The following is a 124,817-nucleotide window of genomic DNA, read 5'->3' as shown; positions in this document are numbered from 1 at the left end:
TTGTAGAACTTTCCTAATAATTCTTCAGAGGCAGAAGTTCCTTCACCAAAATCCCTTTATTTACAGACTCTAACAGCAGTACACAGAGGGCTAACAGTCCATCTCCAGGGGTGTCAGAGGAACTGACACTCCCAGTTAAGTACAGGGCAAAGATTCCCCGATTGGCCCATCAATTGGATCCTTTATTGGAGTTCATACTCCAATAGGCCAACCTCAGTGGCCTGATTGAAATCATTACAGTTTTGTATATTTTTTTTAAAGCTTTTACCATTATTAAGCATTGGTAGCACTGACTGCCTTCCAAATTACAAGGTTGTGGATTGAAATTCCACCGTAGGAATCAGAAAACAAAACCTAGGCTGATAGTCCAGTGCTGTGAAGAGGCAGTGCCATAGAGATTTTTAGTGGACTAGTATCCCAGGGACACATTGTAATGCCAAGTTCAAATCCCACCATGACAGAAGGTGGAATTTGAATTTAATAAAAGTCTGGAATTAAAAGTCTAACGGCCATGAAACCATTGTCGATTTGTTGTAAAACCCCATCTGCTTCACTCATATCCTTTAGGAAAGGAAATCTGTTGCCCTTACCTGGCTTGGCCTGCATGTGAGTCCGGATCCACAGCAATCTAGTTAACCTTTTATATTCCCTCTCGAATAATTAGGATGGGCAATAATTGCTGGTCCAGCCAGTAATGTCTACATCCCATTGAAGAACTTTTTTAAAAAGTACGTAGTGTTGCATTGTTGGAGCTACCACCTTTCGATTGCAACTTTAAACCGAGATCCCCTCTCTGTGCACCCAGATGGGCATGAAAGATCTCATGGCACTATTCTGAAGAAGAGCTGAGGAGCTCTCCTTTGTGGTTCTAGCCAAAATCGATCCCTCAACAAAGATTTTCTGGTCATTACCAGGTTGCTATTGGGGAAAATGTGCTGTGTGCAATATTGTTGGCAGATGTTTTCTACAATGTCTACCCTTCAGGGGTGATTCCTTGACTGTCCTAAGTTGTGAAAGCCACTATATAAATTCTTATTTTAAGAGGTCTTTTTTTTCCCTCCCAGTGGCACACACTTCATGGGGAAGCCATACACTTCCCATTGAAGGAAGCTAATAGGCTGCCTGCTCCTTTGTCAGTTGAACCAACTGATCGTGCAATTTTTATCCGATCAATATTGCATTTAGATCCAGTCTTCTCCTTTTCCTGTTCTTTAGGCTCTTTTCTAAGGAAGCATGGCAGAAGTTCATGTAACACTGAAATTGTGAGCGCAAATTCAAACATTACAATCTTGGACAGTGGGTTGGTCTATAATACTACGATTGAAAACCTACTAATCAAGTACTGAGAAAAATGTAGGGTATTTCCCCCTTAGCTAGACAGAATGCATATTTTAAAAATCTGTCAAAATAAATCCTTTATTATCGACTTTTAATAGGTAATGAAGTTGCTCTTTATTCCAATTGTGAGGTCAGTGACACCTCTATACATAACCTGATTATTTCTTCCATTGTACTGTTTCAGCTAATCCTGCTATCACGTCAAGTTTTCCAACTCTGCCTGGCATAAAGTTATAGAATCTCTACAGTGCAGACGAGGCCATTCGGCCTATCGAGTTTATGCTGACACTTCAACAGAGTGTCTTGCCTAGGCCCTCTCCCCTGCTTCATCCATATAACCCTGTGTATTCACTGGGGCTAATCCATCAAATCTACACATCTTGGGACACTAAGGGGCAATTTAGATGTTTTACAGCATTGCTTCATCAGTTAAGTCAGATGTAACTATTCACTGATACTTCCAGAGAATGAAATCAGGGGCAGAATTTTACCGGTCTGCCTCATACATTGATGGATGGAGCAAGCCGGTAAAATTTATGCATGGCTGATTTCTCAGCTCTCGCAATCTTACGAGAGCCCGATTTCCAGCATGGTCAGCCTCTCGCTGGAAAAGGGCGAGAGGCTGAATAAATTATGGTACCGCATTCTTTTTTTCTTCTTTTCTGCAGAAGAAGGCCATTTGGCCCATCAAGTCTGTACTGACCATCATCCCACCCAGACCATATTCCTGTAACCTCACATATTTACACTGCTAATTCCTCTGACATCAGGGTCCATTTAACATGGCCAATCAATCTAACCTGCACATCTTTGGAGATGGGAGGAAACCCCCACAGACACGGGGAGAATATGCAAACACCACACAGACAGTGTCCCAAGGCCAGAATTGAACCAGGGTCCCTGGCGCTGTGAGGCAGCAGTGCTAACCACTGTGCTGCTATGTATTCTAATCTTCATTTCCATTTTATTACTGAGCCTGGCACTCAATTGTGTGGGCTCAATTCCTTTTGTGGCATTGCCAGCAGAGGAAAATACCTGCTTCCCCACAAACAGAGAATAGTCCTGTTGGCCTCGCCAGTAGAACTGGAGGGCATTGAGGCCCCCTGGGGAGGCCAAGGGCAAGTGGGGAGGAGGTGACCTCAAAGTTACTTCTTTCTAAAGTGTATACATATTGTAGGATGTTTTTAATGAATTTTGTTTCACAACTCAGCATAAATTGTGTATTCATGCGTCATAGTGTTGGGGGTGGGGATGGTCAAATTCAGTAAGGTATTAGAAGTCACATATTGACAGTCAATCAATCGTGACAATGCAGTGGTCACTATCTGTTAATCACAGGCTGAGTTATCAGAAAGCAGCTGATTGTAATATGGGACCTCTTGTGTTGCATTCATGGATGAGAGATTTGTGAAGCAGAATGGAGAGCATAGTCCCTACAATAAGGGATATTTCCCAATTCAAGGAGGTTCTTGTAGCAATTTGAATGCAGCAGTTGTATCGAAGCCTCAAATACAGTCCCTTCAGGCCAAGGGGAGGAAAGGTCCCACTCTCACTGTCTTCAAATAAAGATAATGCAGTGATCCATCAGGGAACCTTCAGCTCCTGAGTACACTTAATGCTAAAGTTGGAATTAGCACTACTACCCTTGGTACCAATAAAAACCTGGTCATAGATTCTCAGCTGTAGTTGGGAAGAAGTAGCACAAAACAGTGCTTTCCTTTGGTTTGATTTCAGCAAGTAACAGTTATTAACTTACCACAAGAAGTGTTTCAGCTGAAAAATCTAAATATTTAATATGATAATTAATCCTAATTTCAAAAGTCACAGCCTGGTGAGACTATGTAGTGTCTGTTCTAAGGAGAACAATCCCAATTTCTCTTGCCTCTCCATGGCTGTAAATCACCTTTGCATCTTCTCCATGACCTGAATACCTTCCTCAAAAGTGTGCTGTGCAGATTGGACACAATGGGCAGAATTTTACGACTTCATTATGCCCATTTTGTGGAGGGAACATTTCATAAAATCGGGCGTAAAGCAGCTAGCAGGAATAGTGCTTATTTTCACACGCATTCCCATTTTACCACGAAAAGAATCGGCACAATTGGGAGCCTGCCCAAAACAGGCGAGATATCAATTTACGTTTTTGCATTTGCACTATGATATCAGTGAGCTTCACACCCAATCATCCCAGCTCACCTACCTATACAGCCTCATTCACCGCAGCAAGATTGCTCTGGAAAACCCCTCTATAAAAGTCGGATTCAGGCACTTGATCAACGAGGGTGAGTGAGGTGGTAAATCTCTGTGTACAAATTGCTCCATGCTGCTCGTGGGGGTGGGGTGTTGTTGTTTGTGGTGGGCATGTTGCGTTTCAGGTCAGGGAGGGGCTGAGAGTGTGTGGGGGGGTGGGGGTGGAGGGGCTGTTGTTGATCATGAAGTCCAACCTCGGAATCTCAGCATGGAACTGAGTCTTGAGCGCTGGCCGTGAGTCTCAGGGATGTTTCTGGGTCCTTGTGCAGGCAGCAGGAAGTGGCAGAGCTGCAGCCTCAGGACCTGTCAAGTAGCAGTGTCTATGGTCACTAATGCATGGGTTCTGGGTTTGTGTTATTGGAGGGGAATGGGGGGTTGTGTTGCTGGGGGGCTGTGGGGGGAAATGAGTGTGTTGCTAGGAGGCTGCAGGGGAAATGGGAAGTGCGTGTTGCTGGGGGGTGGAATGGAGGGTCTATGTTGCTGGGGGACCATGGGGGGGGGTGTGTTGATAGAGGGCTGGAGGAGGAATGGGGTGTAGGTGTTGCTGAGGGGGAATGGGGGGGCTGTGTTGCTGAGAGGCTGTGGGGGGAATGGAGGGGCCGTGTTGTTGGGCTGGAGGCGAGCAGATTTCTTTAACCTCTCTGTCTGTTTCTCCCCTTCCCCAAATTCCCCTGCCCCCTTCAGATTGATGAGATGGCTTTTGCAATGCAACCCATTGACTTTGCTGTTCTTTTGGTTGCTGCTGGAGCTCAGGAGGAGGAGCAGGGGGATGAATTGTGGGCATAGGAGGTCCAGGCTTTAGCACTCGCAGGAGTAGAGGGAGATGGCCACCAGAGGCAGGAGTTGTTCTGCCATTCTGCTGGGGTTGGGTGGCAGGAGAAGTAAAGAGCAGAGATCCCGGCAGTTTGGCAGGTGAGTGTCCTTCGAGCAACTGTGGGACATTACGTGCTACCGATGGCTCTGGCTCTGAAAGTGGATGGTGCAACATGTGTGCCAGGGCCTGGCAGATTGGGGCAGGAGGGGGACACCCACTTCCAGTGGCTGTGAAAGTGACGGCTGTCTTAAACTTTTATGCCACCAGGTCGTTCCAGAGCCCCAGTGGAGACCTTTGTGGAATTTCATCCGTCCACAGAATGTGAAGGAAGTCACAGATTCTTTGAATGCCCGGACTGCCAAGTACATCAAATTTGACCTGGACTAGGCCCAACAGGAAGCCTGGGCTCAGGATTCGCAGCCATCGCGGGGATGCCAAATGTTCAGGGGGCTAGAGACTGCCCCCATGTTGCCCTCAAGGCTCCCGTCAAGAATCCAGGAAGATTTATGAATAGAAAATGCTTCCATTCAATAAATGTGCAATTTGTGTGTGACCGTCAGCTCAACATTATGCACGTCCGCGCCGGACACCCTGCAGCTTGCATCACATTGAGCAGTTCTGATATCCCAGAGATCTTTCAGGAGGAGCCCAGGATGCAGAGATGGCTCGTGGGGGACATGGGGTACCCGCCTCAGACTTGGCTGATGACGCCGGAGACTTAGTATCCTAAGATGTATAGGTTAAAGGGATAAGCAGGTAAATACATAGGGATATCGGGGTAGAGCCTGGATGGGATTGTGGTTGGTGAACACTCGATGGGCCAAATGGCCTCCTTCTGCACTGTAGGTTTTCTATGACTGAGGCAGAGGCCCGACATAATGAGGCCCACGTTAATAGTGGAGTGGTTCCTCAAGCTGTGGTCCTAGTGCCTGGACCACTCTGGCAGGGCCCTCCAACATAACCCTTGATGTCATCCAGCATTGTGGTGGTGTGCTGTGTCCTACACAACCTGGCGCAGCAGCAAGGAGACCTTCCTGGGGAGGAGGGCATGGACCCTGACTAGCCAGGCATCATTGAGGAGGAGGCCACTGAGCAGGGAGAAGAGGAAGAGGAGGAGAATGACAATGAAGAGCAACACCACCAGGCGCTGGAGGGCTGGCAGCAGCAAGGTCAGACATGCGAGGATGGCGAGGGAGGCTCTGATCAACACACACTTTGGTGCCCATGGCGATTGTCCTTTGGAGGGGGCTGGACCTTGAGGGCCCTGGCCAGCCTCCAGGCATGTGGCACGTATCCATGACACCCTCTTCATCCCCGCTGCCCCTGAAATGCCCAGTGTCAGGAAGGGGAGAGTCAGACGGTGTAGCCACAGCCACAGTCTCCTGGCTGGAAGGCTCCAGCATGGGCTCGAGTCCTTCCTTCTCCCTCGGGGTTCCCTGTGGGCCGCTGGGTCAATCCATGGCATGGCGAGGCTCCTGCAGTGAGCTCCAGAAGCTCCAGTGTCACCTGGCCCTTCCAGTCCTGGAGGACCACCTGCGTCCTACCCATGGCAGTTGAGTCCTCTGTGAAGGCCAACTGAGTTGGGGGGGGGCCATCGCCAAATGGGTACAGCAAATGCTCCCTGAGACAGGGCCATGCTGTGCAAGTCTCACTGTGTCTCAGCGCTGTGCGACTAGTTCTCCTGCAAACTCTCGAGTCACTCAACCACGATCTACAGAATCTCAAGAATCTTGCTGAGGCCCTCAGTCGCGGCCCTCTGTGACTTGGCCATCGCTTGGAGTCTGCCACTCATGGTGAGGATCCCCATTGCAAAAGCTACTCTTGCAGAGTTGTCCTGGGAGCCACAGAAGACAGGCGTTAGCTGGTCCACCTGAAAGCTTTGGGACTCTTCCCAACAGCCTTTTGATCGATCTAGTGTTGCTGTCAGCCCCTCCTGCATTCCCAGCCTGTGTTGCTGCATTTCCAGTAGCTGAGGGATAATTGATTACAGAGGCCCAGCATGTAGCCTGGGGCCAGCTGAGACCTCACCTCCGGCAGGCCCCTGTGTGCCTGAGGCCTCGGATGTTACCTCCTCCACCTCATGCACATCAGCAGATGTGTCATGTGCACAAGAGAATCATAGAACCCTACAGTGCAGAAAGAGGCCCTTCGGCCCATCGAGTCTGCACCGAACACAATCCCACCCAGGCCCTTCCCCCATATTCCTACATATTATGCCCACTAATCCCGCTAACCTACACATCCCTGGACACCAAGGGGCAATTTCTTAGCATGACCAATCAACCTAACCCGCACATCTTTGGACTGTGGGAGGAAACCGGAGTACCCAGAGGAAACCCACGCAGACACGAGGAGAATGTGCAAACTCCACACAGACAGTGATCCGATCCGGGAATGGAACCCAGGACGCTGGAGTTGAGAAGTAACCACAGTGCTACCATGCCGCCCCAGAAGCCTCATCACTAATTGGACCCACCGATGTGAGAGTCTCTGAGATGGTGAGTTGTGAGGTGGAAACTGATGCCACACTGGTGCCGGACATGGAGGTCCCTTCACTGGCTTCCTCTGAGGAGTCTTCTGAGCTGCCAGGGGCAGGGTAGGTAGTAGCAGCATTGGGGGGCTGCAATGCCAGGTGGCCCTGAGGTGTCAGGATCCCTCCCAGCAACACAGGACACAAGGGAGGGAGAGGAATCTGGGCTGCATGCAACTTACTTGAGATTTCTCCACAGGGTGAAGAATTGGCAGGTGTGCACTTCGATGCTCCAGCCCAACCATGCTGTCACTTATTGCCCGCATCCCCTCCTCTCCCCCAAGATCCAGTGCCCGCTCCTCAAAGCAGGTGAGGACTCAGATGTCAACCTCACCACTCCCCTATCTTCACCCTCTCATGGCAGTTATGGGCATTCTTCTCTGTGGGGACAGGAGGAGCCATGAAAAATCTGATGACGCGAGCTCTGCAAGGTATCAGATGGTGGCCCTCAGTGGGTAATTTCTGGGGGGGGGAGGAATGTGCTTGGGGGTCAGAGGCTGGAAGCATGCAGGCAGTGACCTCCTCAGAAGACAAACACGGAACAAGGCAGACAGAGTGCCCTTCGTCATCCAGTACTTCCCTGGGGCAGATAAGCTACGACATCTTCTCCAGAGTCTTCAATATGTCATCAATGAAGATGAACACTTCGCCAAGACCATCCCCACACCCCCACTTCTTCCTTCAAACAATATGCATCTCTTTAAACTGTGCTTAACCTGCTCTCCACTCACATTGTCTGTATCTGTAAAGACTTGATTGTCTGTTAAGACTCGCACCTTGTAATTGAGTTTGTGTCTATAAATGCCCATTTTGTGAACCAAATCCTGCACTCACCTGATGAAGGGGCAGCACTCCAGAAGCTTGTGCTTCCAAATAAACCTATTGGACTTTAAGAACATAAGAACATAAGAAATAGGAGCAGGAGTAGGCCATCTAGCCCTTCGAACCTGCCCTGCCATTCAATAAGATCATGGCTGATCTGAAGTGGCTCAGTTCCACTTTCCTGCTTTCTCCCCATAACCCTTAATTCCCTTGTCTGTCAAAAACTTAGCTACCTGTGACTTAAATACGTTTAGCGAGGTAGCCTCCACCACTTCAATGGGCAGAGAATTCCAGAGATTCACCACCCTTTGAGTGAAGAAGTTCCTCCTCAACTCCGATCTAAACTGCCCCCCCTTATCTTGAGGCTGTGCCCTCTAGTCCTGCTGTCCTTTCTGAGTGGGAAGAATCTCTCTACCGCTACCCTATCCATCCCTTTCATTATCTTATACGTCTCTATAAGATCCCCCCTCATCCTTCTAAACTCCAACAAGTACAGACTCAGTCTATTTAGTCTCTCTTCATAGTCCAGCCCCCATATCAGCCTAGTGAACCTCCTCTGCACTCTGTCCAAGGCCAAAATATCCTTGCACAAGTGCGGCGACCAAAACTGCACACAGTACTCCAGCTGCGGCCTCACCAGTGCCCTGTACAGTTGCAGCAAGACCTCCCTGCTTTTATATTCTATCCCCCTCGCTATAAAGGCCGGCATACCATTTAATCTGATGTTGTGAGGTTACATACAGAGGTTAAACACTCACCCTTGCTGCTCGGATTAATTGGTCATTCATTTTTTTCCAGTGTTGCTTCTCAGTTCTCCTTTCCAGTGCCCTGGTACTAACACACGTGGTCATAGCTCTCAGGCTGTTTCCATCCCTTCCCAGGGTTGACATCCTGTTGGAATGAAGAGTATGTCCCACCCTGCCTACACTGCTTCCCGCAACAGATCAGCTGCAGGCAGTTAGGGTGAGTCACGTGCCCATTAGAGCATTCCAGTGAGTTTAAAGCAGTCTGCCTTGTTACCATGGAGGGGAAGCCTAATCGCAGGAGTGCTGATGGGAGGGAGAGGATGGGGAGGGAATTTGTGTTCCTGTGATGACTGGGGGCAGGGGAGAGAGAGGATCATGTCAGGCAGCCCTTGGAGCCATGTGCAAGTGGGTCTGGGGAGGGGGGAGGTGCAAGGAGGGGTGGGGTGGGGTGGCAGGGGCTGTGCGAAGCGGGGGGGGGGGGAAACGAGGGGGAAGGGGGTGAGGGGGCGGGAGGGGAGAGGAGGGGGCGGTGAGGGGGGGAGGCTCCAGTATCTGTGTGAAGGAGGAGGGGAAGGCTGTACCTGGCTCAGGCGGATTTTGCCAGGAGAGCTGCTTTTTGTTTGGTTTTTCTGCACACGTGCAGTTTGTGGCTCTAATCTGAGCTGCTGTTTGGTGAGTTAAACCCTGCCTACTGCCTCTTGTAGCTGGAAATGGTCTAACCCAAAATTTCAGAGACAGAGTACATAAGATTGGGCATGAAAACTCGCCCAAAAAAAAGGTCAGAAACTCTCCCATTTTCATGCTCGCTGGACACTTAAAAAAACCTTGTTAAATTCCACCCAGTAGGCGCGATCCGACTCCCATTCATGTCTTGCTCCCCTTGCAGCGAGCTCAGAGAATCTGGTGGTCAGCCAAACCTCAGTTCACTGCAGCAGGATGGGAAAATTCCTGCTGGTGTGAACGGTGGTATGATTTCAGATGAGGTTATACCATTAGATAAATGTGTGATTGGACAAACACTGGGGACTAAAGTAAATCACATTAAATATTTATTAATAGATCCAAGTTAATATGAGATGAAAATTCCATGATTTTTGTCACGTAGTAGCTCATTCTGCATAAATTACTTCAAAAGGAAATGGATGCCAGAATGGTTCCAACTGCAGCTTATGCCAGGAAAATGCTTTGAAACATTTCCGATTGGTTGTTGTTTGAAGTAAGCACCTTGAACTGGTGGCCAGGTGCGTAGTCAGAATATAATGTTCTTTCTCTCTGATGGCTAGTACGAAATCTGTCATTGATTCCAGGTGAAATGAAAAATCAGCACCCAGTGCTTTGTGGATATTTCTGTTGGGTAGATTCATCATGCTATCCAAAACCTAACCCTGAGTATTTTTTTAATTCATTCATGGGACATGGACATCACTGGCTGGCTGGCATCTATTGCCCATCCCTAGTTGCCCTTGGAAGGCAGTTGAGAGTCAACCATGTTGCTGTAAGCCAGACCAGATAAGGAATCCACTTCAGATCAGCCATGATCTTATTGAATGGCGGGGCAGGCTCGAAGGGCTAGATGGCCTACTCCTGCTCCTATTTCTTATGTTCTTATGTGGATTTCCTTCCCTAAAGTGCATTTCTGAACTAGATGGATTTTTCCGACAATGGTTTCATGTAGATTCTTAACAGAGTTGAGGAGGAACTTCTTCACTCAAAGCATGGTGAATCTTTGGAATTCTCTGCCCATTGAAGTGCTGGACGCTACCTCGTTGAATATGATTAAGTCACGGGTAGATAGATTTCTGATAGATAAGGGAATTAAGGGTTATGGGGAGAAAGCGGGAAAGTGGAACTGATTCATTTCAGATCAGCCATGATCTTATTGAATGGCGGGGCAGGCTCGAAGGGCTAGATGGCCTACTCCTGTTCCTATTTCTTATATTCTTATGTTCTTAATCCAGATGCTTTTTATTCAATTTAAATTCCACCAGCTACTGTGGTAGAATTTGAACCCAGGTTCCCAGAACATTAGCTGAGTTTCTGGATTAATACTCTAGTGATAATACCACTAGGCCACTGCCTCCCCTGAGTGGGCAGTCTTCATCAGCAAATCCACAGGATGAGAATATCATATTGGTGCTGTAGGGAACGTTCTTCTAGATTAATTAATGAGACATCAATAGATTGTGGTGATGGAATTGTATTAATCTAACATGACCTGGGGATCTGAGATTGTCATTTAGAATAAAGATAAGGAAAGAAATTCACAATTTCATTGAAGTTCCATGTATCAAGTATTTTTGTTGTATCTTCCCTCTTATCTCCAGTCTGCTGATGGCCAGCAAAGGCAAGGCAAATCATATTTAAACACTCCTTTCACATTCCCCAATGAAGCTGCTTCCCTTGTCCTGTGCATTACAATGAAGGCCAAGATACAAGAGGAGAATTTTGTGTCAGTCGTTAACCATTAAGGATGTCAGCCTGATTTACACTCATAGACTTATAGAGGTTTACAGGATGAAAACAGGCCCTTTGGCCCAAGTTGTCCATGCCATCCCTTTTTTTAACCACTAAGCTAGTCCAATTGCCTGTGTTTGGCCCATATCCCTCAATATTCATCTTACCCATGTAACTGTCTAAATGCCTTACAGAAGACAAAATGGTACCCGCCTCTACAACTATCTCTGGCAGCTCGTTCCAGACATTCACCAACCTTTGTGTGAACAAATTGCTCCTCTGGACCTTTTGTATTTCTCCCCTCTTACCTTAAACCTATGCCCTCTAGTTTTAGACACCCCTACTTTTAAGGACAGGCTTCCTATCGGGCAGGAAGCTATAGCAGGCGGCAGTTCAAGAACAGGAAGAAAGCCTGAAGCTGGGTTAGAAAAGCATTACTAGCCTAGGATCCAGATCTTGAAAAGGCTTTGATCCTGGGGCAGCATCTGATTCTGGGATTGGGTCCAATCATAAGGGTGCAGGACTAGAGATCCATACTGAGGGCGCAGGATGGGGTCTAATCCTGAGGGTGCAGGGGCGGGGTCTAATCCTGAGAGTGCAGGGGTGGGGTCTGATTCTGAGGGTGCAGGGGTGGGGTCTGATTCTGAGGGTGCAGGGATGGGGGTCTGATCCTGAGGGTGCAGGGGTGGGGTCTGATTCTGAGGGTGCAGGGGTGAGGTTTGATCCTGAGGGTGCACGGGTGGGGTCTGATTCTGAGGGTGCAGGGGTGAGGTTTGATCCTGAGGGTGCACGGGTGGGGTCTGATCCTGAGGGTGCAGGGATGAGGTCTTGTCCTGAGGGTGCAGGAGTGGAGTCCAATTCAAATTAGATGATTAATGTCAGAAATAGTATTTTGCCTTGCAGTGTGAGACCAGACGTACAGCAATTGTAGAGTGCTTGGGAAGAAAACAGCTTCTGAGCTCCAATGGCATTGGAATTACGGTTCCCAGAGCCCTGCATCACTTGGGTTTTCCATGTGTAGTTTCTGGGTCTTTTGTACCTGAACGGTTATGGTTATTGATCAGTCTGGGATCCCTTTCTTCATTAGTCAGTGATCCTCATGAAGACCAGGTTTACACTATGTGATAATAGAGGAGGGTCCTCTGCTAGCCCTGATCTTGAAGTCCCCGCTAACAAAAGCCTTTGTATTACCAGCATCAATGCAAAACATAACTGTACTCACCCCCTTACCTCGTTGTAGGCTGCATCACAAGGGGATGTGGTCCTCAGCCAAGCAGCTGTCCACTACCGCATGAAATGTGATCAATGTATCGAAAGGGATTTTTAACCCCCAGAACTGGTCAGGACCTTACCCACCTTGAACCCGTCCACTTCCATTTTTAGATGGCAGAATGTCTCCTCATAGATACACTGGAGGAGGAGGGATGCGGAGCTGGCCATCAGAGTGTGTGTGCAGTCAAAGGCTCTCATCAGAAAGAATTTATTCAGGAGTTGCCTTTATCTGTGAGATATCTGCAGCTGGATCTAATAAAAGAAAGGTTTAGTTAAGTTATGGGTGGGATTCTCCCAAAAAAATTCTAAGGGCATAATTTGCGTAAAAACAGGAATAACTCCCGCTGCTTTTTTCAGCAGGATTTTCAAAGTGAATCTCCCACACTCTGTGCACTGCAGAGTGTCCTGGTGTGAATCACACTGAAAAGCTGAGGGTGGGGCCTATTCCCACTGGAGAGGGCAGCACTGAGCAAGTCACTGTGCACATGCCAATCTATCAGTGCTGAGATTGGCGCTTGTAATCCCGCACCGCCAGCCTCCCAATTGCTGGTCAGCCCCATGACACCGCAACGCTGCCTCTCTGATCTCCCCACCCCCTGATCGCTGACCTCCCGAATGTGTCCCGGCCAGCCCCACCCTCCCCCCCACCTGGCCCGCCTTGGTGCCCCACCTCCCCTGCAATTCTGACCCCACCCTCCACAGTCACACGTCCCCCCATCACTCTCTCCCCTACAACTCCGACCCCCACTCCAGCAGGCCAATCCCACCCCACCCGTTCTGCCTGGCCCTGCTCCCCTTGCACTGCCTGATGGCCTATGGGCAGTGCCAAGGTGCCCAATGGATATTGCCAGTTTTCCCTTTGGGCAGTGCCAAGCTGGCAATGCCCAGGGCGCACCCTCCCCTTACCCCCAACATCCCAGGGGGGGGCCTCCATGGCCGTCCTTCACTCCAGCAGGGTCGGGCTGCCAGCTCCCTGCTGGTAGAGCTCCGTACTGGAGTGAAGCACTCCTGGTGGGTGGCGGAGTGGCCAGTCCCGGGTCTGCTGATGGGATCCAAATCCCAAATTAAACGATTCATTCAGCACATGCCCATTTCTGGTGCAGAGCTGATGATGCCAGAAATCCAGTGGCCGGAGACGCAGGGAGGCTGTGGTGCCCAGTGTGAAGCCTGCTACATGGCTTCCGCTGAGCCTCCCCCATACCTGAGCCAAATGTAAGCCAGTCCTACCATCACAGCCCCTCTTTCAGAGATTATCTCTCCTCCATAATGTTCCAGACACCCATTGTAGAGGCATATTGTAAATCATCTTCAGATCTTCCTCCAGTTCCTGGGTACATATGGTATCAAATGAAAAGTTTTAAAAGCTTATTTATTAGTCACAAGGTGGCTTGCATTAACAAGGGAATGTGGTCCTCAGCCAAGCAGCTGTCCACTACCGCATGAAATGTGATGGGTGTATCAAAAGGGAGTTTTAACCCCCAGAACCGGTCAAGACCTTACCCACCTTGAACCCGTCCAATTCCATTTTTGGATGGCAGAAAGTCTCCTCATAGATACGCTGGAGGAGGAAAGATGTGGAGCTGGCCATCAGAGTGTGTGAGCAGTCAAAGGCCCTCGTCAGAAAGTATTTATTCAGGAGTTGCCTTTATCTGTGAGATATCTGCAGCTGATCTAACAAAAGAAAAGTTTAGCTAAGTTATGGATGGGATTCTCCCAAAAAAATTCTAAGTGCGTAATTCGCGTAAGTTACTGTGAAAATCCCCTAGTCACTGCACTCTGGTACCTGTTCAGCTACACTGAGGGAGAATTTAGCATGGCCAAGTACCTAACCTGCACACCTTTCAGAGCACCCAGAGGAAACCCATGCAGCCATGGGGAGAATGTGAAGACTCTGCACAAACATTGACCCAAGCTGGAATTGAATCTGGGTCCCTGGCACTGTGAGGCAGCAGTGCTAATCATTATGCCAACGCGCTGCCCCAAAGCACTCTTTGTTGAGTAAAAAGCTGTGTCCCGTTCTACTGGCAGTCATAATGCCTCCCTTTGGAGCTTCTCAATACTTATTCTTTCAGACCTTAGCTGCCTCTTTCTGTCTGGGCTCTCAGGGACAGGAAGTTCTGAAGTAGCTGCCTGGTGCTTTCCATCAGGAACCAACTGGGCCTCAGGTAATCCTTGTTTCAGGGCAGCGGGTCCCCGAGAGGGGCCCACATGGGCTGCTGCAAGGATAGCTTGGCCCTGACTCCTTTCTGATACATGTGTATCTGAAGAGTCTATAGGAGGGCACAAATGTGGTGTTAAGTGGTTGCATCATTCTGCCAGGCTGCTAATACAGGGCTGGTTCTGCTTGGGCACTAAACAGCAGAAAAGATACCCAAATGGTACTTTTCAGATCACTTCTTAGGAACTCAACCTCTCCATTCTGGGACTCCAGGCATCTTTGGCAGTTTATGCAGCTTTGTACCAGAACCTTCAATTGGACTCATTGCATCTATTGTAGGTAGTTAGAGAGTTTGGAGCTATTAAGTGCATTAGAATCAACTGTGTGACTCTGCGCACATCTGTCATGCAGTTAGTAGACTTTTCCAACTTAACATTTAAGGACACCATCTCTAATGCAGGTACATAAACATGACTCTGCAGAGGCTTCCTACTCAAGCAAGGTGAACCCACAAGATCAGAATCCCAAGGCTCCTCAGCCACAAATTGCTGCGTCTTCAGAGATGACCACTTCCTCATCCCCACCATTTTGCTCCCTTGTGTTTTGTACATTAGCCTCACCTGCCTTGTGCTCCTTGCCCATCCATCAATATTAGATCAGCTTTTCCACGTAAGTTCAGGATACCCAATTGTCCCAGCATCTTTGTTGACCTGCATCTGCATTGTCCAGTTGTCTAACAGCGTGGTTAAACATTGGTACGAACAAAGCCACTGGGAGGGATTTTCTGACCACGCTTGCCCCGAAACCGGAAAATCCCGCCTGAGGTCAATGGACCATTCCATGGCCTGCCCCTCGCCCGCTACGATTCCTGTGGCGGGCTGAATGGGCAAATTCACCCCATTGTCTAAGCACATTTCACAAGCTCTGTATCCTTTCCAATAATTCCACACCCTCCCCAGCCTCTATCCCAAGCTGAGCCAGACTGTTTGGACCTTTTGGAATTCGATTTAGGTGTGAACTGAATTTCTGACCTGACATTCTCTCCACCACCATGACATCACCTTTATCTGCCCTGTGCCAGCAACACTATCTACACACTGATCGGTTCTAGAGCATATTACATTTCTCTGGGTGACTGATCATCATCATCACCTGTAATTCATCCAAAATGAGGCTGCCTGTATGGTATCCCAGTTGAATGAATCCATTGCCTCCAAACTTCTTGACCTGCGTTAGCTCCTAGAACCCCAATCCCTTAAATATAAACTTTTTAGCTTATGGTTAAACCTTTCCAATCTCAGTAACCTCTTCATCTCTAACCTTACCCCAACCTATTTATTGCCATCTTCCTGACACTCTCTGTCTCACACACCTTGAGAGAATCAGATCTCTAGAATCATAGAATCCCTACAGTGATGAAACAGGCCATTTGGCCCATTGAGCCCACACCGACAACAATCCCACCCAGGCCCTATTCCCATAACCCCACATATTTGTCCTGCTAATCTCCCTGACACTAAAGGGCAATTTAGCATGGCCAATCCACATAACCTGTGCATTTTTGGATTGTGAGAGGAAACCGGAGCACCTGGAGGAAACCCATGCAGACATGGGGAGAATGCGCAAACTCCACACAGGCTATCACCCAAGGCCAGAATTGAACCTGGATCCCTGACGTTGTGAGGCACTGTACCACCATGCCTTTAAAATCCAGCATTACAAAGCCTGCTACTGGAATCATGCTATCCTGGCTGACATCTTCTGTTATTGCCACCTTTTGCTGCTTGGTCACTCCTGATGGGACAGTAATCAGCCTTCAACCTAAATACTTGCTCCCTTCTCAATATTAATATCAGACTGCAATGAAGAAGATGAAATGGTGAAGGTGGCCCATCACTCACCCACAAAACACACTCCAGCATGGGTGAATGTTTTAAATATTTATATTGTAAATAATATTAAAGGATCAAAGTTACACCAGCCACAGCATTATTGGAAAGATTACACAAAGTTCATTATATTATATGCCCTGACCTCAACTGCTCCAGTACTAAACCAATTCCATTAGAAATGAATAAAGGACATATAATTCCAATATCATCTCTTGCAGTGACTGTGACATTGGGCAGTGACAGCCTCATTGTATCTTCTCACCATTCCCTGTCAGCACGATGCCAACTTTCAGATGGCCTTGTTCACTTGGTCAAGCTCACATTACATTATTTAAATAGCTGAGGGTGAGGGAAGGGCTGCAATTTAATCTTGGGGAGGTCAAAAAACCATTTTTTGGGGATCTTTAATATCACCCTATAAGTGCCAGTCACAGCATTCATTCAGCCATGTCTAGATATCTTACACTTCAAACAATAGTTTACAGGTCTCGCAACACGCATTGTCTCTGCGACCTGGCACAATTGGAACTGAAGCAGGACACAAGGAAAAGCACATTTCTGACTTGGTCTACCACAAGCACCTACACAATATCAGAATGAGTTATGATTTTTTGTTTTTGCACACAGTCATGTCTTCGCTTACATGGTATGTACATGCTTTACTTAAGGAAGGGAAAGAGCAGAACATTAGACTGAAAATACAAGCACAGTGTAAGTCTGGAATCTCAGAAAATACCGCTTTACAACACTTCAATTTTTAAATCCATGGCAAATACAAATTGTGGGCCAGTCTCTGGCACTCAATTTATCTTGCATTACTAATGTTTTTGTATTTGCACAGTAACAAGTGTTTGAAAGTCTTCTTGAAGGTAATGTTGCAGAGGGCATAGCAAGCTGGATTGACAGTGCTGTTGATGTAGCACAGCCAGTAACCAATGACCCAGACAGTCTCAGGGACACAGTCTCCACAGAAGGTGCTGAAGAGAACCATGACGTTGTAGGGAGTCCACGTGAATATAAATGCCAGGAGGATTGCAAAGATTGTCCGTGTGACTTTTTTCTCCCTGGCAGCCACCTGGCGCCTCTTTCGCACTTGGCTTCTCGCAATGTTAGCGAATTTCCTGGCGACAATGCCGGGTTTGTTTGCCGCTGTGTTGTTGGTTGCATTCCCGGGCATGATCTCGATGGCCGTGACACACTCGTTGCCAGCCTGTTTGGTGACTATCTTGATCCTAGACCATTTGGAGCTCTGCATTTTGGATAGTTTTGGTGCTTGTGTGTGCTGTATGACATCGCTTGTGCCTTTCTCTTGAGGATGGGGTGGGACAGTGCTGGCTGAACTGGACTCATTTGAGGTCTCCTTCTCCTCACGCTGGCTCAGGGACACTTGTTTTGTGGAGGGCTTTTCCTCCACCTTTCCATTCCGCACAGTGTCGCTAGAGGAATCTGTCATTGGCTTGGGAGAATTGTTGTTATTCTGCTGCCTGCTGAAATGACTCTTGAAGAAGTTGGAAGATCGCGACGTGTTCTCTTTCTGACTCTCAGTCCTATGACTTTTCATTCTACTCCTGCTGGCAAAGGAGACTTGGATATACAAAACTGTCATGATGACAACTGGCAGATAGAATGCTGCGATGGCTGTGCCAAATGTCACAACGTGGTTGGAGAAGAATTGAATGTAACATTGTCCTTGTTTCACCTTGCGTTCACCAACAATGAACTGCCAAAAGAGGATGGCCGGCGCCCACAAGATGAACGAAAGTATCCAAGCCGCTGCTATCATAAGCCCAGCCATTTTGGTGGTTCTTCGAGCCGGATAGGTTAGTGGCTTCGTTACACAGAAGTAACGATCAAAGCTGATAATCAACAGGTTCATTACAGAAGCATTGCTCACAACATAGTCCAAAGCCAGCCACAAGTCACAGACAACAGCCCCAAGAGGCCAATAGCCTTTAATAATGTAAACTGTATATAAGTTCATAGAAAAGACTCCAATAATCAGATCGGCGCAGGCCAAGCTGAATAAGAAGTAGTTGTTCACAGTCTGCAACTGACGATTCACTTTGATGGATAACATGACTAATATGTTGCCAACCACTGTCACCAAGCTGAGGGATCCCGTCACAACAGCTATAAAGACAATCTCAACCGTCTTGAAAGGGCTGGTCCATGTCATTCCTAAAGTTTCATTTGAGCTGTTGCCTCCAGCATCCTCAAATGTGACATTCTCCATTTTCAGCAGCAAGGTTTCTCCAAATGTGTTATAGATAGAATCTGAAACACAGAGAAGAACATAATTAAAGTTTATTAGTGACGCAAGTAGGCTTGCATTAACACTGCAATGAAGTTACTATGAAATTCCTCTTAGAATTAGAATGTGAATACCCTGATTGACCTACCAGTGGTCAGGTAGGCCTGTAGTTTATCAACCCTTTCCTTTTTGTTTTAACAATGGTTCAGTTCAAAGCATAACTCTACTGTTACTGCTGCATATCAAATAGCGTTTGTTGTAAACTGTGGGCTTTTTGTCACCTCCATTGACATATATATTGTAATCTGTAATGTTAAAGGAACAGTGTTCCATAAGGAATATAGGAACAGGAGTAGGCCATTCAGCCCTCTGTGACTGTTCAACCATTCAGTGAGATCATGGCTGATCTGTATCCTAACTGTACTCACTCAGCATGGTTCCATTTCCCCTAATACTTTCGGTTATCAAAAATCCGTCACTCTCAGGATTCATATAATTCAAAGTTACACAGTTCACCCACTCCTGGGTGAAGAAGCTTTTCCTAATTTCACGCCTAAGTAAGATCTCTCTGAACCCTTTTCCAGGACTTCCCAGCAACAGAGAAATCATCTAGCCTGTCAGTTTTTGCAAAATTCTTATATTCAAGAAAATACAAGCTTGGTTTATCCTTGGAGCCTTGGTAACATTCTGAATAATCCCTACTGCACTCATATGGCCAATATATCTTTTATAAGATGAGTGGACAGCATTGTGCATTTTACTCTAGATTTGATCTAACCCTGGTTGTAGCTTCCAGCTATCTGGTTACAAAGAGACACAGTGGGTGGAATTTTCCCATCCCGCCCACCACAGGAATTGTAGCGGGCAGTACATGGATCATGCAAAGATCCATTGACCTCAGATGAGGTTTCATAGACTGGGGCAATCGCAGCTGCCCATTGTCTTAGTTTTCTGAATATTATTTACCAATTATATTTTATTGATATGTATATATAAACCTTCAGTGATATATACACATGGACCTTCACTGATACGTATTCATGAATCTTTACTGATACATACACATGTACCTCTGAATCTCTTTGTGCCTCTACTGTTTTTCATTTTTCAACAATTGGAAAAGCCAAAATGGATGATCTCAAATTTACCTACATTGAAATGCAATTTTGCCCAGCCACTGAATCTATCAATGTCCCTTTGTAATGTTGTGCCCCTATCTGCACTACTTACTATGCCACAGATCTCTATCATTAGCAAACTTCCATATATGACTCTGATCATTTCTAAATCATTAATAAACATAGAGAATAGTTCAGGTCCCTAGCAAAATTCTGGTGGGACACTAGTCATTCCTTTCCAATTCAAGCACACATCCATTAGCTCTACTCTTTGTCTTTACCTGCTTAACCACTCAGATCAATAAATTATCTTCAATCCCATTAATTTTAATTTTTAGCTAACAAGATGGGTTTTTATCCAATGCCTTTTGGAAATCGATATAAATGATATCCAAAGATATTCTCCTGTCTATTCCTTTAGTTACTCACTCAGAAAATTCAATTTGATTCATGACACATAACCATGGAGACAGATGTCATGGAGGCAGCCTTCCCACAGTGCTCGAGGGGACAATTACAACTGGAGGCTCCAGGCTCCAACTAAGGGCCAACTGGGCAGGGAAGGCCATTGCCATGATCTCAATGGTCTATCAAAAATAACTGCCAGTCAGGCCCCTCCATTTTTAAAATTTTTCACATCTGTCAGAGCATGCCTTCATTTTGAGGTAAATTGGAATCAAAGATTGTCAGGCAAAACTGTAAAGGAACAATAGGCTGGGGAGGTAGTTCAGGTACAGTCAAGGTACATTCTCACAAAGAAGAAAAGTAGGACAAAAAAGCTCAAACTCACCAAAAGATGAAATACCAAGTGAGATGATGAAGAAAAAGACGATGTCAGGTACAAGCGTGATACAGATTGAATATGGAAAGTTCAGAGGGGGAAGTGAGAAAAGTATTCGGAGTGAGAAAAAGAGAATAAGAGGAGAAACTGACAGCTAACATAAAAGGGAGTCCAAAAGTCTGCTGTATGCATAAAAGTAATAAAAATGTGTGGTAAGAAGAGGACTAAAGTTGATTAGGGGCCATAATGGGGATTACTTGGCATGTGATTTTATCACAGAATCATAAAGCGCAGAAGGAGGCCTTTGGCCCATTGAGTCCACACTGCATTAGAAACAAGGAATCAGGAAGGAAGATGCTGCCAAAGTCTTTGTGAAAGGTACCCAAGACACTGAATGGAATAAGCCTGGAGAAAGAGAACGTTATAGAAAGGCTGATTGTACTCGAACTTGTTAAGTCACCAGGGCTGGATAGGATGCATCTAAGAATTCTGAGGGAAGTAAAGCAATTATGGAAATTGTGGAAACATGGGCAACAATCTTCTAATCTTCCTTAAAGGTAGTGTCAGAGAGCTGGAGAACTGCAAATGTTACACCCCTGTTTTAAAAAGTGTCAAGATAAACTCACCAAATATAAACCATTCTGCTTAACATCACGGTGGGAAACATCTTAGAAATGATAATCTGGACAAAGTTAACTGTCACTTGGACAACTATGGGTCAATTAAGGAAAGCTTGCATGTGTTTATTGTGGGCAAATTGCGTTGAACTAATTTGATTGAGTTTTTTGATAAACGGCGAGATAGAATTGCCACAAAATAGGCTATCCAGCAAAGTTGAAGACCATGGAATAAAATGAACACTATCAGCATGGATACAAAGTTGGCTCAGAGACAGGAAGCAGAGCAATGGTGCCTGATTACTTTTCAGACTGGAAGAAGGTATATAGTAGGGTGCCCCAGGAGTCAGTGTTGGGATTACTCTTTTTCCTGATCTACATTAATGATCTAGACTTGGGTGTGCATGGCACAATTTCAAAATTTACAGATGACACAAAACTGTATTGTGTACTCTGAGGATAAAGAGTTTAAAGAGTTTACTCTGAGTTTAAAGAGCGGGAACACAGAATGGCAACTGTTTAAACAGCAGGGCCACAAAGCGGCGACAGTTTAAGGAGCAGGAGCACTGTTTAAAGAGAGTGCAGAAAAGGTTTACCAGGATGTTGCCTGGTATGGAGGGTATTAGCCAGGAGGTGAGATTAAGTAAACTAGGGTTGTTCTCCCTGGAAAGACGTAGGTTGAGGGGCGACCTAATAGAGGTTTATAAAATTATGAAGGGCATAGATAGGGTGAACTTTTGGAAGCTTTTTCCCAGGTCAGGAATGACAAACACAAAGGATCACAAGTTCAAGGTAAGGGGGCAAGGTTCAATATGGACATGCGGGGGATATATTTTACACAGAGGGTGGTGGGGGCCTGGTGGTTGAGGCAGACACCCTTGGATCATTTAAGACTTATATATTGCCACATGAACAGACTGGGAATAGAGGGATACAAACTGATGGTCTAGCTAGGAGCACATGATCAGCGCAGGCTTGGAGGGCCGAAGGGCCTGTTCTTTGTTCTTTATTCTTTGATACTAATAGACTCTCAGAGCTCAGAGGCAAGTAGAATGGGCAGACGTGTGGCACGGAAGTATGAATTAATACATTTTAGTAGGAACAATGAGGAGAGGCAATAGAAAGAAAAGTGTACAATTCTAAGGGGAGTGCAGGAACAGAGGGGCGTGGGGCTATATGTACACAAGACAGACTGAGAATGTGATTAACAAGAAAAAAAGGAGCACAAGTTTTATAAATAGAGATATAAATACATACACAAACAAGTTACAGAGAATCTTTTTCAATCAATTGTGCAACCTCAGCTGAACTACTGTGTCCAATTATGTGCATCCCACCACATGAAAGATATGAAGACAGTTCAGGAAAGATTTATGAGAATGGTTCCAGGGATGTGGAATTTCAGTGATGAGGATAGAGTGAAGAATTTGAGGTTTTTCCTCCTTCAAGAGAAGACAGTGAAGGTCTCCCATTGACACAACTCTGTTTTTGATCAAGCCTCTTTACTCTCTGAATTAATATATTCTGTCGCTTTATTGCTGCAATCAGCAGCTCCCATTACAGTCTTAGGTTCTCTCTGCTTCCTCAATTCTAACCATAGAGTTTCTGCTGATTGCCTTCCCTTACGTATATCCTCTCTTAGTAATGATATAATAGTATCTTTAATCAATATGTATACCTTTCCTCCTCTGCCAGTTGCCCTTTCCCTTCTAAAGGCTTTACAAGTTTTGAAGATTTAACATCCAGTCATGACCAACTTGCAAACATTTCATTGAAACAATAAACATACCAGGCCCTCTAAACTGTCTTGGAGCCTCCAATTCACTCACAGTTATATCTTACACTGCATAGATTGGTCTATAAAATGTTTATTTGGGATCGAGCTCCAAGCCTGTCGTTCTGCCCGATGCTAATAGTCCCACACAGTTTTAACTTAACATATTTCTGTTGCCCCTGCTGCAACTAATTATTTTTATATTTTCTTCACTGCTTGACCTGACCTGAACTCGGCTGTTTTTCACTACATATGGCCTTTTAACTTGCTGATTAAAAATGGTAAGGTACACACAAATCTATCGCTCGTGTCAGGTGGACATTCAAGATCCCGCTTCAATCATAGAATCCCTACTGTGTAGAAGGAGGCCATTCAGCCCATCAAGTGTGCACCGACCACAATCCCACCCAGGCCCGATCCCCGTAACCCCACATATTTACTCTGCTAATCCCCCTGACACTAGGGTCAATTTACCATGGCCAATCAATATCTAACCCTGCATACCTTTGGACTGTGGGAGGAAACCTCAGCACCTGGAGGAAACCCATACAGGGGAGAATGTGTAAACTCCACACAGACAGTGGCCCAAAACCAGAATTGAACTCAGGTCCCTGGGTCTGGTAGGCAGCAGTGCTAACCACTGTGCCACTGTGCCGCTGTGTTTTAAAGAAGAGCAGGTTGGTTATCCATGGTGTTCCTGGTCAATATTTATCCCACAACTAACAAATAAAAATTGATTTTCTGGTCATTATCACATTGCTATTTGTGGAAGATTGCTGGGCACAAATTAGCAGCTAAGTCTCCTACATTACAACAGTGAGTTCACTTCAAAAGTATTTCATTGGCTGTAATGTGCTTTGAGTCCCCCAGTGGTCATGAACTGCTTTATCTGTTGATCGATCTTTCTTTTACTTTTCTTCCCATAGAATGGTTACAGCACAGAAGGAGTTATAAGACCGGCTCAGATCATTCCATTCCCTTTCTCCTGCAATGTTTCTTTAACTCTTCAGGCGTACATTCCCTTTTGAAACCCCGATTAAATTACCAGCAATGGCCACATCTCATGAAAGAATAAACTGAGAAAAAAGTTAAAGTGACAGAGAATTTTGTCTTCTCTATCCTCAGTGCATATAGCTGTGAAACAAATTAAGACACACCAGTTGCTCGAAATCTGAAATAAAGAAACAGAAAATGTTGGAAGTATTCAACAGATTAGGCAGCTTTTGTTGAGGAGGGATATGGAACTGTCGGCAGTGGGACTAGGAGAATAGCAAGGGGCGCCACAATGAGATGGTACCATGATGCATTCTAAGGAAAGAAACGGGAGGGTTACATCAGGGCAGCACCATGATGAACTATGGGATAAGAGCAGGGGGAGCCACGCTAAGATGGCTCCATGACGCATTCTTGGAAAATAGCAGGGACAGCCTCAATAGGATGGCATCATGACGCATTTTGGTACTCAGGGGAACTTTTTAAATGGAGGTGGGGTGGGAGGGAGGGGATTGGAAAATGATCAGGTTCCTGCACAATGGAGGCAGGCAGCCAGATCAGATGTTTCAGCCTCGCTCCCTCCCACCCCCCACCCCCATCCAAATAGGAATGATTTTGTAACCCCATGGCACTTGGACATGAACAAAGCAGGCAAATCCCCAAGTGCTGAGGCTGCCCGTTCCGTCAAGTTGGCCTTCCTGTGGCAGCGTGTGTGGAGAGAGTGAGAGATGTGGGGTGGAGGGGGTTGAAGATGTTGGGCATGTGATCACAGCCAAAACTGATTGGCAAAAGGGATTTCCTCTCAATGCTGTTGTCCTGGATCATGTTCATTCTCACACTGCTGTGCAAGCCAGCAAAGATGTCTCCATGCTCATGTGCCCTTGTAGTTCACATGACCTCGCAGCTCACGTACTCTCATAGTGTCCAACCTGCCACAGCAGCATCCTCCTCTCCCAGGTTTGTATCTGCTGGCCCTCTGCTTGGATTTGCAGCATTGAAAACCTGCCCATCATTTTTACCTGGATGGCAAGCCCGACTGCAATCAATTAGGGTACCACCTCAAGAAAGATGAATGAGTTGACCTCATTGCCAGCAAGAGGGGACCCTGGACCCCATTTAGTCCAAGATAACAGGGTTCTAAAGCTTATGGGAACACTCTGCTTATCTTTTCAGATCAATAACCTTCTGTAGAACAGAAATTTGTTAGATATTTAGCAGTTTTTAAGCAAGAGCTGAAGCATTGAAGGGGGGAGAGGCAGAGTAAAGAACTATGATAGAGCAGAAGGCAGGAAATATCAAACGACAAAAGGGTTTGATGGTGTATGGCAAAAGTGGGTGAAGTAAAGAAACAAAAAATGGGTCCACAGTAAGTGTTAATTAAAAATGTGGAATCATCGATGACAGGGGAGGTAATGGCATTGTGGTATTATGGTTAGCTGATTAAACCAGAAACTCAGCGAATGTTCTGGGGACCCGGGTTCGAATCCCACCACAGCTGATGGTGGAATTTGAATTCAATAAAAAATATCTAGAATTAAGAAACTACTGATGACCATGAAACCATCGTCAATTGTTGGAAAAACCCATCTAGCTCACTAATGTCCTTTAGGGAGAGAAATCTACTGTTCTTACCTGGTCTGGCCTACATGTGACTCCAGATCCACAGCAATGTGGTTGATTCTCAATTGCCATTGGGCGAACTAGGAATGGGTAATAAATACTGGCCCAGTCAGTGACGCGCATGTCCCATGAATGAACTTTTAAAAATGAATAAAAAGCTGACAAAAGGCGAGCAATGGTCATGATCTGAAATTGTTAATCCCACTTTTGAATTAACACGGTTGTAATGTAACCACCTGAAAGTTGAGGTGCTAAACTAGAACAGATTAGAGATTTCAGATCCAAGATGGTGCTGGAGTGAGACGACTTCTTGCAAGCTGCACCCAGTATATCCTCTAATCCTATCTTTTACTTTCATTCTATGCTTTTCAATCTCTAATTCTTTTAAACTCAGTAACAAAGCTTTAATTCAATCTCTTCTGCCATCAGATTTTTGAATGGACCTACCTTATACTGGGCTGATCTTTCTCTACACCCTAGCTATGATGCAGCACTACATTCTGCACTCTCTCCTTTCCCTTTCTATGTACGGTATGCTTTGTTTGTATAGTGCGCAAGAAACAATACTTTTCATCGTACACTAATATATGTGGCAATAATAAATCAAATCAATCAAATCTGTGTAGGAGACGAAGGACAGAAAGATCAGGGTGGATGTTGGGCGAAAAATTAGAATGATAGACGACTGGAATTTCAGGGTCTTATGCAGGGACAGACTGGAATTATTCCACAAACTGAGAATGCAATTTGCATTTGGTCTCCCACGTCGAGGATTGATGAGAAGATAGTGCATCAGACTGAAGAAAGTGCAAGGAAATTGCTATTTTAGCTGAACAGAGAGTTTGGAGCTCTGTATGGTGGGCAGGGTGGAGGGACTCTAATCGGGTTGATGGAGAAGGGGGCCAAGGTGTCTGGAGGGAACAGTCTGTCCAGAATGCCAGAACAGACTGGGAAGGAAAGTTGGTGGAATCGGATTGGAGGAGGCAGAAGTGGTGGAGAATGATCTGTTAAATGTGGAGGGAAGGTGAGGGAAAACAGGATGAAACATAAAAGAAAGAATCAAAGACAGAACTGCATTCATTTGTTACAATTCATGAGCCAAAGAGCATAACTACCAGTGAAGTATTTCTTGAGGTGAAGTCACTGTTGTCACATGCTAAAACATTTGTACACAGCAGGAGTTCAGAAATAGCAACTTACGAATGTCTAGATATTTAGGTATTTATTATGGGATAGACCTGGATATCTGGGAAACTTTCCTGCTCTTTTTCAAAATAGTGGGCAGGATGTTTGAAGCCCCTTTGAGAGGCACACTGGAGAGGTGGTGGCTATGTCCCTTCCCATTTTTAAGGAGTTTAACATGAATAAAGTGAAGAGGGTTCAACACGCTGGTTCAAATGATTGTTTTGAAAAAAAGGTAAGTGCACAGTTCAAGTCATAAACAGCAATATAAATACTCCAGGTGAAGGGAATATTAAAGTAATTTAAGTGGTTACAGTAGGAGTGACAGGTAATGAGAAATTCTAATTGTCATTTAGCTTGGGAAGAGCAGAATGATTTACATCTGGAAGTACAGGGAACGAGTAAACTCATGGTAACTTTCTGGAGAAACATGTTCCAGATGTTAAATTTAGAACAAGGCAGGATAATTAGATTCTGGGTTATAAATTGAAACAGATGAAAAGTCAGCTCCAGATAAATAGCAGAGGAACATTTTTACACAAAGGTTTTTAAGTGTCTGGAATAGCGCAATGTGTATGGTTAAGAGACAGATTTAGGAACATCTGGAATACAGTCTGATTCTCTGCTGAGAGAGGCGGAATTTCGAGGCATGGGCTTTGGTGGATTAAGTAGCTTTGTGTCCTTAACATTTTTGTTGTGTAAGTCGCTTAGACTTGATGGGATACAACTGTCCCACTCTGTTTGTCAGTAACTGCAATCAGACACTTGCTCTTCAACAATGGAACATAGCAGTTTGCTTTGCTGAGGACTCTACTAATTTACATTGATAGGAGATCATAGAATCATAGAATCCCTACAACGCAGAAGGAGGCCATTTGGCCCATTGAGCCTGCACCTTCAACAATCCCACCCAGACTCTATGAACCCAATATATTTACCCTGCTAATCCATTGACACTAAGGGGCAATTTAGCATGGCCAATCCATCTAACCAGCACATCTTTGGACTGTGGGAGAAAACCGGAGCACCCGGAGGAAACCCTGCAGACACGGGGAGAATGTGCAAACTCCACACAGATCCTGGGAATCCCAGTGGTACATAATGATAGACTGGTTAAGACCCCTAGTCCATTCGTCCTGTGCCACACGATAGGGTTGCCTTGTACATCACAATACATACATTTGCCACCCACCATGTAAGCCATATGATCTAAACCAAAAAGAATAATTATTATTTCTGGCTTTTATATGATAGGCATAGGAGTTTTAATCTCCATTACTGTCTTCCTCTGGGAGGAAATTACCAAGCAGAGGTATTATAGTCCAAAGATGTGCAAGTTAGGTGGATTGGCTATGGTAAATTGCCCTTAGTGTCCCAAGATGCACTGGTTAGATTGATTAACCATGGGAAATAGTGCAGGATGGTTATAAGGATAGGGTGGGAGAGAGGGCCTGGGTAAGATATTCTGTCAGAGAGTTGGTGCACACTCGATGGGCCGAATGGCCCCTTTTGCACGGTAGGGATTCTATAATTCATTAATTCTACGATTAAAGGATGTTAGCTTCCTATGCACATTTTAACCAGGAGTTTTTTCTATCACAGCATGCTTTAGGGAAGAACAAGTCCAATTGTTCATGGTCTGTTGCCAGGTGTATGTTAGCCCAGGATCTGGTCAAGAATGGAAAAGCTTCACATTGAACTAAACTGACTAAAAGCTGGAAGAGTTATTGATACTGAGCTGATGTCTTCCAGCTTCTAGCTACCACTGCACTTTTAAGACTGGATAGCATATGGCCTATCCACACTCTTGCTTCCTATCCAGTTAAATCACTGCCAATATGCACCTTGCTGTGTTAGCCAGCCAAGCACTTCAAACTAACTCTACTTGAATCAGGATTGGATTTTTTTGCTTAAATTGGGCACGCTTTGTCTCCAGTCCCACTGAGATATTTGCACAATCTGTGCTTCTTTTAACTACTGGTGCATTTTTTCTACCAGAGTAACTGATAGCTACTTGATGCCTTCCTGAGTTTGTGCCTGAGCAATTAGTAACCTGGAAAATCCTTACTGCTTAAATGGGATTGGATGGGAAAGTTTCTTTAATAGTCTATCATACACTTCTTATTCTTTGTATCAAGGACATGGTATTGTCAAGTGAACCGTTCAGTCAGTTCAGGTGAATAGTCCACCCTAATTTTTTAAAGAATTCTGAAAAGCTATAATTATTATTGAAATCCTGCCACAGCGATGAACCAACTCTTATCAAAGTCACAAATGTCATCCTGTCTGACTCTAAGTTGAGTGGCCCCTCCTTGTCCTTTTTGAATTATCTGTAGCCTTTAGTCCGGTTGACTACACACCATCCTTCTCTAACATGTCTCCACTGTTGTCCAGTTGAGTGGGACTGCAATTGCCTAACTCTTTTCCTATCCATTTAATGGTACCTAGAGAAACACATACAATGTCTTCTCTTCTGTCTCTTGCACTATTATTTTGGATGTCTCCTAAGGATCCATTCTTGACCACATCCTACTTTGCAATTACAAACTGGCCCTTTGTAGCATCATTCCAAAGTGCATCAGTTTCTACATGCTGATTGATGATACCATTGGGTAGGAATCCTCCCCCACACACCACTCCCCACCCCCTCGGTCCCCCTCCCTACCACTGTGGCATGTTTTGTTGCGTTGGAGGCAGTCCGCTATTGACTGACAGTGGGATCTCCCGGTCCTGGCTTTTGCCATTGTTTACACCCTCCATTGTCAGGAAACCCACGATAGTGGTTCACTATTGGCGGAACTGGAAGATCCCGCCAGCGGGAATGGCTGGAAAATTTTGGGCATTGTCTTTGGTCTTCACCGCACTCTCTGTTCCCTGCCCACCAACTCTAATCCTCTCCTTACCTACTCTCTGAGGCTGAACCAGGCTATTCACAACCTTGGTATCACATTTGACTCAGAGACGAGCTGCTGACCACATATCCACACGATTACTAAAACTGCTTCTGTTCACTTCCTCAAAATCATCCGACTCTGCCACTGCCTCAGCTCATCTGCAGCTGAAATGCTCATCCATGACTTTGTTCCCGCGAGATTTCACTATTCCAATACTTTCCTGGCGAATCTCCCACCTCTTACCCTCCATAACATTGAGATCATCCAAACCTCTGCTGCCCATGTCCTAACTCACACCAAATCCGATTGTCCCAGCACCTCTCTATCTACTGATCCACATAGTTTAGCAGTGCCTCAGTTTTAAAATTCTCACCTTTAATTTCAAATCTTTCCCTGGTGCCATCCCTCCCCTATGATCTGTACATTTGTCAACGTGTACAATCTATTATCTCCTCCAGCTACAGATATCTGCACTCCTCGGATCCTGGCCTCCTGAGTAACCCGGAATTTAATCGTTCACCAGGATTTCTGCTGCCAAGTTCCTTAGCTCTGGAATGACATCCCCAGAACTCTACCTCTATCTTTCTTTCTTACTTTAAGACACTCCTTAAAATCTACCTCTTTTTCTAAGCTTTTGGTCATCTGTCTCTTTATTGTGGTTGGGTCTCAAACATTTCGTAAGGCTCCTGTCAGGCACCCAAGGACATTTTATTGTAAATAAATGCAAACTATTGTTGAATGAAAAGAAAACATTGTGCAATGGTGCAAGATGGATGATGATGCATTGGCAGCCTCTTTAACATTTTTCAATTTTCATTTCCCGTGAAGTCGACCATGTGAAAATATCATCTGCCCATCCTTATGCTTTACTGCATCCTAATGATAAAGCTCAGTATGCAACCTCTGTGTTTCTTGGAATGCTGTGCCTGATAATTATAAATCTGCCTCAATCTCCACTTCATTCCAGCTCCTGACTTTCTACTTTCTACTCTGGCCATTTTATGCACATTTAAAAATCCGTGGCTAGTTGTCTTTTCACCTTGTCTGACATATCAATTATTACCCCTCAATACCCTTAGCTGGGCAACGGTGGGCTCAACAAGTCAAAAACCAATATAGTTTCAATAATTAAATGAACGGATGCTAGGATGTGAATTAAACATGACCAGTACAGTTATGAGTTGTATCTTTATTTCTACAATTAGGCCCATTCTGTGTTTCTACAATGGCTCAGTAGCCAAGAGCAACATGTAAATAAGCCATATGTTCAATCATTACGAGGTTAGCTGATCTGAGCTGGTGTATTTGCAGGAACAATACTATGGATTTTAGTACCCAGAACTGGCAAAGGGTGTTGTGATATTGGTGCAACTCTTGCACATGGCAGGAAGGAGTTGCAACTCTACTTTACTGTTAACAATAGTTACTGAATATTTATAGTGAATCTTTTTGCTGAGATATCCTGTCCCGGGTCTTCAAATAAACTGAACTTACATTTAGTTTACCAATCCTGTGTGAGCTTGGTAAGTTATATTAAGCAAACAGAAGTGCAACAATATTTTAATGATTGGATGAAGGGGTGCTAGCCAATGAATTAAACATGTCGAGATGGCTGTGAATTGTATCTTGAGTTTCAGCAGTGAAGCCAATTATTTGCCTCCACCATGACTCTGTGTTCAAAGGCAACTTGTAAGTGTCAGGTAATTGCAAGGTTAGCAGATAAGTGTTGAAACACTTGCAGCGACAACATAATGAATTTTATTGCCTTTGGCTTACAAAGAGCTCCTATGAGTGAGAATATGTGGCTGCCTTTGTGAGAAGAGGATTGGACATTTACCTACTATGATCTCTGTGGGCAAAGAACCTCCTTAATTTTGAATGCATTGGTTCACATAAGAAATGGCAATGTAGCCAAGATCTCAGCAAGTCACAGGTATGGAAATGATTGTTCGCATTATCTTCCTATCTGGGCTGTTTGTGAGCTAAAACAGCTTTCTACTAAATGTGGATGTCTTGTGCAAATAGGCTTAATGCAAGGGTTTCTTCTTAAGATTATCCATCTATGTCTTTGGTGTGGGAAAGGTTTATTTGGTCATTAAGGTCTGTGGTAATAGAATGAATGTGTCATATAGCCAAGGTAAAAGATGATTGGAAAAGATTGACAGGTGGTATGTTTAGCCTATCATCTCTATGTTGTTAATTTTGATGTCACTTTTATGTACCTTTGATGTATTGTGATTTAGTGGTAGTCGGAAATCAAAGGTAGAATTATAAGCAATGAAACAGAAAATGCTGGAAAATCTCAGCAGTCTGACAGCATCTGTGGAGAGAGAATAGAACTCACTCACCTCACTCACTCACTCACCTGATGAAGGAGCTTGAGACTCTGAAAGTTAGTGCTGCCAAATAAACCTGTTGGACTTTAACCTGGTGTTGTGAGACTTCTTACTGTGCTTACCCCAGTCCAACGCCGGCATCTCCATATCAGAGAGAGAATAGAGCCAATGTTTCGAGTCTGGATGACCCATCGTCAGAGCCTCTAGCCCACCCTATAGAATTTTAAGAGTTGTGATTGAACCAATGTATGTTTTACTCGTATTGGATTTTATACTTTGATATATTTGGGTATAAATACTGGACTGCAGAGTGTAGTATACCTTAGTATTCATGTTGAAATGTGTGCTCATTAGGACTCATGAACACAGACTAGATTCATGCAGTGGGATGTATTGGATTGTTTGGTATTATGTCTCACTAAGGACTTAATATTGCAGTTGTGGCGACTGGTGAATATTTGGGTGTAGGAATAAAGATATCTTACTGTAACTATATTGCTCTGACAAAGGGTCATCTAGACACAAAACGTTGGTTCTATTCTCACCCCACATATGCTGTCAGGCTTGCTGAGATTTTCCAGCACTTTGATTTGATTTGATTCATTATTGTCACATGTATTAGCGTACAGTGAAAAGTATTGTTTCTTGCGCACTATACAGACAAAGCATACCATTCATAGAGAAGGAAACGAGAGAGTGCAGAATGTAGTGTTACAGTCATAGCTAGGGTGCAGAGAAAGATCAACTTAATGCAAGGTAGGTCCATTCAAAAGTCTGACGGCAGGAAGGAAGAAGCTGTTCTTGACTTGGTTGATAAGTGACCTCAGACTTTTGTACCTTTTTCCTGATGAAAGAAGATGGAAGAGAGAATGTTTGAGGTGCATGGGCTACTTAATTATACTGGCTGCTTTGCCAAGGCAGCAGGAACAATAGACAGTGTCAATGGATGGGAAGCTGGTTTGCGTGATGGATTGGGCTACATTCATGACCTTTTGTAGTTCCTTGTAGTCTTGGGCAGAGCAGAACCCATACCAAAATGTGATACAGCAAGAAAGAATGCTTTTTATGGTGCATCTGTAAAAGTTGGTGACAGTTGTAGCTGACATGCCAAATTTCCTTAGTCTTCTGAGAAAGACTAAGAAAGATTAAGGTGTTGGTGGGCTTTCTTAACTATAGTGTCAGCACGGGGGGACCAGGACAGGTTGTTGGAGATCTGGACACCTAAAAACTTGAAGCTCTCAACCTTTTCCACTTTGTCCCCGATGATGTAGACAGGGACGTATTCTCCACTATGGTTCCTGAAGTTGATGACAATCTCCTTCATTTTGTTGACATTGAGGGAGAGATTATTGTCACCACACCAGTTCACTAGATTCTCTATCTCATTCCTGTGCTCTGTCTCTTGATTGTTTGAGATCCGACCCACTACAGTGGTATCGTCAGCAAACTTGAAAATCGAGTTGGAGAAGAATTTGGCTACACAGTTATAGGTGTATAGGTTGTGTAGAACACAACCTTGTGGGGCACCTGTGTTGAGGATGATCATGGAGGAGGTGTTGTTGCCTATCCTTACCCACAGATTGTGGTCTGTGGGTTAGGAAGTTCAGGATCCAGTCGCAGAGGGAGGAGCCGCTGGCTAAGGCCTTGGAGTTTGGGGATGAGTTTCATGGGAGTAATGATGTTAAAGGCTGAACTATAGTTAATAAATGGGAATCCGACATAAGTGTCCCTATTATCTAGGTGTTCCAGGATTGAGTGCAAGGCCAGAGTTATGGCATTTGCTGTAGGTCTGTTGTAGTGGTGGGCAAACTGTTGTGGATCCAGGCAGTCCAGGAGGCTGGAGTTGATTTGTGCCATGACTAGCCTTTCTAAACACTCCATAATGATGGATGTCAAAGCCACTGGACGATAGTCATTAAGGCACACTGCTTGGCTTTTCTTAGGTACCAGGATGATGGTCATCTTCTTGAAAATGACAGGGACCTCAGATTGTTGTAAAGAGAGGTTGAAGATGCCTGTGAATACCCCCGCCAGCTGATTCACACAGGATTGAGTGCTCATCTGGGTATCCCATCTAGGCCAGTCGCTTTCCATGGGTTGACTTCGAGAAAGCTGCTCTGACACCTGCAATGGTGACTCCAAATATAGGTTCATCCAGGGCTTCCAGAGTGGAGGGCATGCTCTCGCTGACTTCTTGCTCAAAACGGACGTAGAGTGCATTGAGCTCATCAGGGAAGGGTGTGTTGGAGCCGACGATTTTACCTGCCTTCATCTTGTCGCCTGTTATGTCTTGCAGACCTTGCCATGGTCGGCAGGGATCGGTGTGGCTAGCCTGGACTCTAGCTTGATTCGGTACTGTCTTTTGGCATTGTTGATGGATCTCCTTAGATCGTATAGGTCAGAGTCATCTGATTTGAATGCCTCAGACTTCAACAAGCAGCGGATATCCATGCTCATCCATGGCTTCCAGTAGGGAAACTTGTGGATTTGCTTCTTTGACACACAGTCTTCTACGCACTTACAAATGAAGTCAGTTATTGTAGTGGTGCACTTGCCACTGTTTTTCTGTTTTTGTTGCAATTATATCTTGGCGAGATCTCACCTGGAGTATTGTGTGCAGTTTTGGTCGCCTTATGTACAGAAAGATATACCTGACATAGAAAGAGTGCAACAAAGGTTTGTCAGATCAATTCCTGGGGTGGAGGGGTTGTCCTATGAGGAAAGGTTAAATAGAGTGCGCCTTTATTCTCTGGAATTTAAAAGAATAAGATGATCTCATTCAAATATACACAATAGGGTTCTATAGGATAGATGTAGGTAGAATGCCTAGGTATCTGGCCAGGGAGTCCAGAGCCAGGGGACACAGTCCTTGAATAAGGCCATTTAGGACTAAGGTGAGGAGGAGTTTCTTCACCCAGAGGATGGTGAATCTTCAGAACTTTTTGCCCCAGAGGGCTGTGGAGGATCAGTCATTGGCTGGAATTCTCCAGTCACGCCCGTCCCAATACTGCTGTCAGCAAGAATGGAGAATTTGGGACTGGAGAATCTGAGCCGTGGGCAAGGTCGGAGAATTCTGGACATTGAATATGTTTAAGATTGAGATCGATAGGTTTCTACATATTAAATACATCATTATGGGGATAGCAGGAAAATAGTGTTGAGGTAAAAGATCAGCCACAGTCTCATTGAATGATGGAGCAAACTCAAAGGGCTGAATGGCGTATTCCTGCTCCTAATTCTTATGCTTTTATGTAATGCCAAACCTCTGACCGGCTTTCATATTTCTTAATGGTTGGTCCGGTTAAGTTCCTGGTCAGTGATAAACCCCAAGATGTTGATGTAGAGGATTTAGCTGCCCGTAATGCCATCGAACATTAAGGAGAGATGGTTTCATTCTCTCTTGCTGGAGATGGTCACTGCCTAGCATTTGTATGGCAAATGTTACTTGCTATTTATATCCCAAGACTGAACGTTATCCAGGTCTTGCTGCAGAAGGGCACAGACTGTTTCAATGTCTGAATATCGTAGATAATTGGCCTCCAAGATGCATAACCATTTTTCTTTATTCCAGGTATGACTCCAATTAGTCAAGATTTTCCTGCCTGATTCCCATCCACTTCAATTTTGCTTGTGCTCCTTGCAATTCAACTCTCGGTCAAATGCTGTCTCGATGTTAGTCATTCTCGCCTTTACCTATTAAATTCAAATCTTTGTCCATGTTTGTATCAAGGCTGTAATGAGGTCTGGGCCTAGGTGATGGCTTTAAATGGCACTAGTGGTACTGAAGGTGTGTTCTGTTGTGTGAGGTTAAGGAAGGGCATTAGCTTGGTATGTGGAAGTCAAAAATGGCAATGCTGCTGTTAGGTCAGTGTTACACATCAAGATTGATGTCGTGATCTGCCGATTTTGTATACTTCGGTTGGATACTCTCTATGTTCGTATCGATATCCTCACCCAAATGACAGCTGGAGCAGATAACACCAGGGTTGAGCACATGAACTGCAGATGCCGTTCTGGAGACAAGGCAATATCCGTGGTGCCATAAGGGGAGGCAATAGCCTAGTGGCTATTAATCCAGAAACCCAGGTAATGTTTTGGAGACCCGGGTTTGAATCCTGCCACAGCAGATGGTGGAATTTGAATTCAATAAAACAATATCTGGAATTAAGAATCTACTGATGACCATGAAACTATTATTGGAAAAACCCATCTGGTTCATTAATGTTCTTCAGGGAAGGAGATCTGCTGCCCTTATCTGCACTGGTCTATATATGACTCTGCAGCCACAGCAGCATGGTTGACTCTCAACTGCCCTCAGAAATGGCCTAGCAAGCCACTCAGTTCAAGAGTGACTGGGGATGGACAATGAATGCTGGCCAGCCAGTGACGCTCATGCCCCATGAATTAATAAAAGAAATTGCATATTTTAGAGCCAAGTTTAATACAAATGAATTCCTTTTCAAATGCTGCTATGCTTTGCCAGTGACATGGCAGCCTTTGGATAACAGTGAGATGAGCAATCAGTTAATTAGAGTTTGATTATTAAGACATTGGCCATTCCGATAACGTCATCACAGTGAGCATGTGCATTGAGCAGATGGCCAGCCTTTGGCCTTGTGCAGACATTGTTCATTGTTCCCTTCTGTTGTTGTATGGTTCATGTACATCTCAGCAACCTTTGCACTCATCCGAAAAACATTGACTAGAGAAGAACAGATACAGCTGGGGCTATAAAGTGCAGTTCTGCACCCAGGTGCAGCAAACTGAGCAAAATATTGCCTGAGCGCAACAGTGGAACCAATGTTGGACAGCAGGAGAAGCTGGATTGGTGATAGAGAATCAGATGCTTATCTCAGATTATGCCAGCTGTATAAATGAGAGCCAAGCCCTGGGTGCGTACATTATCCATGTTCATGGCACTTAAACAGGATTGTAAATATATTCAGTTGAGGGTGCTTTGGGACATCCCTCCTGTAAGGACTTGTCAGTTCCTGTAAGCTGATGTGTTATTTAATTTGCCTTGGGAAAAAAAGCGTTTTTATTGCCTTGCCTCATACACCCAGAAGGAACGAAGCCCACGAGAAATTGTGTAAGTGCACATTCCATGCAGAATAATGTTTAGATGTCAACTTGTGCAGAGCTCAAAAGATTACCTTGGAGATTACTTTCTGTTAACTTATTTTATACTTTTAGGCTAATTTGGTTTTGGAGAAAAGTCTGTAGAAGACTGAAAGCTTATGATGGATCCAACATAGCCAGAAAGAAAGAAGGACAAGGAAAGACTGTTTAAGGAAATAAGAATGAGACAAGATTTTCTTACAGTTCAATTCTTCTATTCAGCTATTCGGCACCTTTTAATGTGGTAAAAAAACAATGCTGAGAGGCTGGTGGAAGAACAACAATATTTGGGTGAACATCTGCCAGATCAAAGTTAATCACAAGTACAGAAGAGTATCAAAATGGTTCATGAAATCATTGCATTTATTTCAATAAGGAATTGAATGTAAATGGAACAAGTAAAGCTTTGATTGTCAAATCTTGGACCTCATCTATAGCATTGCATTTAATTTTGGGCATCAAATCTCTGAAAAGATATACTAGCCTTGGAAGGGTTACTGTCATTTCACCAAAATGATACTAAGAGTTTAAAGGATCAAATTTACATAAACTCGGTTTATATTCTCTTTACAGTTGAATGATATAATGAAGCTATTTAAAATGATAATGGGACTCAATAAGGTGCATAAGCACAAACCGTTTTTTCTTGTTGGGAATCTTGTACAAGCGAGCTAACTTTTAAAATTCAAATTTGGCCATGTGGGAGTGAAATTAAGAAGCATTTTTTTTCATACAAAGGATGGTGTAAGTCTGAAACTCTCTCCCCAAAAGGCTCCAATGCCAGATCAATTGAAATTCTTGGGACTGAGATTTAAAGATTTCTGTTAGCTAACAGTCATGAGGTAAATGCAGGTAAATTGAGTTAAGCTACAGATCAGCCATGAACAAGCTTGAGGGCCTAGTCCTGCTCCTAATGTCATCTCCGAAAGCTTAAAGATTGAACCTGCAGTACAGGGTTTCAAAATTCCAGTGTTGGTCAACATAGTGGCAGTCAATGCAGTGAAGTCATAACTTGGCATTAAGGATGGTATGGGATCTCAAATCAATAGGGATTGAAGCTGTTCTGGTGCAAGTCTTGCATTAAAGAGACTGTAGTCTGCTCAGTTGAGGCAATGACGACAGGAGTCTTGCTGTCTGATGTTAGGCATATTTGGGACGTTGCTTGGAGAGAGTGAGTAGTGAACATTGCAGCCTTAGTTTATAAATCGCCAGTCAGCCGATTGTGTTACCTGTGCCCATATCCCATCAATGTCTGTTTTAGTTATGGGAACTCTCAGACACTGCCAAGCATATGCTGAGTTCTACCTTCTCTGGTGCTCAGGATGATCAAAACTAAATTAATACATTCCTATCTAATAATGGCTATGGGACTGGATGATGAACACTACCTGCAGCCAATCCTGCACTGCTTGTTCAAATGTCCATGTTTGTTCCAACTGAAACGCAAACACAGTCAGGTATTGAGCAGTTGGTGAAAATTATTCATGTTTTCAATTTACATTGGAGCTGAAATGGAAGAATTCAATGGAACTAGGTTATGGACTAAGAAAACCTCCAATTAACTGCAACATTAGGATTAATTACTTTGCATTTCAAACTGTTAATGTAGGGAAGTAATTGCTGGGCAAGAGAAGGATTGCTGTCTCCGGAGAATCATTCAGCAAAGAGACAAATTCCTGCTATGTGGACTCAGCACACATTTTATAGTAGAAGCCCACTGACTCTGTGCTGGCACATTGCTGAAACAATCCAAAAGTTAATCCCATTCTCCTGTGATTTCCTCCACTTCAACTGTTTATCTAGTTTTGGTTTATAAGGTGCAATGATTTCTGCCTCATCCATTCCCAATGACAAAACCTTCCCTACTCTTAACAACCTACTGCTTAAAGCCATTTTCCTTAACCTTTCTCTTCACTTGTGGTGACTTCCCAGATGAAATAGTCTCGCATTCATTCTGTTTACCCTCTCAAAATCCTTCATCATGAAGTTCTCTGCTCCAGTGGTAATTGGTCTGATACCAGATTAACAATAGTGTTGGCATTGACAAAAGTCTGCTTGGCTCTTTAGATAAAGGCCTTTTTCAAGTTTACTAAATAACAAACTCTGCTTCCAGTTTCTGGCTCAGAAACAGAGTTTTAGCATTCGAACCAACCTCATGTTCTGGGTCTGCCTGTTCCTGTGAGTTTCGCAATGGCCCGGAGAATTGGGAGTCAGCAGAAAAACAGGTTCACCAAACCCATTGTGAGCCTCCCAGGCCACAGTGTCGGCCTCAATCGGATTCCTGGTCATAGCGGGCAGGAACATGACGAATATTCAAATTCACAACTTTAAATATAATTAGTGGGCTTGAAGCCCGAGTTACGTATCTCCCACTATCCACCCATTTCCCCAGCAGAATCTGCAGTGCTCAGGCTTTCTTACAGGTCCTGAAGTGCAAAGACCTGCTGTGTTTGACCCCAAGGGTTGAGGAAATACCACCAATCTCACAACAATAAGAGGCATTGTTCTGCTCCGCACCACGCAGGCCTGACGTTTATCCAACCTGATGCCACCCACAGCCTCCCTTCCCCCTCAGACTTTCCCTCTCAGCCTCCCTTAAGGAAATGCGACTTGGCAGTGCCAACAGTGCACTGCCCGCTGGCACCGACACCCTGGCCTGGTGCCTTGGCTCCTGAAGGGGCTTGAGGAGGTAGATCCAGTGGACATCTGCTCCTCTGTTGCTGCCAGGCTGCAGAGGAAGGGTCCCTCAAGGGGCTTGGGGGTGAGGGTGGACTCAGGCTGGGACAAGTGTTTGAGCTCGCCAGTCACTGCCAGGATTGGGGTGTTGTGCCTGGATTACTCTTTCTTGCCCTAGCAGACCTGAAGATTACCACTGGCATGTGATTTCAGGCAGCCCTGTGATCAGTATCTGATCAGATGGCGATAGAAGGATTGAAATAAAGGCAACTTCTAGAGGTAAAAGGATTATTTGAAAAAAATGATTGAGGTGAGATTTTAAAAAATAGTTTTCCATTTGAGACCTTATCCTGGATTTTTAAACCTGAATATCTATTTGATTGATGGCCTGAATCTGAGGGAGACTTCAAGCTTTGAATCGAATCATCTTGAAAGAATTTTAACCCACAAGTGAGGCAAGAATAAAGGGAGAAATCCAATTTAGCACAGAGAATCCTTTAGCAAATATCAAAATGTATATGGAGTAACAGATGCGTGGCCGTAAATTACCAGGCCCTAATTCAATTGATAACCATATCAGTTAAAGCGTGAGTGGTTTATGAATGTCATTGGAATCCATGAGATTGAATTATTGCCAGGTAACCTCAGGCCAGATGTTTCCTTGTGCTTTATGTAACATTTGTCCATTCTTCACAAGGATAGGCCTGGTTTCTGAGTGTTATTTAGGAGCATGGTATGTGAGGGGATTTCAAAGATAAGGGAGAGGAGGTACATGTTATTGTGTGATGCTTTAAGGACATTTGAACACTTGGGACAATGTTGCCCACCAAAACAAATTGGGCACAAAACGCCCCATGTTGTAAAACGGGAGGATGCTGGATCAGCCTGGCATTCAGTTAGGGCCCAACAGCATTACTGGTGTCCCATGTGATCTGATATAAATGCTGATATCCTATGTGGTCTTGTATCGCCACTGAGATCCCATAAAGTTCCATGTTGCATGGATATCCCACTCTGTTAGAGGAGACAGAGATAAAGTAGATGCATGGATAGAAAATTGCTCTTGGATAGAGGATTAGTCATAGGCAGGAAGCAAAGAGTTGATGAGATTTGACAGGCTGTCACAACAGTTGCTGGAATGTTCAGTAGAAGCACAACTTCATCAGAGCCACACATCCCTGCCTTGGAGTTATATCAAACAATCCAGTTGGCAGCCTTTAAGTCACATCAGTGTCAGGAGCTGCAGTAGACAGGATTGGGACTGCAAGGAGCCCTCTACGTCTCAATCCTGGGAGTTCAGGACCAGGTCAGTGTGAGGGTCTCAGCGCATAAGGTAGGGGTGTGCTTGGGCGGGGATGATGGACAATGATGATGAGGATTGGGAGGGATGAGGGTGCTGGTGGAGAGATTGAGGGTAGAGGGGATTGGTGGGGAACCACCTACAGGGACCAGACCTTTTGTAAGGAGTGCATAATGTTGAAGGAACTGCTGATGTACGTGCACCCACTCCTCCTTCCTGCCCAACGCCTAAGCAGGGTCACTTTTTGGGCTTCCCCTCCACCCCCGAGTCTGAAAGTTGAGACTGGGTGATCAGCTGCCCTCAAATGGATAATTGGCCACTTAAGGGCCTTAAATGGGGCAAGGGCAGTGGCTGGTCTAAACCTTACCCAACCTGGCATAAAATTGCAGGCAGCAGGCAGGAACCTGGTGGGAAGGACATTGAAAAGCCTTAGTGCCACCCACCACTACAAATCTGCCAGCAGGTATTGTAAAATTCTGCACACAGAATAAAGAGGCCTTGCTCCAATTGAGTGGAGTGAGAGCGTACCTTGAATACTGTGTGCAATTTCGGTATCCACATTTAAGGAAGGGTATCATTACATTGGAGGAGGTGCATTGAAAGTTCACTAGATTGGCCCTTGGGATAATAGGTTATCTGGTGATGAGAGGTTGAGTAAATTGGGCCCACGTGCTCTGGAATGTAGAAGAATGGGAAACGATTTCAGTTCAAGATTACAAAGGGGCTTGGCAGGGTACAAACTGAAACAGAGGGTGGAATTTTGTTCCCTCTCCCATTGAGAGTTTAATGGTAGGGCAGCACCATATCAGGTGGAAGAATGGTGAATGGGAATCCTTCCACCTTCCTGTCTCTGTCCCGATTAGGTCCATGGAGGGAAGGACCATGAACAGTTTCCTTCTTGCTGCCAACTGAGGTCCTTATGTGGGCAACAAATGTCATTATAATGATTATACAATATTATTAAAGTGTAATATCATAATGGCCCCGCTGAGGGCCATCCCCTTCTCTTGCTGCTGATGCCCCGCCTCTCCGAACCCTGCCCCATATGCTGCTCCCACCATCATGTGCCTCTGGTTCGGGATCTAAAGGTAGTCCTGGGCCCTGTGTGGATGTTGTACCAGCTGCGGTCACACCTCACCAATGGCACTGCCATTCAACTGAGTTGCCTCTGGTAGGCTGGAAATTCTCTGGGCCTTCCAACCCTGGGATCCTTGATGCTGGTGGAACACCCACTGCTGGTCTGTCAAGTGCCAGGGTGGAACAAGATGTAGCAGGTTTTCCCTGAAAGATGGTGAGGAAGGTCTCTCGCCGGCTGGCCAGCTAGCAGCTGAGGCCCCTGTCCTCTCCACAATATTCCCCCGTTGTTTGCTCCAGCTGAGAAATCTAGGAGGGGCACATTCTCAGGATAGAAGGTCGAGATTTTAGGACCAAACTGAGAAGAAATTTCTCTGTTCAAGGGGTTGTGAACCCTTGGAATTCTCTACCCCAGAGGGTAGGGGATTTGCATCATTGAATATGTTTCAGCTGAGATACAATTTTTGTCTGTCAGAGAATTATGGGGAGCAGGCAGGAGAGTGAAGTTGAAGCCTAATTTCAGCCATGATCGTATCGAATTGGAGTAGGCTCGATGGGTTGTATGGTCGACTCATGCTGCTATTTCTTATGTTTATAGATATTCGGTTGATTTCTTTATCAAAACAATTATCTCATGAGGTCCCATGCCAGAAAAACTAACCTGTGAGGTAACGTATCAAATTCTGATATCTTGTCTTATTTGGTATTAGCCTCCAGCAGCAAAAGATGCAACTGCTCTCAAAAATTTCAAGAAGCTTAGGGCATAGGATTAAGATGCGAGGGGCAAGGTTTAAAGGAGATGTATGAGGCAAGTTTTTTACACAGAGACTAAATAGACTGGGTCTGTACTCGTTGGAGTTTAGAAGGATGAGGGGGGATCTTACAGAGACGTATAAGATAATGAAGGGGATTGATAGGGTAGAGGTAGAGAGATTCTTCCCGCTCAGAAAGGATAGCAGGACTAGAGGGCACAGCCTCAAGATAAGGCGGGGGGGGGCGGCAGTTTAGAACGGAGTTGAGGAGGAACTTCAAAGGGTGGTGAATCTCTGGAATTCTCTGCCTGTTGAAGTGGTGGAGGCTGCCTCACTAAGCATATTTAAGACGCAGGTAGATAGGTTTTTGGTAGGCAAGGGAATTGAGGGTTATGGGGAGAAAGTCGGAAAGTGGAACTGATCCACTTCAGATCAGCCATGATCTTATTGAATGGCGGGGCAGGCTCAAAGGGCTAGATGGCCTACTCCTGCTCCTACTTCTTATGTTCTTATGTTATGTCCCCAAAAGGGTAGGGGATTTTAGTTCACTCGGGCAGCATAGTCGGTGCAGGCTTGAATGGCTGAAGGACCTGTTCCTATGCTATAATTTTCTTTGTTCTTTGTTAAGCTTCATTTTACCAGGAAGGTACCATGGGCAGGTTACCATGGACAGCACGGTGGCATAGTGGTTAGCACTGCTGTCTCATAGTGTCAGGAATCCTGGTTCGACTCCCAGCTTTGGTCACTATGTGGAGTCTGCACATTCTACCGGTGTCTGCATGGATTTCCTCTGGGTGCTCTGGTTTCCTCCCACAATCCAAAGATATGCAGGTTAGGTGCATTAGTCATGCTAATTTCTCCCTCAGTGTATCTGAATAGGCACTGGAGTGTGGCGATTAGGAGATTTTCACAGTAACTTCATTGTGGTGACACTAATAAATAAACTTTTTTAAAAAACTGAGGAGTCTGACAAGTGAATCATGGAATTCAAAAAATCTCAACAGGTCTGACAGTATTTACGGAGAGAGAACACAGCTAACGTTTCAAATCTGGATGACTCTGTTGTCTCTCCATAGAAGCTGTCAGATCCGCTGAGATATTTCCAGAATGTTCTGTTTTTGTTGCCGCAGTAATTTGCTTTTCTTGTGCAATTCAGCCCTGGGGTAACTTGTGTTTCACTGAACTCCTTCAGTTGATTGTGACAGCTAATCACTCTCTATTCAGGTTCCATTCTGGGAGTGCGCAATATAAACAGACAAAAGACATTAAGCCAAGATTTGAAACAATTTTTTTTCAGAAGTGGAACTGGGTTGAGTTCGGCGTGGCACTCGTGGAATTTGCAACTTTTTCTGAAAGTTCAGTTAGCAGCTATTTTTGGTGGCATAGCTTGGTGTGATTAATTATGGAAAACTTGAGAAATCTTCCAGAAATTAAAATCAAGTTGCCATCAGTATTGATGAGACAGAAAGGGATGGCAAACTATTCATCGCCTGTTGTCCTGTGAGTGGAGTTGCAGCAGGACCGTAGTTTATCTTTGTCGTTATTGAATGGAATAGAAGGGGTTGCCTTGAAGAGAAGCCTCCAATGCGTGCTTCTTTAGATCTGCCTTCCCACATTAAAGACTGCTGTGGGGCAGAAAGAATTGTTGGTGAGACCAAGCAGATGGAGCACACTACTGCCCTGAAGACAAAGAAGGAAAAACCTCAGGAAATAAAACAGTACTCCTGGCAAGTTCAGTAGAGGACTGTGTGCATTGAAATTTTTGATTTGATTTGATTTGATTTATTATTGTCACATATTTTAGTATACAGTGAAAAGTATTGTTTCTTGCGTGCTATACAGACAAAGCGTACTGTTCATCAAGATGAAGAGGAGAGAATGCAGAGTGCAGTGTTACAGTCATAGCTAGGGTGTAGAGAAAGATCATGTAATATCAGCTAGGTCTGTCCAAAACTCTGATGGCAGCAAGGAAGAAGCTGTTTTTGAGACAACTGGTTCATATTCTCAGGCTTTTGTATCTTTTTCCTGATGGAAGAAGGTAAAGTGAGAGCGCATGGGGCCCTTGATTATGCTGGCTGCTTTTCCAAGGCAGCAGGAAGTGTAGACTGAATCAATGGATGGGAGGCTGGATTGCATGATGGACTGGGCTTCATTCACAACCCAAGTAGTTTTTTGCTGTCTTAGACAGAGCCATACCAAGCTGTGATACAGTCAGAAAGAATGCTTTCTATGGTGCATCTGTAAAAGTTGGTCAGAGTCGCCGTGGACATGCCAAATTTCCTTAGAAAGTAGAGGTGTTGGATTTTTTAACTATAGTGTCAGCACAGTTGGACCAGGACAGGTTGTTGGTGATCTGGACACCTAGAAACTTGAAGCTGTCGACCATTTCTACTTTGTCCCCATTGATGTAGACAGGGACATCTTCCACTACGCTTCCTGAAGTCAATGACTATCTCCTTCATTTTGTTGACACCGGGAGGGAGATTTTGTTGCCACACCAGTTCACCAGATTCTCTATCTCTTTCCTGTGTTCCATCTCATCTTTGTTTGAGATCTGATCCACAACGGTGGTGTCGTCAGCAAACTTGAAAATCAAGGTGGAGGGGAATTTGGCCACAGTATCATAGGTGTATAAGGAGTATAGTTGAGGACAGAGTGTGGCAGAATGGTGGTCTGTTTCATGTTTGATGTCTGCAGAGCTTCACTAGCATTTCCTCTGTGAGATGACTTTATTGGGTTACTCTAAGGTGTCTGCCTCCGCCTCATGTGCACGGTCACATGACTACACAAAGCCAGAGGTGGCGTCAGACTGTTTACATTTCAAAACCCAGCATCCACAAATTCGGGCTTCACTAAATGATGGGTCTCTTTGTTCCCATGTGTATTATCTGTGCACACATGTGAGTGGGTAGGTTATTGATCTGCATTAGAAATTGGATCCCAGCAAGGATGGAGGTTGGAGGGGGGGTGTGGGGGGATGGATAGGTCACCCAGTGACTGGCTCTTTGGAGATCTGTGGTCTCTGTCCAGGAGGATTGGCTGTTGATGCAGGTATATAAGTGTAGGCAAATGCTCAGGTGGCCAGTGATAAAGAGAATCCTTTTAACATTTTAAAATTCTCCATCAGTTAATTTTCTATACTCCTTTATACCAATTCATGCCCTGAGAGTGTTTATACACACCTCAAGACAAAAGAGTTTGGGTTTCTGCAGCAAGATCTTGACCTTAGAAGTGCAAAGTGCTGTCAGTGTCAACAGGGACTGTTCATGCATTTCTAAGGAAGCAGCAGAGATGGGGAAGAAAGTAGGCAAAAGAAAACTTTCCAACAATGGCTTAGCACAGCAATTCAATAAAAGTCTGCTGCTTCCTGTCAGAAAGAAGACTACAACATCAGCAATGTCTTCAGTCAGTTACAGCTCCTGTTCTATCTTCCATCCCTGACTGCAATGTGCGACAGCCATATGACTATTACTGACGGTGGACTGAGGAATGTTCAGCACAGAAATGAAGGAAGGTCACTTTCAAACCGGGATGCTTAAGCACACCAAGACATGAGGAAGAGAAAAGATCAATTGCTAAACGTCTGCTGACATCAAAGTTCAGCCATTGTCAGACTCTGGAAACTAAGATGGTTCTGTGTAGGAGACACTGGGGGATTGTCAAGAGCTATCCGAGATATGGGTGTTGGAGCTTTGATTATCGGATTTGAGATTTGGATTATTAAGAGATATCGGATTTGCAATTGAGATTGTTCAGAGATATTGGATCGGGGTGAGTGGGATTGTTTGGAGTTTTGGATCTGGGATTGGATTGTTGGGAGATACTGGATCTGAGTGTGGAGTTGGTTTATTTGGAAATGATTTTCTCAGCGTGGAGAATGTTTGGGGGGTGTGTTGCTATAGTGATGGCTTTGTGAGGCTATTCCATGCTGTTACTGGAGTACAAAATGATAGAATGTAACTGGTGACAACTTTGTATTGGATGTAATGTGACCAATGGGAACAAGATGTAAGGGTCAGCTGACCGAGTAAAACATGGAACCAATTACAGAGTGATGTAATAGCTGACCAGCTGATTCACTATAAATAAGGAACTATGTAGAATTGTGGGAACTTGGAATGGCCCAGGGCGAGACCCAAGTAATGATGTTTCTTTATTATACCCTTTCTTTGATTTATAAGTTGGAGTAAGTTTTGTTGTATTTTCATTAGCTGCATTTTGGGGAGTTCCTTCTGAAGAAACACAGAATAAATCTGTGCCTCACAATGAGAAATAAAGCTCAGCATTTCCAAACTGTCTTGCTTCCTTCTTCGAGTGTGCATCATATCTCCAATCCAACACCTACTGTGACAGATTAAACTCCCATCCTCCTGGCACCCAGGTTGATAGGGTTGTTAAGAAGGCATACGGTGTGTTAGCTTTTATTGGGAGAGGGATTGAGTTTCGGAGCCATGAGGTCATGTTGCAACTGTACAAAACTCTGGTGCAGCCACACTTGGAGTATTGCATACAGTTCTGGTCGCCACATTATAGGAAGGATGTGGAAGTATTGGAAAGGGTGCAAAGGAGATTTACCAGGATGTTGCCTGCTATGGTGGGAAGGTCTTATGAGGAAAGACTTGAGGCTGTTTTTGTTAGAGAGAAGGTTAAGAGGTGACTTAATAGAGGCATATAAAATGATCAGAGGATCAGATAGGGTGGACAGTGTGAACCTTTTTCCTCGGTTGGAGATAACTAGCACGAGGGGACATAGCTTTAAATTGAGGGGTGATAGATATAGAACAGACGTCAGAGGTAGGCTCTTTACTCAAAGAGTAGTAAGGGCGTGGAATGCCCTGCCTGCAACAGTAGTGGACTCGCCAACATTAAGGGCATTTAAATGGTCAATGGATAAACATATGGATGATATTGGAATAGTTAGGTTAGATGGGCTTTAGATTGGTTTTACAGGTTGGTGCAACCTCAAGGGTTGAAGGGCTTGCACTGCGCTGTAGTGTTCCCCCTGCTTTTTGTGTTGTACCATTGGCCCTCACAGCCTTTTGGACACTGAGTTGAAACATTTGATTCTCAAGCTGTGATGCCACGATGTGGGTGGGAGCTCCCTATTGACAATATGGTGGGGGCTGGTGAGAGCAAACACTGCTGGGTGCTGGGGGTGCCTTATCCAAAGGTTCTTTTGGCCATCATGGAGCAGGATTAATGGCAGCTCTGTTAATTTGACTATCCCATATCCCCAGTAAAGAGAAATCTCTTGGGAGCTGAGCAACAGATTGTAAAAATTGCAGAAAAATGAAGTTAGATGGTTGATGTATTATTTTCTGTAGCCAACTGTTCCCCGAACCCATGTTACATGTGGTTGGTCAATTTGAGACATGATTACCACCACTATACGGAAATTAAACCCAGCTGGCATTAGGTCCAGTGATTTTATTAAAACACATTGTCTACACTACTGCTAACTATAAGCAGTTGACATGGAGACTTTTCCTCAGCTCTGATAGTTAATAGCTCTGGATTTGATCCAGTATCTGGGATTCATTACTTATTTATATTGGGGACTGTTAAGGCTTGTTTCTGCTTCTCAAATGGGGGAGCTTGATGATGGGGATGTACTGCCCTCTGCTGGAGACCCAGGACATGCCATCACGTAGCAGTGACAACGATGGAGAGATTTGACAGTCCAAACAAAATATGGAGCAGAGGAAAATGGCTGCCAAGGGCACCTTTGGAGAGCAAAATTTCGACCGTAAGGAGACCTAGGAATGGGAGGAAAGGTCTTTAATTAATGGGAAGTTAATCGCCAGAGCAAATAAAACTTTTAAGCTGGACCTTTGGTTAATCCATAACCGTGAAAGCACAACTTGCATTTATATAACACCTTTATGTACTGCCACCTTCAAAGATCTATCCACATCCCTCCCAGTTCCCTCTCTATCTGTACATTCTTCAGAGCTGTGCCACTTATGCTATATTCTGTCTCTGCCAAAATGTATCATTTCACACTTCCATCTATTAAATTCCAAGTGCCATTAGTCTGCCCATTCTGCTAGTCTATCTAGTTGTTTGGTATCATTCTCGCTCTCAGTCACATCTTCAACTTTGGAATCATTGAATTTGAAAATTTGAAAATTTTACCGTGCATTCCCAACAACCAAATTATTTATCTGTACAATTATTCAAAATATCAGAACTCTGGTACGATGTCATAAAAAATTCAAAGGAAGATGCGCATTTATACATCACCCTAATACAACCCTCGGAGCCTTTGCTACAGCAAGTTATTTTGAGATTACAGTCACTGCTTTGTAGTCGCATACAGCTATTACTTGGTGCATTAGAAGATGATGAATGAGCAGTTAATCCAATCTTAGCAGCACTGCTTTTAATAGTGCCAAGATGGAACAAGCACAGAACATTCACTGAGGAACAACCTGCCACTCTTTGGGAAATATGTGTGCCGGGAAGTCTTTATTTAATGTTGCTGGGTATTCATTTTGAAGCATTTGATTATCTAGGAAATGGTAAGGAGCACAGATATTCATTGTGGCATTAATATCTCTACAGTTGCAGGTGAAGCAAGGGAAAGTCTATTGTGCTGTGCACAATGTTAGTGTCAGTGCATCTACTGAGCCTGAAGCAAGCTTTGCTGATAAATTCTGTAAAGAGATTGATCATTCTTTTCCAGAACCCAGATGCTTTGCATCTCAGTTATCCTTCTAGAGAAGTGGATATTCCACCATATGGCATAGGTTGCCTGTGAAGAAGTGCTTGTTAACTTTACTTCAAGCAAGACTTCAGCACATGAGATAGGCTGAGATTTCAGCGCAGCTCTGAGAGAATGCTGGGATCTGGATTTATTTCCAGCCTTGGGTGACTGTCTGTGTGGAGTTGTTATGTTTTCATGCCTGTGTGGATTTCCTCCGAGTGCTCCAGTTTCCTCCCATACTCTAAAGATGTGCAGGTTAGGTGATTTGGCCATCATTCAGTGTTGGCACTCTCTCCTCTGAGGCAGAGGGATTTGAATTCAAGACAGATTCTCTAATACTACACTGAAGGGATGCTGCACTGTCAGATGTGCCATCTCTCTGATGAGTTGTTACCTGACCTCTCATTGAAGTAACAGAGCTCAAAGGAAGACTGGAATATTCCCCCAGTCCTGACCAATATTTATCCCTTTACCAACATTGAAAACCAGATTATTTAGTCTTTATTGCATTACTGTTTGTGGGGCTTTGTGAATATTGGCTTCTATATTTCTTGCATATGAACAGTAACTACACATCAGGGCTGCTTGATTGGGCATAAAACACTTTGGGCTGTTCTGGGGTTGACCATAAGACAATAAGACCATAAGAAATAGGAGCAGGAGTAGGCCATCCAGCCCTTCGAGCCTGCCCTGCCATTCAGTAAGATCATGGCTGATCTGTTGCTGCTCAGTTCCACTTTCCCGCCCTCTCCCCATAACCCTTAATCCCCTCTCCTATCAAAAACCCATCAACCCACGTCTTAAAAATATTTAGCGAGGCAGCCTCCACCACTTCAACGGGCAGAGAATTCCAGAGATTCACCACCCTTTGAGTGAAGAAGTTCCTCCTCAACTCCGTTCTAAACCGCCCCCCTTTTATCTTGAGGCTGTGCCCCCTAGTCCTACTGTCTTTTTTGAGCGGGAAGAGTCTTTCCACCTCTATCCTATCCATCCCATTCATCATCTTATACGTCTCAATGAGATCTCCCCTCATTCTTCTAAACTCTAACGAGTACAAGCCCAGTTTATTCAGCCTCTCCTCATAGCTCAACCCCCTCAACTCCGGTATCAGCCTAGTAAACCTCCTCTGCACTCCCTCCAAGGCCAAAATATCTTTGCGCAGGTGCGGCGCCCAAAACTGCACACAGTACTCCAGCTGCGGCCTCACCAATGCCCTATACAGCTGCAGCAAGACCTCCCTACTTTTATATTCAATCCCCCTCGCTATGAAGGCCAGCATCCCATTCGCCTTCCTGACCACCTGCTGCACCTGCAAGCTGGGTTTTTGCGACTCATGCACAAGGACCCCGAGGTCCCTCTGCACCGTCGCCTGCTGCAGTTTTTCGCCCCGTAAGTAATAGTCCTTCCTACCATTCTTCCTACCAAAGTGGACCACCTCACACTTGCCAACATTAAATTCCATTTGCCATTTCCTGGCCCATTCGCCCAGCCTATCTAGATCCTTCTGTAGACTTTCCACACCCTCCGCACAATTTGCCGTTCCCCCAATCTTGGTGTCATCAGCAAATTTCGACACTCTACACTCGGTTCCGTCCTCCAGATCATCTATATAAATGGTAAAAAGCTGAGGCCCCAGCACCGACCCCTGGGGCACTCCACTAGTCACCATCCGCCAATCCGAATAGCACCCGTTGACCCCAACTCTCTGCCTCCTATTTGACAACCAATCCTCTATCCATGCTAACACCCTACCCCCAACTCCATGTCCCTCGACATTCTGCAATAATCTCTTGTGAGGCACTTTGTCAAACGCCTTCTGAAAATCTAGAAAGACCACATCCACCGGCTCTCCTCTATCCACCGCCCTAGACACATCCTCATAGAACTCCAGTAAATTTGTCAGACACGACTTCCCTTTAATGAAACCGTGCTGCATCTGCTCTATCAAGCAATTCCCTTCAAGATGCCTCGCAATTTCCTCCTTAATGACAGATTCTAACATTTTACCTACCACAGACGTTAAACTAACCGGCCTATAATTCCCCGCCTTTTGCCTGGCACCCTTCTTAAACAACGGCATAACATTAGCCGTTTTCCAATCATCCGGCACTTCCCCGGAATCCAGCGACGTTTGGAAAATAACCACCAAGGCATCCACTATCACTTCCGCCATTTCTTTCAGAACCCTCGGATGCATTCCATCCAGTCCTGGGGACTTGTCCACAATCAGCCCCTCCAGTCTGTCGAGCACCGCCTCTCTAGTAACAGTAATGTCATTAAGACCCTCCAGTCCTACCACCTTTCCATCGCTAACACCCGGCAAATTATTCACGTCCTCCTCCGTGAAGACAGAAACAAAAAAGTTATTCAATACCTTAGCCATATCTCCATCCCCTACCACTAGGTCCCCTTTCTCATCCTCTAAAGGACCAACATTCACCCTAGCCAGCCTCTTCCTTTTTATATATTTATAAAAACTCTTGCTATCCTTTTTTATATTAAGCGCTAGCCCAGCTTCATAGTTTCTCCTACCCTTCTTTATCAACTTCTTTGTCAATCTTTGTTGACATTTAAACCTCTCCCAATCCTCTTCTCGCCCACTACTCTTAGCTACTCTAAATTCCTCCACTTTTAGTTTAACACTTTCCTTCACCTCCTTCGTTATCCATAGCTTATTACCTCTCCTCCTACTATCCTTTTTGACCATCGGAATAAATTTCCGCTGAGCACCAAGAAAGATCTCCTTAAAGATCCTCCACTGCTCCTCAACAGACCCTCCCTCCAACGCGCTTCCCCAGTCCACATTCGCCAATTCTTCTCTCATCCTACCGTACTCCCCTCTATTCAAACAAAGGACGCGTGTCCAGGAACCCACTTCCTCCTCCTCCATCTGCACCAGAAACTCCACCATACAATGATCACTCTCCCCAAGAGGATCCTTCACCACAAGGTCCCTAATTCTACCCGCCTCATTACATAGCACCAGATCCAAGATAGCTCGCTCCCTCGTCGGCTCCAACACACACTGTTCGAGGAAACTATCCCGGCAGCATTCCAAGAACTCTTCCTCGAGCCCCCCGCGTCCAACATGGGTCGACCAATCAATATGCAGATTGAAATCCCCCATAACTACGGCCGTCCCATTCCTGCACGCCGCACTTATTTGCGCGTTAACAGCCCGCCCCACCTCCAGATCATTATTCGGGGGCCTATAGACGACACCCACCAGCGTCTTCCTCCCTTTGCTGTTCCTAATCTCCACCCACAACGATTCCACCCTCTGCTCCTTGGCTCCAATATCATCCCTTGCTACCACCGTGATGCTATCCTTAATCAGCAGAGCTACGCCCCCCCCTTTTCCCTCCTGCCTATCCTTCCTAAACACTTGCTAGCCCTGTACATTCAGCTCCCAGTCCCTGTCACCCTGCAGCCACGTCTCTGTAATGGCCACCAGATCGTATCCATTTGTGTCGATCTGCGCCACCAGCTCATCCACTTATTTCCGAATGCTTCTCGCATTCAGATAAAGTGCTTTCATCCCAGCCTTCACCTGGACCCTATTTGCCGCAACGCCACCAACTATACTCACGCCCCCTACTCCCTCTATTATTGGGACATCCTCAGCCTCTTCCCTTACCTGTACCCTCTCCTTAACTTTAGACCTCGTAACGTCACCTACCCTCGCACCCTCCCCCCCCCAATTAGTTTAAAGCCCTGTCTACAGTCCTCTTTACTCGATTCACCAGCACTCTGGTCCCAGCACGGTTCAGACCAACCCCATCCTGCCCGAACAGATCCCACCTACCCAAGTACTGGTGCCAATGCCCCATAAATTCAAACCCATTCCTCCCACACCAATCCCTGAGCCACCCATTCACTTCCTTAATCCTGTCAACCCTACGCCCGTCTGCACACGGTTCAGGCAGTAGCCCAGAGACGACCACCTTGTCGGTTCTACTTTTTAATTCCATTCCCAGCTTTTCATACTCCCTCCCCAGATCCTCAGTCTGCATTTTGCTTACGTCGCCGGCACCCACATGTACCACAACGACCGGATTCTCACCCTCCCATTCCAGGTTCCTCTGCAGCCCAGCTGCGACATCCCGTACCCGAGCACCAGGCAGACAACACACCCTTCTGTGCACTTTGTCATTGTGACAAAGGACAGTGTCAATACCCTTCACCCCACTATCCCCAATCACTACTACGTTCCTTTTCCCCTTCTCTTTGCCTATGTCCTGCTGCATCACTGTACCGTGTGCAGTCTGCTCACCAACCTCACCTGCCTCGTCCTCGTCCAGACTGGAAGCAAGAACCTCAAACCTGTTATGCAGATTAAGAGGCTGAGGCCTCTGCTCCTCATCCCCCTTCCTCCTCCCAGCAGCCCCTTCTTCAATGCACAATTTGGGTCTCACCTCCTCTTCACAATTTCCCAATTTCTGAAAGAGTCATATGGATATGAAATGTTACTTCTTATTTCTCTATCCGTAGGTGCTGCCGGACCTGCTGTGTTATTGCAGCATTTGCTGTTCTCGTTCCTGATTTCTCTCCCTGTTAAGGAATTGGGAACTCCTGCAAGGACAGCGGGCTGACTTGAAGTTGCATCGGTTGGAATAGACGAATTGAGCTGCTTTCTCTGGGCTAACGTGACACTAATGTTAGTGTCAGTGTCTCGACTGAGCCTGAAGCAAGCTTTGCTGAGAAATTCTGTAAAGAGATTGATCTTTCTTTTCCAGAACCCCCGCTTTGCATCTCAGTTATCCTTCTGCAAAAGTGGGTATTGCACTCTCTGGCATGGGTTCCCTGTGAAGAATTACCATAAAGGTCAATGCTTTTACTGCCTTCATCCTGTAATCTTTTAAAACAGTAGTTTCAGGAAGGAGGAAAATTCAAAACAAAAGGCTGATCTTAACTTTGCAATATTAGCTTTAACAACAGGCTAGTGGCTCCAAAATATATTGGCAGAGTTGCCATATTATTAGCACCAATTCTCTGACCACTGCCATTTCTAATGTGGTCTAGTGGGAAATTTCCATCTGCTCCATCAGGGATACAGCAAATCGAGGTCTGCGGGTCACAATTATGACAGAAGGTCACAATTGCCCCTTTTAAAGAACTGGGTGGATCATGAGCCATGCACCAGCTACTTGGTGGTAAAGGCCCTGAAAGCTTTCGATTGTTTTGGTGGGGTCAGGCGCGCTTATCCAGGCCTCATAAAGTCCTGGTCACTGTGCCACCAGCTCTGCTCCTGACTACTTGCTTCTGGCTAGGTGCCCCAATCCAGAGAGCTGCATCAATGTGTCTTTTTGGGGGGGCTTTGTGATAGGCTCCATCTCCGCAGCTCCCAGCATAATCAGTTCAAATCTAGCTTGAGTGTACATGGATGGGAACTCTGCAGCATGAATTGAATGTTACAAAAGAATACTGTACAGAGAATGTTCCATCCTCTCTTCACTCCTCATCACTCCTCTCTCCCTATTGTTTACAACTCCAAAGAAGAATGATTCACTATCATCCTGTCTTGTTGCTTTGTACAGTTGAACCTGTGCTGTGTGAGGTAACCACATTAGATTTGCTGGCCATTTCACTGTTAGAATCATAGAATCCTTACAGAGCACAGACAGATCATTTGATCCTTCGAGTCTGTACTGACTCTCCAACAGAGCATCCCCCCACCCCGACCCCAAACCCTAACCTTGTAACCTCATGTATTTACCCCTCTAAACCCCCTAACTTTAACATCATTGGACACTAAGGAGCAATTTAGCATGGCCAATCCGCCTAACCAGAGCTTCTTTGGATTGTGAGAGGGAACTGGAACTCTCCCCGGAGGAAACCCATGCAGACACGGGAAGAACGTGCAAACTCCACACAGTCAGGCACCCAAGGATGGAATCGAACCCGGCTCCCTGGTGCTGTGAAGCAACAGCACTAACCACTTTGCCACCATGTCCACCCTGACAATCTGACAACTAAATTACCTTACAGACTAATCACGTGACTGCTGGTGGCAATGAGCTTGAAGTCTGTTGGGGTGTTGTGAAAATGGATGGCAGTATCATCAGATTTAACTCCAAAATACGAATAGTTCAATGAAGGTCCTTGTTCACTTCAGTAGAGCTGCTCAAATCCATTTCAGATTCTGCTGAAACGCCCCGGTGGTAACTCAGTAACCTGCTCAGAATCATATAACCAGCTGCTGAACATTCTGGCCTTCCTGGCGACATCTGAAATGCCACCGACTGAGAAATTCACCTAGTGTGCCATCGAACCTATGACAAAAATGTCCTTGTCCCTCCAGCAAACCCATGGGAGCGTGATGCACACGCAGCACCGGCGAATAAAAGATTATTGGCCCTTTAAAGGGAGTTTCAAATGGACATCTTTGCCTTTTCATGTGCGGCATGTTGTTTCATCTCAGTTAATGGTCTGACCTTTATGGAATAACTAGGGCCTGTGACTCCTCAATCCATTAGCTGCTGCAGCATTTCAGCACAACTGACAGCCTCCTGTTGAGAACGAAGCAGTATTCGGCCCTTATTTCATTTCTCTTCCTCGGTTTCTCATGGAGACAACTCGAACGAGATAATAATTAGCAGTGGCCTGCTGCAGATAGGTCCAGGTTTGGAAAGCTGCAGAGGGTTCCTTAGGATTTGACACAATGATCACAACAACTTGTAATATGGTGAAAAATAAAATGCCTCACAGCTGTTCAGCCAATCGAAATGCAGGCTCTGGCTGCCCAAGCTCATAGGGTGGGATGTTACAGCTTCGCTCGTCCTGAAACTGTAAAATCCCGCCTGAGGCCAATGGACCTTTCCATTGTCCGCCCCGACCCGCTCCAATTCCTGTGGTGGGTAGGGTGGTAAAATTCCAGCTCTGCAATCTCTACAGTGCATAAGGAGGCTATTTGGCCCATCGAGTCTGCACCAACCCACCTTTTTATTTATCTTAGCCAGGCCCTATCCCCGTAACCCCATGTATTTACACCACTAATCTCCGTAATCTACACATCTTGGGACACCAAGGGGCAATTTAGCATGGCCAATCCACCTAACTTGCACATTTTTGGACTATGGGAGGAAACCAGAGCATCTGGAGGAAACCCACGCAGACATGGGGAGAATGTGCAAACTCCATGCAGACAGTGACCCAAGGTTGGAATTGAACCTGGGTGCCTGGTGCTGTGAGGCAGCAGTGCTAATCACTGTACTAACCACAGCAGTACCTTCCAGAGGCTGTGGGACTATCTTCTAAAACAACGTGAATGTCAGGATAATTAGTGCTTTCAAGATTGAGATTGATAGATTTTTATGAGGGAGTTAAGGGCATGGGTGCAGAGTTCAGGTACAGGTCAGTCATGACTTGACTAAGAGACAGAACAGGCCTGAGGGGTTGAATGGCATACCTCACATGTGATTCTTAATCTCTAATGCCCATTGTTTTCTTCTGTGAGAGGGGGATTATCTCCAGCTTCCATGCATGGCCATTAATTTGTTCTCAAAGTATCAGCAGAATATCTTCTGTTCCTTCACCATCACTTTAAGTAGCCAGCTCAATATTAACCTGATGCCTCCTGGGGCCTGTGTGTCTTCAATTCATTTCTTCATACTTCCAGTGCACAAAAAGCACCTTGACAGTGTTTTGTCCATTTCCAGTAGGTTTCTATCCAATGCAGTGTCACAAATCCAGGCTGATATCTCAATGCAGAGCTGAGGGTGTGCAGCACTGTCAGGGGTACTATCCTTTGCACAGACACATGAAGCCCAGGCCTCAATTACTCTTCTCAAGGTGGCTGATAAAGATCTTTTTGTACTCTACTATTCAAAGACTGAGGGAGGTCTCATCAATGCTCTGACCAATATATATTCTGCAACCAATATCATTAAAATAGATTGGGTTAGTAAATCATGTGCCTTGATTGGATGTGGGGTGGAAGGTGGGGTGGGTGGGATGGTTATGATTCATGACCTATCTGTGCCAGTTCACTTTGAGGAGGGCAGCACTCAAACTTGGTGTGCCACCTTGGTCTGCATGGTTGCAGCATGTAAGCAAGTGTGTCCTGTAATGCTTCCTCCTTTGTGCTTGCTGTGGTCTCTGGGTTCAGCATGGGGCTGAGATGCATTGTGCCGATACCATATGATGCCGTCAGCCTGTTGTTCTGAAAGTCAGGCTGTCCCTCTGAAACGGAGGATGCGCTGAATAATATTGGTGGAATTCAAATGATGGAAAATGGAACAGTTGACTGGAGAGTGATGGTTCCAGGGCTATCAATGGGGCATTGGGTGCATTAGTGGCACACGTGAGCAGGAAGAGAAGTGCCATGTTTTCATGGCAAAATGGAGGTCCTGAAGGACCACGCTCAGAGTGGAATGGGAGGAGTTGGCAAGGGAAGACTGTTCCTAAAGTCCAGAGCTGAGAACTGAGAAGCAATGCCACAAGCAGATGGGCAAGTTTAATGAATGCATCTTCACTGACATTTCCTACCCACCACTCCTCGCACCACACCCCCATCGTTCACCCTGCACCCGAGACTTGGGCTAACATCCGTATATCCCATCTCGCCCTCAGACACATTCCAATGATGATTCCAGCCTCACACCCAGCATTCGCTGCTTCACCATACTTCCAGCTATTCACCCACAGCAGGAACATCACCCAAATACTCTGCTGCATGATCACTGACATTTATGCCTCTCTCTAGCAGGACAAGGTGGTTCATAACAGAAAGGCAAAGAGTAGGAATGGTGGGGGACAAGGAAGCCAGCACTTACAGGAGAGATAGCTCTCTGTATCAGAGCCGATGCCATCCAGCACAACGAAGAGCATTCAGGATGATGGTATATTCCTGCCTTATGCCCCTTCCCAGCTTTCTGGTTACCCATACCCTGTTATCTGGTATGATAGGACAGCTGCAGATGGTGTCATCATGGATCACCCAATCTCACTTACCTCACCCAGTCTTTCCCCTTCCCACTTCCCTGATTTCAGACAACCCCAGATTGCTGCTTTCCCAAGAGGAAGAGAGAAGGCAACAGTATGGGACTGCTGAAAGAGACCCTGTCACTTAACCAGATACTGATGACCACCAGCTCAGATACTGGCACTGAGTTGGGACCTGCCTGAATAATGTATCAATAGGCTACAGCCAGGCCAGGAAGAGGGATCACTCTCCAGATCACCAGAGGGTGAGCTCAAAACAGGTTGGACTCTCAGGAGCTCAGCTGAGGACCTCAGTGAGTGACACACAGAGGGGTGCTGATGGAGAGATGGATGAGAGCACGGGTTGGCCTTCCAGACAGCACCCTGTCAGTATCAGAGAGCAAGGGTTCCAAGTCGGCAGGAGACTTTGCAAGGAGCTTGCCCTCTCTACAGCCCCTGCTTCATCTGTCATGTTGCAGATTCACAGGGATTGAATAAATGCAAGTTTGCACTTTGTTTTCTATTCTATTCAAGTCATTTGGAACATGAGATTTGTTTGCTGCTCTCTTGTGCAACCAGTCTCCAGGGGAGAATTACAGATTGTCACCAGAAAGAAAGATTTGTTGTACAGAAGGGGCAAGTATCTGTGAATAATGTCAGGGAATGAGCATCACATTCCTCCACCATCACTGGTATTGGAAAAATCACCCTCAAAACTAACCCCGAATTGTGACTGCATAAAACACAATAAGGGACAATGGTAATAAGGTGCGCGTAACATTTCAGATGAACGGATTTTCTAATTGAACTAGCCCTTGGATCTTCAATGCCTTCCAGAGACAGGCAGCTGCGAGTCGATTTGCCTTCAATGTTGGCATCTGCCATTGCTAATGTACAGTAATATGCTAACATCGGTCTAATACAGTTACTGAACACTTAAATGGGCACAGGAGACATCATGAATGGCTAATGTTTGAGAAGAATAACCATCTGCCTTTATGTACTGAGTAAATTGCATCATATTCCTCCATAAATTTCTACAGCTAGTAATGGTACCTCTATAGGATTGATATATTAAAGGTGATTGAGTTGGCCTTCTAACTATATCCATTTAAATGGGCGTGGATGACTTTAGTGCATTACTAGCACTAAACGATAGCACTAAACACTTGTCAGTAGGCTCTTTAAGTTAATTTTGTCTGAGCAGTATTTACTGCTTATTGTTGTGTATTTTTTTGTTGGCTGGTTTTATTTGTGGACTATTTTAGTTTTACATTTTACAGCTTTCAATTTAAATTTGTGGCCATAGTTAATAAATTATCATAAATTTAAATTTATGAGATTAGAAAAGCGCAGATGTCTTTTTCGCTCTTGAGTTGTGATCTGGATAGCCAAGAGTGTGTTTTGTGAGTTCAAGACAAAACCTCAGGGCCTAAAGCCCAATATAAACTCACCCCAACTGATCAGAGCCACTGACAGAACCAATTGTCATCATTTGGAGAGTACAGTCAATCTTCCAAAGGGTGCTGTACAATTTCTTTAAAGTTTAGGCTATCAAAAATGAACCTCATTTATGGAAGAGCTGGCCAGAGGTGCACAATGTTAGCAATAGCAATTTCTGGGTCATGGGAGTTCGGAACCCCGAATTAAACCTGGTGGCAAAGGGGTGGTGTTGGGCTGGATGCCCACTTTACACCCACTTGCTATTGCACTCTGTTGAAATTGGCAGATGGGTTGTAAAACAGCAATGTGATCCTAACAGAGAGGCACAGTGATCAGCACTGCTGCCCCACAGTGCAGGGACCCAGGTTCAATTCCTGGCTTGGGTCACTGCCTGTGTGGAGTCTGCGTGTTCTTCTCGTGTCTACATGGGTTTCCTCCAGGCACTCCGGTTTCCTCCCACAGTGTGAAGGACATGCTGGTTAGGTGCATTGGTCATGGTAAATTCTCTCAGTGAACAAGAGCAGATGCCAGGGTGTGGTGACTATGGAATTTTCACAGTAACTTCATTGTAGTGTTAATGTAAGCCTACTTGTGACACTAACAAATAAACTTAACCCACCCTTCTAGATTCAAAGGTGGGGGGGGTTATGTGTCTAGGTTCATTAAAATGGAGTATAGTCATCTCTTATCATGTATCTATTTTCTGGTTTAATTGTGAAAATTGAATGCAGGAGCGTCTCAGGTTCAAACAAATAACTGAATATTTCAGTTGTATTTTTAATTCCTTTGTCTCCACGGTGTGGCTCCGTGTCATGGTGCTCAGATTCTGCAGAGCCCAAACGCCCAAATAATTCAGGGACAGGCATTCAAAACAATAATACTATCATTTTTCTTAAACATCCTATTACAGTGAAATGCTGTGATTTTTAGAATAAATGAGCTTTGTTATCAGTTCCTACGATAAGAGCAAGGGGATGTGTTGTAGGAAATATTTTTATCTCAGATAACGGTTTAATGTCATTATATTGTGATTTACTTGATGTTTTCTTCCCAGCTGCTCATACTTACAGCATACCATACAACTTAGCATGAAATATGCAGTCTTTCAGGATGATATCTTTCTGCAATAAGCATTGAATATTAGTATCCCACATATTCATCTTGTAAGTCAAGAACTGGGTAAATGTTGATCGTGGGGTGTGCTAGCCCAATCACTGGAAGGACAAAACATATACGTTTGTAGACAGCATGGATAAAGAATATTGAGGGGCATCCAAATTGCACTGCTCAGGAAACCTCAGGACTTTAGTATTCAGGAATAGAGTGGTGTGCTTTCTCAGCTTCAGTTTCTAAGCGTCAGCACCAACCAATTATACAACAATTCAGCACATTTGCTGTTTCAAGTTGCCTCTGCATTGTCCCTGCAACACACCTTTACTTCAACGTCAGTACAGTAATGGCTATCTGACAATCTCTTTGAACTTCAACATTTGATGAGTAGTTTTGTGTTGTGGACAGGCTCTCCCTTGGAACGAGAACATTAAGATTCCTCGAGTAGCTCACTAGTTTATGAAAGCAGAAGAAGATGAATTATTGCATTTGAAGTACTGGCGTTCATTAATCAAGGGTGCCTCTGTTTGTCAGACAGCAAATGCTTCTAATGGGCTGTGGTAAAGAAGAAAAAGGGCAGACTTTTTATTGAGCTTTCCAGCTGGTCACTGCTGTACTAAGTATGGCAGCCAAGAAGTGATGATGTGGGTATGCCAGCATTGGACTGGCGTAAACACAGTAAAAAGTCTGACAACACCAGGTTTTAGTCCAACCGATTTATTTGATAATAGACTCACAAGCTTTCGAGGTTTCCCTCTTCAAGAGGGAAACCTCGAAAGCTTGTTAGCCAAGAAGTGCACAGTAAGAAGTCTCACAACACCAGATTAAAGTTCAACAAGTTTATTTGATAGCACAAGCTTTCGGAGCACTATCCCTTCATCAGGTGAGTGGAAGTTGTGTTCTCAAACAGGGCATTCATAGACACAAACTCAATTTACAAGATAATGATTGGAATGTGAGTCTTTACAGCTAATCAAGTCTTAAAGGTATAGACAATGTGAGTGGAGACAGGGTTAAGCACGGGTTGAAGAGGTGTGTATTGTCTCCAGCCAGGACAATTAGTGAGATTTTGCAAGCCCAGGCAAATCGTGGGGGGTTACATATAGAGTGACATGAACCCAAGATCCCGGTTGAGGCCGTCCTCATGTGTGCAGAACATGGCTATCAGTTTCTGCTCAAAGATTCTGCGTTGTGTGTCGTGAAGGCCGCCTTAAGAACATAAGAAATAGGAGCTGGAGTAGGCCATCTAGCCCTTCGAGCCTGCCCCGCCATTCAATAAGATCATGGCTGATCTGTCGCTGCTCAGTTCCACTTCCCGCTTTCTCCCCATAATCCTTAATTCCCCTGTCTATCAGAAATCTAAGATCTAAGATAACTCGCTCCCTTGTAGGTTCCCTTGGAGAACGCTTACCCGAAGATCAGAGGCTGAATGCCGGTGACCACTGAAGTGTTCCCCAATAGGAAGAGAACACTCTTGTCTGGTGATTGTCGGGTGGCGTTCATTCATCCGTTGTCGTAGCGTGTGCATGGTCACCCCAATGCACCATGCCTTGGGACATCCTTTCCTGCAGCGTATCGGGTAACAATGTTGACCAAGTCGCAAGAGTATGTATTGTGTACCTAGTGGATGGTGTTCTTACATGAGATGATGACATCCATGTTGATGATCCGGCATGTCTTGCAGAGGTTGCTGTGGCAGGGTTGTGTGGTGTTGTGGCCACTGTTTCCTGAAGACTGGGTAGTTTACTGCGGACAATGGTCTGTTTGAGGTTATGTAGTTGTTTGAAGGCAAGAAGTGGGGGTGTGGGGATGGCCTTGGCAAGATGTTCGTCTTCATTGATGACATGTTGAAGGCTCTGGAGAAAATGTTGTAGCTTCTCCACTCCAGAGAACCACTGGACGACAAAGGGTATTCTGTTCTTTGTGTCCCGTGTTTGACTTCTGAGGATGTCAGCGTAGTTTTTCACTGTGGATCTGTAAATCGATGAGTCGAGTTCCATATCCTGTTCTTACGAGGGCATCTTACAGCATCTGGAGGTGTCTGTTGTGATCCTCCTCATCTAAGCAGATCCTGTGTATACAGAGGGCTTGTCCGTAGGGGATGACTTCTTTAACGTGTTTAGGATGGAAGCCGGATAAGTGGAGCTTCATAAGGCTATTTGTGGACTTGCGGTACAGTGAGGTGTTGAGCTGACTGTCCTTGATTCAAATGTGTCTGTCCAAGAAGCAACCAATTCCGGAGAATAGTCCATGGTGAGTCTGATGGTGGGATGGAACTTGTTGATGTCATCATATGGTTGTTTCAGTGATTGTTCACCATGAGTCCAAAGGAAGAAAATGTAAGAGGTAGTGCTCCGAAAGCTTGTGTCATCAAATAAACTTGTTGGACTTTAACCTGGTGTTGTGAGACTTCTTACTGTGCTTACCCTAGTCCAATGCTGGCATCTCCATATCACAGCCAAGTTGTACACAACAAAGTCAGACAAACAGCAAGGCGATACTGACCTGTGTTTTTGCAGAGTTAGAAGGACTCTGCACCTTAGAAAAAATGGCACTAGAGTCCTGATTTCCAAAGTTGCAGCCCCAAACACAACACTCAACATTTTGGCTGGAGGAGAGAATGGGGGCAATGATAATGGGACTGGGTGTGGTTCGCACGTGTGGTTCATGGAAGTAGTGGCATATTTTAAAATAATTTTCAATCGGAAGCAATTTTCACCCAAGTATTTGAAACACAGCTCTTGCACTTTACAAATATGAGAAAATGGTCTAAACCTACTGGAGTTCATTGGAGAAGTCAGGTACTGTTTTGGAGTGTATAATAATTCCTGGAACAGGCTGTGAAGGAACCGTGCTTTTATTGTGCAAAGTGAAAATAAATAGCTATAACCTTGCGGTGAACACAACAGGTCCCAACCGGGACTAAAATGTTAATGGATTCTCTCGGGGTCTTGCTTTATACAGGGCTCGTTATACGAGCTCCACCTGGCTGGCTAATTACTAATCCCCAAGGAGCTCATATTCAATGAGCTCAATTAGGAGGTCAGTTACTGATTCTCCATGCAGATCAAGGAGGTTATCACAGGTACCAGTTTAGGCACCACTTTGGAATTGTTAACCATAGACATGAATGTGTGTAAAAGGTGTATAAGGTCTGTAGAACTGTAAATCTGTCAAGTTAAATGCCCCGCCAATTAAAATAAAAAAAATACAGCCTGCTATGACTTCCAGTTGAAATAATTTGCTGTTTACAATTTCAATAGACATTTGTTAACATAAACATGAGAGCTATTTTTATAGGATTAGTACTGCTTGACTTCTTCCACAACCTTTCATTAGCACATTGGTGGAAGGGGCAGGGAGTTGGCAGTGACTGTAAATTGACAGTTTGACTGACTGCTCCTAGCCATTTTAAAGGGATTAGCAGTCTTTAATGTGATGCTATGAATACAACTGTTCTTTTTTTTACAAGGGATTAAGTTCTTGAAGTAATTTAAATGTATGGAATGGATTTTTTTATCATTGGGTTTGTTTTTGTAATATGAAGAAGTCTGTAATCAATATTTAAAACTTTATTTTGTTTAATCTCAGCATGCCTCCTGAGGTTTGCCCAAAATGGATACTGAGTGAGTTGGCAGGGAAGATGAAAAGGCATAGGGTGGTGAGTGATAGGCATGGGTTTGGCATGAGTTGGCACAAAATTGACATAGATTCTGAAAAGGGTTATGAGGTGAATGGGACTTATGGGTTGGCATGAGTTGGGGTAAGGGCCATGATGGTGGGTAGACAGCATGAGATAGTATGGAGGGCATGAGATGTCATGGGTTGGGTAGGTGCATAAGATGACATGGAGACTATTGAGAGGCCATGGAAGGTGGGTGGGAGGCATGAACTGTCATGAAATGGCATTGATCTGGCAGGAAGAGTGTGTGGTGGGTGACGGAGTGTTGAGGGTGAGGTAGAGGGCCCTACTCTTCTTATCATAACTAAAAAGCTCCAGAGCACCAAGGGCCTTATAAACATCAAGACTTAACATTCAGCAGACCCTGTAACTGTCTCTGGATTGTTTACAGGGGAGACTTGCAGCTAGCTCTGCATCTCTTCCCCACCCACACTGAACAAAGATCCGACTTAGACCATAAGACCATAAGACATAGGAGCAGAATTAGGCCACTTGGCCTCATTCTTTTCAGAGAGGTTTCCCTTGCGTTGGATGTGGGGACTCAGGAATTTTCTCCACACCTGACTTGCGAGCAAAATGTGGTTTCAGTGATAAATATTGGGCAGAATGTCTCTGTTCTTCCTCTGATTTGCACCGTTAGTTCTGTCTCATCCACTTCAGGTGCAGATGAGGGAGGGGAAATCTTGGCTTGCTGTCTCACCTAAAAGGCAGTGCCTCTGACAGAGCAGCACTCTCTCAGCACTGTACTGATGGGTCAGTCTAGATTTTGTGCTCAGATTCCAGAGAGAACAAATAAACTCTGGACTCGAAGGGTGGTACTCCTGAGTCACAGCTGGGTAGAACAAAATCCACGTGACCAGTTGCTAACATAACACTTCAGGGAATTATAATTAAGTTTAAAATGTTGCATATATTTTGGTCCCTGATTATATTTTCTCATTACCATGTTTGACAACATGAGAAAATGCAATTAACACCAGCCGTGCACCTGTGGTCTAACTCCTTTAACTGCACTTCATAGGAATTCAGCTGTTATAAACAGACTGGCTCACTAAATCCTCTCCTGTCTGTGCTCGCAATCATTTCATTAGCATTTATTATTTCAACAACAAAAAATCATGTTAAAAGGGCACAGCAGGAAGCAAATGCTAACTGAATGGAAAACGTTTTTCCCCCTGATAAATAGTCACTATTTTTTACAACTTGTTGCTTGCTGAACAGCTTTCATGCTCTACACCGAGGGGGGAATCTATTTCCCAGAGTCCATTGTAACTGCTCTTATGCAGGATATAAACATCACTGGTGCGTCAGGTTGACTGGACGATAAAGAAAACAAAAGGTCCATAGGTGCTACCGCTCTGGTAGTCACAGGGTACAATCTTACTGGGGGCATTGACTAACCAGATTAATCAATCATTAGCAATTTACCAACAACTGCCATGAAGTGAGGAAAATACCAGCGTTGGAGAGCATTGGGAACCATGGGTTCAAACTCACCTCTTTTCCCCCACCCCAAACATGCTGCAGTTACCATTTGTTACGTTTTAAATTACTCACTTACATTTCATCCGGAAACATTATCTGACCCCAGTTTTCTCCCACAGTCCAAAGACATGCAGGTTAGGTGGATTGGTCATGGTAAATTGACCCATAGTGCACAAATCAGACTCAAATCAATTACCGTGGGTTCAAACTAACTTAAACAAGCTAGGGACAATTTAGGGGTCGCTTTTCCTTTCAGTATGGCATTTGGTGTCCTGTTACAGATTAGCTTACCTTTATGTGTGCATCTAATGTGTGCTATGTATTTTTGTTACTATGAAATGGCTGGAATAATTATGATTTGTTGTCAGTTCCTACGATAATGATGGCGAGCAGGGAGTGATGTTTTGTGGCTTAGATCTGTTTAGAACATGATCTGGGAGTTTTAAAATCATTGATGGTGGTAGGAAAGACTGAGAAAATGATTAGAAGGCATAAGGGACCCAGGGCTTCATTCATGTAAGTAACGAGTACAAAAGCAAATGAACCTTTATAAAACACTAGTTGGTCTCAAAGGGAGTATTACACCCATTTCCGAGCTTCACATTTTTGGAAGGCTGTGAATGCACCAGAAAAAGTGCTGAAAAGATTGTTAAGAATGTTTCCAGGGATGAGGGACTTCAGTTATGTAGATAGATATGACTTACTGCACTCTCTCCTTTCCTTCTCTATGAATGATACGCTTTGTCTGTACAGCACGCAAGAAACAATACTTCTCACTCGGAGGCAAAAGTCCCTTCACCAAGATTCCTTTATTTACAAGATCCAACCACACCATACAGAGTGCTCTCAGTGTGCAGCCTACATCCAGAGTGCCAGAGCAGCTGACACTCCTGTTTACGTACAGAGCATGAAGCTCCCTGAATGGACCATTAATTTGGCCTTTAATCAAGGAAATCTCTTTTGACACCAACCAAATAAACAAACTCAAATTAACTTAGGGGCAAATTAAAAGGGGCAGCTTCCCAAAAGGAAGGGGGGACAGCCCGACAAAAAATGAAGTCAAAAGAAAACTTAAAACATCAAATTAAAATGTGATGGTTGAGGTCTATAATACATCCCAGCTCCTGTGGTGCCCAGCGGGCATGGAAGGCATCAACTGCACCCGCGGACACCGCATGTTCCCTCTCCAAGGACACCTGGCCGTGAATGTAGCCGCGGTAGAGGGGCAGACGGTCAGGATGGATGACCCCGTCGATCGCCCGCTGCCTGGATCTATTGATGTCGCATCTCACCAGGCCCATGAGCAGGTTCACAAGGAGGTCAACATCCCGACCCACCTCTCTCTGCACAGAGTTCATATTCAAGCAGGCCAACCTCAATTGCCCGATTAAAATCGTTACAATACTAATGCATGTGACAATAATAAGTCAAATCAAAATCAAATCAAATGTGAGAAGCTGGGGCTGTTCTCATTTGAGAATGTTGAGAGTAGATTTGATAGAGATGTTCAAATTTTGAGGGATCTGGGTACAGTAGGTAGGAAGAAAATGTCCCAATTGGATGGAGAGTCAAGAATTACAGGACGCTGATCTCACGCGAATGACAAAAGAATGAAAGACCACCTGAAAAACATCATTTTTGAATAGAGAGCCTTTCAAATCTGGAATGCGCTGAGAGTATGCTGCAGGTAGATTCAAAAGCGAGTTGAATAAACACCTGAAGAGATAAAACGTTGCAGGGCTATGGAGAAAAGGAAGGGGAGTGGGACGATCTGAGCTGCTCTTGTAATCCTTCTGTGCTGTGACCATTCTATGATAAGTAAAGCAAAAGAAAGATCAATAGACAGATGAAGCAGTTCATGGCCACTGAGTGACTTGAAGCGCATTGCAGCCAATTAAATACTTCTGAAGTGAAGTTACTGTTATATTGTAGGAAAATTAGCAGCCAATTTGTTCACAGCAAACTCCCACAAATAGCAATGTGATAATAACCAGAAAGTTAATTTTAGTCATCAGATATGAGATAAATATCGACCAGGACACCACGGAAAATCAACATGCTCTTCTTTAAAACATTGATACTGGTCCTTTGATGTCCACCTGAGACAAGAGATGGGTTTGTGTGTACCTTACCATTTTTAAAGGGTTTATCAGCATTCCTGGCCTGGGGTAGGAGTAATCCCTCTACAACTAACTGAACCCGATCTGCACTGAAAACCCAACTTCAATACCCTGAGGCCCCACAATCCCTGTCCTCCCCAGTGGTACAGCAAAGCCTAAGGCCCTTTTCTGATGATTGAATGAGGTACAACTTAATTTCTTTGCAGTGTTGCCTGCGTCAGATTCTAGATTTTAGCCACACCTCACCCTTTCTCTCCTAACGGTCACTTCATAACCCTCAGATCTTGAATGGCAGTCCAAAATACCTACGGAGACCACCTCTTCCTCCACTTCCTCCTTCTCCATTTCATGCTCCATCTCAGACACAGTGCTTGGAAGAATTAGCCATGTAAAATGATGTGAATTAATCATTATGTGAATATTTCTGAACATCCGTTATTTGCATTTCAACATCATGTGAGGAGGCAATTTTAACAAGACATAACATGACTTAGGCCCTGAAAAATATGGTTTAAATGCAAATCATATAGAAAATAATTTCATATTTGTTGGCTCTGCAATATCTTTTTGGATTAACCAGGTTCTTAACACTTTGAACTACAATGGCAGCAGCAATCTACCAGAGTGCAAGTCCTCTGTGCACATGTTTCTTCTTGCTTTTCATAGTAGCATAGTGTACCCATGGTTTAATTTTAAATGGAATTTTTCAACAACAACATCAACAACCTACATAACACCTTTAACATCATACATCATCTCAAGTCGCTTCACAGGAGCATTACAAAGTGAAATATGACATCAAGACACCAAAGGGAAGATTTGTTCAAATGATCAAAAAACTTTGTCAAAGGTAGGCTTTAAGAAGCGTGTCAAAGGAGAGATGGAAAGGCAGCAGTGGGGGAGAGATTGCCAGAGCTTCAAGGGGCTGAGTACACTGATGGCAGGGTCTCCAATAGGGGAATGATTAAAGTGGGAAAAATAAGGTAACAGGATTAGTTGAGTGCAGAGATCCAGGAGGTTGGTGGAGCTGGAGGAGATTTCAGAGATATGTAGGGGCTAGATCATGGAAAGATTGGAAAATGGATGAGAATGTTAAACTCAAGCTGTTGCTTGACTGGGAGCCGATGTAGCTCAACGAGCAAATTAATTGTTAATGATTCTCCCATATGTCCAAGTTCTGGATCTCAGCTGTTGTAAGACAATGGAAAGCAGAGGACCATGAAAGTGACAAGGGGCAGCAGCGTTACATCTGTCTCAGTTTTGCAATACTCTATCCACTCTTTTTGAGGTCCATGGGCAACTGAGTCCAATTACAATACCTCCCTTTGGATTTTGAGATGCACTGATATTTTGAATATATTGATGTCTGTGACATACTGTTAAAAACATTGTTCTACTTGCAATGATTTGCTCCATGAAAACTTGAAGCTCATACTACTGCATACGTGGATTTTTACACATCACAGAATCATAGAATCCTTACAGTGCAGAAGGAGGCTATTTAGCCCATTGAGTCTGCATCAACCACAATCCCACCCAGGCCTTATACCCATAACCCCACTTATTTACCTTGATAATTCCCTGACACTAGAGTCAATTTATGATGGCCAGTCAATCTAACCCACACATCTGTGGGAGGAAACTGGAGCACCCAGAGGAAACCCAACAGACAAAGGGAGAATGTGCAAACTCTGGACAGTGACCCAAGCCTGGAATTGAACCTGAGTCCTTAGCGCTGTGAGGCAGCAGTGTTAACCATTGTGCCACCATGTCACCCACTTAACTGCTGTGGTAACAACTGGACCAAGTTATTAATAAAGGTCAGGAAGTTAATTCTAGCTGTTGAGACTTTCTATTTGCACAACTCCATCTAACATGCCATTGGATGCATGGACATACCTCTGGGCATATTCAAATAAAGTGCTGAATCTGCTTTCATCACCTGGTGCTAACTGGACGCAGCTGGTTGTGAGGTTGGAAAATCCAACCTTCCTGAGACTCATTAAATGCTCGAAAATAAAACACGCTCATAAGTGGTATAACTCTCACTCTGTGACAGAATGACAGGAGGTGTGTCTGTGCTTGGGCTATGTATTTGGTAACTTCCTGATCTTGCTTGCGTTATCTGAGGAACTGCAAAATAGAGTGCGGCACTTAAGAATATTGAGAAATATATTAAGAATTACATAGTACTTACCATTTGGCCCATCAGACACAATTCCCCCACTCCCTCCCACACACACACACTCTATGCCATTTGACCTACGATGAGATCTCTTCAACATGGTGATCACTAAATCAATCAAATCTTAACATTGATGTAAATCCTATACCACAAAGTCTCTAGGTATGATACCTCTTAAATTACAATCTTTTAAGGGACCAATCCAAATCAATCTTTTTCAACTCTCACTATTATTTCCAATAAGTAAGTCTCTTGGGAGAGTTTATGAAGTATAAATTCTAGCTCACTTATATTCCTTAATGATTAATCATTTGTCATTTTTCAATATCAAGGTGTTTAAAATTGCATCTAGTTCAGCTGTGAAAATATGATGCTGAGTTGAATATTAAAGTAGAGGCTGGTGTAAGGTTTTAACTTTCTGTTTCAGCTTTAGAGTAGGGGTTTCCATCTGTCTTGCAGCAGGTACTGAAACTGTTGCTCATGCCCACTGAAGGGATTACATTCACTTGAGGATGAATGAGTGGGACTGGGTCAACACGAGGACTAGTGAGTGGGACCAGATCCATGTGAGGACCAGTGAGTCAGACTGGGTCCACATGAAGACCAGTGAGTGGGACTGGATCCATTGAGGACTAGTAAGTGGGATTGGATCCACATGAGGACTGAGTGAGATCAAATCCACATGGGGACCTGTGAGTGAGACCAGATCCATCAGAAGACTAGTAAGTCAGACTGGATCCTCATGAGGACTAGCGAGTAAGGGCAGATCCATTTGACACAGATAATGAATGGAAGTGGATTCCTTGAGTACAGCTATTGAATTAGCCTCGTACAATTTATTTACTCGATCGAGCACTACGCCTGACCCAATTGCTCCCTTTTTCCAAATAGCATTGCCATATTTACTGGCCCAGCATGCTAAATAATTCCAAACAACAGGATTTACATGTTAGCATCAGAATACTGTTCCGGCTCACTGTTATACACATACAATTAAACTGAAAGTCAGTACTGTCCAGTTGACAGGCTGAATGACCCTTCTTCACTTTATTGTCTGGGAGGTGGGCGATGCTCTCTATAACCCGGGTTCAGCTGATGCCTCCCTCTGCTTGGCCTGGGTTGCTGCACTGCCACATGCTGTTCTCCTGTAGCCAGTATGACCTGTGTACTTATGCTGGATCTGCCATCTAATTTCATGTGTTCATTACACCATTTTGATCTTTCCAGGGCATAATAAATGGGAAATCGTTGTACCCACATTGGTCTAGACCCTTTAGAAAGGAAGTTTCCCCCCTCAATCTGCAAGCCTATGAATCCCAAAACATTGTCAATAAACAAGGAGAAACAGGACAAGGATTAGGTATCCTCAGATCAGACCTGCCCCATAGGCTGTGTTGCTTGGACATTCCTTCAATCTTGAGGGATGTATTGTAGACTATCTACCTAGGCACTAGATTCTCGGTGAATGTTAAATTCAGTTGTGTTTGGCATCATGTGCATTTCCTAATAATAAAACTCTGATGTGGAAAATTTCAATTCTTCATACAGCGTGGTCTCCATTTACATATTTTTAATTTCACATACTCCCATTCAAATGATTCACAAACTAAGTTTGTGAAAGACAATGTAGATATGGGTCCGTGTGTGTATGTGCTAAGATACTAAAGTCCCAAAATTTAAATATCTAAGTGATTACCTGTCAATGTTCTGCTGAGTGATAAGTTCACCACTAAAGCTTCAGAATCCATTTCTCATCTCAGGAATAATAACTCGATTTGAGATCATTCAACCTTTGTCTACTCACTGCTCCTGAGAGAGATGGTAGTTGTGAAAGAGCGATTTTTCTGATTCAGTCAGTTCCATCACAGTGGGCAAAAGCAATGTCTCTAGCACATTGTAAAGGCTCCAGTCTGTCATCCTGTCTTACCATGCTAAAGATTTTCATAGGATTGTCCTATGTAGGCCTCTTAAATGGGAAGGTAATGAATGCTTGTTTAACAGGCAAGAAAATACACACAACTTATCCATTTTTCCACATGCTGTTTCACAGCCTGAAATAAATTAGATCATCCAGCCATATATCCTGAGAATTAGACAGTTTAGTGGCAGAAGAGCAAATATTTGTCCTTCACCCATGGATCAGGCAGAGTCTTGCTGAAAAAAATAATGGCATTAATAATATGGGACTGGGGAAAGAGTACACTCCACATTATGATGTACAGAGAGAGAGAGACACGCGGCAGTAGTAGAGTGTGGTAGTGATTTACTAGAGTTCTATGAGGATGTGTCTAGGGCGGTGGATAGAGGAGAGCCGGTGGATGTGGTCTTTCTTGATTTTCAGAAGGCGTTTGACAAGGTACCTCACAAGAGGTTATTGCAGAAGGTCAGGGGACATGGAGTTGGGGGTAGGGTGTTAGCGTGGATAGAGGATTGGTTGTCAAATAGGAGGCAGAGAGTGGGGGTCAATGGGTGCTATTCGGATTGGCGGTTGGTGACTAGTGGAGTGCCCCAGGGGTCGGTGCTGGGGCCTCAGCTATTTACCATTTATACAGATGATCTGGAGGAGGGAACCGAGTGTATGGTGTCGAAATTTGCTGATGACACCAAGATTGGTGGAACGGCAAATTGCGCGGAGGGTGTGGAGAGTCTACAGAAGGATCTAGATAGGCTGGGCGAATGGGCCAGGAAATGGCAAATGGAATTTAATGTTGGCAAGTGCGAGGTGGTCCACTTTGGTAGGAATAATGGTAGGAAGGATTATTACTTACGTGGCGAAAAACTGCAGCAGGCGACGGTGCAGAGGGACCTTGGGGTCCTTGTGCATGAGTCGCAAAAACCCAGCTTGCAGGTGCAGCAGGTGGTCAGGAAGGCTAATGGGATGCTGGCCTTCATAGCGAGGGGGATTGAATATAAAAGTAGGGAGGTCTTGCTGCAGCTGTATAGGGCATTGGTGAGGCCGCAGCTGGAGTACTGTGTGCAGTTTTGGGCGCCGTACTTACGCAAGGATATTTTGGCCTTGGAGGGAGTGCAGAGGAAGTTTACTAGGCTGATGCCGGAGTTGAGGGCGTTGAGCTATGAGGAGAGGCTGAATAAACTAGGCTTGTACTCGTTAGAGTTTAGAAGAATGAGGGGAGATCTCATTGAGACATATAAGATGATGAATGGGATGGATAGGATAGAGGTGGAGAGACTCTTCCCGCTCAGAAAGGACAGTAGGACTAGGGGGCACAGCCTCAAGATAAAGGGGGGGCGGTTTAGAACAGAGTTGAGGAAGAACTTCTTCACTCAAAGGGTGGTGAATCTCTGGAATTCTCTGCCTGTTGAAGTGGTGGAGGCTACCTCGCTAAATATTTTTAAGACGCGGGTTGATGGGTTTTTGATAAGAGAGGGGATTAAGGGTTATGGGGAGAGGGCAGGAATGTGGAACTGAGCCACGACAGATCAGCCATGATCTTATTGAATGGCGGGGCAGGCTCGAAGGGCTAGATGGCCTACTCCTGCTCCTATTTTTTATGTTCTTCTGTTCTTATGTGAGTCTGTTTGGGTAAAGCCTCAGGGGGAGGTGTAGTATTAGGGTGTTTGTGACTGTAAGGGTTAATGTAGGAATGGGGTAATAGTACTGTCCACATAGGGGGCCATATGAGAGTAGCAGGGTGTAATTGTGAGTCTGGTCGAAGTTGGCAAGAGGATAGCACTTAATCAGGACTATATCTTACTTATATGTACATTTTTAATTTATTCATTCATGGAACATGGGCATCTCTGGCTGGCCAGCATTTATTGCCCATCCCCAGTTGCCCTTGGAGGGTGGTTGAGAGTCAACCAGATTGCTGTGGCTCTGGGGTCACATGTAAGCCAGACCAGGTAAGGATGGCAAATTTCCTTCCTTAAAGGACATTAGTGAACCACATGGGTTTTTCTGACAGTCGAGAAAGATTTCATGGTCACCAGTAGTTTTTTAATTCCAGATATTTTTTATTGAATTCAAATTCAACCATCTGGCTCAGCAGGATTCGAACCTGGGTCACCACATAGTTGTGTGTTTATTAATAAACAGTCATCGTTCAACCATACAGCCTCTAAACCACTTTGTGAGACAACATGCAACTTTACAACAGTGCGCAACAATTCCATGAAGCTGCAAATTATGTTTTTCCAAAACAGCTTAGTATTTTAACAATAAGCAAATATGGGATCAAAATGCCAGCACAAAATCAACTGGTCATTGAAACTGGTCAAAAATAGATCTCCAATTCAGAACACTAGGAAGACCTGAAACCAGTAACAATAGGTAGTCCTTTTTAAGGAAGAGGAACTGAGTTATAGAAAGAAGTCCCTTTTGTTGGGAAGAATGAATGGAGCCACATAATGGATGCAAACAGTGAGTTCTCAGAACATGGAGCCTGTAGGTTACGATAATCATTGTTTTAAATTACTGGAGTAGATACAATTTATGAAAATATGAAGGCGCCAAAAGACCAGGACAGAACATAACATCTGATAAATAACGTACACTACCCATATGCTTTCCTGTGATTAATAATCCTCTGTAAGGAGGCATTAAAAGAAAAACCGTAAGTGCTGGAAATCGGAAATAAAAGCAGAACGTGCTGGGAATACAGAGCAGCTGAATGATTTCTCTTTACAGATGTTAACTCACTTACATTTTTTCTACAGCTGAATTTTTAAATGGTGTTATTCATCAAAAGAAAATAGCCTCGGGTAAGCCTACAGTCACATTTTCCTCAATGCACCTTTTTTTATTTTCACGGGAAGTTCACTCACTGGTGAAACCTCACTCGGAAGTCGCAGCATATGTCCGAACACAAGGAAGAAGGAGAAGGGTGGGCGATGAGAACGGAGGACTGTTGCAGCATGACCAAAGCTAAAACACAGTCAAGATAAAGGAAATTTTGTAGAATAGTAGCAGGCTCCTTCAATCCCTCGGCAAAAGAAGAGACCATTATTAGTTTCATAAACAGGGGCTCACCATGACATCGACGAAGATCTGCCTTTCACCTCCTCATCATAACACAGTCGGGACTCAAAAATGCTCTTGAGGAGTCAGGGCAACAAAAATGCATTTGCTGATCTGTAAGCGGCCTTACATCTTTGTAAGGCTGATTAGGCTGAATGTGCTAAGGAAACCAATTTTCTCGAAAATGAGCTAAATGCCTACATCCATCACCCGCCATCTCCCATAGAGTTTGCAGATGTTGCTAGTCATCAGCCCAATGGCATGGTTCAGACGTATTCAAGTGTCACTGCCTGTTGCAATTTAGCATTCTTAGAGATTCATTTTCTCTCTCACCGGGTATTCCGGTTTCCTCCAACAGTCCAAAGATGTGCGGGTTAGGTTGATTGGCCGTGCTAAGTTGTCCTTTTGTGTCAGGGGGATTGGCAGCGTAAATACATGGGGTTACAGGGATAGGGTGGGATCGTTGTAGGTGCATACTTGATGGGCTGAATGGCCTCCTTCTGCACTGTGGGATTCAATGAGGTCTCAAAAGACAGCCTGGTGTTGAGAAGGAATCTGTATTCAATGATTTGGCCGAGCAACTAATGAATAACAAGAATGGTGCATTCTAAGAATTTTGGCACCAAATTCCTTGTGTGTTGGGGGAGAAGGGGTCACAACCTGCCCTGTAACTCTGGTGGGAAATTGGCAGTATGCCCTTCCCCACCTTCCCACCCCACTGCACCAAGGAAAATGGCTGAGATCCGGTCAGTTAGACTCTCATGATGGGAGTTTTCCATTTGCCCTACAAGAGTTAGAACTCTCTTCCTCCCCTGAAAAGGCAAACAACAGCAACAGAGTGGAATCAGGGCAAGAGATATCTTCAACCAGAGCTGTCCTCTCATGTTGCATAGGGGCCTGGGCCCTCAATTAATTTCTGAGGTAACTTGTGTAGTTCACCCTCTTTTCTCAGGCAGCTATGGAGAGTGCAGCTGAGGAAGAGGAGGAAGAAGGTGAGAAGTTCCTCCTTCACTCCATAATGGGAAGGTTGGTGCCAGATTTTCTGGCCAGCACAAGCGGGCATCACTATACATCAGAACTGATCTTCATCACTTTGAAGAACAAGATCAGTAGGCATATGGGAGCACTGAGATCTCTAAACCCCACAGTGGCACGGTGGTTAGCACTGCTGCCTTACAGCGCCAGAGACATGGGATTCGAATCCCAGCTTGGGTCACTGTGCGAAGTCTGCACGTTCTCCCCATGTCAGTTTGGTTTCCTCTGAGTGCTCCGGTTTCCTCCCACAGTCTGAAAGACGTGCTGGTTAGGTGCATTGGCCGCGCTAAATTCTTCCTCAGTATACCCAAACAGGAGTGTGACAACTAGGAGATTTTCACAGTAACTTCACTGCAGTGTTAATGTAAGCCTACTTGTGTCACTAATAAATAAACATAAAACTTTAAGTTATGGAGTGTCCTGACTTCTCATACGCCCCTGTTTCTTCAACATCGCTGGACTGATCAAGACAAAAGGCACCGTGGCACTGTGGTTAGCACTGCTGCCTCATAGTGCCAGGGACCTGGGTTCAATTCCAGCCACAGGTAACTGTCTGTGGAGTTTGCACATTCTTCCCATGCCCTTCCAAGGTGAAGGGCAGGCAGTTATTGCCCACCCTCAACACCCATAAGAAGTTAAGGTGAACCTTCTTCTTTATCTGATTTTACATAGAATCATAGAATCCCTACAATGCAAAAGGAGTCCATTCAGTCCATCGAGTCTGCTCTGGTTTCCTCCTACACTCCAAGGATGTGTGGGTTAGATGGATTTGGCCAAGCTAAATTGCCCCTTCGTGCCGGGGAAGTAGCAGGGTAAATACATGGGGTTACAGGGTTACGGGGATAGGGCATGGGTGGGGATGGTGCAGACTCGATGGACTGAATGGATTCCTTCTGCATTGTAGGGATTCTACGATTCTAGGCAAAATCAGTTAAAGAAGAAGGTTCACCTTAACCTTCTCATGGGCAATGAAGGGTAGGCAATAAATCCTGCCTTACCAGTGAAACTCAGATCCCAAGAATGAATAAAACATCCCTTTGGATTACGCAGCCAGAATTTTTGGACCTTTGTCTTCTCACACGAGTTTTGTTATTAGTCTGTCAATTGGAATTGAAATGTGTTCTCCATCTTCACATTATGCAGTCCTCCATATGACCACATTATAAAGCTCTGACTGGTTGACTGAATTTAAGCCCTCATTTCTAACCAGTCGTTCCTTTTGAAGTCAGGATTTCAGATGACTGGCATAATGTGATTAGCACAGAAGATTATTCTTCAACACTTGTATTTTTTTTACCAGCACAGAAAATATATAATGATGTTACATACAATAAAAATATAATAGAACAGATATCGGCTTTTCAGCCCTTTGAGGTTGCTCTGCCATTCAAGGTGATACTGCCTGAACTTCCACCTCAAGTCCATCTTTGCACATTATCCCCAAATCCGTGGGCTCCCTTAGTATCTAAAAATCTATCGCCATCAGTCTCAAATAAACTCAACAACTGAGCTATCTCTGGGATCAAGAACATTAGATTTTCACAACCCTTTCAGTGAAAAAATGATGGAAAGTTGACACAGCACAATTACATAGCACAATGGCCTTCACGACACACGACAGCGCAGAGTCGATGAGCAGAGACTGATAGCCAAGTTCCGCACACATGAGGACGGCCTCAACCGGGGTCTTGGGTTCATGTCACACTATCTGTAACCCCCATGACTTGCCTGGGCTTGCAAAATCTCACATCTTGTCCTGTCTGGAGACAATACACATTTCTTTAACCTATGCTTAATGCTATCTCCACTCACATTATCTGCACCTTTAAGACTTGATTACCTGTAAAAACTCGCATTCCAGTCAGTATTCTGTAAACTGAGTGTGTATCTTTACATGCTCTGTTTGTGATCTGAACTCCCCACTCACTTGGTGAAGTGGCAGAGCCCCGAAAGTTAGTGGCGTTTGCTACCAAATAAACCTATTGGACTTTAGCCTAGTGTTGTGAGACTTCTTACAGCACAATGAGACCAGGGAGATATTGTCTATGAATGTTTCATAGAATCTTACAGTGCAGAAGAGGTCATTCGGCCCATCAAATGTGCACTGACCACAATCCCACACAGGTTGTATCTCCATAACTCCAGGCATTTACCTTACCTAGTCTCCCTGACACTTAAGGACAATTTATCATGGCCAGTCCACACATCTTTGGACAGTGGGAGGAAACCAGAGCAACTGGAGGAAACCCACGCAGACATGAGGAGAATGTGCAAACTTCACACAGACAGTGACCCAAGCTGGGAATTGAACCTGGGTCCTTGGCATTGTAAGGCAACAATGCTAACCACTGTGCCACCACAATTATATATATTAGGCAATCAAATTGGTAGCAAGTAGCCTATGTAAACCTCAGCATGGAAAGTTACAAGATAAGGGACGTATATTGCTTACTTAATACAGATAAAGTAAATACCTTCATCGGACAGTATCTTTAAGTATCACTTTATATACTGAAAGCATGGCTTGTTCAGTAACTATGAGAATACTGGATCCTTTGATGCTTGATTATTTGGAATTGGGGAGTAGGTTTCACTTATGGTTGGAGCTAAGAATTGGTTACAGTGGATCACTTGCCTGTTATACACCTCATTAAATCTTACTGTCCATTTACATTTAACGGGTAGATTAGGCCACTAATCTACAACTATTAAATTTCCTCCCCAGCCGAGAGTGGAAAATTTTCAATCAGCGTGCAGTACAGAGGAAGTGCTGCAATGCCAATCAGCTCCAATGTTAACCTGAGGCTCCATTCACCCCCTTAGCAAAGCTCCAAATATTTCTTTGAAGGAAAGCAGTGGAGTTCTCCCTGTCTCTAAGCCTATCATATATTGTCATTTATTAATTGGCTGCGGGTACATCTCTGACAAATGCAAATTAGCTGCTACGGCTATCTTCAAAACTAAACTCGAGGAAGAAGTCTGGTGGGGGTTGTTTCAATGAAAAGTCACGGCACTGAAAGATTGGCTGGGATGTTCTGGTCTCTGCTCCACTGCGGGACTGGAAATTTCCACCTGAGGTCAATGGGTCTTTGGCCGATCTGACAAATTTTCCATTCTGCCCGAGATGATTCCCACTGCAGGCGGGACATGAACATCCCAGCCATTAACCCTGTTTCTCTTTCATCAGAAGCTGCCAGGCCTGCTGAGGTTTTCCAGCATTTTCTGTTTTTATTTTCAATTCCTGGCATCTTTTATTCTGTTCAAAACTAACGCAGTAGTTGTGAGGCACTTTGGGACCATCCTGAGACATGAAAATTGCAGTATAAATGCATGTTCATTTATTATTCCTTATAGCATGCTGCAGATAGAATTAAGGTCTCTTCCCTGAAGCATGTTAAAGCTATTTAGTGCAATGAGGCTAGGCAGTTTAATCTAGTTATTGGCGAACATAAATCCAGTTACAAAACTATGTTAACATTGGTCATCAATTTGGCAGTAATTCAGTAATCTCATTCTAGTGCACCTTAAGGAAGCTTTGTGCTGCATCTGATTTCTGCAGCACTGGGCTCTGAAGGGTGTGCTATTATTATAGAATCATAAAATGAAAGTGGCGTACAATAGGGACTGATGTCATTCTGCCCATCACACATATTCTGGCTCTTTGAGCTATCCAATTACTACCATGCATAAGTTCATAAATTCTTAAGATACAGGAGCAGAATGAGGCCATTCAGCCCATCCATAACCCTTCAAACCTTACCAATTAAAAATCTGTCTAACTCCTCCTTAAATTTACTCATTGTCCTAGCATACAGCGCACCTAGGGCAGCTCTTTCCTCAAAGCTCTGCAACTTTTTGCTTTTTGAGCTTATATTCAAGTTGCTTTTGAAATATATGACTGAATCTGCTCCCAACGCTATTTCAAGTAAATGCTCTCCAATCCACAACAACTCGTGTTAAAGAATAATTCTCAGTTTCTTTTGACAGTAATTTCAATTCCGTGCCCTTTAGTCATCAATCCTCTTGCCAGTGAAGATAGTTTCTCATTATTCATTCTACCAAAACCCTTCAGAGTTTGGAACACCTTCATTCAATCTCCATTTAACCTTCCCTGCTCACAGTTCCAGCTTCTCCAGGCTCTCTGCATAACTGAAGTTCATTAATCCTGGAATCATTCTATTAGACCTTGGCTGCCCCTTCTCTACCTTATCAATATATGCAGAGAATTTATTTCCCCTCCACCGTCATACATTAATGAATGCATGGACACATTATTGCACACACTCAGTCCTGCACCCAGACAACCTTATAAAGATGCAAGTTTGTTTTGCCTCATTCCTACCTCTTTCATTTCTCTGGTTAGTCTCTTATTATCTTTTTGAAAGGTTAATCGGAAGTCGTGACTATAATTATCCGAGGCAAGTGCATATCATGCAATTTGTTCCTCGATGTGTCCAGAGATTACCCTATGTGCTTCGTAAAAATAAATAGTTTCGCTGTAAGGTTTCATTTTTCACATGGCCAAAATGTAATCTTTAGTAACAACTCAGCATTCATTCTGAGAAAAAGAGCAAAGATAGTAATCACCTCTCCCCTGACTCACTCTTCCAGGAAGCTGTAAGAAAAATTATATAGCTGTTTTGTAACAACAATATTGAATATTCCTTGTCTTTCAAGATTTGGAAGGCAAACTTTCATGGATGAAAAGGAGGTAATCTATTGTTGTTGTTTTGTTTTCCTCATCAATAACACCATTAACTTTTCCATAACGCAGTCTCTTACATCAATTCTATTTTCAATTCTCTTTCTGCACCTAGTGGTGCACTAAGGCAGATTTTCATCTGTTTCCATAGTTAGTAATTCCTGGAACCGGTCACTAGTCTATCACCAGAGGATTATAGCTTGACAGTTGCCACTCCTCATCAAGCAAGACTGAGCAGGAGTCTCCCCTGATCTAACTGCCAGTCATTGGTATGTTTGGACGGATTTGCAGGTTGACACATTCAGCCTGTTTGACTATGTTAAGAACAATCTTCCTTGGCTATCAAGAACTCAGTGCTTCTGGCTCAAAGATTTTAGCCTGGGCCTCTTTTCAGGCCAATATTTGGTATTGAGTGTTTTGAAAATTGAGAAGACTTTGATCCTCAAACATCATCGACATTCTTGGGCTGAACTGACAGTGCCCAGAAACAGCAGCTTCATGAAAAATTCAATCGTGGCCCACTTGTAATCGATAAAATCGTCTCCATAAATCCAGCAATGGGACCAATGCCTGCACAAATTGACCTCCCCTTTGGAAAACAGTCTGATTTTTATTTCCACTGAAATCAATATTCCTTCTCCTTCTTAATATTAAATGGAATCAGTCAATTTGGCTGGACATTTGTGCTCATGATGGTGAGGATCTTGGGAGGGGGCCAAGCAGAACTGTACACTTGACATTCTTGGCTGAAGATGGGCGGCATGGTGTCATAGTGGTTAGCACTGCTGCCTCACAGCGTCAGGGACCTGGGTTCGATTCCTGGCTTGGGTCACTATCTGCATGGAGTTTGCACATTCTCCCTGCATCTGTGTGGGTCTCCTTTGGGTGCTCCAGTTTCCTATCAGTCCAAAGGCATGCTTGTTAGGTGGATCGGCCAGGCTAAATTGCCCTTTAGTGTCAGGGGGACCAGCTAGGGTAAATGCATGGTGTTATGGACATAGGGCCGGGGTGGGAGTGTGGTCACTGCAGACTCGATGGACCGAATGGCCCCCTTCTGCACTGTAAGATTCTATGATGGTCGTTGAGCATCTTGGAAGACAGATTGCTTTCCATACGTTTTTGGGTGCAGGTGGTCACAGTTCACCATTTGACCACACCAAGGAGGCAGGCAGCACAATTACCTCATGCTGCTTTCTTGTTTCCATCATGTGCAGCCCAGTTTGGCTCATATTGTTGGCTGGTCGTATGCCCAGGAGAGGGCCTAATAGCATGCAAGAAAAGCACGTACTCTAGTTAGCCTTTTGTGCTTAAAGGCTGCCTGTCCCTCATAATGGGAAGTTGCACTATCACACAGGAGACTGCCCTTGAATACCACTGATGTAACTGTAACTAAGGGAAGTGCAACACTTGGGCAGAAAGACTGCACTCTGCAGTACAAGGAAGTGGTGGTGAAAGCCGGCAACAAGATGGGTGGGTGGAGGGAGGTCATAGTTTCAAACCACGCTGGATGTTACTGGTTCTTTGCCACTGACTCTGCGATACAATGAATGATCTCCTCTGCCAATTTCAGGAGGAGGATGTTCCTAACCCTGTTGCTTCTTTGCTGTTCTCTTCAATGGTATGATAGCCCCATAAGACAATTAAACTCCTGCTGCTACGTTTTCAGGGCCGGACTCCTTACATTGACCTCCTTATCCCCATCTGTTCCCAATCCCATTGGAGAGTTTTCCTTAGAAGGTGGCCAAGGGTTCTCCGTGATGGAGTGTCTCATGTGTAAAGGTGGGGAATGGTGGTCAAGGGAAGTAATTTCATTGAAAACAGACCCTGAGAATGTGCAATCGGACAGCTTGCCCAAAGCCAAGGGATCCAGAATGCATCCTGTCTATTTTCTCCTTATCCTCCACCATATTCCTGCGCTGGGATTGGGATTCATGGAGGTAACAATAGTTGCATCTCCATGATGGCAATGTTGTGGAGGACACACAAAGCCACTACAAACTTGTAGCTTTCTGTAACTCAGTAGCTCTCTCATTACATGCCCACTGTCCCTGTATAGTCAGGTTGTGGGGCCAGGATGGTACATGGGAAGGGTACAGGGGTAGCTTTTATCCCTAAGCAATCACCTCTGGTTCTCCAGAGAGGCTCAACAAAGGTGGGGACAGCTAACTGGCGCTGAATAAATGCATCATGATCACTGACAGGATTGTGAGCATTTATTAACATGGTACCACATATGGCTACACACCAAATGCATATTAATTGAGTGATATCCCTTGGGGTCTCTGTAGCACTTGCTATTGGCACGAGTGAGTCCATGGATCCACATATGGACAGGGTAATCCTGCTTCTATCTGCTGAGGGAGAAAACAAGGTACTGTCTTCTTCTGGACTAGTTGGCCTCCAGCACCTCCTGAATGTTCTGATGGATAACATTCTGGGAAATGTTTGAGGTGTTGTTCATTCCTGCCTGGAAAGAATGGACACATAAAATCTCAATGCCATTAAGACATTTCCAGGCACTGGTAGGACCATCCCTGCCCTTGTGCAAAGCTCCAGATTATATTGTAGGAGATGGCACAGTTCACTGACTTCCCCCTCCTCGCTGAACCTGACCTGCTTCCGGGTCAGAAGGAAGTAGAATCCTCTGTCAGTTGGTCCTTCCATGGTGAGTCCTCCTCCTCTTCCCTTTTCAGAGGCCGTCCCTTCACAGCAACTTCATTTCATGGTTAAGTTACAGAGGCACAGCAACCACACTCCTGATAACTTGTCTATCTGTATACATCATAATTTTAAGCACCAGTTCCCCAAAAAACCTTCAAAAAGTACAGCACTGTAATGCTATCAAAACAGCCCGAAGTAAAAGTAAATCAAAAAATTCTCACCTGTACATTGGTGTCTTTTTTTTATTCGTTTGTGGAATGTGGATGTTGCTGGCTGGTCAGTATTTATGGCCCATCCTTAGTTGCCCCTTGGAGGGCAGTTGAGAGTCAACCACATTGCCACGGCTCTGGAGTCACATGTAGGCCAGACTGGGCAAGGAAAGCAGATTTCTTTCCCTGAAGGACATTAGTGAACCAGATGGGTTTTTCTGACAATCATCAATGGTTTCATGGCCTTCTGTAGATTCTTAATTCCAAATAATTTTTATTGAATTCAAATTCCACCATCTGCCGTGGCAGGATTCGAACCCAGGTACCAAAGAACATTAGCTGAGTTTCTGGATTAATAATCTAGTGATAATACCACTAGGCCATCTTTAAATTTCACTGTTGTATGGCCCTCAAACTTTGGAATGCCTTTTTCACATGGGCAAACAAAAATAACATCAAATCGCCAGAAGGGCTGTTTGACGTTACGACAGCACCATTCTTGTCTTTCTCACTTTCTGCATACTGCCCTTCCCAACCTGGGGCATCACACAGGCTATACTAGAGCTGGCTGGAAACACAAATCTTCCTGCTTCGGGGATTCACGTGAAGTACAACAGAGCCCGATTTCGCACCCCTGTCTTCTGCTCTCAAGTGCTGGGTCCTAGCATGGTTGAGGATTGGAATCCCAGTCAGTCTGTTATTTCTCTTACGATTGTATCCTGTAATTGTTATATAACTGAACAACTTGCTGGGCCATTTCAGAGGACATAGTGTGGTAAGTTTCAAGCACATATTGCAGGACTGGAATAACATGCAGAAAAAAGTTGACAGGTTCACTTCCCTGAAGGATATTAGTGAATTAGTGATTTATGGCAAGCCAGCAGCATTAGAAATAATTTTTCATTAGTGTTAACCCACAAGTAGCCAAATCTATCATCTTGGATCACACAATTTGTCATGACAGGGATTGAATCCCTGACCTCTAGGTGTCATAATCGCTACTTTACTGTGTTTACCGGCTATGTTTCCCACCCAATAAACATGCCTCTGCCATTGCTCCCTGCCATCATTACAATTTCTGCTGCCAGTGTTATTCTCTGCAATATCTCTGCCAGCTCTCGTGCTGCTGATGTACCCAGGCCTGGAGTTGTCAGCACTTAAGGTTGCAGAGAAACATAGAAGATAGGAGCAGGAGGAGGCTATTTGGCCCTTCAAGCCTGCTCCACCATTCGTCATGATCATGGCTGATCATCCAATTCAATAGCCTAATTCTGCTTTCCCCCCATAACCTTTGATCCCATTCGCTTCAAGTGCTATATCTAGCTGCCCCTTGAATACATTCTGAGTAATGCAAAATATTGACCATGAATCTCCCACTGCAACCCACAACTTTTCTGGTGGGTCACAGTGGGAGATGTGCATTGCTGGCCTTGTACCGGGATTTGTGCATGTGCCAGGAACGCATGTGCATCTCCCAGCTAGCGAAGAGTTGCCGGTCAGGCCACGCTGGAAACCAGGGGAAGCCAAGTAAGTCATCTGAATCTTTTTTAAATGTATTTTAAATATGTTTAGCAGGCCATTATCAGGAACTTTCAGACCCCAATTGAATCTCCCACTTCATTCTGGCAGGGTTTAGGCTAGCTCCCCATGATTGGGAAACTAGGGGACATCCCACCAGAATGAAGTGGGGTGCAATCGGGGTGCCCCCAGGCGGTCATGCAGCAGGGGATGGTGCCCCCTGGGCATGAGTATCCTGGCAGTGCCAGCCTGTGCCCACACCCAGGGGGCACCTTGGTGCTGCCCGCTGGGCATTGGGCAGTGCCAAGGGGGTGGGGCATATTGTGGGTGGGGCACAGGGGCAATCGGTGGGTGTTGGGAGTCCCACTGCCACTCTGCATGGTGATCAGTCTTGGATGGAGGTAGGGCAGTGATTGGGGCGGGCTGGGAGGTGGTGCAGACTGCCAAGGGGATGGGGGGGGTGCAGACTCTCAGGGGGGGCCTCCTGGGGTGAAGGGGATGGGGGGGATCAGGCGCTGGGGAGGGTTGGCCTGTGCATCGAAGCGCTCTGGGATGGGAGAGGGGTGTCAGGGATGGCCTGGGTATTGTTTTGCAGGCTGTGATTGGGCCACGAGAATGGGTTGGAGGGGCAGCACTGCGGTGTCCCAGGCTGGCCAGCGATTGAGCTGACCAGCAAATGGAGAAATTGACAGATCAGGGCTGCTGTGCAAGCACAGAGTTCAAGCTGAAGCACTCCTGGGGTGGTATGGTGGCACAGTGGTTAACACTGCTGCCTCACAGCACTAGGGACCCGGGTTTGATTCCCAGATTGGTTCACTGTCTGTGCGCAGTCTGCACATTCTCTCCATGTTTGTGTGGGTTTCCTCCCAGAGCCCAAAGATGTGCAGGTTAAGAGCCATGCCAAAATTGCCCCTTTGTGTCAGGGGGACTAACTAGGATAAATACATGGGGTTATGGGGATAGGGCCTGTGTGGAGATTCATAGAAATTGTAAAAACCCTACAGCTCAGAAAGAGGCCATTTGACCCATCGAGTCTGTACCAACCACAATCCCATCCAGGCCCTACCCCCATATCCCTACATATTTACTCACTAATCCCTCTAACCTAGCATCTCAGGACGCTAAGAAGCAATTTTAGTATGGCAAATCAACCTAACCTGTACATCTTTGGACTGTGGGAGGAAACCGGAGTTCCTGGAGGAAACCTGGAGGATTGTGGTCAATGCAGACTCGATGGGCTGAATGCCTTACTTCTGCACTGTCAGAGTCTATGATTCTATGAACCCGATGCAAATAGACCCCTCCCGCCATTCCGGGTTTGTAATGATATTCATGACTAGGACTTCTGCAGTGCACAGAGTACAGAGATTCAGGTGAGAAGCTGAACTGACAAAACAGTCAGAATTTAGAACAATTTTCCCACTAATTCAGCACTTTTTGGAGAATTGTGGCCATTATTTCCCACACCTCCCAAATAGAATATATATCTAAAACTTTTCCCCCGGTAAATTTATTCTTATACATATGCCAGTATTTTATAACCTCAGTTGGGTGAGGCTCGTAAAATCCTGCCTGAGGCCAACAGAGAATTCTGTTCAGTGAGCCTCACCTACCCCAATTCAGGGGTGGACAGTGCAGTCAAATTCCTGCCATAATCTTGCTCAAACCAAGCTCTTCCCTGCCTTCAAAGAGGTTAAATCTCATCCAAGATCATGTCAAGCTAAATTTAACCGTAATGTAATTTAACGACGGAGGGGTGAGATGGAGGGTTAATTCTGAAATTAAGTTACCAGTGGAGAGTGGTGGTCAGTGAATCTGAACCCTATCTTAATATGATAAAAGAAAGTGTCAAAGGAATTTTAAAATTTGCAAATGTTAGTGCTAATGAGAGGGATTTTACATTTGGACAAATGCTCTTGAAAAACTTGAATGGTAAATTGCCCCCACATTGTATTTTTTGAAGAGAAAAACACATTTTATTTTGACCTTATAACTGTGTTTGGAGGGCTGGAATGTGGGTGGAAGGGATTGGATGAGGTATTGGCTTTTAAAAAAAAACTGATCTCCCTTCAATCACTGACTTAATATCCACACAAAGTGCCTTGAGTAAAACCTGTGGCTCTAAATCGAGTAACATATTTTCAAAAGGACTTTTAAATATATGGAACTGAATCTTTAGTCGTATAATAGAACTAAAATATGACATTCTTACACTAAAGGTGATGATTTATTAGATGGATAACTTTGTTTTGACAGATGTGTTTTTATGGTCTCTTAATAACTGCCGACATGAGTTTCAACATTACCGACAGTACACAGGATGAAGAAATGTCTTCTTGTGACTGGTCAAATGAGTCTCCGGTGGTTAGTCAAGAACATCAATCTAAGAGATAACTGTTCCTGATCCTTTATTTCCAACATAGAGTTCTGCCTCAGTGAAAGGCATATCACAAAGCATCTATTGCAAAAAATTGATGTTTAGTTAAATCCAATGAAAACCAATTATATGTCCTTTCTTCCTTTCCTATTCTATTACATTAATCATTTCCCTTGTTGTTCCAAAAAGAAATGCTTCAAGATTAGATTGAAACCAAATATTACCACTATTTTTCTTGTATATTACAGGAATTAAGCTGATTGTTATTGCCAATGGTGGGTTTTCTATATTATCAACACAAGATTATACATAGATGCATAGACGGGAGAAGATAATCTCCTTGAAGGGCTGGCTTAGCCGTTAGACTGGTACAGCCCATTCTGGCCTAGTCTGGTTTGGAGCTTCACCCAGCTCTCTTTCCAGTGCTATAGACCACAGACTTCCCACAACCAGTATCAAATGAAGAAATTAATGCAACAATTTAACAAAACAACTTGCATTTATATAATACTATTAATATAATAAAACATCCAAAGTGTTTCACAGGAGCAATCAGACAAAATTTGACACAGATAAATAAAGAGACATTAGGACAGGTGACCAAGGCTTGGTCAAACACACTCCAGAGAGTGAAGTAGAGTGAATCATAGAATCCCTACCTACAATGCAGAAGAGGCTATTTGACCCATTGAGTCTTCACTGACCCACTGACAGACTATCGCAGTCAGCTTACCTATGACTGTGTGACCAAATTCCTCTCCAACTTGATTTTCAAGTTTGCTGATGACACCACCATAAAGGGTCAGAACTCAAACAGTGATGAGACGGAGTACAAGAAAGAGATAGAGAATCTGGTGAACTTGTGCGATGACAATAATCTCTCATTTCATGTCAACAAAATGAAGGAATTAGCCATCGACTTCAGGGAGCGTAGTGGAGGACAGGTCCCTACCTACATCAATGGGGATGAAGAAGAAATTGTTGAGAGCTTATAGTTTTTAGATGTCCAGATCACCGACAGCCTGTCTTGGTCCCTCTATGCCGACACGATAGTTATGTAAGCACACCAATGCCTCGACTTTCTCAGAAGACTAGGAAAATTTGGCATGTCAGCTATGACTCTCACCAACTTTTAAAGATGCACCATTGAAACACATTCATTCTGGTTGTATCACAGCTTGGTATGGCTCCTGCTCTGTCCAAGACTGCAAGAAACTACAAAGGGTCATCACTCAACCCAGCCTCCCATCCATTGACACTGTCTACACTTCCTGCTGCCTTGGGAAAGCAGCCAGCATTATCAAGGACCCCACGCACTCCAGATATACTCTCTTCCACCTTTTTCTGTCAGGAAAAAGATACAAATGTCTGAGGACACGTATCAATATACTCAATAACAGCTTCATCCCTGCTGCCATCAGACTTTTGAATGGATTTACCTCACATTCAGTTGATCTTTCTCTACACCCTAACTGTGACTGTAATACCAAATTCTGCACCCTCTCCTTTCCTTTTCTATGAACAGTATGCTTTGTCTCTATGGCACGCAAGAAACATTAGTTTTCACTGTATGCTAATACATGTGACAACAATAAATCAAATCAAATATCTTCCCCTGGCCCTCTTCCTGGCCTATCCCCGTAACCCGACACATTTGCCATGGCTAATCCATTTAACCTACACATCTTGGTACACTGATGGTCTACTTAGCTTGGCTAATCCTCTAATCTGCACCTCTTTGGACCGTGGGAGGAAGCCAGAGCACCTGGAGGAAACCCACACAGAAACAGGGAGAACATGCAAACTCCACACACACACACACACACACACACACACAAACAGTCGCTCAAGGCCGGAATTGAGCCCAGATCCCTGGAGCTGCGAGGCAGCAGTGCTAACCAGTGTACCTCCATGCTACCCTTGTTGGAATGTTGGAGGCAAAGAGGTTTAAGGAGGGGAATCCATAGTTTAAAGCCTATGCAGCTGCCAATTCTGGAGCGGTGCAAATCGGGATGCACTTGAGGCCAAAATTGGGAGAGTTCAGAGAAGTTGGATGGGTTGGCAGACTTTAGATGAGGTCATCCGCATAGAATCATTGTTACCTAATGGCAACTGTAGGAAAATAAGCAAAGGCATTCTCTGGTGTTGTGTTGAGATATTTCTTATACTGTGAATATCAGTTAGAAAACAATAAGCATGGGCTAAGTTCTTACAAGGTGAACATATGCAGACAAATTCCCTGTATTTAATCAAATATGAATGTGGTATGTTATGTGGATTAATGAAAAGCTACATATGAAACTTTCCAAATCATAATAATAATGGTACCCAACAATTTATTATGCTTTGATTATTTGGTTTATTACAACAATAAGCCACCCACTAATACGATAACTGTCGGCTTATACCTCTGCTATCTATTCTGCAACCATATTCTTCCAATACTTCCAAGGAATGCAAAAGAAGTACCAACATCATTTTATACTGAATTAAAAAGGAGGAATTATTTCTTGCTCTGACAATGTGTCTAGCTGCCTTTTTTTATTCATTCATGGGGCATGGGCATCACTGGCTACTTGAGAAGGTGATGGTGAGCTGCCTCCTTTGATGATTGATACAACTGAGTGGCTTGCTAAGTGATTTCAGAGGACTGTTGAAAATCAGAACATTGCTGTGGATCTGGAGATCAGGTAAGGGCAGCAGATTTCTTTCCCCAGAGGACATTAGTGAACCAGATGGGTTTTGCTGACAATCGACGACAGTCATCAATAGATTTTTAATTCCAGCTATTTTTTATTAAACTGAAATTCCACCATCTGCAGTGGTGGGATTCAAACCCCGGTCCCTAGAATATTAGTTGGTAGTTATGAATCATTCAAATTCTAAATAACAGGTTGCATGGTCACCTGAATTTCACAATGTGCTTTTGCCCCAGTGCATTCTCCCAGGTATTTGTTAACCCATATAAAAACAAACAGAAAGTAAGGCAAAGCTTATCTAAACTCCAATCCAGGTTATTGTATAAATCAGAATTATTTAAAACATTGTGCATTTACTCCAATACAACTTTGCTATTCCCATTAAAATCTATTTCAAACGACAATGCATTAATTACTTTAATCAAATCTTCATGTGCATTTTAACCAATCTGCAATGCATATCTAAGGATTTCTTTAAAAGCTGGATCATTAACTATTGCATTAATTATATTCATTAGCAGTTTACCACATAAACATTCCCCTCTGGTTTCCTTTTGCTTGTTTGGGAATGGTATATAATGGAAACACATCTATTAGTGTCTCTATTTGAATTTTATACCAGGAAATAATTGGGAAGTGAGTTCAGTGCTGGGTCAGGAGATCCAGGCATGTGTTACCTGAGGTTAGTTGTGTGCATCTGTACCTAGCATAAATGCTGCATTTTGGTATTTGGTAATAAGAAATGACAATTCTTATATTAAATCCTGTGATTCCAATTTTATTACATTAATTACCTTCATTGTTACCTTCATTATCAGCATTGTTCTAATTCCATTAACGGCATTTCATTCTTTTACTTTTAGTGTGTCATTGAATAAAATATACAACACAAATAATTATTGCCTAAGGTATAATTTTAATCCGGGCCCAAGATTATAGTAAACATACTATAGCTGGGGGACATAAGCTATAAACTATGATTTCCTGATACTATTAGTTGCTTATGGTGAGCACAATTAAAATATTTTTCTTGTTGTTGTGCTGTAAATGCACATGAAAAAGCAGACGATTTTTCAAGGTTTCCCATATTCCATACTTGAAGACCTGCAGGTTTCCATTTTGTTAATGTATTTTAAGTGAGAAAATCACTGAAACATCCATTTGAAATGAGGAGATTTTAGCTGTTGTGGAGAGCTTGGTGCTTTTAGTTAGACACAAATTGTAGCTTTCAGAGGGGTACTGACCTTAATATTTCAGCAGTGGAGACAATCATTCATTGATGTGACTAATCTTGTTATTTAGGGAGATTGCTTTTAAAGATGAGCAGAATTATTGCGTGGAGGATTATTTTTAGTTATTAGTTAAAAATATGATTTTTAAGAGATTATTCTGAGACATGAATAGTTTCATCCTTTGGGTAGGGGAATAGTTTTTTGTGAGGGCTGAGTTCTTAGGGTTGGGGAGGGTAGTAATTCTTGGTGAGAGCTGAGGGTTCAGTGTGGCATTGGGTTTTTGATTTTGATTTGATTTGATTTATTATTGTCATATGTATGAGTATAAGTGAAAAGTATTGTTTCTTGCGTGTTATACAGACAAAGGGTTTGCTTCTAAATAGAAGCTGTCCAGTTCATGGTTAGTATGAGATTAGGACCAATCGAGTCAATCTGAGTTTGGAGCAGAGCCTTTCTAATTGGTGTTGTGTATTAACCCTCAATTGGCTTTGCTATCCCTATCCCTGCTCAGGCAGGTGTTGTAAAATGAGAAGTTAGCAAATTTTTGTTGATTGGATTCCTTATGGAGGATACCAGGTTTGATTTTGATGTAGAAATACCGATCAGGTTAACACCATATGTTAAAAAGCAGCCTCCCATAACTGGACATGCAGCTAATTGCTGAAATATGGAAGTTACTGTCAGCAATGTCCTGCTTCTCCGTAAGATGAATCTTACCATCTGGCTCACCACTGAAACATGTTGTGAGGCATAACTCTCCTGTACTTACCCCATGGAAAGCACTTGAAAAACAGTCAGGGCTTGTCTATACCATTGAGACATTGTGATAGTTTTAATTGCTGCCAATTCTCTGGCATTGAAATTAACTTTCTTTTCAAGTGCAGAGTCTCATTCCTTCAGCTTTTAATTCCTTCAAGTCATTCGTAATAAGCTGCATGTGTTTGCCCTTTGCTGTGGCGTAAAGGTGACAGACGGCATGACAAATACAGGAATTTATTCTAAATGTGCGTTCAATTATTCATTGTCTCGTCATATCTGAGCGCAATATACAAAATGCAAAGGGACACATCTGCCCTTATCAGTGTGATTTGGCTATGTCGGTGTGTGCTGGGAGTACTGGTTTTGACATAGTCTAATCGTACAGCGAAGACTGGAAACACATCCATTGCACCGGCAACTGACATGTGGAGCCATTTGTGATAATGTTAGGTAGTCTTTGGATTGAAGGCTGTTTTTGATTTGATGAATACCTGGTTTACACACGTTGCGGTCCGAATATTTAAAATTTAGTTCGGTTTGACTGTGTAGCATTTGCCCATTTGTTGGCTGGAGGATAAGTCTTACCCTCAGTTAGTTTCTGAGTTTATTGGGTTATTATTTAGTGGTTTGATAAAGGAGTGGATTAATTGTCTATTGCTGGATTAGGCAGTGTTTAGATGATTACTTTCTTGGTTGGAACTAAATTGCTCTCTTTATTGAATAGTTTCGACAGGTACTGATTCCGCTCTCGGGGTTGGTTTATTTCATTCAAGTGAGGAGTGTTTGGCTTCTTGACTGTTTTTTAAAATCCATATATCTAAGAGTTGCATGCACTGAATGGGAGATTGGGTGCAGTGTCCATTCGATTGGAAACTAGATTCTTCCTAAATTATGCCTGTTTGGGTTTACACCAAGATCTCCGCTTTCAAAGAATTTAGTCAGGAACATTTTCACAACCCGAGAATGGATCATTTGTTAGTTGGCAAAGTTAATGGAAGTTTTGCTACGTTTTAGCTGATGGATCTTATGACGAGAAGGCTTGGTGGCAGCCACTGTTCTAATAGTTCCTTATCCCACCATGTAATTGGAGATCTGGTAAAAATCGGTGTAAAATAACTCGATTTTCACCATTTCCAACAAGTTAGATTCATTGTTGCTTTTTTAAATGACGAGTTGTTTTTTAATCAGTTCGAATATACATTCACATTGTACCGTCACCTTCCAATCATTGTCAACCAAAAGAGAAAATGCTGGAAAATCTCAGCAGGTCTGGAAGCATCTGTAAGAAGAGACAAGAGCTGGCGTTTTGAGTCCAGGTGACCCTTTGTCAAAGCATTTTTTCCCCAATCACTGTATTGTGTTTCCAAACACGACTAAAACACGGGTGAATTTTCACCAACTATTGAACATTCAAAGGACTAACAAAACACATTGACTCCATTCCCCATTAAGATAAACGCCGTGTATCACCAGGTAAGCTTTCCTGCTATTTAACAAACACAAGACTGAATCTGGTAGGGGAGAGCACCGTTTTTACATAGAGGCTTTCATCAAAAATATACAAACGTGCTGCCCAAGATTGAACGAATACCTTTTCTGCCAATGACTCGAAGTTGCAACAAACTTCTACCCGGTTCTCTGTTCGATTACAGTCGTTTAGCGGCATACCGTCCGCCGACATTCACTCTCTGGTGTGTCAGTGTGACACCATGAACGGCACTTAAAAAGAGAAGCATTGTGTAAGTGGCAATCCCAACTGTTGTTATCCGGTGCCATCCTGCCAGGCTGCACATAGAGCGGGCAAACCTCCTTAAGATATCTCAACTTGACAAACATCATTTCAGGAGTCTGTAAATAAAGATCACTTACCTGAAATCTTCCATAGTCATCAGTTCGCTTTCATGAAGTTACAATCCTTGAGAGTGTCCGACCAGGAATTTCCTGAGTTTAGGATTGTGTGCGCGCAGACTCTACCTGAGCCAGGGTGTCTCTGTTAGCTCTGAGTTCTCGGGAAGTCGTCCCGAGAGGGTCCGTCCACTCTTTCTTTTCGAGCATTTTTTGAGTCGCTCTTACTTGTGTCTGAGGAGATTCCCTCCCCTCCCGCCCCAATTGCTGTTTAGAGTCCCGTCCCTTTGTTAGTGAGGAGAGGGAGTGGAGCCTCCAGCTGCCATGAACTTGTGTTCATGGAGCTAGTGGAGTCTGAGCAAAATGTGATGTTCCTTCGCCAAGCACTGACTTTTTCCCCAGTCCATGGAAATATCGGTAAGCCAATAGAGGTGATGTAATGCAAATACAGCCAATCAACACTGAGTCTCCCGATCCCCTGGTTATAATATACATGATTCCTCCCCCCTTCCCCCCCTCCCCACGAAGCTATTTAACATTGAATATTAAACATCAAATTAGAGTGTACATAGCTGGTTGAATCAAACTCACCATCTCATGAATTGATACTGCTTTGTGGGTAGTAATCGGCCATTAAATCGCTTTCCTTTCTTTCATTCCGTTCCCCCCCCCCCCTCCTCCTGTGTAGGTTCTGCTAGCATGAGAACGGTGGGAGTGCCGCTTGATATCACAGAAAGCAGGACGGTGGTGAGACACAGCACTGAGGAGTAGTAAAACACGTGTCCGTCCCACTGGCTCAGAAAGTGCAAAGCTCCCAAGGTGGAGCTCAGGTTATGCAAAGCGCTTCACGTTCCGCATCTTTGGATTTAGAAAGGGGACCATCTATCATTCTGGAGTTCTTTTTGCTGCCAGCCTCGGTAGCTTTAGTGAATGTGATGTTCCATCCATCCCCCTCCTCCGCCCCCTGCGTGCAGGGGAAACTTGCTGATTGTACCGTGCAGCATAGACTAGACAAGGATTGTAGCGTTGGTTACACGGTTTCCATCCCTGTCACTGTAGCCTCCCCCCTCCCACCCGTTTAGGGTCTCCCCCGGTACCCTATGGGTGACAGTGCCATAGCAGCAGGGAATTGGGTAAATGGCCATATATCGTGGCGAGACATGGTATGCAGATTGGGAGAACAGCATTTGTTATAACACAGGGATCAAGTGCAGCGGCACACACAGGAAAGTCAATAGCGATCTGTTCAAAGCTAACCCGATTAGATGATTGACACTGATTTGAGCTGAAGAATGGGGGTAGTTGGGTCAATTGAAACACTGGAGAATGTTAAACTCTTTAATATTTTCATAATTCGGGGTGTAAACATATGTCCCAATGAGTTCTACTGCTAGATCAGGCGGCATCCAATCAGAATCCAAACGGGAGCAGCTCAATTTGATTCATGTAAGGCTCCCTCCAAAGAGCAAATCGCGAAGTAATTTAATGATATGTGAAGGTGCATTGTGGGCGCGTCTCCATGCCTTCAATAAGAAGTCTGTAAATTCTGTTAACCCCAATCCATCAAGCTAAACTCCCAATCATAACTGTAAAGTGCCGAGTGCTAATGCTGTTCTTAACCCTAACCCTAACTGTAGACAGATTATCCATCGCCAATCCTACTATTAATCCGGATTCAAGCTCAAACTCCGGTTGAATCGGCTGAGTGCAGCGATTTTCATGCAATTCTGAAGCAACCATCATCTATCAAATTCATCTCACCAAGTCGATGTTATTAGGAAAAGAGCACGACCAATTCCTCACAGCCAGGCGAGGAACGGAAAAGAGCACAGAAATATTTACATTTCCGAGCTAAGGAGATATATGTATCTGAATAAGATCGACCTCCAGCTTGTACTGAGTGCAAACTATTCCTTTCATGAGTAGACGTACTTTCCTCTCATTGAATTTGTAGCACAGAAACAAAGTATTCGATCTAATTCATCAGTGCTTTGTGCTGTACAACAGATTTTTCTCTCTCACACAATACTTCATCTAACCTTATCGGCATATCCTTCGACTCCTTTCTCCTACATGTACTTACCATATTCCACTTATACATCTATCTTCTTTTCCTTACTGTTCAATACGGTAGCAAGTTCCACTCTCTGAGCAGACTTCTCTTCAGAATCTATTGGTGGACCTGTGCGTGTCATCCTTTTGACAGGTATCATTGCAAAGAGATCACCACTTTTTTTTGAATAGAAATCTACACTCCAGGTTACGAAACAACAAATTACAGAAGTAATTGCGTCCCTTGTAAATCTATTCACTGCCAGTGCAGGGAAATTGTTATGTTAATGTCCTTTGTCACTTCTGATTAACCCTCATATATTTCAAGCATTAGCATTCTTCCATGAAAAATCTGGCACAGCCGCGTGCGATTCCAGAGAGGAATCATTGCTTTCATGCACCGTCACAAACATTTATCCTTCTGCATCAAGTAAGGGAAACCTGGATTCTTTAGGGTCTGTAATTTATTTTCCTGCCTCGTGAGCTGGCTTCGCCTGTGATTTGTTTAAGAATGTGTGAATTATTTGAGCTTTATTCTCCTTCTCTTCCCCTGCTTTTGGAAAGTTAGTTGTTTCGCGAACAGCATTTCAGCACTATGGACAGAGCCGCCGGGATTCCAGTCGCTGTTCATGGTGCTGAAACGCCCATGATCAGAGAGAATAGGATTTCAGCAAAACCGAATTGCACCAAACCATTCCCCTGCTTTAAACCCTGAATCGGCACAACGACATTGTCATCGAGCTTTGACTGTTATATTTGACTAACACCACGCAGTCATAGCCACAACTCTTCATGCAACATAATGCCGAAGTGAATAGGTATCAGCCTTAGGTCAGTTAAAACACTAAGTTAGAGGAACGTGATTCGAGACCCACTTCACGGATTTGAGCTCATAGTTCAGGCTGGCACTTCAGCACAGAACAGAGGAGTTGCTGCGATTTGCTTGGTGATGGGGGAGGGGGGGTTGTTGGGAAGGGGAGAGGGAGGAGGGCACCTATTGAATTAACTGATACATTGAGATCCTATCCCACCTCTCAGCCGGATTTAAACTGTCCCGTGGTGTAAACGGAGGGAGAACAGCTGTTCTAGCCAATAGTTATCTAACAACTAGAACAAATTAGTGACTAATTCCAGTTTGTGGAGTCTGTTGTGTTCAAATTGATGGCCACTATTCCTACACTAGCCATTGAAAAATACTTGATTGGCACTATAAGTCTGGGATGTCTCGAGGTTCTGAAAGGTGCTATATAAATGCAAGTTTTTCTCTGACTAGATGGGACTCTGATAATTTAAGGGGATAATTGAGGAACTAATTTCTCGAATCTTTTCCCACAGCACCACGGTAAGCGATGACTATCCTCTCCACTTGCCCTTGAGTTAGGACAGCGACTGAGAGAACCGGGGGAGGATGAGGTGGGTGTTATCTGTGTTCATATGTTGTGATGAATTAAAACAAAGGAATAAAGTGAAGAATGTGGCTGGGTTGTGAAACCCGTGGTCGTTGCAGTAGCTGCTGTAGTTCAGCGTGTGTATCTTTTGGAGTCTCTCTCTCTCCTTCTCATTAAATGTGGTTAATATTTTAATGATCTAACCTAACTGCAAAGTGGGTAAACAATAACTCTAAAGCACCATGGGCGTTTGCATTAACCTAGTGGCGTGGAAAACTTTCAAATGATCTTCTGCCAGCCTGCATTTGAGATAAATTATGTTTAATTTTAATCCAGTATTATCACTGGGACAAGGAAAATCTAATCTTTCACAAAAAATGACAAAAAATAACAATTGTGTTTTTAAAATGTGTATTCATCAGGATAACATTGTTATAAAGACGACAGATTCTAATAACCATCTCATGTGCTGACATAGGATAATCTAACAGAATGGGCAGGACAAACTGCAGATGTTGCTGACTTTCAGCTCAAGGGCTTGTATAGAAAATACAGAGAAATGTGGCGGGTAGTGTCTTATTTGGAAGTGGAGATCTGTCAGCTGAACTGTCACTGTCTCTATGATTTGATATCACGGGAGATGGTGCAGATTTAGAAGCCAGTGGGTTAATGTGGAGATTAGAAATGAACCTAGTTGCTTCAAGAATGACACAATTCATTGCTTCCTAATCCCTGAATTATCCCAGGTGGAGAAGTGACGCATGCAGAGTATTGGGAATGCACACAGCGTAAGGGACAAACTGAGTGAAATTCACTAGAGATATATAGTGTAAACTGGGGGGAGGGGGCACTTAGAAATGAGTGGTGAGAACTAACCACTCGACCTATTGAATCAGAGGTCAGTACTTGCAGAAAATGAGAGCATGAGATGTGAAATTGGGAACACAAAGTGCCAATGAAAGTGGGCGAGAAAGGTGAAAAAACAGTCCAGGAAGTGGAGGGGGCGTCAGGGTGAGAGACAGACAACCTGCAAATGATAAGAAGAGGCAGCGAGTGTGAGTGAGGAGACCATATTTTCAGGACAGCACTTAAAGTGTCAAAAAAATGCATGAACAGCAAAGCAACCAAACCCTGAGAAAATGGAGGGCAGGGCGGAGACCCCCAGTACAGGATGGATGGTGAGACACAGTTTAAAGGGGCATTTCTCTCCAAAAAAAGGCAATATGGCAGTGCCCACCAGCATGGCCAATAGATGGCATCATAGTCATTCACGGCCCCCTTTGCAGCAATCTGCACAAACTACTACTGCCACCCAGATCCTAAACGGAAATATTAGATTAGATTGAGTCAAAAATACAAAGCAACCCATTCCTCAAAATATTGGATGTCTTCAGAGTATCTGCACGACAATAAAAGTCAGGTAACTTATTCACAGCACTAACTAGTTAAAAGTTTTCTTATTAGTGCCACAAGTAGGCATATATTAACACTGCAATGAAGTTACTGTTAGAAATGAAGGTGAAGTTGGTGTGCAAAGCAACTTCATTGTGCTCTGGCATTGTGGAGTTGAGTAACTCTCAGCAATAGTGGATTTAGCTTTTCAAAGGATGAAGACATCATTCATGAGCTACCCCTTTCTTCTTCCACTAGCAGCATAATCTAAAACTTATTGTGACTAGGATTGCATCTCAGGCTTCCTCTGACCAGGCAGAAAGACATCCCAAAATAGCTTTCACTTACTTCCAGATATAACGACAAAACTGGGTAAATTCTCTGCCTATTCTCATTCATGTGGAGTTTACATGTCCCTCCACCCCCCCCCCCCAGCCCCCCCACCCATGTCTGCGTGGGTTTCCTCCCGGTGCTCCGTTTTCCACTCACAGTCCGAAAGATTGCGAGTTGTGTGAATTGGTCCTACTAAATTCTTCCTCAATGTACCCAGACAGGTGCCAGAGTGTGGTGACCAGGGGATTTTCACAGTAACTTCATTGCAATGTTAATGTAAGCCTACTTGTGACACTAAGAAATAAACTAAAATCATATTAATTTGGTCATGCATTCGCATGCAGTGCACTTCAATTGTTGTGTACAGTACATGTTATTATTGTTGTTTTTCTACTAGGTCGATATTAGCGGATGAAATGCCTTTTATCTACAATTACATGCATTAGCTGTTCAAAAAGAAACTTCATAGATCATCACATTGAGTGAAAAATGTTGTCCAAAAAAAATCAGAGGTCAGAGAGAGTTCAATGAAATTGCACTTGTGGGGAAAGTTGGTTTAAAATGTGATATGACTTGGTGAAATTTCCCTGCCTTGAGCCAGTAACAAATGAATAGTAGATTTCTCCATGGCCAGGCTGGATGCCAGCCACCTTCAGCCAAAGGAAAAGGAGAGTGTTAAGAAAACTGACTAACACGGCAAAATCTTGGCGCCTGCCTTTGTTCCCTCTCCTTTCCTAGTCAAGTTATTCCCTCTGCTCGCCAGCTGGACTTTGCTTCAGCTTTGGCAGATGGTTGGGTTTTGAGCCGCAGCCATCTGTTGGGGACGTTTGGAATCGGAGACCAACAGCTGGCTCCCAGAACCGTGTGGACTCGGTGTTTCTTTCCCTCTCGGGAGTGGTGGGAGGGGGCCTGCAGAAATCTAACGTAAGGATAAATAAAATATCAAATAGATTTGAGCTGCTCTGATCTGTCTGCTTCCTCGGGGATGGGGTTGGGGGGAGAGAGAGAGAGTGAGTGAAGTGTGGTGAATATGGTAAACCGGCCTTGATGAGATCTAACGGGAACAGAGAGAAAAACAGTTGATTAAGTTTACATAAATGATATCAAATACCAAATAGAGTATTAAGTGTTGAGAAATTAAGATGAAGTTAGGGGGTAATGCAGCATCAGTGTGTTAAGAGTGGCTGGGATTGAACAGCCCCAGAAAGAATAGATTTGGCAAGGAGTAAAAGTAATATGCGCAAATGTGCCACCTAAATATTTTCAATGTGTTACATCCCTTCCATTTGGAAGAGAGTTTATATTGGCACCCTCAGATATGATGGTTATTATTCGTGGTTAGTGTAAGGAGCTGAATATGATCGCTGATCATTGAATCACTTACTTTTCACACCCCACTATTTATGTGATACATTTTTCATTGACATTTCACTTATTCATAGAATCATAGAATCCCTACATTGCAGAAGAGGCCATTTGGCCCATCGAATGTCCCCTGACTCTCTGATAGAGTATCTTACCCAGACACTCTCTCTCCCACCCTATCGCCATAGTCCCATAGATTTCTCATGGCTAATCCATCTAAACTACACATCTTTGGACACTAAGGGGCAATTTAGCATGGCCAATTCATCTAACCTGAACATCTTTGGACTGTGGAGGGAACTAGAGCAGCCAGAGCAAACCATCCCAGACATGGGGAGAATGTACAAACTCCACACAGTTTCTTGAGGCCAGAATTGAACTTGGATCCCTGGCGCTGTGAGGCAGCAGTGCTAATCACTGTGCCACGGTGCTAGGATTTTATGGATGAGTGTGAGTTGTCACTTTTCCATTTGACTATGTCAACACCCTCCCTCACCCACCACCCCTCCCTGAAGTGTCTCCTAAATTTAAATCCAGATCCATTCCTTATAAAGAAGGGTTGAGATGGAACATTTTAATGAGATCATGAGATTTCAGATGGAACGATGGGTTTCAGTTTTGACAAAAGATCATCTGGATTTAAAACATCAGCTTGTTTCTCTCTTCACAGAAGCTGCCAGAGCTGCTGAGATTTTCCAGCATTTTCTCTTTTGGTTTCAGTTGGAAACTGGCTTCCTGTGCAATGGGCCAACTCAGTGTCTTACATAACTGGTCACAAATCGCCTGCCTGCTGAAGATTGTCACTCCTCAAGATGATCAATAATTCAGATTGGAATCTGAAATCTGTCCCAGCTCTGGGACGAACAGATTAAACTCCACCTCCCAAAGGAAAATGGGTTCTAAATATTTAAACGTGTTTGTACTATGAATGGATTTTATTTATTTAATCAGCATTTCAGCCAAACCAATTTGGAAATATTTCAATAGGTTGTGCCTATTTCTCATGTCTTCTTTTGTCCCCTTTGGCCACACAAAACTGCTCTCACATTTCAGACACCCACCTTCCAGGTTCATCGACTGGGGTTGGGGGGTGGGGGGTGGGGGGGGGGGTGCGCAGTGTCAAGTATATTGGAGGTGGGAAACAGGGCTGAAAGGAGACTGGGAGATTGGGAAAGTGAGGAATGTTGTCATATGCCTTTAAGGGATAGCATCACAACATCACTTAAAGGGAAGTGTGTCATGGAATCCAGCCTCAGTTTTACTTCAACCTGAAGCAGAGCACAGATATAAAGCTCTGCTGTGAATGTCCTTAAGTTTTTCTGTCCATATACATCTGTTCACATGTGTCTAGACTTAATAAATAATCCACAATGCATTTATACAATCCCCTTATGAGTGATTAATGCTTTTATATCTTAATAACACACACACAACAAGGTGTGCAGCTTGATTCTTTCTAAACAACATGGGGCATAGCATAGCAGTAAGATTCAGTGCAGGTACAACATAGTCTTTAGTTTGAGCTGTATGTCATGAAATGAGCCTTGATTTACTGGTCAGACTCCAGCAGAGCTGTAGCGTTGGAGAGTATTATAATCACAGGGAGAGGAGAAGGGAGGCAACTGGTGGTTTTCATAGAATTATAGCATCCCTACAGTGCAGAAAGAGGCCATTTGACTCAATAAACCTACACAAACAAAAGTTCCACCCAGGTACTAATCCAATACTCCACATATTTACCCTGTTAATATCGCTGAAACTAAGGGGCAATTGAGCTTGTCCAATTCACCTAACCCGCACATCTTTTGGATTGTGGGAAGAAACTGGAGCACCCAGAGGAAGCCCAAGCAGACATGGGGAGAACGTGCAAACTCCGCACACAGTTTTGGTTTTCCTGTTTCCTGCACTGGACATTTTCCAGCTGAATGCTGAATTTCTGGGAGATGTGGAATATCTCTTAAGGAATAGCCTGTGGAATACCCTGTGAGCACATGCGAGAATCGGGTGTTAGCAATGGAAAGATGGTAGGACAGGAGGGTCTCAATGACATTATTGTTACTAGAGAGGTGGTGCTCAACAGACTGGAGGGACTGATCGTGGACAAGTCCCCAGGACCGGATGGAATGCATCCAAGGGTTCTGAAAGAAATGGTGGAGGTGATAGTGGATGCCTTGGTGGTTATTTTCCAAACGTCGCTGGATTCCGGGGAAGTGCCAGAAGATTGGAAAACGGCTAATGTTACGCTGTTGTTTAAGAAGGGTGGGAGGCAAAAGGCAGGGAATTATAGGCCGGTTAGTTTAATGTCTGTTGTAGGTAAAATGTTAGAATCCGTCATCAAGGAGGAAATAGCGAGGCGTCTTGAGGGGAATTGCTTGATAGAGCAGACGCAGCACGGTTTCGTTAAGGGGAAGTCGTGTCTGACAAATTTATTGGAGTTCTATGAGGATGTGTCTAGGGCGGTGGATAGAGGAGAGCCGGTGAATGTGGTCTTTCTTGATTTTCAGAAGGCATTTGACAAGGTACCTCACAAGAGGTTATTGCAGAAGGTAAGGAGGCATGGAGTTGGGGGTATGGTGTTAGCGTGGATAGAGGATTGGTTGTCAAATAGGAGGCAGAGAGTGGGGGTCAATGGGTGCTATTCGGATTGGCGGTTGGTGACTAGTGGAGTGCCCCAGGGGTCGGTGCTGGGGCCTCAGCTATTTACCATTTATATAGATGATCTGGAGGAAGGAACCGAGTGTATGGTGTCGAAATTTGCTGATGACACCAAGATTGGTGGAACGGCAAATTGCGCGGAGGGTGTGGAGAGTCTGCAGAAGGATCTAGATAGGCTGGGCAAATGGGCCAGGAACTGGCAAATGGAATTTAATGTTGGCAAGTGCGAGGTGGTCCACTTTGGTAGGAATAATGGTAGGAAGGACTATTACTTACGTGGCGAAAAACTGCAGCAGGCGACGGTGCAGAGGGACCGCGGGCTCCTTGTGCATGAGTCGCAAAAACCCAGCCTGCAGGTGCAGCAGGTGGTCAGGAAGACTAATGGGATGCTGGCCTTCATAGCGAGGGGGATTGAATATAAAAGTAGGGAGGTCTTGCTGCAGCTGTATAGGGCACTGGTGAGGCCGCAGCTGGAGTACTGTGTGCAGTTTTGGTCGCCGCACTTACGCAAGGATATTTTGGCCTTGGAGGGAGTGCAGAGGAAGTTTACTAGGCTGATGCCGGAGTTGAGGATGGAGGTGGAGAGACTCTTCCCGCTCAGAAAGGACAGTAGGACTAGGGGGCACAGCCTCAAGATAAAGGGGGGGCGGCTTAGAACGGAGTTGAGGAGGAACTTCTTCACTCAAAGGGTGGTGAATCTCTGGAATTCTCTGCCCGTTGAAGTGGTGGAAGCTGCCTCGCTAAATATTTTTAAGACGCGGGTTGATGGGTTTTTGATAAGAGAGGGGATTAAGGGTTATGGGGAGAGGGCGGGAATGTGGAACTGAGCCACGACAGATCAGCCATGATCTTATTGAATGGCGGGGCAGGCTCGAAGGGCTAGATGGCCTACTCCTGCTCCTATTTCTTATGTTCTTATGTTCTAAAATAAAGTTAATGTTTTACCATGAACCCGACAGTTTCTTGACTTTATTCAAAGATTTTGGGGAAGATTCTCCCAAAAAAAATTCTGAGTGCTAAATTCTTGGGAAAACTGTTTTTCAGTGGAAGTTCAGACTCAAATCTCTCCATGCTGTACACTGAAGAGGTCACAATCATGAATCTCATTGAAAGCTAGGGGTCGAGGCCTATTCATGCCAGAGTCCCTGAGCATGCACAATGGCCCTGATCTGTCAGCCTCCCATTTGCTGGCCAGCTCAATCATTGGGCAGCCCACTCCCCCATGGCCCACTCACAGCCCCCATGACCATTCCCAGGCCAGCCCAACACCCACCCGTCCCAGAACACCCTGATCTCCAGCACCTTCCCCAGCATATTCCCCCATCCCACACACTCCCCACCCAACAGGAAGAAGACCACTCCTCATGGGAAGCAGAAACCCTCCTCCCCCCACCGGGAGGCAGACACCCCAGCAGACCAACCTCCCCCCAGCCTGCCTGATTGCTGGCCCCCTCCCCAACCTCTACTGATTCCCATACAGAGGGGTGGGAGATGCTACCCGGCTTGGAGAATTCAGTCCTGGGCCCGATAATGACATTTAAATTACATTACAAATTGATCAAGATGACTTACCCGATATTCCTGCTGGTTTCCAGTAGGATCTTGACCGCGCCTGCACTCCAGAGGTGGGATACAAATGCAAGAAACCCACAAAATGGCCGACATGTGCATCTCCCAACCTGACGCTCAAAAAATTAACGTGTCACAATGGGAGAATTAGACCCTTCGTTTCCCTGGCAAGATTTCCTTTTATCTGTCCTGTCAAAGTTTCCTGTAAGGATAATAGGGATGGAACTTTCCTGTCCCACCAACCTTGGAAATTGTAGCAGGTGGGACAGAATATGTGGGGAACTATTTCAAGATTTGCTTACCACGGACAGGAATTAAAGGTCTTGGGGCCTGTGCGGCTGGAAAATCCTGCCTTAGGTCTTGAAGGCTTTAAGAATCTAAGAACTAAAGGAATTGGAGCAGGAGTAGACCATTCCACTTTTGAGCCTGTCATTCAATAGTGTCATGGCTAGTTTTCTACCTCAACTCAAAATCAATTTTAAAAGCTGCTTTTAAAAGCCTTGCTTGTTACAGCTACTTCCAAGTGTACAGCATTAGTAAGTTGGCTGTATGTTGTAAGCTAGGTTGAATGGGAGAACACTCACCTCTGTGCCAGAGACCACATTGCAGTTTAGAGGTTTGAGATACTTCAGCACAGGCAATGAATGGTAAGAGATTGGGGGATACCTATCTTCAGAAGAACCTGGAGGACACTGCACATAAATCACAGAAAGTTAGTATTGTGGTAGGGCAAGTAATTAGGAAAGCAATTTCTTTTTAATAGTTTTTTTTGTGTTTTTTTGTTTGTATTCCAATTCAATCCAATCAAGTCCAATTCAGGGTCTCAACAAGTTGAGACATTCCCGATCCAAGCTGACAAGACAGGGCTCTCACCTCTTGTCTTGGGCTTGATCTACATGATCCAAGCTGATTGGCATAGGCATAGCTCCTCCTCCAAGGCTTGATTTCATTTACATCTTAGCCAAAAGGCCGAGATGTTGCTTTTAAAAATTGCTTCAAATGAAGCTGACTCCTAACCTAATGACTTCAGCCAAGTACAGCATGTCGATACCACACTCGATCTTAGCCAAAAGGCCGAGATGTAATTTATTTCAGCATTTGTTACAATGGAATTAAAGGATAAGGGTAAATAAGCCTTGTTAAAATTATACGGACCTTGGTGAGACCTCACCTGGAGTACCGTGTGGTCTCTATATTTAAAGAGACTGTATCTGTCTTACAGTGAGTGCAGCAGACATTCACTAGACAGTTCCTGGGTTGAGAGGATTGTCTTAGGTGGAGAGACTGAGTGAACTCGACATATATCCCTAGAGTTTAGAAGAATGAGAGATGATGTAATTGAAGCATCTAAAATTCTCAAACAAATTAACAAGTTAGATTCTAGGATGATGTTTCTCCTGGCTTGTGAATCTAAAACCATAGAGGTCACGGTCTCAAAATAAAGGGGCAGTCATAAACCGAGATCAGAAGAAATGTCTTCACTTGAGGAATTGTGCATCTTTGATATTCTCGACTGAGAGAGCTGTGGTTGGTCAGTAGTAGAGTATATTGAAGGTAGAGGTCAATATATTTTGTATGTAATGGGAATATGATGTGAGGATAGTGTAGGCAAGTGGAGGTAAAGAACAAAGATTTGCACTTATGTAGCAGTTTACATAACCACTTGACATCTCAAAGTGCTTTACAATCAATGAAACAATTTGAAATGTAGCCACTGTTGTAATGTGGGAAACAGCAGACAAATACCCATCAACAATAATGTGAGAATGACCAGATAATATAATCAGCCATGATCGTATTGAATGGTGAAAATGACTACTTTCTGTGGTCCAACATTTAACCAATCTTCAATCCGCGCTAAAATACAGTGCTAAAATCTGTGCTAAAACCCCCAATTGTACGAGCCTTAACTTTGTGTGATACCTCTTTGTGTGGTAATGCTTTTTGAAAATCCAAATGCACTACATCCTTGGTTCCTCCTTATCTACTCTGCTCATTACAATTTCAATAAACTCCAACAGATATATCAAATAACATTTCCCTTTCAGAAATCAGTTATAACTCTACTGAACCTTATTATGATTTTCTAAGGGCACTGTGTTATAGGATGTCTTGTGGTACAGTGGTAGCATCCCTCCCTCTGGATCAGAAGCTCCTGGTTCAAGTCCAATGTCAGGGCTTGTTGGCTGTGCAAGGAGCACTCATAACACAGGTCAATGCCTCCCATCACTACCCCACTATTCCCCAAAATGTGTGTGAAGGCATGCTAAAATATTGTCCTGTTATCACTTTGCTACTAATAGATTCCTGCTTATGTTAGGCTATTTGGCTTATAGTTCCCTATTTTCTCTCTGCCTCCTTTCTTGAATTTCTTGGGTTACGTATGCTGCCTTCCAATCCCTACCAACTTTAGAATCCAGGGAAATCTGATGGAAGAAATGGCGGAACCTGTAAATACTTCTAATTTGGCTGCAGGGGGTGTCATCTTAATGCAATGGGTGAATTTGTGCAATAAACTTGCATACACCTTCAAATTAACCTGTGCTAAGAAAGAACTGGCATTTAAATAGTGCTTCCCATGTCCTCAGGAGGTTCAAAGCTCCTCCCAGCCAAAGCATTGTTGTTTTTATGGAAATACAGTACTGTTAATGAAGGTAAATGCAGCAACTAATTTGTGCAAAGATTAAATAGTTAATCTGATTTTGAGGTAATGATGGAGGGGTAGTGTTATCAAGGACAGAAGGTTTCTTCAAAAAAGTCCATGCTTTCTTTTATGTCCACCTTGATGAGCAGATGGAGCACATGCCTATTAAATTATCCGCAAAACAGCACCTCCAGCAATACAGCATTCCCACAGTAATGTACTGAAGTCTCTAACTCAAGATGCTGTGAGATCATTTCCCCATGTGGGGGAGTCTGGGACCAGACGGCATAGCCTCAGAATGAGGTCAAACATTTAAAGCTGAAATAAGGAGAAATTTCTTCTTTCAGAGGGTAGTGAATCTGAGGAATTCTTTACTGCAGAGAGCTGTGAAGGTTGAGTTGTTAGGTATGCTCAATGCTGGGATAGACAAATTTTTAATCTGTAAGGGAATGGAGAATTATGGGGATAAAGTGGGAAAGAGGAGTTGAGGATTATTTCAGATCAGTCATGATCTCACTGAATGGTGGAGCAGACTCAATGGGCTGAATGGTCAATTTACTGGTAGATGCTTTTGAGTATCAGGATGCAGGTACCAGGAAAGTGTTTAGCCCAGGTAGCTTTAACCACCTCCTTCTTCAAGGCCTTTCATTCCTGCAGGAAACAGCAATAGGGCCAGCAGTTCAGTTTTTAGTTGATGGAACTTGGATAACAATGGCTGCCTGAGGGAGTGTTGCTGAAAATAAATTCTGACATTTTTCCATAAGTCAAAGACCAGTAAAAAAAAACAGATTCTACTTGTGTCATCCATTGGCGAACTTATAGGATTGGGAGTGTGGTAGGGATTCAATCATTAACTGAGACTGCAAAATATTCAATAAGATATCTGTCAAGTTCTTTTTGCACATAAACTAAGATAGAAATAAAAATGTTCTACATCGTCATGAATAACCACTCTTTAATTTAGCTTGCAACCTGTTATAGCAGCTCAAGAGTCTTGAGATCACCTTAAGTTACAAGAGTCCATTTGGGAGTGACCCTGTTTGGAGCCAGTAAAAGGTTTTGATAATACTGAAAAATATAGATTTTAAATTTCAAAAGCCCAGTGGTCAGTATATATTCAGGTAACTCCATACTGAGTTATACCACCGTTTCAAATGGGTAAAAAGCTGAAACTCATTGCTTCATTGTTAAGATAAAAGCAAAATACTGTGGATGCTGGAATCTGAAACAAAAGCAAAAAATGCTGGAAAATCTCAGCAGGTCTGACGGCATCAGTGGGGAGAGAATAGAGCCAACATTTTGAGTCAAGATGACCTCTGGCAAGGGCACTCTGACCAAGGGTCTACTCAAAATGTTGGCTTTATCCTCTCTCCACAGATGCTGCCAGACCTGCTGAGATTTTCCAGTATTTCCTGTTAGGGGTGGGATTTTCCAGCCATATTTGTCCCAAACCCAAAAAATCCACCTGAGGTCAACGAACCTTTCCATGGTTTGCTCCTTGCCCGCTATGATTCTCATGGTGGGCAGAATGGAAAATTCACCCCTTGAAATAGGAACCCACATTTTAAGTTCCAATACTGATTTATATCTGAACTTGGACCTCTCCTGAAACCAACACATGGAAGGAAGGTGGGAGTGAGGGAAAAAAAACAAACCCAAGAAAGAAGGATGCCCCAGCACCACTCAAGTGAACCATGTAGTTTGTCTATCAATCAATTGCTACAATGATTTATGGGAGGAGAAGGGTTAATGCATGCAAATCAGGGACAACTCATTTAGAGGATGTCATTCTGTTTCACTTAACGTAGTTAGTTTGAAATGACGGAATTGGTTTCATTAATGTTGTATGCTTAATTTCCTGTAAGACCATTACTTTGAGAGAAAAATACCTTCTTGTTACGTAACCATTATTGAGACTATTTTACTTTCTTTGTAAAATTCAACTCTTCCATGCAATGTGTCAGGAGAGTAGTCCTAGATTCATCGCCATTGTAAGAATGATGACTCTGCATTTACATCACATAAACCAGAATCAGTTTCATAAGGTTAGTATATCCTCTTGGGCATGTGCTTGAAATGAGGATTACTTGCTGTAAATTACTAAAGGCAGTACATCAGTTGACTTTAAGATGCAGTGTCCCTCTATTTCTGTATTTTCTGCAAAGTAGTTTCTACTTTGTAGTTTGCAGTCAGCAGCAACACAATTATATAGTATCATTCTAGTGTTGGACCGCATCCTGACTTTTGTGTGCAGTGGGGTAACTCCATCGTAGTGTGACACACAGTTTGACATGTGCTTAGGGGTCACTTGAGCTACCTAGATATGTCACAAGATGAGACAGAGTTTATTTAAAGATTTTTAGCACAGACATTGCTGTTTATACTTGCAATACACAAGCAGAGGTCTGCATGTGCATGTAAGTAAATGTGTACAATGCTCTCTCCTGGCTGAGGGTAAACCATGTACTGCCAAGTGCACATTGATAGTGTTGCTATCTCTCATAGGGGATATAGGTGTCCAACCAATGTGACACATGATTCAAACTTTGTAATAAGGACAAACACCTCTGAAAATTGTTCTGTTCCATTTATGGAATTGCATCTATTAATCTTCTTAGAAATTAGCGTTCTTAATAGTGTTAGAAAATAGTGTTAGTACTAGCAAATGTTTTGGCACAGTATAGTTAATCAGATTTGGTATTTTACAGTCTATGCAACTCACAGTTAATTTCAAGTCATATACAGTAGGCACCAGATAGCTATCTAATTATATTGGTATTGCACATTTTTCTTGCACATCAATCTCAGTGCTTGTTTGTATAGGCTATTAATTGGTCAAATTGCAGCAGAGGAATGATACTCATTAGCAAAACGATCCGTGTTGCTGATGGAGATGTAGATGGTTATTTTCAACCATTTCAGGTGTATCAGAAAGGGAAACAGGGTAAGCCTCTAGTACACATAACAACTTAAGTACAGCAACAGACCATTTAGCTGCTCAAGCCTGTTCCACCATTCAATTAGTAAATGTAATTGCTGATCTGGATCCTAACTGCATCTACTTCACCTGGGCTCGACAACCTTTAATCTCTGTCAAATAAAAATATATTAATCTCAGTTTTGAAATTGTCAATTGGTGTGGCTGTAACAACTTTTTGGGGAGGCGAATTCTGGGTTTCCACTAGCCTCATGTTACAGTATTCTTACAGGGAATGTACTCTTCACAGGAAATGCACTGAGCAGAGGACAGATTGCTCAAACAAGGATGACTGGCCATGCTAAATTGCCCCTTAACATCAGGGGGGATTAGCGGGTTAATTATATAGGGTTACGGGGATAGGGCCAGGGTGGGATTGTTGTCAGTGCAGGTTCAATAGGCCGGACGGCGTCTTTCCGCACTATAGGGATTCTGTTATACTCTGATTCTATGAAGGAGTTTTTAATACAATAAAATCACAGATACTGTGTGATGACTCTTTCTCTCTATACACACATAGAAGTGAGCATTTAAAAACATTTTGAATTCCATCTCTTGAACCCTGTCAGGATAATCAAGCTTTTGTACCAAAGGTTTTTGAATAGAGGCCAATGACCCCCTCATGGGTTTCAGCCACGCAGTGATCTAGATTAATGATTATTATTGATTTGGACTAGAATATTAAAAATATGATTTGATTCTTCTCTCATTTTGTGTTCCTTAATTTAATTGAGACCTATGCTCAGGCTATAGGTTAGCTTTTATGCATGACAGATTCAGTCTTGTGCATGACAGATGCAATTTTAAAAAATAAATCGACTAATGAAAGGCCAGCACAGTCACCCTTGGGGCAGAGTTTCAAATTTGCCACAATAGCCAGAAGTGGCCCTTATGAACCCACTTGCCTATCACCTGCCAGTTTGCTGCCCACCCTAATTTTGAGCTTTTATCTTTGGGAGTTTGATGGGGGAACAAAGCATGTCGCTGCCACATTTTAAGCGATTAAACTGAAAATTTCTTTTATTTACCAGACAAGTGAATGGAACAAATTTGTTTTGGATTTCTAATTTTACGATTTCACATTTTATGACAGAGGATTTTAATATGACAAAGAGACAAATGCAGGAGGGTATTTAAGCTGACCACCATTATTAGCTTTTGAATTTATTGTTAAAGTCATCCAATCAACTGGATTTAAGTCTGAAAGTCGTAGGCCCATAGCGGAGAAATAAGTTGAAGCTTTGGCGAGAGTTTTCAGATTGACAAAGAAGCATAGGCAGACAGGCAGGTAGGGGTTTTAAATATAAACAGAAATGGGTAAGAGATTATTACAATACAAATATGCAAGCATACAAATGAGGAGCAGGAGTAGGCCATTCAGCCCCTCAAGCCAGCTCTGTCATTCAATAAGATATAACCTCAACCACACATTCCTGCCTATCCTTAATAGCCTTTCAACCCCTTGCTAATCAATCAATATTGTTCACTGGTGAAAAATGAAAGATTTTGTGTGAAATCTTACCAAAAAATGGCAGTAAGGATTTCCTGAGCGAAAAACAAATGTTTCCAGCCTTTGGCATTGATGTGTTTTTGGGCTGCATCTTACATCTCATTAGCAATAATTTTTATGCCCACAGGTTTGGCGCAACTTCAGTGATGCATTCCCTCTCATTTGCTCACCCCTTAATGACACAACTGCTGCAAGCACTGGGGAACTCCATATAAACAACTCCCCAGCACTTGTTCCACAATAACTGCAGGGGATGACAGCCAAGAAAGCAGTGCTGTGATTTTTGAAGGGGGCCCTCATTAGGATGCTGGATGGAGTGGAGTAGAGATGGGACACACTCTATCCCGGCTCCAGGAGACAGCCATTCAGCAGGGTGACCACCCGCAGTATTGCAAGTGCACTCCAAAAGCAGACAGGGCAGCAGTGTGGGAAGGAGGTGAATGACCTTCTTCGCTCAGCCAGGGTAAATGAACCCCCCTTAGTTTCCCACTAGACCCTCTCGCACACCCCTCACACCCAAATCCTTTCTCCCACTCAGCCTACTTGGCCTTTGCCAACACTGGGCACCAGGTTCCCCCACCTTTCAAAATCACCATGTTCCCCCAGTAGTTATTTTGCTCCTCACACTCCAGCTTCCACCCAAACCTCACGTCTGCTGCACTTCGTCACCATCTTATGTGTCAACACTCCCACCTACACTCTCCCTTTCTGAGTCATTGCAGGACAAACTCAACCGCAACAGGCGTGAGTAGGCACAGCTTACTGGAGCCATACCCAAGGTCCAAACACTTAGGTTTTGAGGAGCGAGCCCTTGAGCTGGCTGGGGAAGAGGAAAAGTGTGCCTGTGCTGGGGGCAGCAGAGAAATGTGAGAATCCACAGCACATATGCTGTCATTCCTCAAATCTCAAGTGAGTAATCAATGCTCCCTCCGTACTCCCTGTAATGCACTGATGCCATCTCCTTTCCCTTGCAGGCTGGCCAACGGAAGAGGCTGGACCATCCTCATATCCCTGAAACCACCAGACTCCAGCAGCTCAGAGGGGGACTTCTCCAATCCCACCATGGAAGATGCATCACATCTGTCATCCACACCCAGCACCAGAGCAGATACTCACAATTCGGTGCGATCACTAAGCAGGCAGGCTACTGATTCACTCACTGGTAAGCCCTTCACAGATGACGATACATAGCAGGCTGATGCAGGGACATCCCAGGGCCCAGTCATCCTACAGCTGCTGGAGTTGCAAAGGCAGAACGATGAGTATCAGGAAGGGGTGACAGCAGCCCTCCTCAGAGTGCAAGGCCAATTGAAGGAGTACCATTGCCTTCTATCCAAGGACATGGTGCTGTCACTGCAGCACACCGAGGCCAACACAGTGAGGGTGGCTTCCACAGTGGAGACCTTGGCATAGGACATGCACTCTATGGCAGGAGATGCCCATACCAGGGCTCAACTCATGACTTTCATGTCTGAGGGTGTGAATTCCACGGTGCAGGGCTTCCACTGCTTGGCAAAGGTGGGAACCCATGAGTGTCAATGCCAGAGAATGGCTGGGCTTTTGGATCTCACTCTAGCTGCCCCTCCAGCTCATGGAGGAGCGCAGGATCCCCCAGGAACCCAAAGTGAAGAGGTTTGGCAGGAGTACAGCCCGGGGCCCTCCAGCCAGAGGACCCTGGGCATCTCCAGTCCATGTGACACCTTCCCTTCCTGAGAGCAACACAATCCCAGCCCCCAAGGAGGGAAGCAGTCAAACATCTGTGATAACCAAAAGCAAGCCTGGACCCTCAAGGTCCCAGCCCTTCAGGGAATGTCCCCCAAAGTCATCTCAGGCCAAAAGGTATGGAAGGCAGCAGGCCGCTTCAACCTTAGCTGTGTATCCTGGCGACACACCAAGATTAGTGGGAAGGTCAGGAAGATTAAGAAACTGTAGGCACTTAGCGAACATGGGTGAATATAGACATTGATGTAGATAGGTCACCATTTTGTTTTGAATGTTCGGCAATAAATTTCACTTCATTCAACCACAGAGTCCCCGCCCTATCTGTTCGTGCCACCAATCCTGGGCACAGTGCCGAGTTCAACCGGTGCCTCAACCCTATAAGTGTGAGAATGGCCGTGCCAAGTCCCTCCCACCCTCTTGTCAGCCTCCACTAAAGGAGGGCACTCTCTCTGCTGCGATATGGATAGGAAAGAGGACATGGAAAGCACTGCCTGCAATACCAATCTTCACAACCCCTTTAGAGAAAGGGGCTCCCCAACAGGGAAGGTAAAGCCTGCAAGTGACCACCTGGCCCTTCTCTCTGAAATGCTGATTCTGGGACTCCCATCCCTAGCTTGGAGTTGAACTTATCCGTGTCTCTCTGAGTCCTCTCCAGTGCCCTGTGACTGGGAGACACCATGGAGGGTGCTAGCTGCTAAGGGCACACACCTCTGAAAAACCTCCTTGGAGATAGAGCTGCTGTAAATGGTGCTGACATGGCGTCACACTGGCGCTGGCCGAATATCTGGTGAGGGGAGGAAGTCCTGGAGTGAATGCTAATGATCGTTTTCTGCGGTCCCATGGTGTGTTTCACACTATTCTGCTGGTGGGCGGCTGGCAAGTTCGGAACTGGGAAACCAGCCAATGAAAATCACGCTCTCTTTTTTGAACAAGTTCCCCAATTCCTGCAGACAGAGACTGTGGGCTCAAAATTACCCCACTTGCGACAATCAAAGAGGGGCAAAAATGAAAAATTCTGCTTCTAAAACGTGCCAGCGCTACTTCAGTACAGTTGTGCTTTATCACCACTGGTCGTTTGTTAAATATTCATCTTATTTTAAGCATTTAGCATTCCTGGAACACGTGCTTTAGTTTGGTCTTTACCACATTTTAATTCCTTTTTATATATTTCTATGAAATTAATGGATTGTGATATAGAATAGTATGGCACAAGAGGCTGTCAACTGGCCCCTTGAGTCCAAGCCTGCTCTTCCAATGAGCAAACAATTGGTCCCAGTACCCGACTCTTTTCTCCTTCAGCTATTAATCCAGTTTCTTTTTGAATCCCTGTCCATTGTTGTGTCAGTTTGGCATGATCCAGGAGAGGTGATAACATAGATTGTATACCCCATCTACATATAGTCGTGGAGTAGAGGAACAGCAAAGCAGTGTCCATTGGTATGCTGATCATACAGCTGCCTCCTGTCAAGGATTTCCCACTAATGTTTCAAGACTTGAGGGACAGATTTGCACCAAACACACTGTGCACTGGCAAGGGGACACCAAAGACAGGGGGCACCAAAATGCAGGCCCTTTGGTTGATATTTCTCACAGCCAATTAGGTGCTGACATATGTTGCCATCCTGCCCACGAAGATTTTCATTCATCCGTTTGGGATTACATTGGCCATGTTACATGTAGTTGAGTGCTTATGCAGTGAGGAGCATCAGTATGGAATCAGGGAAGAGCCAGCCTGCAACGCCTGGTGGGAATGTAGTGATGGTTGGTACCCAGCATTCAGCTGTTTGAATCTGACAGAGTACAAACAGGAGTGGCTGTCACATGGGAGGGGTTGGAATTGGAGGTGTGCACCTGTAAAACCCGCTGTCCCCCTTTCACTCTTCCATCTCCCCTTCTTCACCCCATCCTCTGCCTTCATACCCCATCTCTCCTTTATCACCCCATCCCCTCTCCTCCACTCTCCTCCTCTTTTACCCTCATCCCCACTTCTTTACTATCATCCTTCCACCTTTATCCCCATCACCCCTCATTCACCTTCTCCTTGCCCCTTCCTTCAAAGGGCATGGTGCGCTTCATTGTCAATCTGCCCCTAATCTTATTTGCTTGCTTTTATTGAAACAAATAACGATGTCAGTACTGACTGTCAGCGTGAATCAAAGGTGTAGAATGTTAACAGAGCTGCTAATAAACTGACATCCCCTATAAAGTGAGTATCGTGTAGAAGGGAAATTAAACAGGAAGATTGAGGGCACCTCACTCATGCTGACAATGGAGTTTTTTTTACATGTGGACATCTTTTGTGATGATGTAGCATATTGAACACACAAAAAAGTGGAAACCAGTTGAGCTGCACCAGCTGTGGACTGACACCCACAGTTTGAATAAGAATCAAGCTGACCTAACACTTGCAGAGGGAGCAGGTCTCCACCAGCCTGTCAGACAAGGGAGACAGGGAAAAGTATGGAGAGTTATGGCTTTGCAGGGCTGATGAAAACTGCAGGGAAGTAGTTAAAGTTCGAACTAAAGAAGAATTCAACAATAAAGAGAATGAGACTATGTCTAGTTGCAAAGAAGCTGCAAGAAAGGGTAACCTGAGACTGGGATGATTTATGGTTTGGAGAGGTGCAAGGGCCAAGAGAGAGGGGAGGCAATGAAGGCACAAATGGGTGTAATGCATTTTCTGGAGGTGCCTGGTTTAAAGTTCTAAAAGTTTATTTATTAGTGTCACATTAACACTGCAATGAAGTTATTGTGAAAATCCCCCAGCTGCCACACTCTAACACCTGTTTGGGTACACTGAGGGAGAATTTAGCATGGCCAATGTGCCTAACCCAGCATGTCTTTCAGACAGTGGGAGGAAACCAGAGCACCAGGAGGAAACCCATGCAGACATGGGGAAAAGGTGCAAACTCTGCACAGACAGTGACCCAAATCAAGAATTGAACTCCGGTCCCGGACGCTGTAGTGCTAACCACTGTGCCACCATGCAGCTGTGGCTTTGGCTGTGGACAGAAAGCTTGGCAATCTGTGTAGGAAGCATAAGTAGTCCAGTTCCACTTTCATTTCTTTCTCATTGGATTGTCCTGTCTGACTTTTGGCTGTTTGCGATCTGATTAGATGAGAGGCTGAGCAAGTTTGTCTGCCTGAGGCTCACCTTTGTGCTGTAGAACAGGGAGGTTGAACATTGGAGCACACTAAGAGTTCCATTCCCAGCATGTTTTACAGAGTGGCCATACCCTTGTGCAGCAGTTCAGGTACTCACGCACAGTTACAACATTCTACATGTGTTTGCACTCGGGAAATCTGCTTCTGTTCGGTAATTGGAATGTTTTGCAAATGGATAAAATGGTGGTGTTAGTAGAGTACGGTATTTAAAAAAAAACTGGAAAGCTTTTATGTGGTTAGTGAATGGGAGAGAATAAAACCACACAACCTGTGACAACAAATAGGACCACATACACACACCACACACACACACAGATTTTCTGCAGTCTTACACCTTTGCTTGTTGTGAGGGATATTTTTATTCATGGTGTTTTACAGATGCTGTTTCCAGTTTATTCTTAGTAGCCCTGTTATGTTTCTCTTCCCACTCCCCCTGTCCCTCCCTTCATATGGCTTCAATGTTGCTGTATGGATTTTCATGCAATGGTGAACACTTTACAGACATGCTCGGATTTAGTAAATCAGAAAATATTGGACACATTCAGGTCAGGCAGCATCCATGTTGGGAGAATCAGTTAGTAGATGGTATTTAATGAAGGTGAAGCTGACTGGAGATCTATGGAGAGCCCTGCGTTATCACTTTTAAGGAAGCCTGAATTGCATGTTTGCTGACTTTATGTCACAATATTTACAATCTTGCTGTAGTATAAAAGCAAAATACTGCGGATGCTGGATTCTGAAACAGAAACACAAAATGCTGGAAAATCTCAGCAGGTCTAAGAGTACTTGCATTCTACCAGGACCACTCTCTCCGGGACATCCACTCTTCCATCACACCCAACACCTCACCCTCTGTCCACAGCACCTTCCCATGCAATCACAGAATGTATAACACCTGTCCCTTTACCTCCTCCCAAATCCTAAACACCCCCATCAGTGAAGCAGTGCACCTCCTTCAATCTGGTCTATTGCATTCACTATTCCCAATGCCATCCACTCTACATCGGAGATACCAGACACAGACTGGGTGACCACTTTGCTGGACCCTTCAGTGCGTCATCAGGGAGGACCCAGACCTTCCTGTCACTTGCCACTTCAACACATCACCCTGCTCTCCTGTCCACATGTCCGCCCTTAGCCTTTTGCGATGTTCTAGCGAACCCCAACATAAACTAGAGCAACAGCACCTCATCTTCCAACTGGGCACTTTACAGCCTTTTGGATTGAACATTGGAGTTCAACAACTTCAGAGGGTGAACTCTCTCCTCCACTTTCACCCCATTTCGATTTATTTCATTTCATTTTGTTTCATCTAGTTCATCCATTTTAACATCATTCTTTCTCACCTCCATTTTTCCACTTTCCATTCCAGCTCTTCTCTTTACCCCCCCCCCCCCCCCACCCCCCAACCCTTCAGGGCAACTGCCACTTTCCTCAGGCAGTCCTTTAACAATCTGTACCTCTGTTCTGCCATCCACGCATTCTGAGCACATAACGGATACTTTTAGCACCTTTTCAGCCTTCTGTATTCCTCACTTAGATTCCCATTGTCCCCTTCCATCCTCAATGTACAAATTTCCACTGATTATCTCAGTTCTGATGAAGGATCATCTGGAATCGAAACATTGGCTCTATTCTCTCCCCACAGATACTGTCAGACCTGCTGAGATTTTCAGCATTTTCTGCTGTTGTCGTTGCAGTAAATGGAAAAAGAGGCAACCACCAGTTGGTTAACAAAAACAATAGGTTTATTACTATTTTACAACTATATAAAGCACTACAATCAATTTGTTCATTTGCAACTCCAGGGTCAATCTGATTGCAAAAGCCTGAGGTCCCTGCACTCATTCCCCATTGGGTGATCATGTCACATGACCCTTCTGATGCACACCTCTTAAAGGGACCAGCTATTACACTTGTATTCAGACAAGAAATAAATTCAGATTTCAACAAGGCAATTAGTCAAACAGACATGTTTCAAGAAGCGAAGAAGCACAGGTCAAACTACATATTTCCTTTGCTTTGGCTTTCAGGTCAGGCTTGAAAATGAAAATAAGCACTGCACCCCACCAACTGTAAACTCAGCACTGCAAAATTTATTTTAATTGGACCTGCATAACTCTCAAAATGATTGTTGCTTATATTGTGACATGATGGGCGGGATTCCCGAGTCTCCTATGTCCTGGAGAATTTGGCGCTCAGCCAAAACTCCATCTGCTGCAGCAGGACCGGAGAATTCCAGCCGTGGGTGAGGCTGGAGAATTCCAGCTGATGTATTATTTTTTAGGTGGGTTAAAACATTTTCAATAAGGTGACATACTGTGAAATTTTATGCAAATTGTACTCCTAATATTAACAACCTTCTTTTCTGGGCTTGATATTTAGTTTTGAAAGGTAGAATTGGTTCATATCAGCTAGTTACTAATTCTTCATTTTAATATCATATGGTTGGCACAGTGGTGGCACAGTGGTTAGCACTGCTGCCTCACATCACCAGGACCTGGGTTCGATTCCCAGCTTGGGTCACTGTCTGTGCAGAGTCTGTACGTTCTCCTTGTATCTGCATGGGATTCCTCTGGGTGCTCCCGTTTCTTCCCAGAATCCGAAAGACATGCTGGTTAGGTGCATTGGCCATGCTAAATTCCCCCTCAGTGTACTTGAACAGGTGCCAGAGTGTGGTGACTAGGGGATTTTCACAGTAATTTCATTGCATTGTTAATGTAAACCAACTCATAAATGAACTTTAAGCTGCATTTTCCTTAACTTACCGTTGCAATCCATGTAGTTCCCATGTCCCAAACCTTGCTGGAGATGACGGACTTTATTTAAATTTGTGATTTGTGCCTTGCTCTGAGATTGGAATTGATTTTTCCCTGCGTGGACTCAGAAAAGCAAACTGTTGGCCTTTTATTTATCTTCCAAGAATCAATTCTGATCTATTTCAGACAGAAAATCCGTTTCTGTCAATTACGGAAAATATATCATTGAGCCTGACTATTGAAACAGCATCAGCTCCAATTCTGCACTATCTGCAGATAGTAGAGACAGTTAACAATCACATGAATAGCCTCAGATAGATCTTTAGGAAGTAATTGTCTTTATTATTATTCCGAGAGACTGGTATTAATAACAGACGTGAGTTTCTCTGCCTTCCCTGGCTTTCCCAGGTACCAGGGTGGCAACTACAGGAGATCCAATTGTTTTGGAACCCTATAGGAAGCTGCAGATGTGATTCAGTGACGTAGGGTGGAAGGAAGCTCATATGGATCATAAAGACTAACAGTTGGGTCATATGAACAGTTTTTGTGCTACAAATTCTATGTCATTCTATTTAATAAGCATATGAATCGTCATTCTTGTGTGTCTACGTTTTGACAACAGTGATAGAGTCATTTATTGGTGGCACACCAGCTCCCTGCAGACAACTGAACCAGCCCTACTCCCCCATTCAATCCATGCAGTCCTGCAAGTTTATTTCCTTCAAGTGTCCACCAGATATCCCTTTGAAGCCATTGATTGTTCCCACTTACACCACCCTGATAGGCAGCAAGTTCCAGGACACAAAATAAAGTTTATTCATTAGTGTCACAAGTATGCTTACATTATCACTGCTGTGAAGTTACTGTGAAAATCCCCTAGTTGCCACATGCTGGCACCTGTTCTGTTACATTGAGAGCGAGTTTAGCATGGTCAATGTACCTAACCAGTCTTTTGGACTGTGGGAGGAAACCGGAGCAGCCAAAGAAAACCCACGCAAACACAAAGAGAAGGTGCAGACTCAGCACAGGCAGTGACCCAAGCCAGGAATGCAATCCAGGTCCCTGATGCTGTGAGGCAGCAGTGCTAACCACTGTGCCACCATGCTGCCCACTCACTGTGAAGAAAAAAGTTCTTCCTCATATATTCTCCCTCCATCTCTTGCCCAAAGCCATAATTCTCTGCCTCCCCTCCCCCCACCCCCATCCCTGCACCATCAACTAATGGGAGTTTTTCTCATTCTATCATATTTAAGCCTGTCATAACCTTCTACTAAATCTTCCCTCAATCTCCTGTTGTAGAATACTTAACCCTGGCCTTTCCAATCCAACCTTGTAACTAACCTCCCCCATCACTGGAACCAATCTGGTAAATTTCCTCCACACCTTCTTACATCTTTTCTAAAGAGTGTTGACCCGCACTAGATGTAAACTGCCAGCTGAGGCCTAGCCAGAACTTTATAAATGTCCAGCGTAACTTCCCTGTTTTTGTACTCAATACCACTATTTATGTAAGTCAATGTCCTTTATGCTTTGCTAACTACTCTCACAATATGTCCTGCCACCTTCAAGGATCGAGACCCATCCTCCCAGGAGCCTCTCTATCTATACATTGTTTAGAATTGTGCCACTGAATCTACATCGTCTCTTTCTATCCCTTCTACAAAATGCATCAACTCACAATTCACTATATTAACTTTTATCTGCCACTTGTCTATCCATCCTGCTATTCTACCCTATGTCCAGTTGTAAACGATTAGTATCATCTTCACTGTTTGCCACTCCTCCAAGTATGTTATCATTGCCAAATTTTGAAATATTCTCCACATTCAAAGATCCAAGTCATTTATACGTTGCAAAAAAAGCAGTGTTGTTGGCACTGACCCTTGGGGAATAACCTTCTCTCCCACCCTTTGGTCTGAGAAACAACCGTCTACTATCACTTGCAGTTTTTTGCCTTTTGGACAGTTTTTTAACCAAGTGGATACCAACCTTCTTATTCCATAAGCCTCAATATTATTAACCAGTCTTTTATGCAGTATCTTGTCAAACACCTTCTTATAAACCATATGGACAACATCCATTGTGTTCCCTTGATCAACCCTCACTGCTCCTTTATCAAATATTTTGTTCTGAATGGCCTTACTGTTTGGTGGATTATGTTACATAATTATCCTTTCTGAGTATGGAATATGGTGTATCACTGGTGGAATGGTGGCACAGTGGTTAGCACTGCTGCCTCACAGCTCCAGAGACCTGGGTTCGATTCCCAGCTTGGGTCACTGGCTGTGTGAAGTTTGTACATTCTCCTCATGTCTGCATAGGTTTCCTCCCACAATCGAAAGATGGGTGGGTTGGGTGCATTGGCCATGCTAATTTGCCTCTTAGTGTCTTGAGAAGTTTGGTTTAAAGGGATTAGCAGGGTAAATATGTGGGGTTACAGAGATAGGGCCTAGATGGGATTGTTGTCGGTGCAGACTCGATGGGCCAAATGGCCTCCTTCTGCACTGTAAGGTTTCTATGACAATATCTTTTCCTTCCTGTTTTTGAGCATGCACATAGCACTGTTTTAGTGAGGAGAATGTTGGTCCATTGAGCTCATCCTTCCAAATCTACCACCTGGATCCTGACTGTGATGCTGGAAACAATAGTCACTCATAATAGAGGTGCATGCAGCCTTTTTGTAAAAACTTGGCAAAAATTTACTCAAAAACAGATGAAACAGAAGGATTGGAAATGACCAGCTGTTTCATCAAATAGCCCACTTCATGTGGACACGATGCCTTGTGCACCGTGGGGGCCACGCACCCTCAATACTCCACCACTTCAGTCATCCCATCAGCAGGGAAAGAGAAAACAAATTCTTTGCCAAACAAGTTCCAAATCAAAAATGGTGGCCACTGCACATCCTATTTCCAGCTAATCTGCAAGCCACCATTTTGGAAACATTCTCTTTCCGATTCACGGTGCTCTCCACTTTGCAGGACTGCAGGTACTCACACCGGGTTACAGTAATCTGCTCCTGGGAGCAATGGTTCTCTGTGGAAAGAAACATTCTCTAACATTTGCTCTAATCATTTGCCTATAATCACTTCCCCTGGTTTTGTCACTCCTATTACCTCAAATAAACAACTCAACTGAGCAGAATCTATGTATTTCATTTAACGTTTTTCATTTGTTTCTCCTACATCTGTGTTTCTGTTCTTCCTCCTCTCTGGTGATTTCTTTATTTCTATTGCTGTTCTACTGAAAAATAAAATTGTCTACATGTGTTTTCTTTTTGACAACATTGAGTCTCAGTTTATCTTATCCTTAAATCATATCACTGACAGAGGAAATTACCCCCGATCTGAATTCTCCCAATGCATAATAATCTTAAAAAAAGACATCTGTCAAAGTCTCCTAATCACAGAGCAAAGTCCCATAATAAGCAATATTTTCTCATAACTCAGCCTTCTAAATTCAGGAATCACATCTTTCCTCTGAATCCGCTGCTGTTCTTTGTGTGGAATCTCAAGAGTAGCAGCAGATCAGAAATTAAATTGAAGAGGGCTGTACACAGAAGCCATTATTTATATATATTTCTTTCCACAACACACAACTGCCAGTGTAAAAATGTCATTAAAATCCAACAACCGGATACATCTGTCTCCAGAGAGCCTGCACAAAAGGGCATCCTTGGCACCTAATCCAAGATGAGTAAATCACAAACACTCTAAACAGACGTAAACACTGAGGCATTAGGCAGCAGTAGCTCATTTTGCAGAATACGCCCGCTAATTGGGAAATTGATGGTGAGCCGCGTAGTTCTATTCAATTCAAACATGAAAGCTAAAAATAACTCCAGGAGGTAAAAGAAACATTCTGAAAAGGTTTACTCACAAACCTTGAAGGAAGGAATGAGGCAGAACCTCCTTTCGCACAATGCAACACAAACAGAGGCAAACACAAGAAACTTGGCTGAAGTAGAGATCTGGAGGGAAAGGATTAGGTAGCAGGAGCAAATCAAAATGATCAATTTCATTCATGGGAGAGTGCACATTGGCAAATCCATTAATTATTTCATTATTATTAATACTATTAGATGAAAAACCAGAGTAGCTTGCTCCTAATTCCCTACCGAAATCATACCTTTTCACTTTCCGAGTAATCAGATTTGAAGCCTGCTCTAGCCAATGGGATGAATGTCTCCCCTAAGTGAATTGAGTTAAATCAACTTGAATATAGTTGACAGGACAAGTGAGTTCACAAAACAGAACTGCCTGTAGCTTATCACAGTGACCAGGTAGTTGTTCAATGACGCTATTCTGTTGACTGGTGTGAGAATCAAAATAACAATCACCAGTAGTCGAGATCCCTTTCATGAAGCTAGGGTTAAGTCCATTGTAGAGGTACAGCTACTTATTAAGTTGGAAGTAAATCACTGTTGGATTCTGCTAGAAATTCCTTGTAACTGCATCAGTCTATTACCCGGGAAGGTTGACGGTCAGGCAGTATGTTACACTGCTTTGCAAATGCAAGGAGCAACTCAGGTGCACCCATATGTTGAAGTGGGTTCCTTCTTATGACTCCATCCGACAAAAGTCTTTCCACTTTCGATTAGATATTTGAAGCAAATTCCAGATATTGTTTGAAATTTGGCATTTCTGCATTTGCCCCGCGTAATGCAAGACGAAAATTTTCAGCAAGAATCAAACTCTGTACAACCAAAAAACTCTTCATGTACCTGAGACTGATACACAATAAGGTTCAACTCTGAAATATCATTTGAAATTTGGAACACTTGCATTTTTCCTGATAAGTTAAAGATCAAAAGCTTCAGCAACATGACTCTCTTTTCAGTAATATTATATATTTTA

General features: G+C 44.1%; 1 protein-coding gene across 4 annotated transcripts; it reads right to left on the bottom strand.

The window, feature by feature from the left end:
* Window positions 1–16,365: 16,365 nt before the first annotated feature.
* chrm4a (cholinergic receptor, muscarinic 4a) lies at window positions 16,366–95,272 on the bottom strand. 4 transcript variants are annotated; one of them, XM_080191617.1, is made up of 3 exons: window positions 95,022–95,272; window positions 94,177–94,304; window positions 16,366–18,550 (listed from the first exon to the last, which is right to left on the bottom strand). In XM_080191617.1, exon 3 carries the CDS (start codon window positions 18,507–18,509, stop codon window positions 17,082–17,084), a length of 1,428 nt encoding a protein of 475 aa, XP_080047743.1. In that variant the 5' UTR covers window positions 18,510–18,550; window positions 94,177–94,304; window positions 95,022–95,272; the 3' UTR covers window positions 16,366–17,081. The 4 variants fall into 4 exon arrangements, with proteins under 4 accessions (XP_080047743.1, XP_080047742.1, XP_080047745.1 ...); XM_080191616.1 differs by lacking the exon at window positions 95,022–95,272 and adding an exon at window positions 94,455–94,784; XM_080191619.1 differs by lacking the exon at window positions 94,177–94,304.
* Window positions 95,273–124,817: the final 29,545 nt, after the last annotated feature.

The sequence above is a fragment of the Carcharhinus amblyrhynchos genome, chromosome 6, assembly GCF_965287045.1.
Source record: "Carcharhinus amblyrhynchos chromosome 6, sCarAmb.v2.hapA, whole genome shotgun sequence".
Taxonomy (NCBI): Eukaryota; Metazoa; Chordata; class Chondrichthyes; order Carcharhiniformes; family Carcharhinidae; genus Carcharhinus; species Carcharhinus amblyrhynchos.
This window is presented reverse-complemented; position numbering and strand designations above follow the sequence as displayed.

What these genes read in the sequence shown, in the direction of transcription:
- chrm4a (XM_080191617.1), bottom strand. Translation starts at nt 18,509, where the DNA reads ATGGAGAATGTCACATTTGAGGATGCTGGAGGCAACAGCTCAAATGAA.